This window comes from Salvelinus fontinalis, chromosome 7 (assembly GCF_029448725.1).
Source record: "Salvelinus fontinalis isolate EN_2023a chromosome 7, ASM2944872v1, whole genome shotgun sequence".
Classification (NCBI taxonomy): Eukaryota; Metazoa; Chordata; class Actinopteri; order Salmoniformes; family Salmonidae; genus Salvelinus; species Salvelinus fontinalis.
The window spans coordinates 51001753-51145931 of record NC_074671.1 but is presented as its reverse complement, the minus strand read 5'-3'; the positions used below and the strand labels follow the sequence as shown (position 1 = coordinate 51145931).

The 144179-nt window shown below is 42.7% G+C and overlaps 4 protein-coding genes across 7 annotated transcripts; 2 read left to right on the top strand and 2 right to left on the bottom strand.

Moving 5' to 3' along the window:
- Positions 1-7636: 7636 nt before the first annotated feature.
- LOC129859646 (NEDD4 family-interacting protein 2-like) lies at positions 7637-16687 on the bottom strand. 2 transcript variants are annotated; one of them, XM_055929688.1, is made up of 8 exons: positions 16409-16687; positions 12065-12245; positions 11577-11710; positions 11042-11129; positions 10468-10592; positions 9413-9479; positions 9078-9182; positions 7637-8831 (listed from the first exon to the last, which is right to left on the bottom strand). In XM_055929688.1, the coding sequence occupies exons 1-7, from the start codon at positions 16436-16438 to the stop codon at positions 9079-9081; spliced, it is 729 nt and encodes a 242-aa protein (XP_055785663.1). In that variant the 5' UTR covers positions 16439-16687; the 3' UTR covers positions 7637-8831; position 9078. The 2 variants fall into 2 exon arrangements, with proteins under 2 accessions (XP_055785663.1, XP_055785662.1); XM_055929687.1 differs by having other exon boundaries at positions 11577-11713; positions 16409-16686.
- A 22262-nt stretch (positions 16688-38949) lies between these two features.
- LOC129859644 (gamma-aminobutyric acid receptor subunit beta-3-like) lies at positions 38950-65908 on the bottom strand. Of its 2 annotated transcripts, XM_055929683.1 has the most exons (10): positions 65371-65908; positions 65195-65286; positions 64989-65056; positions 56650-56870; positions 54523-54605; positions 51683-51820; positions 47242-47394; positions 43668-43915; positions 43414-43497; positions 38950-42769 (listed from the first exon to the last, which is right to left on the bottom strand). In XM_055929683.1, the coding sequence occupies exons 1-10, from the start codon at positions 65448-65450 to the stop codon at positions 42413-42415; spliced, it is 1524 nt and encodes a 507-aa protein (XP_055785658.1). In that variant the 5' UTR covers positions 65451-65908; the 3' UTR covers positions 38950-42412. The 2 variants fall into 2 exon arrangements, with proteins under 2 accessions (XP_055785658.1, XP_055785659.1); XM_055929684.1 differs by lacking the exon at positions 43414-43497.
- A 743-nt stretch (positions 65909-66651) lies between these two features.
- Positions 66652-93815, top strand: LOC129859645 (gamma-aminobutyric acid receptor subunit alpha-5-like). Its single transcript, XM_055929686.1, has 10 exons — positions 66652-67646; positions 68271-68355; positions 68540-68664; positions 70115-70182; positions 72984-73204; positions 77645-77727; positions 85478-85621; positions 88321-88473; positions 90517-90728; positions 91010-93815. Exons 1-10 carry the CDS (start codon positions 67628-67630, stop codon positions 91313-91315), a joined length of 1416 nt encoding a protein of 471 aa, XP_055785661.1. The 5' UTR covers positions 66652-67627; the 3' UTR covers positions 91316-93815.
- Positions 93816-95220: 1405 nt separating this feature from the next.
- Positions 95221-138009, top strand: LOC129859643 (gamma-aminobutyric acid receptor subunit gamma-3-like). 2 transcript variants are annotated; one of them, XM_055929681.1, is made up of 9 exons: positions 95221-96051; positions 96639-96790; positions 107053-107120; positions 114507-114727; positions 116649-116731; positions 126360-126497; positions 128623-128775; positions 133647-133855; positions 136227-138009. In XM_055929681.1, exons 1-9 carry the CDS (start codon positions 95999-96001, stop codon positions 136536-136538), a joined length of 1389 nt encoding a protein of 462 aa, XP_055785656.1. In that variant the 5' UTR covers positions 95221-95998; the 3' UTR covers positions 136539-138009. The 2 variants fall into 2 exon arrangements, with proteins under 2 accessions (XP_055785656.1, XP_055785657.1); XM_055929682.1 differs by having other exon boundaries at positions 95222-96051; positions 136257-138009.
- Positions 138010-144179: the final 6170 nt, after the last annotated feature.

The following is a 144179-nucleotide window of genomic DNA, read 5'->3' as shown; positions in this document are numbered from 1 at the left end:
TGCATGATGTCTGTCTGCTATGAGGCTGGGGCCTCATAGCCAGGAGTTCAGGTCATCAATATATAGGGTTACTGCAACCATCCTGACTTTCCTGAATGGTTACATTACGATTTCAGATGACTGCCGTTCGGTTTATCTAAGGCTCAGTCCCAATACCCTCCCTTAGCCCTACCACTTAGGCCTACCCCTCCCCTCCACCAATTTGCCTTTACAGACCTCTAAGTTGGCCATTCAAATGAAGCTAATCGAAATGCAGACATCCCATCGAGTGGTTCCCAAAACTCCCATGAAGCTCTGTGACTCTAGGCTGGACCTTTGCTTCAGAACAGATGGCTGACAAAAATACTAGGATGGAAGCAAATCTAAGTAAATCTATCTTCATAATTAGTCATTTAAAAAAAATCAGTGAAGAAGAATACTTGTGTTTATGTAGAGATAAAAGATTATGCATATAAAATTGCTATTTAACAAGCTATCTGACTAGATAACATTAGCCAGCTAACTATATATTTTGCCTGCTATATGGGCGTTTGACATTTGTGTGAATTGTAATTTGTGCTGTTTAATATTTGAGGGATTCCTGAGCAAACCAGGCTGGCATCTTGTGAAACCCAGTGGATGTAAAGTATCTAGCTAAAGCATTTACTACAAATGTAATAAAAATGTATTAAGCTTGCCTTGCTGTTCATTAAAAAAAATCTAAGTCAATCACTTGCTATTATTCTTTTTTGTAGTAATGTTAATGTTAGAGATTGAAGATATTTGTCATGCAATGCAGCAGAAGCAACTTAGCTCTTTTCTTGCTTATCGTGCAGTGGAGGATAGAAAGAGCTTTATGTCTATACAGTGGCTTGCAAAAGTATTCACCTCCTTTGGCATTTTTCCTATTTTGTTGCCTTACAACCTGGAATTAAAATTGATTTTTGGGGGGTTTGTATCATTTGATTTACACAACATGCCTACCACTTTGAAGATGCAAAATATTTTTTCTTGTGAAACAAACAAGAAATAAGACAAAAACAGAAAACTTGAGTGTGCATAACTATTCATCCACCAAAGTCAATACTTTGTAGAGCCACCTTTTGCAGCAATTACAGCTGCAAGTATCTTGGGGTATGTCACTATAAGCTTGGCACATCTAGCCACTGGGATTTTTGCCCATTCTTCAAGGCAAATCTGCTCCAGCTCCTTCAAGTTGGATGGGTTCCGCTGCTGTACATCAATCTTTAAGTCATACCACAGATTCTCAATTGGATTGAGGTCTGGGCTTTGGCTAGGCCATTCCAAGACATTTAAATATTTCCCCTTAAACCACTTGAGTGTTGCATTAGGAGTATGCTTAGGGTCATTGTCCTGCTGGAAGGGGAACCTCAATCCCAGTCTCAAATCTCTGGAAGACTGAAAAAGGTTTCCCTCGAGAATTTCTCTGTATTTAGTGCCATCCATCATTCCTTCAATTCTGACCAGTTTCCCAGTCCCTGCCAATGAAAAACATCCCCACAGCATGATTCTGCCACCACCATGCTTCTCTGTGGGGACGATGTTCTTGGGGTGAACATACCTTTTTCCTTAATGGACAAAAAGCTCAATTTTAGTCTCATCTGACCAGAGTACCTTCTTCCATATGTTTGGGGAGTCTCCCACATGTTTGCTTATTTCTTTCTTTAAGCAATGTATTTTTTCAGGCCACTCTTCCGTAAAGCCCACCTCTGTGGAGTGTACAGCTTAAAGTGGTCCTATGGACAGATACTTCAATCTCCGCTGTGGAGCTTTGCAGCTCCTTCAGGGTTATCTTTGGTCTCTTTGTTTCCTCTCTGATTAATGCCCTCCTTGCCTGGTCCATGAATTTTGGTGGGCGGCCCTCTCTTGGCAGGTTTGTTGTGGTGCCATAGTCCCTCAATTATTTATTAATGGATTTAATGGTGCTCTGTGGGATGTTTAAAGTTTTGGATTTTTTTTTTTAACCAAACCCTGATCTGTAATTCTCCACAACTTTGTCCCTGACCTGTTTGGAGAGCTCCTTGGCCTTCATGGTGCTACTTGCTTCGTGATGTTGCAGACTCTGGGGCCTTTCAGAACAGGTGCGTTTAAACTGAGATCACATGGCAGATCATGTGACACTTAGATTGCACACAGGTGGACTTTATTTAACCAATTATGTGACTTCTGAAGGTAATTGGTCGCACCAGATCTTATTTAGGTTGGGTGAATACATATGCACGCACCACTTTTTCGTTTGTTATTTAAAAAAATGTTTTTTAAACAATTCATTTTTTAAATTTCACTTGACCAATTTGGACTATTTTGTGTATGTCCATTACATGTAATCCAAATAAAAATCCATTTAAATTACAGGTTGTAATGCAACAAAATGGGAAAAAACGAACAGAGGGATGAATACTTTTACAAGGCACTGTAGCTATGTAGCATATCTGTGTACGGGCCCTAAAATATTTAGTATAAATATTAGCTCAGCACAGTGCCTTTCATGGCTTCCACCGGTTAATCATTAATCCCTAGGAAATTGCAGAAAAACACAGTTACCTGTCAAACTGCTATTATGGAATGAAGGTCCTGCTTCAGGACTATCCCACATTGAACCACAGCCAGATGATGGGTGCATTACGGAACATTGTTGTCTTGCTGTCCTTTCATTTGTTGCATGAGAAATATAAGGAAAGCACCCAGCAGAATTGCGTGGTAAGCTATCCTTTCGTGGCTTCTACTGTGCGCGAGTTATGTAGTGATGTCCCATTCTCTAGGGTTATGCATCTCTCCCTACCACTAGTTGCTCCATTTGAGGGACACTCCCCCACCCAGGGACGCTGGAAAACAAGTGGGAGTGCTAAGGGGAGGTATTGGGATTTAGCTTAAAAACAGACGGCATCTTTACATCACAGTGACGTGCCATGCTTCCCTTCAACAGTTTGATAAGTGGAAAATGAAGGGTGGAAATGAACCTTAAGTTGGTTTATGGAGCTTTGGCAGCACATAATCGCTGGCCCCAATCATTACCGCAATTAATCTCGGAGAAAACTTGTCAAATTATTAATAGGGCCCTTAAGTGATGCAACTCAAAGCCTGCTGTTGTTCGGACACGGAGAGAACATGGGGGAGAATGTGTTTGCTGAGAAAACATGGAGGGGTTGCTCGCTAAACACGAAAGAGTTAAAGCAGGTTTCACTCTCACTCCCCTCTCCCGCTTTCTCTCTCTCTCTGCTTCTCTCCTTCCTCCCTCCGTCTCACTCTTCCCCACTCCCTTTCTCTGGCCCCAGGCTGTGGGTGAAAGGCGGTGATTGAGGCCTTTCATGCCAGGCTAACACTGCAGTCCACTGTGTGGCCCAGATGGAACATTGAGGCCAAAGTGGCCGCACCATGGTAGATGATTGGCCAGTGGCATTTAAAACAGGCAGCACACTCCAAACATCACCTGACACCAGCTGGACTTGTGTCTTTTTCACCTATATTGACCACTTTAGTTTCAGTACATTATATTTTGTTGAATTTGAGCATGGTACTGTTTAATCCCAATGAAGGATTACAATAGCAATGCCCTGGTGCAAGGCCAACTTTGTTCTCATTAAGAGTTGTTGGTTAAGATTAGGTTGCAGGAGTTAGGAAGAACTGATCCTCAGTTACAAAAACAACTGCAAAAATGTGTTCCGTTTCAACCTCAGTGAAAGGAACATTATATCCCTCAGCCTGTAACCCACCTATCATCAATTTATAGACTTTTTTTTTAACAAGATTCCTTTTAAAGGGCAGGTTTAGCACTCAGTCGTAAGTTGTGTTGAGGTGTGAGTCAACACAAGCAGTAGCATAAATGGCTTTCCTGTGTATTTGTGAAATATGGGAGCCCATAAAATAGCGGAAGTCCTCCACTGTATTAGCTAAGTGCAAAATAGCATTTATTATGCAGAGAACAAATTGTCTTGCATGGTGTGCTTCAAGAGAAATATGCCAAGATAGGCAGGCGAAGATGAAACATCACTATATGCCAAATAGGAAATATTATCAAATGCAGACAATGTGCCAGACCTCTAAAATGTGTAAAACTTGCATAGCTCTATAACTATGCAATGTGCTCTTTGAAAGGGTAGTCTATAGGACTTAGAGAAAACAAAGGGGAAGATGGTTCGGTAATCTAAAATAGAACAAGTTATATGGGCTTACTTATCCAATCAAGGCACTCTTTAACGAGATGTCGAATGCACGTTAGATCAACATCTGTTTGTATAAATGTGTTTGAAAGGAAGGATATTCTCTCTATGTGCCTACAATACATCAAACTCTACAGTAGGAAGCCTTGCCATTTGGGGTGTGGCTAAAAGGGTCTGGTCTATAAGTGGGGCAATACTACTCAACAGGTTGGCCAGGTGGCACCCTCCAAAGAATGTCAATATTTGCAGATGCTGAGCTGATATCTCGCTCTGCTGCTGGATGGATGACTCAACAGACAGGAGGTAAATGATGTGGAAGGCAAACAAGAGAAAAGCAACAGTTACATTGGGGTTCCGGAATTGGAAACATGTCTTTGGTTGTTTCGTGAACCCATCCTCAAGATGACTCAATGTGACTGACTGAAACAAGCTCGTCATCGAAAGCACAGACTACCGGCACTGCTTTTATTGTGCGTAACGCTGTGTACTCTAGGGCCGGCACGAGCATAACTGTCTGTATCGTATGTCTCTCGCACATCCTAATACAAATATTGTGTGGCAGTTGCCACGGCGACAGCTCAGCAACAGCTGGTTTGATTCACTTCATGTAGAACCTGTTTCTGATGGAGCTCTGCCAGAACAACTCTTCTATGTGGGGATAGAATTGACACATAATATCTGTGTATTTGTATCTGTTTGACATGTATTGTATGTTTTATTAGGCAAGAAACCTATTGTACTTCTTATTATTAGAGGTTTCAGTTCATAATACAGGAATAGGTGGATTTTTGCAGATTATACTGTAGATTATGTTCCTCTAAAAGTGATTGATTTGACTCCATTGACAAATCTTCAGAAAAAAAACATTTGATGCAAGTTAAAATGATTCCCATTTCAAGACAAATCTGTTGGGACTAAGTCTACGTCTGACCTCACATAGAATGTATTTATTTGTTCCATATTCCTTTCCCTTGATGAAAACCTACACACACCACCAAAACAGGATGCATCCCTTGATCACATCAAAAGGAAGTAACGTCAAACACTCACACTACTTTCTGCTCCAGGTTCCCTATCGCGCTGGAGGAGTTCATGTTACGGTTATGGGAAGGAATCTAGGAGGAGCAGAGCCAAGCACAACTGCTCATCGTCAGAGCAGATTAACCTTGTCAAAGTGGAGAGCGCTTGGGAAGTGAGCGCGAGCAACTCCCTGCCAGCTCCAACACCACACCACCACTTCCCACAACAGATCTGAGGCCTGGCTTCTCCGTGAGTCTTTATATTGGCTATGGTTATAATCTGCCATTAACGACTGGTCTAGGATCAGCCCTCCAATACCTCAGTGAAACCCGTAAACATCATGAGGTTAGCAAATAAAACAACCCTAGATTAGCTGTTATGGGCATAGCGTTTTGAATCAGCTCTATCTAACTCTTATCCGAACCTCAGCCATAATGTGCTTATCCTTTAATTCAGCATCCTACTTCTCCTCTCACCTGAAATTCTTCTCATCTAAATAGAAGTTGCTGAATGTTTAGTCCCGTCCTGTCTAACCCTGCCCCGAAAACTGTACCATGACACCTCAGGGCTATTGATAGTTTGCCATGCAGTGTCGGAAAGGCTAGCTTTGAACTGGTTTCTGCAGCCAGGTGTAGAATTCCTCTTTAGGTATAGAGATGCCCATATGGTCAGGCTGTGGTGGGTTTTTCCAAAGCCCACAGATGTGTGAAATGACCTCAAGAGTTCCTATGTAGGTTTAGACCTGGCTGGATTGCTATACACACACACACACACACGCACACGTACGGAAGCACACAGACATAAGTCCTTTGGATTTGATTGCAGTTGGAAATGTGCTTGATAATGGCCACAAAAAGTGCAATTCTTTATGAGCATCACTCGATGTCAGTTAATTCAGTGAGAAGGAATATTTCCTGATCTCGTGCTGATTAGCTAAATGTGTACACAGTGAAACGCAACAACCCAATTTTAAGTAATCAGTATGCATGAGAATTCTAGCATGCCTGTATGACAATAACTAAGAACTACAGCCCGCTTGACTGAAGACAGGCATGCATGCATTTAGGAAATCCTTCCAAACCCTCCACACAGAGCGAAAAGAGCCCAAGGCTCTTCTATTTGTGGTTACTTTAGTCTGATGTAGAGACAAGAGTGTACCTGCCAAACCAACAGGTGAGCCAAGCCACTCTTCCCTCCACACTGGCATGTTCCATGCCCACTTGAAAGCTGTAGCAGCCTTGTGCTGCTGAGATTACATATCCTGCCGTTTCTTGTTAACATGCTCGTTGTGTATGCTAATACGTGTACACTATCACAGAGACATACACACACACAAATCCTCATGTATGCAGGCACAACCATAGAAAATCAGCAACATCGCATACATTCCAACTCACTACATTATGCATCCACGCACACCGATAATTTACACCAAGACACACACCGACTTCCAAAGTCATCAGGAGGCACACACAGCAACCCTATTACCATCTACTATTTAGTTTCAACTCCGTCCGCTCTCGTTCTCTCCTGTGCCCTGGAGGGAGGTGTCATCTCTGAGTCAACTGATTCTAAGAGCTCAGCTTGATCACCCCTTCAAAGTGAGAAGAGTCTGTTGACTTAAAGCCCCGGTAACGTCCACAACGGGCCGAGAAGCGGGCAGCAGGGCAGGCACATGCTTAGGTTGGCCGTAAGTAGCTAGAGGCTAACGAGACCTCAGATATGCTGTCGACAGCAATTGTCAGCACTGTTCCCTCTGGGCCGGTGCGTGTGACTGAGTTTACTTTGTGCCCTGGCCTCTTTTCCAAATCGCTCTAGTTAAAGGGTGGATGGAGGTGGGCGAGTATTGAGGCTGTGAGAAGTAGGGCCTAAGCTATCCCGGCCTAATAAAAGAAAAAAAGTGCCCCATAAAAAAAAATTAACATTTGCCAACCGGAAGGGAGTTCTGTAAATGGGTCACTCATTAACAGTTTATAAAGAGGCTGGATTGGGGACAGCCAAAAGAACAAATAAAACCCACATGCATTCAGTAGAAGCAGGCCTCTGTACGGCAAACAATGAGCTTTTCAGGAAGAAGTTTATACTTTGTAATTTCGATAAAACATATTTGGTTGCACAAATGCCAAATAGTGAGGTAAATGTGCTAACATTTAACAAAACCAACAACCAAACTATAAACTCTGAGGGTTTAGAGAGAACCAGTGTCATGGGCTGTGTCTCAATTCCTCTCAAAGACCACTGGAGGAAGAGGTTGGAGGGAGGGACCTTGTATCCTGTCCTCCAATGCGTTTTGAGAGCAATTGAGGAAACAGGAACGGAGGAAGCAAGGATTTAACAGCTAGTAGCGTTTTCAGACACAGCCCTAAATAAGAGAGGCTATTCAACATCCTCCAGCGCTCACAATAGCACATGATAGAATTCATTTGATGTCGAATAGGCCTAACATGAGGCAGTCAAGGGGTGCATTTGGAATTTTATTGGCATTTTGCAAGACTTCAGGTTAAAGGGTTAACAAGCACGCATCATCATCTCAGAGTACCAGATATGCTCCAAGAATCATTTCTGACAAAACTAGTTTGGCTGTTTTACAAACATACAAATAGAATATTAATAACGTTGCTTGAGCCGAATACTATTATAACCAACTCGGCCAGACTAATCATGCATTTAAGTTACGTTTTTTGATATTGCTGATGAGGCTTCTGTGTAACAGAAACAAAATGAGAAAGGAATCATTCAAACATTAAAACTCGACAATAGTTTAAAATGTCACAGTCCAGGCTAATTGCAATAATCAACTCAATGAAAATGTAATTCTTTAAAATAAAAGTGCAAAAAGGCAGATATCCTTTTTTTGGGATAAATACAAATTCCAGTTCAAAACGGATTGACAGAGAGATCAGTCTACGCACTACGACAAGTAAGCAATTCACAACTGAAGAGGTTCTTGAAAAGTGCAAATATAATAAATTGGCATAAGCTGTGATACAGTTCAATCCTTTCACGATAAAAGTCATGAGTTTCATCAAATAACATGTTTATACCAAAGACAATTAAATATGGGGATTAATATGTGATAAAATACAAATTGATACTCCAATGGAGCTCTAAAAGTAAAAAAAAAAAAATAAGACTAACTGTTTCATCATCATCATCATCATCATCATCATCATCATGCTCATTAGGAGCAGACATCCAGTTCAGGAAAGGACACAATTGCATAAGACCTCTTTCATGTTCTTGTGTGTACTTTTCAATAAACATCCACAACACGTAGACCCAGCTACTACACTGCACTATTCTACCCCATGTTAAGGTGTATTCAATGTACAAGACTTGGGATATTAAGCAGGATGGGACTATAACAGGGGCTAGATCAGGAAGGCAATTGAAATCTAAAGAGCCAAACAAAGCCGGTGGAAATATCAAAAACACACAGGGTATATTTAGCTGGGTTAATCTGTACTGTACGGACTTTCTGAAAGAGATGAGTCAGCTGTTTTTGCTTTTAATGAAAGACGGTAATGACACACTGGTTCTTTTCTTCCTCACGTCTTTTCACGGTTGTTTTTTTTTGTCCTGGTCATTCGAGAAGAGGGTCGCAAATCCTCAGGGAATTTCACATTAAGGAAGAATGTTTGGTAAAACAACCTGGAGCAGAGGAAGTGTGAGAAAAAAAAATATGAAAAAGTGACTGTTGTAGAATTCGCAGACTACGGGTAGCGGATGTTACAACATCGCCATTTAGATACAAATTGGTAACAACAATATATAGTATTATTTCATAAACAATAACTTAATTTATATGCATGCCTTTAGATGAATGTCAAGGTCTCTAGGATACCATCTACTATACATGTTAGTATGCGGTGACTGTGTCCTATGGTCTTCATTTACCTCAGTACAGGAAGAAGAAGCGTGTTCTGTGTGAGGCAGCCATGCTTTCAGACATGTTGCGCACTTTCAGGTAGTTCACGAACCCTCTGAAGAAAAGCAGGAGACCTGAGGAAGGGATTCGAAATCATTAGTACAATTTTCTTTTAAACACTTCACCACTATTCATCCAAGGTCAAGGAATTCACTTTATTGTGGGCAGATTAGTAGTACATCATTTCAGCCACCAGATGGCATTGGTGTATAACGTTCTAAGTAGATACATTAGTACAGCTTAATTCCTCAGCAATTGGCTAGTTGAAGAATGCAGTATTTGCTATACAGATCTGTAAACTTACCAAGGACCAGGAAAATCCACCAGAGCCAGTACTGCCCATTGAAGTATCCAGTAAAGTAGTCTGAGAACTGTGGGAAAGTGGAAGTTACAGTGAACGGACATTCAACAACATTTCCTACCACAGGACAATACTTTTGAATGACAGTTACCGTAAACACATACAGATGGTCAGAATCACGATGGGAGAAATCTTCCTTGAGCTAGGATTAGACTTCCTCAAGCCTCCATTCCTCGAATGTTGGGTGTCCTAATTGAGACCAGGTTTCAAGGTCAATTTTTATTAACCCAATTCCCGGACACCAGGCCTTTGATTTGGCACTGCTCGGATAAAGGCCTAAACTACTGTATAGCCTAGTATTGCACAACATCCAGTGGGAGGAGCTGTGTGCACCAGATCAATGATAAAAGCCCGGGGTTAATAACTACATCCACCTTCTTCATGGTTGCTTCTTCATGTGGAAATTCTACAGGGCTTTGATTGATGCCCGGAGCACAGAGAGCACACTGGGCTCTTGCTCTTAAGGGTGTCCTCCACACATCTAGGGCTAACAAGCATCTGCTTCCTGCTAAACAAGCCATGCCTGGGATATGCAGTGATGTACTGGACATAATTGAAATTCATTTTGTAACATTCAATTCATTATAATATGCTAGTCAAGTGAAGCATTTCACATAAAAAATATTAAAATATATATATATATTTTGTAATTTAGCAGATGCTCTTATCCAGAGCGTCTTACAAGAGCAATTAGGGTTAAGTGCCTTGCTCAAGGGCATATTGGCAGATTTTTCTCCTAGTCGGCTCGGGGATTCAAACCAGCAACCTTTCGGTTACTGGCCCAATGCTTATAACTACTAGGCTACCTATTAAGCAGGATAATGCTAGCCAGTTAATTTACAGTAAACCATTTGTAACATTGATGTTTCAATTAGACACTCTTTGTATGGGCTGCTTTTAAAGTTACAGACTGTATGTCCTGGCCCTTATTGAAAATCAACTCTGTACGTTATTTTAGATGCATTGATTAGGCCCCTTCAAGCCAATACTGCACTTACCCTGACGATGAGAATCCACTTGATGAGAGAGAGGCCAAAGCCGCAGATGGCCCCGTATCGGCCAGCGATGGTGTTGGTCAGGCAGAATGACAGGCAGAACCCAATCCAATTGAACAGGAAGGCCACTGTTTGGAGACAGAAGAAAGCATGCAGTTACAAGCCCAGACCGACAGACACCACTCTCAAGGTTGACTGACATTTGTTGAGGGAGTCACTGTTCAGTATATTACAAATTGGATGTCCTTCTATACATACTTAAAAAATACATTCTGAGGCCATATGAATGTAGCCAGAGAATATCTAAGCTGACTTACTTCGACCTTCCCCACCTCCATTCCTATTGGAGGAAGAGATCATGTTGTCTTCAATGAGTCTGACTGTTGCCACCTTGTGGTGAATCCATAGAAAACACCTTCAACTGCTTACTGACATTTTCATCCAAGCAAACTTTTGTTATGTTCCCCTGCTCAGACTGAAATGGGCCAGTCCGCTCAGTGAAATAGGCTATTTGGCTTGTCAACTCACTGAAGAATGGGGGGGGGGGGGGGTTACGTGGACAAACAGATCCACTCACTGAAAAAGGCCAGCATGAAAATGCCGTCGTTCCCCACCCTCAGCTGGTCGACGTCGCTGAAGTCATCCCTTGGAGGGAAGTCATCCTCCTGTTTAAGCGAAAGAGGACAGGTAAACAACTCATCCATGTCTTCTGCAGAAACATCGCAATAGCTCGGTCATCCCAATGAATAAGGAGATGAGCAGTATAGTACTGTTGCGTGTCGACATTTCCTTCTCTTTTGGCGTTGTTGAGAAAGCAGACACACAGTTCAATGGGTATTTGTACTAAACCGACATAAAATAGAGCTACATACTGTAAATACTGTTGTAGCTATGTTTTGGTCCTGAAATATGTTAGACGCTGTGTAGTTAACAATAGCAGCATTGAAGTTCCTTACATCATTCCAGCAGAATAATCCTGTTTTCATGGGTAAACATCCCATACTTAAACACGTACGTGTGTGTGTGTGTGTGTGTGTGTGTGTGTGTGTGTGTGTGTGTGTGTGTGTGTGTGTGTGTGTGTGTGTGTGTGTGTGTGTGTGTGTGTGTCCTACCCCTGGTATCACCTCCACAGCAGAGAGTATCATGGCTGCAGCTTTGGCTTTCTCTGCCTCATCGTAGGTGGGAAGAGAGGTGGCCACGCTGTAGGGCGGCGGCACGGGGAAATCACTTGGGTAACAACTGCTCTCTACTGGGGGACCACAGGGAAGAGACATGGCCAATTAAAACTACAACAGGGCAAATTAACACAGCTCACAAGGTGAAGATGAAGTTCGGAAATCAATTCAATCAAATAAGGAAATCACATCGGCTTAATTACAGGAGGCGTGTGAACTATCGGCCTATACTTAGGGCAACTGGCTGGTTCCAGCATGTTTGAAAGAGCTACAGACGCTGCGAGAGAATGAGATGGATAAAGGGGCAGAAAGACAGAGAGTGAGACACAGAAAAAGGCAGAAGCAAAGACATAAGCTAAACTGAAGTGTAGAATGGGGATAAAGAAAATCTAAACAGACAGTATATGGAGTCTTTGGTTCTGTACCAGGCATGGCAGCGGTGTCTCCCAGGGCGATGCTGGCATACGGGGGAGGTGGGGCCTCTGCATCCCCCTCCAGGGCTACTGGGACTGGGCAGGCCTGGGAGGACGAGCTGGCCTGGGCCGAGGTGCACGGCTGCTGGGCGCTGGTGGAGGGCTCACAGGAGTCGTCTTCATCATTCTCAAACTGAGAAAGAAGGGGGGGGGTATAGAGAAGGAGTTTTAAGTGTCACTTCAATAAAACCCACGTCACAAGTTCACAACACAGACTGTCAAAGGTGAGGAAGGAGAGGGAAGCCCTGTAAACCGAGACGCTTGGAGAGATATGGTCATGGCCCAATACTGAAAGATCATCTGGTGTTTTGTAATAAACTAAGTAGGCACCATTTGATTCCAGTGCTAAGAGTGCTGAAGACATCCAAAACAACATGTGAACTAGGCTAATTTCCAGCATAGCATCCAGTTGGAAGAAGACAACATGGTCATGGGAAACAGAAGGGTGACAGTAAGATTCTAGAGAAGACAACACAGCCTTATATCTGGCCAATGACAAATGATGTAGCCTAAGCGGATGCATATCCTAGGCCTTGATCGGTGTGGCAGCAGTGCCAAATGTCGCTTTAGTCTTGCAGCTCACTTGAGGCTGTGGCTTTTGCGTAGGTCAACAGACCAGGGTTTAACTTGTGGCTTAGCTGTAGACGAAGTTTGGCATCATGTCCAGCAGCACTCTACGTACTGCGGGTCAATGTGCAAAGCCAGGAGAATGAGTGCGATGCTATCCGGTGTCAAGGACACCAGTTATGTAAGAGCTAAACAACTGCATAACTGGCCAGGGGTGATTTAGTTATTTCACCATCAGCACACCAAGGCCTAAACAAGAACTCCTGAGGTCATCTCAGTATAATACAAAAAAAAACAAGTCCAACTAGATAAGTTAGGCTTACATGTTTAATAAAGACCTGTTCAGAATGAGTGTACACAAATAACAAGGACGGTTGGGGAGATTACATTGTAAAAACAGCCTGTATGATGCATCTAAATACAGGTTGCCCTCAAAACTGAAAGCCTGACAGGAAGATGACACATTGAGGCAAAACCACAGTTGCCTAGCGACTGAGGAAAGTGCAGAGGCAGGATCAAAATAGCATGGCTGTGGCTGAAAAAGTTCCGCACATCAAGAAGCAAAAAAGGAACGGCATACCATGTGTGTATGTATGTATGTCTGATGTCAGCAAGCATTCCAGCATAGTGCAGCAGTGGGCATTTGGACTTTTAAGGCCAGTAGGCTACATTATTCAATGGCTTACAACTACCTAATTAACTTATACCATATCAAATCAGTCTATGGAGGTAATTATTGCTAACCTAAATACACATGTTATGATAACGACTATGAAAGTTAAAGTTTCCGGCTTTAGAGAGTGAGGGGCTGATACAGGACTAAACCAGAAGTGACCCTAGCCTTGGATACACAGCATTCACATTGACAACTAGACAGCCAAGCAATAGCCAACCTCCAGCAGCATAGCTAAAGCTGGTGCTAGAGGCCAAGTGTAGAACATGACAGCGCGTCACACAGCACAACCCAAACAAGTATTTACGCACATGTAAGAGTCATTTTTCACTGAGCACAAAAAGTGGATCTCTGAATATTTCCTTGTTACCGGAGTTCCATCTGAAACCAGAAAAAGGCGTTTATAAGACACCGGTGCCTACCAAATTGAGAATTAAGGAAGTATCGCCAAATAAAAGATAGGTTGAAGAATGTTCCCCTATCCATTACCCATCCAACGCTAGAACACCAGCGTTTCCTCTAAATGAATTTAGAAGCGGTGTGCCGCCACTTCTAAACGGCAACCTCCACTCCAATGTTTTTTTATTTATAATATACACACTGAACAAAAAGATAAAACGCAACAATTTCACTGATTTTACAGAGTTACAGTTCATATGAGGAAATGAGTCATTTGAAAGAAATACAATAGGCCCTAATCTATGGATTTCACATGACTGGGAATACAGATATGCTATCCTGTCACAGACAGATACCTTTAATAAAACTTGACCTCACAATGGGCCTCAGGATCCGGTCCCGGTATTTTTGTGCTTTTAAATTGCCACCAATAAAATAAAATTGTGTTTATTGTCTGTAGCTTCTGCCTGCCCATATCATGATCCCACCGCTACCATGGGGCTCTCTGTTCACAACGTTGACATTAGCAAACCGCTCACCCACACAACACCATACACGTGATCTGCGGTTGTGAGGCCGGTTGGACGCACTGCCAAATTCTCTAAAACTACATTGGGGGCGGCTTTTGGTAGAGAGATGAACATTAAATTATCTGGTGGACATTCCTAAAGTCAGCATGCCAATTGAAAAAAACTTCAGACATTGTGGCATTGTGTTGTGACACAAAACTGCATATTTTGGTGGCCTTTTATTGTCCCCAGCACAAGGTTGCACCTGTGCAATGTCCATGCTGTTTAATCGGCTTCTTGATATCCCACACCTGTCAGGTGGATGGATAATCTTGGCAAAGAAGAAATGCTCACTAACAGGGATGTAAACAAATTTGTGCATATGGAACATTTCTGGGATCTTTTATTTCAGCTCATGAAACATGGGACCAACACTTTACATGTTGTGATATATATAATATATATAAATAGATTTTTTTTGTAATTTCTATATCCTTTATATTAGCAATAAAAAAAAATAATGGGGGGAGGTGTTAATGTTTTCAGTGTGAACTTACTTAAATGTATAAGACCAGAAATAATGTATGTAGATAACATAATGGAGCTATTATTTTTTAATAAGATAATCTTTGAGAACTTACAATTACCTAAATAAAAACTAGACAGGGTAAATAAAAATAAAACAAATGTCATGGCATGTAATAATGTTTGAGTCACTCACAGCACATGAACACAGAATAAGCCATGGCAAAATGTATAGAATTGTAGAAAATTACCTTTTAAACTGCACATTTTCTATCAGCCACGTGGTAAAATGCATTGAAATGCAGGAAATATGCTTTAAAACGTTCTACCCACCCCATGGTAAATTGTGTAGAATTGCTAGAAATTATATTTAAAACAGAAACATTATGGCGCAAGAAGAGGGCCTCTAAAATGTTCGGCCCCAAACCCCACCATTGTGCCCCCCCCCCCCAACAACTTTGCCACTGCTGCTGAAATAAATCCTAACGGAAACGCTGAATCCTGTATGGAAGAGATATCATACAGGGATCTGTCTAGAGCTAATAACTACCTAGAAAATTGGATTGAACAATAACCTAACATTTGAGGATGGGATAGCTACCACCTTGTTTTTGTGACCATTATTGTATAACTAGGAATAGCATCTTCTTTGGGGGGGAGAGTATATTTTTCTAATGGAAAGCCAATTACTTGAGCACTACAGACGTTTGGTTTGTGGGCCCATGGGCTACATACTCTGTATGATGGGATAATGTATTAGGCACGTGTTACAGGCCTACGGTGTGGCTTTTGGGGGGTCTAAACATAGGGTGGGTATAATTTGTGGAACGTTCCAACAGGAATCTGTTCCAAAAACTTCGTAAATGACAAGGTTGTCAACAAACAACGCATACAAAGTTGTATAGCGGCAGAATGAGATACCAGGTAGGGAGTGGGCTATTTAATTCAAAATTTCACTCACCACGTTTATTCCGGAAAATGTCTGTCCTCACTCTGGTAGCCTATAGACAAATATCAAGAACAAGCTACGTGGTGAGTTGATGCCTATTCGTCAGCTAGTTGAATTGATCATGCTACTTTGTATGCGTTGTTTGTTGGCAACCTTGTCATTTACGAAGTTTTTGGAATAGATTCCTGTTGGAACGTTCCACAAATTATACCCACCCCTAAACATACTTGAGCAAGGTAGATTATTTGGTAGTTAACGTTACCACAAATGGCTGGATATAATTGAACTCTAGCCTGTGTTAGCTTACCTGGCTCTGGCTGACATACAGTTAAATAACGTTCGCTAGCTAGCCAAGTTAGTTATCCGTTCAGAAAACCAACACAAGCGGAGAGCTAAAGTGTTGTCATCTGGATGGCTAACACTGAACTCAAATTGAATTGGAACTTGCTAGCTTAGCTAACGTTTAAGTTAGCTAGGTTAGCTAGCTATTGTACTGTTGATCTGCTGCTGAATAATGCGGAAGTGACAGGCACGAGGAACATCAGTTTGATTACAAGCCGTCAACTTAAACATTTCTAGTCTAGTTTGACACCAAGTAATGTTGTAAATAGTTTGTATCGTTTATATTAGTTGGAGTTCCCAAACAGTTGAAAATGTCGATTGTTTTGGCTCACCATTTGGTATCGGCTCGCTGCCTGGTTCATCTTGACGTTAGACTCCGCTGGCGAAGCTGGCCAGCAAGCGAAAAGTCGACAATCTTGTATTTAGCTATTTCGTCACTTAATTTAACTTTTTAATGGACCGCATTCGGGTGAAGTATATTAAATATACACGTACAAAAAAAACGTAAATTTACGTTTCAACTGAAGCAAAACTCCTTTTCATATGAAACGTCGAAGTGAGTGGAAACACAGAGGACTCTTTGACTTGTGACGCAATGCCTCCGAATTCCAAATCTACTCCTATCCACTACACTTCCCTCATCCCTGAAGATCTGAAAGATATTGGATGAATGTAAACAATAAAGTGAAATATAAGATATCGTCTAATTCTTAATACCTATCAAATCTCATTAGATTTGACGTTAGATAAGACAGTGTATAGACTAGGGAATAGGTGCTAGTTGTCGAATTGGAATTGGGTTTTCTACTCTACCGGGGACTATAACATATTTGACCACTAGGTGGTGCAAACACTCAATAGTTATTCAGTGAGGCGGAGAAGGACGGTCAGAAGCCTACAGTACACACACTGTTCGCTATAATCTCACCGTAGATGTCGGAAAAATAGTTGATTCCCCATTTTGGGTTGTGGGACTCTGCATTTGGACAGGTAGGTCTACTTGGCAGTACTCTTGGTTTATAGTCTATCAGGACTCATTGGATGGGCTGCTGTAACTGGAAACCAGGGTTCCCCACATGGCGGCCCGCGGACCAAATTTGGACTGCGGCTGGTTTTATTTGGCACCCCAAGTTTTCTGAGCCACACTTTTAAAATGATTTTTATATTTACAATTTTCATTGCTAGACATAAAAGACTAAAAGCACCAGGAAATCATCTTCAATTGATTGTTCCAAGGTATTCCTACGTGGCCCCCTGACCATCCAGTTAAGAAAAAATTGACCTGAGAATGAATCTAGTTGATGATCCCTGCTGTAAGCACTGGTAAGGAGAGACCTTGTTATAAAACATTGGGAAGAACATTGGGGGAGATTAGGAATGTATGAGGCCCTGATTTCATAGAGAATACATTAGGCCACTTTGGCTCCTACCACCATGGAGTGAGAGTTCCAAAACAAACCCAGAGGACCCAATCAACTTCTAATTTCCTTCTATTTTCTTTCCCTGCAGGTGCTTGTTAGTGAAATATGTGTTTGGCCATTAAATGAGAAAGGGAGAGAGAGAGAAGGAGGTAGAGCTTCCAATTGCACAGCTGTTTCTGTCTTTAATTCAACTAAGACAGTTGTAAATTATATGCAGTGCAGGCTGTGCAAGACATGGTCTATCTAGGCTCATGGGTACTACAAACACAATGGGAGAAACTGAGCAGGAGATTATAGCTATTCAATCAGACCAAATAGAGAAGAGAGCATTTACAAACGACACAACAAATATAAGAGCAACATTTCCAGTTTCTGTTACATTTGGAACTGTTGGATAGTTGCCACATATCAAAAGTAAATCAAGAGCTTCATGACCGCAACAAGTGTGTGAGTTTGAGAGGAATTGATTCTTACTTTTACTTGCAGTTTTCATGCATGACCACAGGGAGTCACCATAGTCATACCAATTAGTAAAGGTGTCCTTGTATGTAAAACAAATGTATGTAAAACATTGACTACATGCAACAGGGGTGACCAACCCTGTCCCATACAACTATAGTGTGGGCAGGTTTTTATTCCAGGCCAGTTTATGTCTCACCTGATTATAAGAGAACTGTGTGCATATAAATCATCTGGGATTTGGGGTCAGAACCCATGGGATTTTATAGGCACCTGAGACTAACTCACTCCGCTGGGAGTTTGGGACCATCTGAGGAGGGCACTCACGCAAACATGATGAGGCACAGATGCAAACATGCAACAGCTGAATACCTTCACTGATGAACATCTCTAGAATGCATCCATAGCTGCCCTTTTATGTAAGAAGTACAATATGGATGAGATGAGTGCACAATTATCCAGATACATGAACATAGTGAGATGTATCATAACCCGTCATTAGAACAGAGTGCTCTGCCCAGAGGCCCTATGACCTGTGGGTCACAGGCAGGTTGTCAGCAGAGCTGGGTCTGCTTGTCTAGACGGCTCCAAGTTCCACCCACATGCGCTGCTTTCACAGTTTTATTGATATACCACTCTCACCCCTGAGGCTACTGAATGCTGACTGCCTTACAACTGAGACCAGTGATGTCTGACCAAGTTTAGTGCTCATGGCAGCCATTTAGCCTTGGCTAACAAGCTGACTCAGCTGCTTACATCATGCTGATCAGTACAAATGGTGTTGTTAAACCGCTTTCCCCACTTGAAACAATTCAGGCGAGTTCAAATACTATTTGAAATAATTTCAAATATTTTATCTGGGCTTGATTGAGTTTCCTCCGTGTAATGGAACCAATAGAATATAAGCAAAATAGCAAACCCCGCCCATCTGGCAATCCAGACAGACTAAACAAGGATTTGAAAGATTCAAAATAGTGTTTGAACCCATGTCTGCTTTGAACACTGCAAGGACGTCATACTACTGAGCAAAATCTTGATATGCTTCATGTATTTGGTGTACTGAAACCAAAAGTGGAGAGTGTCATGATGCTATGTGAAATGATGCATGCGACTTTCAAGAAGATTTGTTTCATTTATCCTTGTAGGCATAGACAAGACACACAGAATACCAGGTATTCTTCTTCATCTCAGTGGGAGTCCTACTTGAACGAAATTATTTCACAAATATACAAAACGCTATTGTACCTATGATGTGAACATTTTACTGGGTGTTCCATGACGTTCACATTTTTCACTTGTTTTAATGTGTTCAGCTGAGCCAGTGATCTGATTACTGTTTGTTTTCTCCAGGCTATTACTGTTTTCATGTGTATCCATTACAAACTGGGTTCTTCATTCAGGGTTCTTTTTTTAGCTGAGTAGGTGGGACAGTGAGTGATGCTACCCCCCAATGAATCATGATAACCCATGCAGATAGATACACTAAACTAGGCTGTATTGACTAATGCTTTACCTGCAGCTCTCTTCATAAAATGAACATTACACAGCCCATGGCAATAACTTCTTCAGATACACTTCACGTTGAGAGCCCGCATTCTACATTTGTCCTTCAAACGAGAGCCGCATCACACCCACAGAGCTAAACGCAGAGTCGGATCCAAACCGTCAGAGTGCTCCAGAGGCACCCAACGCTCTCAGGTACTTACAAAGCCTACCCCAAAATGGTTTTCCATCCGAGTTCGGTCGGTAATGCTTCAGGCAAAAGAGATGGCAAGCCCTCGCTAAGCAGCCCTCCTGTAAGGGCATGAAGAGGGAGGCTGTATATAAACAGAAAGCAGTGAAACGAAATGTGTCTGTATGGCATTTTACATGTTGCACTGAATACTAACAACTAGCTGTCTCTTTTTCAATTAGGTGGCTTATCAAAGCTAGAATCCTCGTGAGCTAAGTTCAACTGTCATACCCCATCAGAACACAAAATATAAGCTGGTTTTACTCCACTGTAAATGTAACCAAATACCTTATAGCTTCAAAACATGGTTGAAACTATCATTGTGATATCATGGATGGTCAGTCCTTGCATCCATAGCTCTCTCTTTGAATTTGAGACTGGTTCGATTTGTTGGGCTCCGTCCCTCAGCTTTCTACCAAAAAACGCAGGCGGGGTGGCCACTTGATAATTGTTTAAATTAGGGATTTCAGCTTTTACACTGTTGGAAATTTGAGTCAAGAGACCCCAATGGAATCCTGTGAAGGGTCAAGAAACATTGGCTTTTGGCAGGTGGGTGTCTGTGATAGGAATATCATCAACCGCAACAGGGAAAGGAGTGGACAGACTCAAGATAACTTAAATATGGAGATTTTAGGTTCTGGACTCTCCCAGGTAGCTGTCGGGGAGACTCATGCCCTGTTGAAGGTTCACAGAGTTGGGACGGATATCTACTCACAGCAGTTCAAAACTGGACCTACCTCTTCGTGAACCAAATGAAAGCCTGAATGTCCACCCAGGAAAATCTATCCTTTTCTGTAAAGTGTGTATAATCCAATGACTGTCAGATCGCATTAAAGCACATTCCTGGATTCCCTTAAAGACACAAAACATATTGATAGTGCAGTACAGAAGTGAGAATTCTGACAAAAGTTGATTTGGAGATTGAATGTTATTGGCATAAGCATGTTATAACTGTATCTGGTGTGCTGTTGCAGCGAGAATAAAGGGGATTAGCTTTGTTATTGACTTATGTCAAGTCTTCCTTTTACTCACAATTGATTTCTTTTTGTGGCGAACACATCAAATACAGTGAATCATGACTACATAGGGGATATTGAAATAAGCCTTACATTAATCCCATTGCTTTATAATAATGGATTACTTCCTGGAACTTGTATTAGCTAACTAGCTCAGACACCTTTGCTTAGAGCCTTCCTTCAGTTCCTATTATCCAACATCAGCAGGTTTAAAGAGAAGGGGATGAGCTTTGCCCTTTGAAGAGGAGAAGACATTAGGGGTATTGGGGATGAAGGTGTAGTGATATGTTTCTGGGTTTTGTAGGGCTCTAGTATTTTTTCTGTGTGTGTTTGTGTGCCAAGTGCATGCGTGCAGTCGCGTATGTGTGTGTGTATGGTGTGTGTGTGTGTATACGTGTGTGTGTTGCAACCTGTGCAGGTATCAAGAGAGGATGGCTTCAAGTCATTTCACAGGGCGTCTGTTAAGAACTCTGTTTCAGTGCCCAGTAATCCCATTAACCATGTATGTGACACAAACCCCTCACACATGGCTGCAGTTACCTGGCAACATGACAAGGTAACTGGACTTTAGAAAACCCAACAAAAGATGAGTTGATTTAATTTCTGTTTAGCGGCTTGTACCTTGAGTGCATCCCTATTGGCACCCTATTGCCCTACATAGCGCACCTATCGGCCCTGGTCAAAAGTAGTGCACTAGGCAGGGAATAAGGTGCCATTTGAGACGTACTCCATGACAAAGACACCCTCTCTTGATTCTTGCAAGGTTGAAAGCGTTTTACTCTGAATAATAGCAGCCTCCAAATAAATATAATTACCTTGAGAGGAGAAGAGAGGAGATTGCTTAGAAAATGAATGGTGGGAACTCTGGCTGCATTACCGTCCACACAAATATGTCAGCAGTTGTCTAGAGGCAGTGTACGAACCAATGAAACTCTTTTAAAAGCTTCCTAGGTCATCATGTCATGTATTTCAACTGCAGGTTTCATCCATCTGTTATTGCTATGAATTAAATATGTAATTATCACATAGCTGAATCTACCGAAATGTCCAAACATACACATCATGTCGCCTAATGAATTCAATGAGTTGGTATTCATTAGTAGATTATTTGTAATACTGTATTTAGCTAGATATAGTTAGAGAACATTTCATAATTACTGAGTATGGTTCTCTTTTAATTAAGGTCCTGATGGTATGAATATGGTGGACAGTTAGAAAGGAGGTAGGCAGGCAGGCACACACTACACATTTACCTTGAGTGTACAGCAGAGGGAGTGAGACTCCGGTTTGTTTACTGTTTCAGAGAATTGCATGAACAGTGGACAGGATGTACCAGCCTGGTCTCATAGACCATACGTAACATAGTAAAAGTAAATCCGGGACTCTCAAAATAGTATGACATGTTACATTTCGTATGGTTACATAAGACAGATGGTTACGTATGTCACGGCTGACTAGGTGTGTAGATAGGAATCAGGCGCAGAGAGCAGAGAGGTCCAGGGGAAAGATGCACTTTAATGCGGCACCAAAAGTAAATGCCAAACACGCAGGGCGCAAAACACTGACCAACCCAACACAACGGGTAACACGGTCCAGAGCACAAACAACACCAACGACACAAACTTGAATATGAAAATAATCCCGCACAAAGGGGCGGGTTCCACACGCTAAATAGGGAAGCAAATCAAGCACACACAAAATAGGAACAGGTGTAACTAATGAGACAAAACTAACCGAAAAGAAAAAGGGATCGGTGGCGGCTAGTAGGCCGATGACGACGACCGCCGAGCACCACCCGAACAGGCGGGGGAGCCAACTTTGGCAGGAGTCGTGACAGTAACCCCCCCCTGACGCGCGGCTCCTGCAGCGCGTCGCCACCGGCCTGTAGGGCGGCCCGGAGGGCGAGGCGCCGGGCGATCCGGGTGGAGGCAGTGGAAGTCTCTCAGGAGTGAAGGGTCCAAAATGTCCTCCACCGGTACCCAGCACCTCTCCTCTGGACCGTACCCCTCCCAGTCCACGAGGTACTGTAGGCCCCTCACCCGGCGTCTCGAGTCCAGAATGGTACGTACTGTGTACGCCAAGGACCCCCCGATGTCCAGAGGGGGCAGAGGGACCTCAGGCACCTCACCTTCTTGTAGGGGACCAGCCACCACCAGCCTGAGGAGAGACACATGAAACGAGAGGTTAATACGATAATAAGTAGGAAGTTGTAACCTATAACACACCTCGTTTATCCTCCTCAGGACTTTAAATGGCCCCACACACTGCGGCCCCAGCTTCTGGCAGGGCAGGCGGAGGGGCAGGTTTCGGGGCAGGTTTCCGAGGTCAAGCTGACCGAGACCCCCAGCCTCTCCATAAACGCCCTCCAAACTCTGGACGTGAACTGGGGACCCGATCAGAGACGATGTCCTCAGGCACCCCGTAGTGCCGGAAGACATGGGTAAACAGAGCCTCCGCAGTCTGCAGGGCCGTAGGGAGACCGGGCAACGGGATGAGATGGCAGGACTTAGAGAACTGATCCACAACAACCAGGATCGTGGTACTTCCCTGGGACGGGGGAAGATCGGTGAGGAAGTCCACCGACAAGTGTGACCACGGCCGTTGTGGAACGGGGAGGGGCTGTAACTTCCCTCTAGCAGGTGTCGAGGAGCCTTGCTCTGAGTGCACACCGAGCAGGAGGAGACATAAAACCTCACGTCCTTAGCCAACGTGGGCCACCAGTATCCACCCTAAGACTCCGCACTGTCCTCTCAATGCCAGGATGACCCGAGGAGGGTAGAGTATGAGCCCAACGAAGTAACCTGTCACGGACACCCCGCGGCACGTACTGAGCCCCTGCTGGACAATGAGGGGGGGCAGGCTCCAACCGCGAGGCCCTCTCTATCTCCGCGTCCACCTCCCATACCACCGGTGCCACGAGACACGAAGATGGAAGGATGGGGGTCGGCTCGATGGACCGCTCCTCGGTATCATATAGGCGGGACAGCGCGTCGGCCTTGGTGTTTTGGGAGCCTGGCCGGTACGAGATGGTGAAGCGGAACCAGTTAAAGAACATGGCTCATCTAGCCTGACGCGGATTCAGTCTCCTCGCTGCCAGGATATACTCGAGATTACGATGGTCAGTCCAGATGAGAAAAGGGTGTTTCGCCCCCTCAAGCCAATGTCTCCACACCTTCAGAGCCTTGACTACAGCTAACAACTCCCTGTCCCCCACGTCATAGTTTCGCTCCGCCGGACCAAGCTTCTTTGAAAAAAAGGCACAAGGGCGGAGCTTTGGTGGCGCACCCGAGCGCTGGGACAGCACGGCCCCTACCCCAGCCTCGGATGCGTCCACCTCCACTATGAACGCTAAAGAGGGGTCCGGATGCACCAACACTGGCGCATTTGTGAACAGCTCCTTCAGACGACTGAAAGCTCTGCCCGCCTCTGCTGACCATCGCAAGCACGCCAGTCCTCCCTTCAGCAGTGAGGTAATGGGAGCAGCCACCTGACCAAAACCCCAGATAAACCTCCGGTAGTAATTGGCAAACCCTAAAAACCGCTGCACCTCTTTTACCGTGGTCGGAGTCGGCCAATTACGCACTGTTGTAATGCGGTCACCCGCCATCACCACACCAGAGGTGGAAATGCGATAACCCAGGAAGGAAACAGCTTGTTTGGAGAACACACACTTCTCAGCCTTGACATACAGGTCATGCTCCAGCAGTCGCCCAAGTACCTTACGCACCAGAGACACGTGCGCGGCGCGTGTGGCAGAATAGATCAGGATGTCATCGATGTACACTACCACTCCCTGCCCGTGCAGGTCTCGGAGAATCTCGTCTACGAAAGATTGGAAGATGGCTGGAGCATTCTTCAACCCATATCGCATGACGAGGTACTCATAATGGCCAGATGTAGTACTAAATGCGATTTTCCACTCATCTCCTCCCCGGATACGCACCAGGTTATACGCACTCCTCAGGTCCAGTTTTGTGAAGAAACGCGCCCTGTGAAATGATTCCACCGCCGTAGCGATGAGAGGTAGTGGGTAACTAAACCCCACTGTGATTGAATTTAGACCTCTATAATCAATGCACGGACGCAGACCTCCCTCCTTCTTCTTCACAAAAAAGAAGCTCGAGGAGACGGGTGACGTGGAGGGCCGAATGTACCCCTGCCCCAGAGATTCAGTGACATATGAGGGGGTGGCAGGGTAGCCTAGTGGTTAGAGCGTTGGACTAGTAACTGAAAGGTTGCAAGTTCAAATCCCCGAGCTGACAAGGTACAAATCTGTCGTTCTGCCCCTGAACAGGCAGTTAACCCACTGTTCCTAGGCTGTCATTGAAAATAAGAATTTGTTCTTAACTGACCTGCCTAGTTAAATATAGGTAAAACAAAAATAAATATGTCTCCATAGCCACTGTCTCCTCCTGGGACAATAGGTACACGTGACTCCTAGGAAGTGCAGCGTTCTCCAGGAGGTTTATCGTGCAGTCCCCTCGACGATGGGGTGGTAATTGGGTCGCTTTCATCTTACAGAAGGCGATAGCCAAATCGGCATATTCAGAGGGAATGCGCACGGTGGAAACCTGGTCTGGACTCTCCACCGTAGTCGCACCTACGGAAACTCCTATACACCTGCCTGAACACTCCTCTGACCACCCCCTGAAGAGCCCCCTCTCTCCGAAATCACTGAGCTAGAGGTTAGCACAAACATATGGCCGACAGGAAGCTCTGGGTGAGTCTGGTGCGGACTCACCTGGGGTGAACGAGTAGTGCTCCGCCTGCCCTCCCGACTCCCAGTCAAGCTCCTCCAGCACCGTTCGTTGTCCAGACGAGTGGACATGTCTATCAGTTCATCCAATGAGATAGTAGTGTCCCGACAAGCTAGCTCCCTGCGGACGTCCTCCCTGAGGCTACAACGGAAGTGGTCCATCAAAGCCCTGTCGTTCCACCCCGCTCCTGCGGCCAAGGTCCGGAACTCCAGGGCAAAGTCCCGCACGCTCCTCGTCTCCTGTCGCAGGTGGAACAGCCGTTCTGCCGCTCGGCCCTCCGGTGGGTGATCGAACACAGCCCAGAATCGGCGGGTGAACTCGGGGTAGTGATCCCTCGCCGAGTCTGGGCCATTCCACACTGCATTGGCCCACTCCAGGGCTCGCCCTGCCAGACAGGAGATGAGGACGCTCATGCTCACGCTCTCCTCCCCTGAGGGAGTCGGACGAACGGTAGCTAGGTATAATTCCAGTTGGAGGAGAAACCCCTGACACCCAGCCGCCGTCCCATCATACTCCCTGGGGAGCGCCAGATGCAGGGCCCCGGAGCCGGATGCTGAAGCAGGGGTAGGTGATGCTGGTGGAGGGGGCGCTGGAGATGAGGTGGGAAGGCCACTCCTCTCCCATCGGTCCATCCTCTCCATCATCTGATCCATGGCGGACCCAATCCGGTGAAGAACGGTGGTGTGATGGAGGACCCTTTCCTCCATCGATGGGAGAGGAGGTGTGGCTGCTCCTGCTGATTCCATTGTAGCTGTGCGGAATTCTGTCACGGCTGACTAGGTGTGTAGATAGGAATCAGGCGCAGAGAGCAGAGAGGTCCAGGGGAAAGATGCACTTTAATGCGGCACCAAAAGTAAATGCCCAAACACGCAGGGTGCAAAACACTGACCAACCCAACACAACGGGTAACACGGTCCAGAGCACAAACAACACAAAACCTGAACATGAAAATAATCCCGCACAACAAAGGGGCGGGTTCCACACACTAAATAGGGAAGCAAATCAAGCACACACAAAATAGGAACAGGTGTAACTAATGAGACAAAACTAACCGAAAAGAAAAAGGGATCGTGGGAGCTAGTAGGCCGATGACGACAACCGCCAAGCACCACCCGAACAGGCGGGGGAGCCAACTTCGGTGGGAGTCGTGACAACGTAAGATAGAAACGAAATTAGGGTGGTTGGTCGTGGAGGATGGCTGGGCGTATAACTTGGACTTATAGCAAACCAAAGGTTGCGAGTTCGAATCTCATCACATACAACTTTAGCTAATTAGCAACTTTTCAGCTACTTAGTACTTTTTAGCTACTTTGCAACTATTTAGCATGTTAGCTAACCCTAACCCTTTAACCTAATTTCTAAACATAACCCTATCCCTAACCCCTAGCCTAGCTAATGTTAGCCAGCTAGCTAACATTAGCCACCTAGCTAGAATTCGTAATATGTCATACGCTTTGCAAATATGTAACACATTGTACATTTTGAAAATTCAAAACATATAATACAAATTGTAATACACAACATATCATACTAAACGGGTCATGGACATCCACAAATGAATACATACCATATGAAACGTAACATGTCATACTAAATGTAGCATCGCGGATTTACGTACAGAATAATATGAAATGCTCTGAGACCAGTTTGGATATACAGTATGTCTTGCAAGAGCATCAAAATAATTCCTCTTTATTTGTCCAGCCTTGGAATGCTAGAATACCTTTAAGCATGAATTGGTTGAGTTGACTGCCAGTACATTGTGTTCCAGCTTTGGCTGAGTGTCTTGGTTACCATTACATACATTTGGTAGTCAATACACGTGGTGTCCATATTAGGACAGTGTCAGAGTCTTATTGTGCCTATTCACTTCAGCTGAAACAAAGCTCTCTCCTGGTGGGTACAGAGATCAACTCAAAGACCCGGTGATACCAAGATAGAGCTATTCTCACTCCCCCACACTGTCTGTCACAGCGACTACAGCCTCAGAGACACCCATAAATAAACCCACAATGGCTGATAGATGAGGCCAAGGTGCTATCAGCAAAGGGCTAACATTAAATCATCTCAAGGCATGTGCTGCAAGAAATGTCTTCCCCCCCAATCCCTCTCCTCCACCCCTCTTCTCCCCTGAGCCCAGCTGCTACTCACTCTGTTCCCTGTCTTCTAATGAGTCTACAGGATAGATATTGCTTCTGTCACGGGGGAAACAAATGGAAGCCCGCTACAGTGTTCACTCTGAGTGCTGCTCGGTTCAAACATGCTGATCCAGGCGAAGTCACCAATCAATCTGCCGTAATGTTGTTTAAAGACTCACAGGAGAATGGAGAAACGGGATGAATGTACAGAATGAACGATTTTGGATGGAGCTGGTGGAGAAATATGTAAGCTTTCATTGAAGAAAGGCCTGGTGATTCAAGGTTAATGTTGAGCAGAATCTCTGAGAAATCTGTACTACAAACTGAAAATGCCTGTATCACTTGTCTAAGAAATGACAGGGTAAGCTAAGACTTATCAGTTTTCCATTGTGTCAAGCTCCTCCGTTCACTCTTGATTGGCAGCAACTAAATTACAAACCTCTCCTTTGAATTCTGTCCGTAAACAAGCCAGATGTCTCTTTTAGCATGTATCCATTAAAAAGCCACCAAAGACTTCAACAGAAATGTCCAAAGCTTAGATTATGATGTGATTTTTACAAGTATCATACAGTAGGCCCCATCCTAAAATTTCCTCTTGCAAGTAACGCCTTACACTGAGTGAAAAAGGATTTAAAGACATTTTTCCGGTACTTTAGATTACTTTTTAGCCAGTAGTTCTGTAAGTAGCACCCACAAGCCAAAAGTGGTCCCAGAAAATTGCGTACTACATCACATATTTGCAGACATGTGCACCACGTCATTGCTCTCTCTCTCTCTCTGCTGTGTGTCACTCAACAACCCTTGACATACAAAAACCCTAGACAATACAAAACTAACGTACCCACCCTAGTCACACCCTGACCTAACCAAAATATAAAGACAACAGAGATAACTCAGGTCAGGGCGTGACAGTACCCCCACCAAAGGTGCGGACTCCCGGCCACAAACTTGAACCTGTAGGGGAGGGTCCAGGTGGGCATCTACCCTCGGTGGCAGCTCTGGTTCTGGACGCAGGCCCCCCCCCTCTTTACGCTGATCCCTCCGCCTTTGTAGAACCGGACCGTGGATCATCGCCGGAGGCGAATGCCGTGCATTCTACGCCAAACCAACAACTCTCTCTTCACTCTCCTCCAATTTAATCAACAACTCCTCGAAGGTCTCATACGCTCCCCTCCGTTCACTCTCCTCCAATCTGTCAATAACTCCTCGACAGTCTCTGACTCACCCCTCAACTTCGCCGACTGCTCCATGTGCCCCCCCAAAAACATGTTCATGGGGTTTCTGTGGTCTACCTCCCTGACGTCGTTGCTGTCCTCTCTTGCTCCTAGGTGACTCCCCAGCCTGCGTCCAGGGTCCTGCTCCATCCAGGATCTCCTCCCAGGTCCATTCCTGCTGAACACGCTGCTTGGTCCTTTTGTGGTAGGTTCTTCTGTGACGGCCGTCAAAAGGAGGAGACCAAGGCGCAGCGTGGTATGCGTACATTCTACTTTATTATAAGAATGAACACAGAACAAAACTACAAAACGAACCGTGAAGTTATACAAATAAGTGCTGACAGGCAACTACACATAGACAAGAACCCACAAACACCAAAGGGAAAATGGCTACCTAAATATGATCCCCAATCAGAGACAACGATAAACAGCTGCCTCTGATTGGGAACCATATCAGGCCACCATAGACATATAAATCACCTAGACCTACAACAACCCTTGACATACAAAAACCCTAGACAATACAAAACTAACGTACCCACCTTAGTCACACCCTGACCTAACCAAAATGTAAAGATAACAGAGATAACTCAGGTCAGGGCGTGACAGTAGGGCAGCACAGCTTTCAGAAATACAGTGGCTTTCAAACTAGGGATTTGGTGGTAAAACAATAATTCTGCTCATAGATTATGCATGTATGAACTACACATTGACACATCCAGCCCAAAACGGGAGATTTAAAAAGTACTTAGTAGCCGCCAAAGTTCAGGAGCATGTCTTTAATCCTTACTGGACAGCACAATGGATTCATCATCTACATGAGTTGAGAGAAGGCAGTATATCAAGGATAGTGACGGTTATATGGCAACCTTGGTTGAGACAAATGCAGAAACAGGAGGTAAAGCAGAAACCACAGTAATTTAAAGTTGCAATATTTCACTTTTTGGGCGACCCGACCAAATTCACATAGAAATCTGTCATTCTCATTGAAAGAAAATCTAAGAAGCACTATATGTGCGCTATTTCTATGCTCCCTGTTCTTAAGTTTAGTTTTTGTGTCTTTTACTTTCCGTTTTGTACACCAGTTTCAAACAACTGAAAATACAATATTTTTGGTTATGGAAAATAAAAAAATTAAAACATATACTTACTTCTCGAACGGAAATTAGGGGAACTATTAGAATTTTTGCAACCAGGAAATGGTGGAGCCATTTTTTTGCATAGCGCAGCTTTAACTAATAAAACACTGAAGCATCCTCTTCCCATTGAAATTAAGACAGCCAAACCAGACTGTGTACTTCAGTAAAGGTCCACTCTGGTTGTTTTTTTTAGTGTGGAATGGATTCTTGAATAAGCCAGCATTCTATTGCTAAAGAGTAAGTCATTATTTTGATTATACAGTGCATTTAGACCCAGGGACATGATCCTCTACCTTTAATCAGTCAGGGGCAGTTGTTGCCAAGCCTCTCACGTCACCCAGTATCCAAACACACAACCTCCACAATCTTGTCTTCTTGTCTGCCACAAAAATCATTTATTGAGTGGGTATCACTTGAAAACATTGGGCAACACTCTCCTCTCCAAATCCACAGAGCCTCCCCCCTATGACAAAGACAAGCCTATAATGTTGGTATCAAACTTAAATAGTGTATCACTTCTACTAACAATGTTCACTGGTTTCCGTTGCTTTGGTATCACATGGGACTACCCTTTTAAGTTAGATCAGTAAGCTATACTCCATTGGGTAGCTTCAGGCTTCGTTACGGCCCCTCTTCAAGATGATCTTATATAAGAGGATGTTATTTTGCAACAGAAGGCGCACCGTTAAGGTAGCATCTTTTGAAGTTGAAAGGCGACCTTAAAAGTTGTTCCAGTTATATTCAAGTATACTGATACGATACATGAACTCGGACGTAACTTCTGACATACTAGATAATGTACATTATACAGTAAGAGGAAAAATCCAGAAACTTGTCTGTATGTCAAAGAGAACCAGTCCTGGGTTCAAATACCTTTGGAAATTATTGCTGATCTGGTCTTGATTGAGTTTAGCTGGTGAAATGGAACCAATAGAATAGTTGCAAAAGTGCTAACGTCGCCCATCTGGCACTCCAGGCAGACTGAAACGAGCACTACAAATATTTGATAAAAACTCAAATAGTATTTGAACCCACGTCTGAATAGAAGACAACACAGGAAAGATGAGTAAGTAGGCTAATACCCAGCTGAAGTGTGTCATTGAGTTCTTAAAACAGAAAGACATCATCAAACACACACTGAAGAGAGGGATGTATTCCCCCAGTCACCGAGACAGCCTTTTGATGCAGAACCATCCCTCCTCCCTCTCACTGACTACGCTGTTGATGAATGAGCAGAAAGTGTGTCAGGAGGCCTGGGAAAAAAAGAGAAAGAGAAAAACATCAGATAGAATTTATTCAGAGGGGTTCTCTATAGAACTAAATCTCAATTTCAGTGGCTGGAATTATACATTAGCATGAATGTTTTCCTGGGACTATGAGCAGGACTTGTGAGGTCAGTAATCTGGAACTGTGGGCCAAAGTTACCCTGACCATTTTAGATCGCATCCTTCTCCCAGTTGTGACAATGATTCCGTCATTACGTAACAATGGGGATTCAGTCAGTACCATAACACTGAAAGAGTGGCTTGGCCCATAATGGATTTAGTGCAGGGACCGACAAATTCAGAACTGCATGGTATAATATCTGCATTGGCATCCCACAAACAGAAACACCCCCAAATCAAATGAAATGGGAGAAACAGAGAAGACATACAAGAAGGATTATTTGACGAAAAGCCTATCACAATAAAGCCAATGAGATGTATTAGGCTCTTCGGGGGACTCAAACGCGTACCAAAACATACAACAGCAGTATGAATGCACTCTTACCAATTTGGTTTAATTGGTGCAGCATGTCCAATGCCATCTCTTTGAAGCGATGAAGTAGAAAAACACATGAGACGTGTCTCCGGTGTATTCGGTTTGTTTGACAATCAGGTGTTAGTGCAAGAGTCGTGCAGATGGCTTAAACGAACCTGTCTAGGATCAGCGTGGCGCTAGCGGCACACCCCCCCCCCCCACTGAAAAACCAGTGCCGCGAAATTCAAAAAAAATATTTTTTTAAAATATTTAACTTTCACACATTAAAGTCCAATACAGCTAATGAAAGACACAGATCTTGTGAATCCAGTCAACATTTCCGATTTTTAAAATGTTTTACAGGGAAGACACAATATGTAAAGATGTACATCTATTACCTAAAAACACATTAGCATAATCCACCATCTTTTATTTGTCCACCAACACCAGTAGCCATCACCAATTCGGCTAAACTAAGATATTTATAGCCCCTAACCAACAAAAAAACTCATTAGATGACAGTCTGATAACATATTTATGGTATGGGATAGGTTTTGTTAGAAAAAAGTGCATATTTCAGGTATATGGCATAGTTTACAATTGCACCCACCATCACAAATGGACTAGAATAATTACAATGAGCAACGTGTTTACCTAACTACTAATCATCAAACATTTCGTAAAAATACACAGCATACACGAATCGAAAGACACAGATCCTGTGAATACAGACAATATTTCAGATTTTCTAAGTGTCTTACAGCGAAAACACAATAAATCGTTATATTAGCTTAGCACATAGCAATTAGCAGCCCAGCATTGATTCTAGCCAAAGTGAGCGATAAAAGTCAACATCGCCAAAAGATATTAATTTTTTCACTAACCTTCTCAGAATTCTTCCGATGACACTTCTGTAACATCACATTACAACATGCATATACAGTTTGATCGAAAATGTTTATATTTAGCCACCAAAATCATGGTTAGACAATGTGAAATGTAGCTCAGCTGGTCAGAAAATGTCCTTGCGCCACTTAGACAGTGATCTACTCTTATACATAAATACTCATAAACGTGACTAAAAAATATAGGGTGGACAGGGATTGATAGACAATTTAATTCTTAATACAATTGCGTTATTACATTTTTTAATTTATCCTTACTTTTCAATACAGTTTGCGCCAAGCGAAGCTACGTCAAAAAACATGGCGTCCTAAGCCACTAAAATGTTTCGACAGAAACACGATTTATCATAATAAAAATGTCCTACCTTGAGCTGTTCTTCCATCAGTATCTTGGGCAAAGGATCCTTTCTTGGGAGAAATCGTCTTTTGGTGGAAAGCTGTCCTCTTGCCATGTGGAAATGTCAACTGCGTTCGGGATGAACAGAAAAGCGTGCCCAACTTTTCACATCGTTGCAAAAATAAATGTCCCAAAATCGCACTAAACGGATATAAATTGCTATAAAACGCTTTAAATTAACTACTTTATGATGTTTGTAACTCCTATAACGAGTGAAAAGATGACCGGAGAAATATAACAGGCTAAACTAACGCTTGGAACAGGAGAGGGTCGGTGTCTTCCACGCGCGTTACGCAGCAAGAAAAGACTTGCTAGCTTCAGGGTTTTTTCATTTGTAGGGCCTGTGAACGCGCAATCGACCCCGTTGGAATCGTCATCACGTAAAGGCATCCAGGGGAAGACGTAAGAAGTGTCCGTATAGTCATAGCAACGACAGTGCCCTTTTAACTGACTTCAGAAAAGTGGCCAACATTTCTCAAATCTGACTCCATGTCAGGGAAATTGCTGTAGAATGGGCTCTGTTCCACTTAGAGACAAAATTTCAACTCCTATAGAAACTATAGACTGTTTTCTATCCAATAATAATAATAATATGCATATTGTACGATCAAGGATTTTGTGGGAAGCCGTTTAAAAAATTAGCCAAATTAGCATAAATAGTCTAAACAGCGCCCCCATCCCCAACAGGTTTTAAATGCCCAACACAATTCATTTCTGATCCATGGGGTCTTGTCTACTAAAAACATATGGGTATAGGTAGGATTTGGAACGTGGTCTCTTTTTCAATGAGAATATGGTGAAGGGCAAACTTTGGGGTAGATCCCCCGTAGATACAGAAGTAGATATTTTTCTTCCACAACATGGGGTTTACTGACCTCTAGAGTGGTTTTGTGACTTTCCTCTGCCAAACATTTCAGCCATCTATCACAACATATCTGTCATCCCTCCAAAGACCCCCTTGTGCCTATAAGAATGTACAAACTGCAAGGTCCCTAGATTAAAGGAAGCTGTAATGTTGTTATTAGTTGTGACATGTCCTGACAAGAACTAGGACTGCTATTTCAGAAACCACAACAAATATTGCCCATACGGAAGTCGAAACCAGTGACATACACGAGCCATCACATACCACATCGAATATAGGAAACCCTAAACTGTAACACCTCACGATAGAACTATTCAGTTCAGAGGCAACCCTGCATGAAATAACTGCACAAATGCGTAGACGTTCTAATTTGTATTCTAATTCATGGCAAATGTATGGAATTTCAAGTTCAAAAGTGTTTTCGGACACCAGTGAATGGGTTTATGTGATAATGCAAGGACTGCGAACACAGCCTCCTCTCATACTCTCAACGTAAATATGTTCTTACTCCCTTGGTGACAAGCCATGTACTGTCTTGTCAGATGAGGACTTCTCTCAGGCCAACAACATGTTTTTAGCTTTTCAACCTTTATTGGATAGTGATCCCTGTGGTTCAAAACAGCTTTGCTGTTATCTGGTGCCCTGCGAGCTACTGGCTTTTTGCTTTCACAAAGATCTGTGTTTGATGCACTTGGATCTAGTCACATTGATTGATGCAGGGCCAGGTAAACGCTGGTGAGAGATTGTGAATTAGATGACAGAATGCAGCATAAAGCAGGTATTGTCAATCTAGCAGATCAATGGATTAGAACAGGGTGTTCTGGTCAAGAGGAAAGGCTGTGAATGGTCAGGAAAAGTACGCTGACTGTACACAAACAGAGGACCCTTCTAGGAGGCGTTTCAACGTCTTGCAAGGGATACTGTTACAGAGAACTGCACCATTTCCTCAAGCCCCAAAGACATGTTCGTAATTGAGTTCAGTTCATTTGGCAGGCTTTGGAAACAGCAACCCAGCTGGTAATGGAATTTGGGTTGGCTCTTGTCGTGTTGGCGGGGTTATTTGCAAGGTATTGAGGTGGTATCACAAGGTCAAAGAGAGGTGAAGTCCAAGAAAAATATCTGGAATTAATATGTTGAAGGCAACTCAGATTGGCAGAAATGATTAGTGTTCTCATGAGTGGGAACACCGTTTTATTTTAGCATGGAAGTTGGAGAGAAGAAAAGGGAGGAGAAGAGAGTGTACTGTATGAGGAGAAGAGAAGGGAGGAGAAGAGAGTGTACTGTATGAGGAGAAGAGAAGGGAGGAGAATAGAGTGTACTGTATGAGGAGAAGGGAAATGAGGAGAAGAGAGTGTACTGTATGGGGAGAAGAGAAGGGAGGAGAAGAGAGTGTACTGTATGGGGAGAAGGGAAGGGAGGAGAAGAGAGTGTACTGTATGGGGAGAAGAGAAGGGAGGAGAATAGAGTGTACTGTATGAGGAGAAGGGAAGGGAGGAGAAGAGAGTGTACTGTATGGGGAGAAGGGAAGGGAAGAGAAGAGAGTGTACTGTATGAGGAGAAGAGAAGGGAGGAGAATAGAGTGTACTGTATGAGGAGAAGGGAAGGGAGGAGAAGAGAGTGTACTGTATGAGGAGAAGAGAAGGGAGGAGAAGAGAGTGTACTGTATGAGGAGAAGGGAAGGGAGGAGAATAGAGTGTACTGTATGAGGAGAAGGGAAGGGAGGAGAAGAGAGTGTACTGTATGAGGAGAAGAGAAGGGAGGAGAATAGAGTGTACTGTATGAGGAGAAGGGAAGGGAGGAGAAGAGAGTGTACTGTATGAGGAGAAGGGAAGGGAGGAGAAGAGAGTGTACTGTATGAGGAGAAGGGAAGGGAGGAGAAGAGAGTGTACTGTATGGGGAGAAGGGAAGGGAGGAGAAGAGAGTGTACTGTATGGGGAGAAGAGAAGGGAGGAGAAGAGAGTGTACTGTATGAGGAGAAGGGAAGGGAGGAGAAGAGAGTGTACTGTATGAGGAGAAGGGAAGGGAGGAGAAGAGAGTGTACTGTATGAGGAGAAGGGAAGGGAGGAGAAGAGAGTGTACTGTATGAGGAGAAGGGAAGGGAGGAGAAGAGAGTGTACTGTATGAGGAGAAGGGAAGGGAGGAGAAGAGAGTGTACTGTATGAGGAGAAGGGAAGGGAGGAGAAGAGAGTGTACTGTATGGGGAGAAGAGAAGGGAGGAGAAGAGAGTGTACTGTATGAGGAGAAGGGAAGGGAGGAGAAGAGAGTGTACTGTATGGGGAGAAGGGAAGGGAGGAGAAGAGAGTGTACTGTATGGGGAGAAGAGAAGGGAGGAGAAGAGAGTGTACTGTATGAGGAGAAGGGAAGGGAGGAGAAGAGAGTGTACTGTATGAGGAGAAGGGAAGGGAGGAGAAGAGAGTGTACTGTATGAGGAGAAGGGAAGGGAGGAGAAGAGAGTGTACTGTATGGGGAGAAGAGAAGGGAGGAGAAGAGAGTGTACTGTATGAGGAGAAGGGAAGGGAGGAGAAGAGAGTGTACTGTATGGGGAGAAGAGAAGGGAGGAGAAGAGAGTGTACTGTATGAGGAGAAGGGAAGGGAGGAGAAGAGAGTGTACTGTATGAGGAGAAGGGAAGGGAGGAGAATAGAGTGTACTGTATGAGGAGAAGGGAAGGGAGGAGAAGAGAGTGTACTGTATGAGGAGAAGGGAAGGGAGGAGAATAGAGTGTACTGTATGAGGAGAAGGGAAGGGAGGAGAAGAGAGTGTACTGTATGAGGAGAAGGGAAGGGAGGAGAAGAGAGTGTACTGTATGAGGAGAAGGGAAGGGAGGAGAAGAGAGTGTACTGTATGAGGAGAAGGGAAGGGAGGAGAAGAGAGTGTACTGTATGGGGAGAAGGGAAGGGAGGAGAAGAGAGTGTACTGTATGAGGAGAAGGGAAGGGAGGAGAAGAGAGTGTACTGTATGAGGAGAAGAGAAGGGAGGAGAAGAGAGTGTACTGTATGAGGAGAAGGGAAGGGAGGAGAAGAGAGTGTACTGTCTGGGGAGAATGTGGAAATTAAACAGAGTAGCCGTATCCTAAACTAAATGTGGGTGACTCAAAGAAAGTGTGCCTTATTTAAAAAAATACAGGAATATCATCCAGGGTTGGATGTGTTGATAATTATTTCATGAAACAAGCTGGGTGGGCAAATTACCATACCTCTGCCTGCTCAAAGTGCTGAGTTCTGTTATTCTTAGATGATACTAATAATGGTATGTTACGCAATGCAACTTTGGGATTGAGATCCATGGATCCCATTATGAAGATTTAAGTAAGAAAGTATACAAATCTATCATGAGCAACCTTATTGAAGATGGGGGTGCCTGGGGATTGAACTGTCTACCGCAGCAGTTTCCCATGTAATTAATCATATACACTATTGTTTTTTTTACCTGAGAGAACTGATAGGCTGTGAAGAAATTCATTTCCACAGTCTATATGTAGTCCGCAGATCCTCACGGTACCTTAGGTTGGATAAATATTGTATACTGTATATGATTAACTCTTGAAACCACTGCATATGAGGTATTATATACCGATACTATGTCAAGTTTAATCACAAGGTAGAGTGCTTGTGATTGGCTGTATTTCGTCATGGGATTAGTGCATTCAAGAATCATAATAGTAATGGATCAACTGAGATTGATCATTGGTGTAATAAAAGTGTGAAAAGTGGGAATTAGTTCCCAATGGTGCCTATTGGTTAGTGAATACCTGCGTATCACCTTTATTCCACAGCTGCCTCTGTCACCTTTCTGACAGCTGTACACTCTAATGCTGGGTTGAGATCCCCTCCAGGAAATACAGAATCATTTTCCCTCAGCACGTTACCACAACCAATTGATCAACCACACCTCCTACACAACATAGTCCTACTCTATGGCAACCCACACAATCACACCACTTGCCCCATAAGGGTACTGGTAATAATCAGAGTCATAACAGTTATGACTCCATCGTGTTATATTGCCTATATTGTATGAGTGATTTTTATTGGTTACATCTCAATGTCTCCTTAGATGTGCTGTTTTGTTGGCGGCAACCACGATGAGTAGGCTGCACTTTGGCATACAAAACCCTGTTGGCCGTACTAGTAACAGTATGGTATGATAAATTCAGGAGGTGGGGTCAAATACTCAATGATTCATTGATGCCGTACGTACTATAACTTTCAAGGGAAAGGGTTGTTTTTTGCAATGGGTTGTTGATTTTGGGGCACTTTCTGACTAGTCTAATCCCTCGGGTCCATGCGGGTTAAGTGTGTTGTTGGTTCTGTGCCGCTGCATAAGGCTTCCCCCCAGGCAGGCTGACCTATAGTGTGGATGGTTCCTTACTCGGACAATTTTACAGTATGTCTGGCGGGTCCAACTTCAGAGTAATGGACGACTTATACTGTAGGTCACGGCCCAGGGTCCTTGCTTTAATCAAGCTAGATGGCCGGATGGTGGAGAGGCAGAGTGTGAAGCATTGTTTGGACATGAATACCCAATTTGTAGGAGGCACAGAGCAACAGTCCATGATTACAGTCGAAGATCATAATGGTAGATAGCAAATTAAACTGGGACAGTGCTCAATGTAACACTTTCAGTGTACACATGAATCCCACTAATCCAGTGCTCAATGTAACACTTTCAGTGTACACATGAATCCCACTAATCCAGTGCTAAATGTAACACTTTCAGTGTACACAGGAATCCCACTAATCCAGTGTTAAATGAACCCTTTTGAGTATTGAAAAAACAACACTGCCGTGTGTGTGTGTACATGTGTGTGTGTGTACATGTGTGTGTGTGTGTACATGTGTGTGTGTGTGTGTACATGTGTGTGTGTGTGTACATGTGTGTGTGTGTACATGTGTGTGTGTGTGTACATGTGTGTGTGTGTGTACATGTGTGTGTGTACATGTGTGTGTGTACATGTGTGTGTGTGTACATGTGTGTGTGTGTACATGTGTAGACTGCAATTCTATTCAGTGTACACGGCTATGAACACCTATTTTGTGCATTTAAAGTCGCCGAAGGCATATCAGAACATCCAACATCCAACACACACAAATTCATTGATGAATACAGTTTTAATCACAATCCAGGAATACTGGTAATCATTTGTTTATCTTCACCTGACATATAAATCATAAACTATTGGGTTTTGTCTAGATTCAATCATTCAACAGAAATGCATCAGGAACAAGAAATGTCGCCTCTGAAGTCTGTCCATTGTTCATCCTGTTGCTATAGCGTATAACAGATGTGTTACAGAAAGCATTGATTTGAATGGATGCAAAACCCGATATTGCTGTCATACAATTAATATTATTTCATTAATAGAGCAACATTATAACCTAAAGAAGTAAGGGAGAAAAACAAACACAGATATCTATACCTAAATACATTTATGGCAGAACAGAACATGTTGACATTCCATAATGGGCCAGACAACATCAGAAGCCAGCAACGATGAGTGCACATAATGCATGAAACAGTGTCAGATTGAATGTGCCAATGTGACTGACCGGGATTCAAACCCAGGTCTCTTGAATGCCACAAGACTGTGTTAGTCCTCTGAGCTAAAGACTAGGCATTAGCTCTGAAGGGCTAACTCAAGTCTTTGCATCTCGGGAAAGATTACTCATCTTACACCAAGACCAAGATATTTTATTCATCTTGCACCAAGACCAAGATATTTTATTCATCTTGCACCAAGACCAAGAGAAATGACTCATCTTACACCAAGACCAAGAGAAATGACTCATCTTACACCAAGACCAAGATATTTTATTCATCTTGCACCAAGACCAAGAGAAATGACTCATCTTACACCAAGACCAAGATATTTTATTAATCTTGCACCAAGACCAAGATATTTTATTCATCTTGCACCAAGACCAAGATATTTTATTCATCTTACACCAAGATCAAGATATTTTATTCATCTTGCACCAAGACCAAGATATTTTATTCATCTTACACCAAGACCAAGATATTTTATTCATCTTGCACCAAGACCAAGATATTTTATTCATCTTGCACCAAGACCAAGATATTTTATTCATCTTGCACCAAGACCAAGATATTTTATTCATCTTACACCAAGACCAAGATATTTTATTAATCTTGCACCAAGACCAAGATATTTTATTCATCTTGCACCAAGACCAAGAGAAATGACTCATCTTACACCAAGACCAAGAGATATTACCTATCTCAAGAACAAGGGATATTAGTCATCTTACACCAAGACCCAGCCAACACTGCCTCATCTACACAGTAGAGAAGAGAAACCCCAGGGTCTGTAACTGTTTAAAGGCCAGCGTGTGTAACCACACACACTCTACCATTATATCACTCAAACCCAAAACACACAACAAGCTTAATGATCAAGTAGCAAAGTATATTTACATACCAGAGATACATGTCACTACTATAAGCAATTGGCTGCAAGTTGGTAATGGTAAAATACATGGGCGCGCACAATTTATTCTTTATGCGTATATAAATGTGTTATATATTTGAAGACTGTCGTTGTGAATCCCAGCCATTGACCCCAGGATATGATTGGTTGCTCTGTAACCAACCAGAGAATGGCAGTTTATCACAATCTCTTGAACTGCACTTGTAACCTGAGATACAGGTCTAAGATGATAGGGGTTAAGGTTCTTTTTTTAATCGCCACTACTCATGCGATATAACATGCATAGAGAAACAAGAGACAGTGCCATCTTGGCATGTTCTCTCGCCCAGAGCAGCACGATATGAACAATGGCAATGTTTCACCAAATGTTAGTTACTTCCATGCTGTTGATTACATACTCTAATGGGATGTGTTCGATGTTTTGTTACAATCTAATGATTATGGCTCGTTGTCCTTGCCCTGTAGAACAGAATTCATGCATCAGTTGTATACTGAGAGACTAATACAACGTGTGTGCTTCTTTGATAGCTGTGCAGAATAGATTATAGAAATATAGAAATGGATGATGACGATATGCCGTTATCAGCGGTCGCGATGCCCTTGATTTACAATGCGTTTTGTTGTATTATTTATATTGGCTGTGCATTTGATAGATAGTCTCTCATGGCATTCATTGCTTATAAATCTGAAGAAAGGAATAAAAAAAAAGATATATATATGTTAATTCAATAGATTTTCAAGCATTTAAAGAGGACAGAAATGTCATCGGTATTTCACATTGTCTTTTAAAACAGACAACTAATTAGACAACTCCAAATAAAAATGTGCACACTTACATCAAATCTGTTATATACATTATATTTACAGTTGGAGGTCATTTCAGCAGTACAGATCAGCCAAATGCTCCAAACCAAACAAACCCTCAACCCTGCCACTTCCATGGAATGTTGTGAACAGAGGGAATCTATTTTCTACAATGCTAGTGTGCAACAGAGGGAGTTAACATACTGTAGTTATAGTCAACGTTACACCTTACAAAAATATCCGAATATTTCACAAAGACATGTTATACAGTATATAGCACAAGGCCGTTGGCAGGAGAGGTCGACAGCTATCAAAGATGGAGCTGATTTATAGGAACGCCGTCAATTTACTGAGTGAAATGCTGTCAAGCATTCGCAATATCAAATAGAAAAGATGTGAACCGTGGCAGATTCATTGAGTGCAGTGGTGGGTATGGTTCGATTACCAATCAATATTCCAATTCCAAGACTGTTTGACAGGATTTTGAAAACGTAATGGATGCCAATTTGCAAAATCCAGAACCTGAGATATTATAACCCTCAACAGTAGACATTAATTTTCACCTGTGTTAAAATGTTATAGTTGAGTATGTAATAATAATGATAATAGTATTAATAATAATAGCAATACTACTACTACTATTACTACTAATAATAATAATACACTGTATAGACATACATAAACAGGACCACTTCACTGTAAAATATGCAAATACTGTATGTGCACTTGAAAATGATATTATCTGACCAAGACAAAAAATATATACGTGATAAAGATGGCAAGCATCACAAAACATGAGTATATATTTTTGCATTGATCCGCATTCATAACAAATAATATGTAAATGATGATAAAGTATACATTGCAATTAATTGTGTATATGCATAATACATTACATAACATTTGTATTTTATTTGGGTTTGTTAAAAAAAAAAAAATGTTATGGTTACCTTTTCTTTCTTGCAAATTGCACATATTGAATTGGGTATAAAGATCTCCATTATCAAACTGCAGAGAGGGCAAAAAGACTGGGAAGTATGCAGTCCCAGTCCTACAGTATGGGTATTTATCTACATAGTTCTGTACAAAGTTTTAAGAATTAGCAATCCACCGCAATCCACAATTTGAGTACGACTGCAAATATAAAAACTTTAACAAAGGGGTCAAAGCAGTTTGTCCGTGTTACATAGAGGCAGTCCTTTGTTTTTCGATAGCAAAACATTTCCTATCACGTAAAAAAGACAAAATGATGACAAAGGAGGGAAAAAATATGACAACACCACCTAACCCTAAAATCAGTCAATCAGTTGACATAATACATCCAGTAGATTAAATTAAAGAGGGAGAAGACGGAGGGGAAGATGATCCGCGACCACCTGTCGATGGCGTTTACGTCCGTCAGGTCAGGGATTTTGATTTTGAGCTGCGACGAGCGCCGCCGCAGTTTGTGCCTTTTGAGCTGGGCGTTCCTGTCGAGGCTGTGGCGAGGACCCGAGGCCCGGCTCGCCTTCCTGCACTGGACGCCGGTACCTGTGCTGGTGTTGTCAAATCCCATGACGGAGGAGTTCCTGCTGTCCGCCAGGCTGGTGGTGACCTCATTTCCTGCCACCTCGTTGTGGATCTCCAGGGTGGTCAGCAGGATATTACCGTGGGACTCCGCCTGGAGATAGAAGTAGAGGATTGATGTATGATCTGGAGCTACAACAACATGATGGTCCTGCTCTGGACAGGTTGTGATGAGAACCGGAACTATGTTCATTATAGACCCATTTAGACCTGTGGTTCTCAACCTGGTCCTGGGGACCCAAAGGGGTGCACATTTTTGTTTTTGCCCTAGCACTACACACCTGATTCAAATCATCAAAGCCTTTTGATGAGTTGATCATTTGAATCAGCTGTGTAGTGCTAGGGCAAAAACAAAAACGTGCACCCCTTTGGGTCCCCAGGACCAGGATTGAGAACCACTGATTTAGACCAATGACATACATTGGAGAATCAAGATATGAGACTATGTAGGAATGAGAACAAGTCACTTTGAATGAACGTTTGAATGGATAACACAGCACAATATCTGTTTTGTAGCAACACTACAGAACATAGGGCTTGCAGACTTGCATTGGACGTGCAAATGTCAAACCAGAAGTTGAAAAAAGGACAATGACAACTTGGGTAACAAGCGACACGTACAGACTCATTAAATTCTCATGCGGACATGAAAAAAATAAATAAATGTAATGTCAGTCAATTGTGACAAACAAGTCAGACAGATAGTGAAAAAATAGGTGTCCGTTGGTCAAGACTCACCGACTGTGAGACACGGAGCGTTTTTGCTCTATTAGGCTGCTTAGTCAGCTTAAGAGATGACGTTTTACCTCCTTCCTGAGGAGACTAACCACAAGAAACACAACACCATATTTATAGAATTTCTGATCTGCCGTCGTAAGAGTGTGCGGACCGCAAAGATAACGCCCGACAACTTCTTAACCTGAAACCCAAGAAACTTGGAAGAAATTTGAAGAAGTTAGAGCGTCTCGACAGAGATCTTCATGAAGACTTACCCGATTGGTGTCATATTTGGCCGCCCTCTCGTTGTTGGCCCTCTCGGCTTTCTCTGCCAGCTTCTTCTGCATCTGTGGTCCACGGCCGAAGAAGATGTAGTTGACGAAGGCGTACTCCAGCAGGGCCAGGAAGACCATGACGAAGCAGCCCATCAGGTACATGTCGATGGCCTTGACGTAGGGGATCTTGGGGAGCGTCTCTCTCAGATGGGTGTTGATGGTGGTCATGGTGAGCACAGTGGTGATCCCTGGATTACAACTGACAGTTTAATTAAGGCAGGGTTCCCCAATTGGCCCCCCAAGTTTTCTGAGAAATGTTCATTGTTGGACATAAAGACTGTAAAAAAAGCCAGGAAATCAGCTCCAAGTGATTTTAATTAAATCAATCTGTTCCCAAGTATCCCTATGCTTAATGGAGAGACACGTGATCATATACAAATGTAAGCAAGTTTTTAAAAAATTATGTTTTAGTCAAACATTATGTCTGTTTGAGATTCTTGTGGTCAATTTGCAGTCTACTAATTATTTGTACTTATGTTCCAACCAAACCACTTCCCAGAACAGATGGGAATATTATTTGACAGAATTTTAGCCTCGGATTGCCTCGTTGTAGCCTGGTGCTCCAGTCTGTTTGTGCTTTGGCCAATTAACTCCTCCTCCAAAACATGCATGGCGTGACAATGGTAGAAGAGTTGGCTACAGTATATAACGAATGGGACTTGGTAGTCTTGTTGTGCTCTGAGCCAAAATCGGAGATAATCTCCCCGAATAGAAATTCAAAAGTTAGTCCTCTACTTGCCCCTCGGACACCACCAACCTCAAATAACTCGTTGAATAATTGTGTACATTCAGCCTCCAGCTGTGAGTGACATTTTAACCATGGAAGGAGTTGAATTGAATGTCTCATGTTAAATATACTACACATTCTGTCCTAAAGAAAGGCCCCTAAATGGAAACAATGCATTCTTTGCACATGCTTTATCTGTTGTCCATGCAGAAACAGGAAAACTGACATCCAGCAAAATAGTAACATGTATTTTCTTTTACAAGAAATATTAACCATGTGTATCAGTAGCTAGTACTGTCATAAAGCAACATTGGAGGTAGTTAGAGTGTAGGATCAATCTGGCCCCTTCCTTGATTTATTGGAACATTAAAGGAGACAGTTTTAAGTATTATGGGTTGTGTGTGTGTGTGTGTGTGTGTGTGTGTGTGTGTGTGTGTGTGTGTGTGTGTGTGTGTGTGTGTGTGTGTGTGTGTGTGTGTGTGTGTGTGTGTGTGTGTGTGTGTGTGTGTGTGTGTGTGTGTGTGTGTGTGCGCGTGTGCGCGTGTGTGTTTTTCTCTCTCTGAGGAACAGCAGCATTCTCCCCTTTTGCTTTTATTCATTGCAGCGATCTCTGGGGTTTTGCTGAACGGCAGCCATGTTCTTTATCGGTGTTCCCTCTGTGGTTCTATTACTCTCTGTCCTTCACTGCACCCGCCGACCTGACAATTTAATCACAGGGCCATGTGCCCGTGGGCCTCCCTTCTTTTTCATCAGGAGACCGGACTCTCTGGGGATAAATATATTTTTATGGACTCTCTGTATGGCTCAGTTGGTAGAGCATAGTGCTTGCACCGCCAGGGTTGTGGGTTAAATTCCCTGGGCCACCCATATGTCAAATGTATGCACGCATGACTGTAAGTCACTTTAGTGCTAAGGACTGACCATACATGATACCAAAATGATAGTTGCAGCCATGTTTTTAGGCTATACAGTGTATGTTTACCATTACATTGTTTACAAACTATGGCATAAAACAAGCCAATACATTGGTTTCTGATGGGGTACGACAGTAAGCTCATGAGGCATTTATAAGAATCAATGGGTATATATATATCACTCATTTAAAAGTTCAAAAATGGATCCACCAATCCCAGACTGCTCCTTTAATGTCTATCTCATTTTATGTTTCCGACAGCCTCCCTACTCTATTTCTGCTGCATAATCATCGCGAAGGAGCCACTAAAGCATCGCGCAAATGACTTCAGATCCTGTAGCACTCTGCTTGCTAATGGCATTATCGATACATTATTCCTATCGTCTGTTCTCTGAAATTGGGGGTTACGAGGTTATCAAGAAATGAGATTTGGTGCACACATAAGTGTCTCTAAGTGTCAGAAGATACTCTAGTCTAAAAGTAAGGAAGTACGATCACAGAGCCTTAGCAACTCTAGAGGACATTAACCAAAGGAATACAGTACTTTAAACAGCACCAGTACACGGAACAGCTCTGGTACTTTGAACAAACTTCCGGAGTGTTACATCGCTGAACACTGCATGTACAGGTCCAGGTTACAGGTTACCCTGTAACCTGGTTAGCCAGGTTACCCTGCTTTACCTGCACCTTGCATCCTGTACACCACTGAACGCATGCAAGAAGGTGAGCTACACTGAACACACTGTAGGGCCTGTGTGGCTCAGCTGGTAGAGCATGATGCTTGCAACACTCAGGTTTGTGGGTTCAATTCCCATGGGAGACCAGTATGAAAATGTATGCACTCACTACCTTAAAATGTATGCACTCACTACTTTAAAATGTATGCACTCACTACTTTAAAATGAATGCACTCACTACTTTAAAATGTATGCACTCACTACTTTAAAATGTATGCACTCACTACTTTAAAATGTATGCACTCACTACTTTAAAATGAATGCACTCACTACTTTAAAATGTATGCACTCACTACTTTAAAATCGCTCAGGATAAGAGAGTCTGCTAAAATGTACATACTGAAACTGAATGGGGAGTTTAATTTCTTTTGCTCAGAGTTATTGAGTGAAGGTACACCACGAGAGAGTGAAGAAAATGTGCTGGAACAAGATTAGGGCCAAGTGGGTCGTCTGGATTTGGAATTCACTGTAACACTGCTCCCTAATCAATTTTACCTTCAAACAATTCAATTGTTTTCCAACTGCATTGATATCTTGATTGCTGCTCTTACCGGCATGCAGCCTCCACAAAGCACCCTTCTGGGTGGCAACGGAAATCCCATAACGATCCATCACTGAGGGAGTTAATGTTTTTCTCTGGTGGACTCCTTATTAGCAAGCCACCGGATATTGCATGCCTTTGCAAAGACCTCCCATTTCTCTGCTTTATGTTCATGAGAGAGTGCAGGGGAATCTGTCCATTCAGTAATACAGAGTAGACCATCAAAATAGAATTAGAATATAATTATCTCATGGACTAGACTGTTTTTGTGACCCTACAAAAGGGTTCCAAAAGCTTTCTTCGGTTGTCCCCTTTTTGGTTCCAGGTAGAAGAACTCTTTTTGGTTCCATGTAGAACCATCTGTGGAAAGGGTTCTACATGGAATGCAAAAGGGTTCTACCTGGAACCAAAAAAGGTTATTCAAAGGGTTCTCCTATGGGGACAGCCGAAAACCCCTTTTTAGTTCAAGATAGCACCTTTTTTTCTAAGACTGTATAACTAGTGGGATGTTGGGATCAGTCACAATGATAGGGAAACGGGATTCAGAGGCTTGTTAATATTATACAATGTGTAACATATGGTGCTTGTACACCTACCTAATGCCACTCTTGCAGCCGAGGCATCGTAATTGATCCAGAAGGAGACCCAGGACAAGATGGTGATCAGGATGGAGGGCATGTAGGTCTGCAGGATAAAGTAGCCAATGTTCCTCTTTAGCTTGAAGCTCAAAGACAGTCGTGGGTAGGCACCTATGAAAACAGGATGTTGAGAGGTTGAATAGAATGAACGACTTCTTGGTTCGAGGAGCATACTGGAACACCTCGTGTTTTTGTTTTTGTTTCTATGGCAATGGCAGCATGGGTTGGATTTATCACCATGGAAACAAGCATCCTTGAACCATACTTCACAACAATTTGACACACGTTGGCTATGAATGCGAGGCAAATAATAAAATATTTCAATACTAACTGTGATGATAGAAAATGTTGCACTTTCAATTGACATATATTATTTTATAATTTATGCATGTATAAAAGTCTTGGCGCTTGATATGTTAGGCATTTGGTAATGTATGTATTTCTTCTCTGACCTGGCTTATGAAAAACACACTTTATGATACATCACATATCTGTCGTCATAAATGACCATTTGAGTTGAATGTATATTGCACATTCCTTCCTCTCTGTATAGCATTAAACCAGTGATGCATGACTCTGGTCCTCAAGGGTCGTAGCGTCTGCTGGTTTTCGTCCATGTCTTGCCTTGTTAATCAGAGACGATTTAACATCTGGGTATCCAAGTGTGTGGACTCCTCAGCCAATCAATGACACTTATTGATCCATTAACCTGTTGAGGATGGGGGCGCTGTTGAGACTATTTATGCTAATCGTGTAATTTTTGAAACGGCTTCCCACAAAATCCTTGATCGTACAATATGCATATTATTATTATTATTGGATAGAAAACAGTCTATAGTTTCTATAGGAGTTGAAATTTTGTCTCTAAGTGGAACAGAGCCCATTCTACAGCAATTTCCCTGACATGGAGTCAGATTTCAGAAATTTTGGCCACTGTTCTGGAGTCAGTTAAAAGGGCACTGTTATTGCTATGACTATACGGACACTGCTTACGTCTTCCCCTGGATGCCTTTACGTGATGACGATTTGAATGGGGTCGATTGCGCGTTCACAGGCCCTATAAATAAAAAAACCCTGTAGGTAGGAGCTCCTTTGCAGCTGCGTAATGCGCGTGGAGGACATCGACCTGCTATTTTTCCAAGCGTTAGTTTAGCCTGTTATATTTTTCCGGTCATGTTTTTACTCGTTATAGGAGTTAAAAACATCATAAGGTAGTTAATTTAAAGCGTTTTATAGCAATTTATATCCGTTTAGTGCGATTTTGGGAAATTTATTTCTTTAACGCTGTGAATAGCTGGGCACGCTTTCAGTTCATCCCGAACGCAGTTGGCATTTCCACATGGCAAGAGGACAGCTTTCCACCAAAAGACGATTACTCCCAAGAAAGGATCCTTTGCCCAAGATACTGATGGAAGAACAGCTCAAAGTAGGACATTTTTATTATGATAAATCGTGTTTCTGTCGAAAAATTTTAGTGGCTTAGGACGCCATGTTTTTTGACGTAGCTTCGCTTGGCGCAAACTGTATTGAAAAGTAAGGATAAATTAAAAAATGTAATTCCGCAATTGTATTAAGAATTAAATTGTCTATCAATCCCTGTCCACCCTATATTTTTTAGTCACGTTTATGAGTATTTATGTATAAGAGTAGATCACTGTCTAAGTGGCGCAAGGACATTTTCTGACCAGCTGAGCTACATTTCACATTGTCTAACCATGATTTTGGTGGCTAAATATAAACATTTTCGATCAAACTCTATATGGATTGTGTAATATGATGTTACAGGAGTGTCATCTGAAGAATTCTGAGAAGGTTAGTGAAAAAATTAATATATTTTGGCGATGTTGACTTTTATCGCTCACTTTGGCTAGAATCAATGCTGGGCTGCTATGTGCTATGTGCTATGCTAATATAACGATTTATTGTGTTTTCGCTGTAAGACACTTAGAAAATCTGAAATATTGTCTGTATTCACAGGATCTGTGTCTTTCGATTCGTGTATGCTGTGTATTTTTACGAAATGTTTGATGATTAGTAAGTAGGTAAACACGTTGCTCTAAGTAGTTTTTCTATTCCATTTGTGACGGTGGGTGCAATTGTAACCTATGCCATCTACCTGAAATATGCACTTTTTTCTAACAAAACCTATCCCATACCATAAATATGTTATCAGACTGTCATCTAATGAGTTTTTTTCTTGGTTAGGGGCTATAAATATCTTAGTTTAGCCGAATTGGTGATAGCTACTGGTGTTGGTGGACAAATAAAAGATGGTGGATTATGCTAATGTGTTTTTAGGTAATAGATGTACATCTTTACATATTGTGTCTTCCCTGTAAAACATTTTAAAAATCGGACATGTTGACTGGATTCACAAGATCTGTGTCTTTCATTAGCTGTATTGGACTTTAATGTGTGATAGTTAAATATTAAAAAAAAAAAAAATTTTTGAATTTCGCGGCACTGGTTTTTCAGTGGGGGTGGAGGGGAGTGCCGCTAGCGGCACACTCATCCTAGACAGGTTAAGAGCCAAGGACAAATGAGTACCAGAAAGAATGCGGAACTCAAAGGGTGTCAAGTTGTACACCTCTAAGCGATAGGAGGAAGTCATTCCATTCTATGACAAGTTGACGTAAAAAAAATATCCTCCAGACCACACATTATGTTTCTTAAATGGAATGAAACGGGGATTAACATACCTGAATTTGTCCAATAGAAACTCTTGTTTGCAACTGTTGGACTGATGACGTTACTTTATGACGTTACTTTAGCTAATATGGTGACAACGATCTAGGCTGTGTGTAGAGGTTATGATTTGGTTTGGCTTGTAAAGGTTTTTTCGAAAGGTCTCATACAGCTGATGTGTTGTGCATTGAAGTCCACAAGCGAAGGGAAAAGGTGAGAGCAGGAGAGCACATAGATGCGAGAAGGAACACAACGTGGCTGCCATGAAAGTGAACTGTGTTTGTGTGATCAGGGGTGTATTCATTCTGGCTATTTATTTAAGCATGGGATTTGAATCACGCTAACATGGATCATACCACTCCCATTGATTTGCACACGACAATTCCTAAACAAACCAATCAAAACTCTCGGATCACAAACTATCTGGATCCATGGATTGCTGTCCATGTACTGTATACGTGAGATGAGGCACATTCGTCATGGAAGGGAACTGTCCCTTTAAGAATGGTAACATTATGAGAGAAATAGTGGGAGGCGAAAGTAGGTGTTGAAAGAAGATTGGTGATACAGAGGATGTAGGTGTGCAACTAAGCGTTCACACTAGCTGTGTCTCTGGACGTTTGTCAGCAAGTGGGAGAGTACCCCGTATGTTATGAGGAGGAGGAAGAGGGGGATGAGGAGGAGGAGAGGAGAGGACGGAATAGGAGGATGGTGTTGATGATGGTGATATGGTAACCATGACAACATCCATGATGACCACGACGTGAAAACTCTCATAATGTCTACCTCTACCTCTACCCCTCCAGTATCACTGCACATTGTAAATATGGTACTGGAACTGACTGACCCTGTATAAAGTATGCTTACTTACTTTCTTGTGTTTTTCTTATTTCTATTTCCTGTGTGTTTTTTTGTCATTTGTAGCACTACATTGTTATTGATGACTGCATTGTTGGGTTCAAGAAAGGCATTTCACTGTACTCGTGCACATGACATTAAAACTTGAAACTTGAAATCATTATGGCAATGTTTCCTTGTGAAATTGGAGGGGAAAAATTGATGCTCTGGGCCTGATTTTCCACGTACATTTCTGCCCTGTTTCCCAGGCTGCTCCTCCATGGCGTCTCTCTTTTAAAGAGCTGAAGAAAACAGCTGGGTAATTGCCATCCTACCATCATTCACTGCTCCTGTGTGGGTCTGTGTGAGTGAAGCAAGCAACAGCAGCACATGGAGGAAAGTTGGTCTTTAGCCAGGCTCGGGGAGGGAGACAGGCCTTTGAAGTATGATGCAGGGGTCCTCAGAGGAGCCAGGGAGAGGGGAGACTGGGGGCCACACTGAGGAGCCAGGGAGAGGGGAAAGAGTATAGAGGGGGCCAGACTGGACAGTAAACTTTAATGGCTGCCATCAGGGACTCAAATAAAAGGTTGGGATGGTGAGGGGTTCTCACATACAAGCAAGTGCATATACATACAAACTCTCACAACCTGACATGCATGTGCCCGCATACATGAACATGCACGCACCCACGCACCAAAGGATGTCAAGGATACCGATAACATTTAATCCGAACTGAAAGATACAGCCACTAGAAAACTGAAGTAGCAGTGAGGAGTTTCATAGTGGAACACTGGTTGGGTAAAAAGCGAAATGGAAAATAACATGGTAAGGAAGTGTATTTTCTGAGAATGCAATTTTTTTTTTTAAAGGGCTTTACCTGTGGAAAATACAACGTTTCTGGACACCAGCTTGTAGTCCACTATGGAGAACTGTGGCAGCTCAATGCGTGTCACCCCCGTCACCGCATTGTCTCCTCCCTTCCAGTAGAACTCAATGTCATCTGTTGTGTATCCATCTGAACCACAGAAAGAAAGACTGGGTTAGAATGAACCTACTGGAGTTGGATACCATGTGACGAAACTAAGTCACATATCATTAAATCTCCACTCACTCAATTGAACTGCTAAAAAAAGGCCCAGTGCCATCAAAAACATGATTTTCCTGTGTTTTATATACACTGAGTATACAAAACAATAAGAACACCTGCTCTTTCCATGACATAGCTCTTTCCATGACCTGGCGAATCCAGGTGAAAGCTATGCTCCATTGTTGAAGTTACTTGTTAAATCCACTTCAATCAGTGTAGACGAAGGGGAGGAGACAGGTTAAAGAAGGATTTTTAAGCATTGAGATAAATGAGACATGGCAATGTGTATATGTGCCATTCAGATGGTGAATGGGCAAGACAAAAAATGTAAGTGCCTTTGAACGGGGTATGCAAGTAGGTGCCAGGCACACCTGTTTGTGTCAGGAACTGCAAAGCTGCTGGGTTTTTCATGCTCGACAGTTTCCAATGTGTATCAAGAATGGTCCACCACCCAAAGGACATCCAGCCAACTTGACACAACTGTAAATATGGGCCAGCATGGATGCTGGATGCTTTCAACACCTTGTAGAGTCCTTGCCCCGATGAATTGAGTCCTTGCCCCGACAAATTGAGGCTGTTATGATGGGGGGGTGCAACTCAATATTGGGAAGGTGTTCCTAATGCTTGTATAGTCAGTGTTTATTTCCACACTCAAAGGTTGCAATAATACTGTGAAATTGTGAAAATTATGATAATAGCTTTTTAGCGTAGGAGTTATTTGAAAAGATCGCCTGAAATTTCAGCCTGTTTTGGTGGGATGGAGTTTTGGCCTGCCTGGTGACATCACCATGTGGTAAAATAGTATCATAGACGAATAAGAAAGAGAGTTCCAAACATCTCTGCCAATAACAGTTTTCCGTTTTCCCCTCCCCACTCCGACCACACCCAGGGAGTCAATTTTTGTTTCTTGTTTCAAATTTGAATTGAAAATAATCACAGTAAGGTGATTGTTACCCAGAAATGATTTGATATTGAGATAAAAACGGCTGCATTGGACCTTTAACACATCACAGTAATCTCCATTGTGATTTGATATCTTATACTAAAATAAAAAAAAGAAACGTCCTCTCACTCTCAACTGCGTTTATTGTCAGCAAACTTAACATGTGTAAATATTTGTATGAACATAAGATTCAGCAACTGAGACATAAACTGAACAAGTTCCACAGACATGTGACTAACAGAAATGGAATATTAAGTCTCTGAACAAAGGGGGGGTCAAAATCTAAAGTAACAGTCAGTATCTGGTGTGGCCACCAGCTGCATTAAGTACTGCAGTGCATCTCCTCCTCATGCACTGCACCAGATTTGCCAGTTCTTGCTGTGAGATGTTACCTCACTCTTCCACCAAGGCACCTGAAAGTTCTGGCCCTAGCCCTCACCCTCCAATCCAACATGTCCCAGACATGCTCAATGGGATTGAGATCCGGGCTCTTCACTGGCCATGGCAGAACACTGACACTCCTGTCTTGCAGGAAATCACCCACAGAATGAGCAGTATGGCTGGTGGCATTGTCATGCTGGAGGGTTATGTCAGGATGAGCCTGCAAGAAGGGTACCACACGAGGGAGGAGGATGTCTTCCCTGTAACGCACAACGTTGAGATTGCCTGCAATGACAACAAGCTCAGTCCGATGATGCTGTGACACACCGCCCCAGACCATGACGGACCCTCCACCTCCAAATTGATCCCGCTCCAAAGTACAGGCCTCGGTGTAACGCTCATTCCTTCGACGATAAACGCGAATCCAACCATCGCCCCTAGTGAGACAAAACCGCGACTCGTCAGTGAAGAGCACTTTTTGCTAGTTCTGTCTGGTCCAGCGATGGTGGGTTTGTGCCCATAAGCGACGTTGTCGCCGGTGATGTCTGGTGAGGACCTGCCTTACAACAGGACTACAAGCCCTCAGTCCAGCCTCTCTCAGCCTATTGCGGACAGTCTGAGCCCTGATGGAGGGATTGTGCGTTCCTGGTGTAACTCAGGCAGTTGTTGTTGCCATCCTGTACCTGTCCTGCAGGTGTGATGTTCGGATGTACCGATTTTGTGCAGGTGTTGTTACACGTGGTTTACCACTGTGAGGACGATCAGCTGTCCATCCTGTCTCCCTGTAGCGCTGTCTTAGACGTCTCACAGTACGGACATTGCAATTTATTGCCCTGGCCACATCTGCAGTCCTCATGCCTCCTTGCAGCATGCCTAAGTCACGTTCACGCAGATGAGCAGGGACCCTGGGCATTTTTCTTTTGGTGTTTTTCAGAGTCAGTAGAAAGGCCTCTTCAGTGTCCTAAGTTTTCATAACTGTGACCTTAATTTCCTATCGTCTGTAATTAGTGTCTTAACGACCGTTCCACAGGTGCATGTTCATTAACTGTTAATGATTAATTAAACAAGCATGGGAAACAGTGTTAAACCCTTCACAATGAAGATCTGTGAAGTTATTTGAATTTTTACTAATTATCTTTGAAAGACAGGGTCCTGAAAAAGGGACGTTTCTTTTTTTGCTGAGTTTATAAATAGTACTTATACTGAAATCTTACACTTGATTTCTTTTTTATACTGAAATATTGAAATACTGAAATGTAATACTGAAATCGTCATTTCAGAGATTGATGGTATTGAGGTCACTCACAGCTCTCGATCTCCAGAGTGCAGTTCTGCTCGTCCAGAGGGTACCTCCTCAGGTCCATCATACAGGCTGCCGTCGTTGTGATCCTGAGGTCAACACACACAGACACACACAAGGGGGAAGAGGATCACATTAACTTAAGCTTTACCGGAGCCCACACACACATTCTCCATCCAGAGTGTCTGCTGTGGATCCACCTTAACTTCTCATCTGTGCATGGAACCATATAATGTTATTCACTGTGACGTTATGATCTCCTGAATAACCACAGTCAACTCCACAGAGAGAAAGGACAGCTCTCTGCTCCCACTTGTAAGCAAGAAGATCTGAAACTGAATACATTCCAGTATAGACTATAATTGTTGAAGAGAAACTATATATGTGCATTGATCTTTTACTCATAGTGTTTCAGTTGGTATTAGGTTCAGCCAGGTAGACCAGATTACCTTAAGATACGCCAAAATTCAGAACCAGAACTCCTCATCACTGTACACTCACGTCTCGGTTACTTTACTGGACAGGTAATGTAAGATCTGAACATTCCACATAGTAATGTCTGGAGATCCTTCTCTGGCATTCCATTCCATACATTATCACTCACAGTTGGACCGTATGTTTCAGGGTGAGTGATTGATTGAGTTGGGATAATAACAAGTGGACTGTGGTCCCGTATGGCTCAGTTGGTGGCGCAGGGTGTTGCAGCGCCAAGATAATAGGTTCGTTCCCCGGGCCACCCATACGGAAAATGTACGCACGCATGACTGTAAGTCGCTTTGGATAAAAGCGTCTGTTAAATGGTATAAATATGAACACTAGGGGCTTTGTCCTTTTGATCAGATCATGCGGTTGAATATTTCCGGTACAACAGCGATTGATCTTCCTCACGTGCCCTCAGCTTGAAGAAGTCAGAAATTCCTGGACTCCGTTAGTGAGGCTGTGACCATTAAGACAGTTCAAGCTCCACAATCTAAAACAATACGTCATATATGTCTTTATGGATAAGAATGCTCGATCAAATAGCTATACTGTCATCTCAGAATTGCATTAAATCCAGACGAGTGTGTTTGTCAGAAGCTAGTAGCTAATAGACAAGATGGATGATTCCACCTGCGCACGTGCAACCGTGCGCACACACACACACACACACACACACACACACACACACACACACACACAGGAAGTGCATGCACGCGCGCACACACACACACAACCACACACACTTATCCACATAAGCACACGCACACACACCCACCCACACACAGCTAATAACACAACTCTACATGAGCTGTACACAGGGTCAAGCTCATGCACCCACATACACACACGTGTTCTTTAGAAGGGGTACATGAAACAGATTTACAGTATGTTAAAAGAACAGAATCAATGGATTGTATTAAATCCAATTGATATAAACAACTACGTATAATTCAAAACTAGCCCACTGCGAGTGATTAAAATGCAAAAATCATTGAATTTCCATGCTGGATGGCTCAATTTGGAAGAAAACCATGCATTATACATATTCATTATCCTGATGAACAAGTCAGGACTTGTCAAACAACAAAGACCAATGGTTATGGATATTGAAACAGGGAATCATAACAAAGCAACAGCTGAGCTTGCGTCATCATCTATACATTTTCTCGTTTTTCCCATGTTTTCTTCTCACCATATATTTGTAAAATACATATTTCAACAAAGCATGACAATGTACACGCTACTGCACCAATATGTCGAGGGAAAAGCTAAACTGAGCCTATAGGAAGGGATTATATTTACTAGCCAAAAACATAGCAGCTGGTGGCCTAGAGGTGGTCCAGTGGTCTAAGCCACTGCCTCCGGAACACAAAGATCACTGCAGCATGGTTAAAAATCTGGTCCACTGCTATTTCTGGGCTCTCTCCCCTAGTATTCCTCCCTGTCTATGCTATCCAATAAACAGACAAAAAAGAGAGAGAGAGTGGAAATGCCCCACTTCTTTAAAAACACATAAAAAACCTAGCAGCTCATACACCACACAGCATTTATTACTATAAAATAATCAAATGAAAGATTGTGATATCCCTTCAAATGAATCAATCTTGGATGCATTCATCTAGAACCCATTGATTCCACTGCTTTGGAACCCACCTCAGGCCGTAGAGCACTGTTCCATCCGGGTGGAGGCGGATCATGCGGTTCTTGACCGTCACACCGTGGACGAAGGACTTCTTGTCATTCAGGAAGTAGGTGTCAGGGACCCAGAGTGAATCTGCTACCCGGTTATCCAGGGTGAGGTTCAGCGGGATCCCTAAGTACGCCAGCCTCTTGTCCCTCCAGTACTGCTGGAAGTACATGGTTAAAGTGTAGTCCTGGAAGGAGATTAACATAATGTGATGTTAGTAAACTGTAGTATATTCACTTCCTTATTTTTGATTGACATACATTGTGTGTGTGTGTGTGTGTGTGTGTGTGTGTGTGTGTGTGTGTGTGTGTGTGTGTGTGTGTGTGTGTGTGTGTGTGTGTGTGTGTGTGTGTGTGTGTGTGTGTGTGTTTCTTGAGGCTGCACCCCATAGTTCTGAGAATGATTGTGGATAGGCCTATTTTGGGAGGAGAGATGAGGAGTTTACAGTCACAAGCTGTCAGAATGGTGAGGGGTAAGGTTGCAACGTGGTGGCACGCAGTACTCTACTCTGACCCATCCCCATGCCTACCAAACTGGTTTTCCAAATTTTCTCTCAGACCCACTCAACCCACTCCACTACTCCTCAATACCGACTCTCTGTGTCAAAATGGCCGACGCAGTAGAAGGCTTCCCACCAGGCAGCAGGAGATGTGGCATGGCTGTGTGTGGCATGGCCGTGTGATTCAGCCACAGTCCTAATGGTGATTACACAACAGCCATACTGTAGGCAGGGCCAGGCTGTACCAGGAGTCTGTCCAAGTGGCTCCGCCACACACTCCAAAATACCCGACAGCAATGTGTTTCTCTCTCTACGCCAGCAGCACTGTTATGAGTGGAGCCAACCACATGGTCTCTGACTAAAGCCAATTACATTGTGTGGTATTGGGTCCAATATTTCAGTGCACAGCCTACTCAGTCCTTGCAGCTCGCTATGGAAGGGAGCCAGAGGCAGGACGTCATGCCAATTGAAACCGAGGGGGCACGTACTCCCTCCATTTGATCAGTTTTTAGGATAAAGAGATACAAAATGTACACTAAATGATGTCCCTGGAGAATATTTCAGGTATTTCAAGATGGGAGTGTTCCAGGGGTGAGAAGTGTGAACCAGTCAGGGATGTAGTTTTAGATAAGTCTTTACATGAAAGAGCATGAATGATTTAAATAACCACTGTAGCCGGGTCCTGCATTCAAAGCAGCAGCTGCCTTGGAATTCTTATCAATCTTGCACAGGGACAATCAAAGAGCATTTCAAATAAAGGAGTAGTTGCTCACCTTGTGAAGTCTGACTCTGAATCAGACAGTTTATCACACTGATGCTGTCATGCTACAGTGGCCATTGTGGTAATCTCCTTAAAGGAGGAATCTGCAGTTTCAATTTCGTTCAAAGTATCAACCTGGAAGGACTGAGGGGAAGGCTCTTTACATGTTTACTGCGCACTGTTTAGCTGTGTGTGTGTGTGTGTGTGTGTGTGTGTGTGTGTGTGTGTGTGTGTGTGTGTGTGTGTGTGTGTGTGTGTGTGTGTGTGTGTGTGTGTGTGTGTGTGTGTGTGTGTGTGTGTGTGTGTGTGTGCGTGTTTGTGTGTAGGCTTTAATTTATTTTCATTCAATAACGCAACCATGACTTATCAGTCATGGTTGTCCATATTACTGCGATTTTACTGCTACTACATTCACCCAGAAAGCTTTTTTTTTGTCATTCTGTAATTCATTTAGTGACCTAATGTTCCTGATGACACTGGGTGCGTCCCAAATGGCACCCTATTCCTCACATAGTGGGCCCTGGTCAAAAGTAGTGCGCACTGTATAGGGAATAGCGTGCCATTTGGGACAAAGGCCCTGGTGGGAGTTAAACCTGCTCTTGTTTGGTGGCGTCGTTTTTTCAGCCTACAGTGTGTGATGATCCCTGCATACTGACCGACGCAGTGGCCTACTGGTCTCATTTGTCGTTGCATCTGCTCCCTGTCTCCAACAGACACTCCTCGTTATCAAACTAGCTTATCACGATCATGCTTTCACACCAAACCACTCTTTATGGAACCGGCCCCATCCCACCAACAACGTCCGTAATTCTATGGTCACACCCCTTGACGTGTACTTTTAGTGCATTTACAAACGGGCTCCTTATGACATCACGCATTCGTAGAAAGTTGAATTTATGCGTAGACCCCAAGGTCATTAGCCAATACAATACCAACTGATATTGTGAGTAGCTAGGTCAGGCTTATTTTCATGCGGTCCCCACATGCCATCATGTACTGTTTGCACAAACACAACCTCTGTACGGTCCTTAGCTATATATTATCATACAGATTGACGTAAATCAAAGGAGATATTCATAGTGCAGTGGCAATAGTCAGCTAACGGTTTGTGACGGACTGATCGCAAACATTCTCTATGTCGACTACAGTATGTCGCTCATAGCTCAACTGAAGTCTCTAGGCTAAAACCCCTTTGGATAGTGTGAGAAATAATAGCCACCTTAATAACCATAGTAACCATCAATAACAGCATACTAAGGCCAACAGCGATAATCTACACGAACAGTGATCCTCAAAATTGCAAATGCAGTTATAAAAACAAATCAATGCAGCCAATTCGGGTTACACGTGATCATCATTTATCAATCAAAACTCAGTCAAGAATCATTTGACGCAGTCGGTCATTTTCAAAGCAATTCCACAGGCTTCCCCAAGAGATTTCTTCTTGGAAGCCCATTTTTCACTGCGGGAAATCACCCTCTCTCCCCACTTCTGTGGTGAACCTCAGCCGCATATGAAAAATAGCATGCATGGTCTCTGTTCTACTCTAAGGGCCTTTAGTAGGAGGAGCTGATTACCCCCAGAAATGATCTTACATACACTATGAGAGGGGAGACCCAGAGCCATATATGGAGATGTAATAGATACTAATGGCTTCTAAACACACAGAGCTTTGGCTGCGATAACAATGGATCTCTCTGTATGTGCATTAGTGGGGTTTGATAGATAAATCAGGATTAAAATGGTGATAAAAGGCTTGATACAGGATTTACAAGTGATTGACAAGGGGCAGGAAGTGACCAAGAATTACACAGAAGACTGAAGGGATAAATAACTGCCTGTGTACACCGACACAAGCAACATGATATGATGCTGGGCCAAAGCATTGCACCGGAAATGTGGGCACTTATCGTCAGCTTTTGCCATGCCCAAAAGGAAGCACTCGCACACACTCACACACACGCGCACGCACGCACACATATACACACACACACACACACCCACACGCTCTATAGACGTTGTAGAGGGATCATGCTACTGCAGAGAGCTGGCTTCATGGATCGATAGAATCATGTCCGATAGCAATCATAAATGATAAAGTGGGGGTCAGCGTTGAAGCATAACCCCATTACTCCTCTTTTAACTCTCCAACAGCACTCTGGGAAATACGGCCTTAACTTCAGGAGACCAGTTGCCTCACAACCCCTAGCAGACCTGTCAATATTCATAAGGGTTATAATGGTGCACTTTGACATCTGGTTACACATAGTCCCTGATGGAACGTTAAAATGAACTTATATGTAAATTACAGGGTCAGTGTGGTCTATGGGCAGGATTTCTTCAGATAGACACAGAGAAAAGCAAACAGTAATGACAGGAACAGTTGGAGAGAGGAAAAATCTCCACTTCATATGACAGATTTTCTGCACCCACACACCCACACACACTCTGCAGAGGGACTTGTACTGACGGCTGGTTACTCGGGCTATCTCAGAGTGAATTCAAAGCGTTATCTATTTCTGCAGCCCCTTACGGGTTCGTATCTCCTCCATACGACACACAATAAGCGTGTCATACAACAACAACTTGACTGAAGCTACCCTACAACATTTCTTCTCTTTCTTCTCCAGTTGCCTGAGATTCAACTAACCTTAAATGGACAGTAATTTAAGTAAAAATCTATTGTTCAATAAACTGCGGAAATATAACAAAGGAAGTGCACAGTGGCCATCCAGATTGTTCATCAATTTTCTTTGGTCAATACTGTTTTTCAAGTTATAACATCACCTGGGTGCAGTCAACACACAGTCATACAGTTAGTGCTCGTAATTACCCTAGTTCCCATGGTAACTGATGGCTACGGCTATGACAGTCACTCCCCTGCCTCCTCCATGCAGTGTTAAGAGTAGAGAGAAAACATCCCTTTGGAAGACAAACTGCAAATGTAGCCATCACTGAGGTTCTCACAGAGAGAGAGAGAACAGCTTATTAACCAAAGATCACTGACTATACACAAAAGCAGAATTTACCTACACATGTAGGCCCAGCCAGTGTTTTAGAGCTAATTCTGCCATTTCAAAGATACAGAGTCCCCACGGGACTACATATTATCTTCAAAGAGATTCTTCTATCAAAGTGAAAGAGGAGCATCTCATTTGCACATTTCCTACAGGCTACTTCCATTGTCGCGGCGCAAAAGTGCCTCCTGCTCCAAGGTAGACAACTGTCCCTGGTTTCAGGAAGATCAAAGCACATGAATGGTTTACTTGGTCGGGTTACAGTGCTTACTAGAAGGATCGCAATCACTACAGGACCAGGGTCCGTATGTGTCAAGTGTCACAAAAGGAGGAGTGCTGATCCAGGTTTGGGTCCTCCGTGTCAACGTCACCTCCTTTATTATGATCTAAAGGGCAAAACAGATCCTCGATCAGCGTCCTGAGACACTTGAACATCCTCCAGGATGAATATTACATCATCCAAAACTTGTTGTCTTAATTGAACAACATCCAGAACATCCATTATGTAATCAGTGAATTAATTAGTTCATATTTTTCTTCTATTTGTCTCTCTGTATTTTCCTTTTTGTGTCTTGTTCTTGAGAATATCACGTGTATGATAAACCTGAGACATGGACTGTTCTCCGTGCTCCTGTGCTAAATTTAAATTGATTAGAGGTATTACTCCATTACACTGCAGTCCATTGATTATTTATTGCCATTACCATGTGTATGCATCTATTTATCCTGCTACTGGTCACAATTACACTATTACATTGTCAGAGCAAAAACCAAGCCATGAGGTCGAAGGAATTGTCCTTAAAGCTCAGAGACAGGATTGTGTTAAGGCACAGATCTGGGGAAGGGTACACCAAACTTTCTGCAGCATTGAAGGTCCCCAAGAACACAGTGGCCTCAATCATTCTTAAATGGAAGAAGTTTGGAAACTCCAAGACTCTTCCTAGAGATGGCCGCCCGGCCAAACTGAGCAATCGCGGGAGAAGGGCCTTTGTCAGGGAGATGACCAAGAACACGATGGTCACTTTGACAGAGCTCTAGAGTTCCTCTGTGGAGATGCGAGAACCTTCCAGAAGGACAACTATCTCTGCAGCACTCCACCAATCAGGCCTTTATGGTAGAGTGGCCAGACTGAAGCCACTCCTCAGTAAAAAGGACATGACAGCAAGCGTGGAGTTTTCCAAAAGGCAAGAGAAACACAATTATCTGGTCTGATGAAACCAAGATTGAACTCTTTGGCCTGAATGCCAAGCGTCACGTCTGGAGGAAACCTGGAACCATCCCTACAGTGAAGCATGGTGGTGGTTGCTGTCACGTTCTGACCTTAGTTCCTTTTTTATGTCTCTATTTTGGTTTGGTCAGGGCGTGAGTTGGGGTGGGCATTCTATGTTTTGTTTCTATGTTTTGTATTTCTGTGTTTGGCCTGGTATGGTTCCCGATCAGAGGCAGCTGTCAATCGTTGTCTCTGATTGAGAACCATACTAAGGTAGCGTGTTCCCACCTGTGTTTGTGGGTAGTTGTTTCCTGTTTTTGTGTTGGTTCACCTGATAGGACTGATTCGTTTTTTTCGTTGTTTCACCTTTGTTGTTTTGTGTTTTCAGTGTTCAGTTTAATAAATTTAACATGGACACGCACCACGCTGCATTTTGGTCCGATCCTTCATATTCCTCGTCAGAAGAAGAAGAAAAGCGTTACAGTTGCATTATGCTGTGGCGATGTTTTTCAGCGGCAGGTAGTGGGAGACTAGTCAGGATCGAGGCAAAGATGAACGGAGCAAAGTACAGAGAGATCCTTGATGAAAACCTGCTCCAGAGCGCTCAAGACCTCAGACTGGGTTGAAGGCTCAACTTCCAACAGGACAATCCTAAGCACACAACCAAGACAATGAGGAGTGACATTGGGACAAGTCTCTGAATGTCCTTGAGTGGCCCAGCCAGCCTGGACTTGAACACGATCGAACACGTCTGGAGAGACCTGAAAATAGCTGTGCAGCAACGCTCCCCATCGAACCTTACAGAGTTTGAGAGGATCTGCAGAGAAGAATGTCAGAAATTCGCCATCTTTCCCAAATACAGGTGTGCCAAGCTTGTAGCGTCATACCCAAAAAGACTTGATGCTGTAATCGCTGCCAAAGGTGCTTCAACAAAGTACTGAGTAAAGGGTCTGAATATTTATGTAAATGTCTTTTTTACATTTTTTATACATACTGTATATATAAATGAGCCAAAAAATCTAAAAACCTGTTTTTGCTTTGTCCTTCTGGGGTATTGTGTCTAGATTGATGAGGGGGTGAAACAATTTAATGAATTGTAGAATAAAACATAGCAAAATTTGGAAAAAGTCAGGGGCTCTGAATACTTACATGTATATTCTAACACCAGTCACGTTTTATGTATAAACCCACCTCAACCACTCCAGTACCTCTGCACATTGAATAAAGTACTGGAACTGACCTGTATATACTTGCATTCTCTTATTTATTTAACTCACATCTTAGTTATTTTTTCAATATTTTTTTGTTATCTATATTATTGTTATTATTAACACTGCATTCTCAAGGTAAGAATTTCACTGTACTGTTTCACACCTGTTGTATCCTGCGCACATGGTGAATAAACGTTGAAACTTGAAATGTGTTGGCGCTGTCCTAAAGTGGCTTCTCACCTGAAGTCCCCCCTCCCCAGATAGGGGAGCAGCCCAGAGATCATTATTTCTGATAGAGACGCGAACAGCTGCTGTGCACATGCTGCTCCACTTTCCAGTATACACACTGCACAGGCACAGTTGTAAGATGTTGAGCCCAGGCATGTGTATTCACAGACAAGCCACAGATACATGGGGTGGTAAAGGTGTGTGCGGGGTGGGGGGTGTAGAGGTACGTGCGCGCGCGCACGCGCGCGCGCACGTGTGTGTGTGTGTGTGTGTGTGTGTGTGTGTGTGTGCGCACTTGCGCAGAGAGTTTGAGAAAGAGAGCTTGAGAGAGAGAGAGAGAGAGAGAGAGAGAGAGAGAGAGAGAGAGAGAGAGAGAGAGAGAGAGAGAGAGAGAGAGAGAGAGAGAGAGAGAGAGAGAGAGAGAGAGAGAGAGAGAGAGAGCTTGAGAGAGAACTTGAGAGACAAAGAGAGAGAGAGTGTGAGGGAGAGCTGGGGAGAGAGAAAAAAAATACCTTATTCAAGGTTTCAAAGACCTCTCTGATGAGAACAAACTACCCGTCCTATAGGGGGAGGACACAGAGAGCTGTGTGTCGGCAGCTCACTACATTGCTGCATCTCATAAGATGAGGTACATTGTCTGTCAGATCTCCATCCTTGCTCATGTCCTCTATGCCATTGTTATTGTTATTGGTTATTTTGACCCTTGATTATTATTGTTACTGTTGTCCCATTGACAATAGAGTATTATTATTTTAATTATGTTCATCTTGTAAATCTCCAAAGTAAGCTTTGGAAATATGTACATTGTTACGTCAGGTCAATAAAGCAAATTGAATTGAATTGAGAGAGAGCGAGATAGAGAGGGAGAGAGAGGGAGAGAGGGAGGGAGAGAATGCCCATGTCTAAGCTTCTAATACTCCTCTTTGAAGTGCTGGAGTTGCTGAACATACTGTACTTTTCAATTTCCAATGCCACATACCAACAGAGTTAGCACAACTGACGCACAAGATCAAGGGGAGAATGACTCAGTAATGTTAATTGAGTTAGAGTAAAAACACACATACAAACACAAGACAACTGACAAAAGAGAGCAGAGTACCTCTCCGGCATCCTAAATGTAGACCTATGTTTTCAGTGCTAGTCTGATGAACAGCGGCCGGTATCTGACGTGATATTGGCCGAATACAAACATTGTGAAACATAGTTAGGCACACAATAACTCTAATTGTAGGACATTATTGCATGATTTTGAATGAAAGTTTACGCATTACGTGAATCCCAGGAGAAACATATTCAAGTACTATATGAAAGTGAGCAAAGCAAAAAGCACAATTGTGTGAGTCCCAATGTTTACAGTAATCGGGGGGCGAGTTCACTCACCATGTTGACTTCCGATACCATGTCTATGCTCGCCACATCTATACTCATGCCAACTGCAACAGGGGCCCCTGTAATGCAAATGCAATGGTATCATTTACAATGACAGTGAATTCGAAAAATGGCTGCAATATGAGCCCAAGATGAGTGAATCTGCATAGTAAACATGGACACGCTGCAACATGGTTGCCCCACTTTTGAAAACGTACCTCCAAAGTCTGGTCGAAGACGAATATCATATCCCTTTAGTAGTTTGTCCACCGTCTCTTTCACAAACGACATGTTCCCTGGTTCATTCACGCTGAAACAACAACAAAAAGATAGCGTTTACTACAAAATTACACGTTCGTTTTTCCGTCACACTTTTAATAGAGAAATCACTCACCTTTGTGCGCAGCACACGACAGCTACAATCACTGGTGCTGAAAGAACACTAAATAATTTTCCACTCAGAAAAGCCCACATTCCTTACTGTTTTGGTGAAAAACGTGCAACGCAAAAACGGTACAATGTGTTTACAAATCAGATTATTCCATTGGCAAGTTCTCGTGGAGGAAGTCGTTGGCTTTTCAGACCGTTCAGATCTGTTCGGTTTGACATCACTCGTATTTTGGATTTCTCTCCTCTCTCTCTATGCAACCGGGAGACATGAAGGAACTATACTCCTAACTGAAATGTATATAGGCTACTGGCAAAGACGCCACCGGTGGAGGCGGCAAAGGTACTTGCTTGGATTGGAGCCAACCCCTCTCACTCCAGATATTCATCTAATTGACTATAAACCTGAATATGTTCTAATCCCAATAAGATTTTACATAATGGGCCAAATAGATGTAGGTCTAGACTGAATTTCTATACATGATGCAACGTGTCATAAGGGGTCTATCTCCCTTCCTCCAAGTCCTATTCGATAATCAAATCGACCACTCGAGCCCGTGGGGGCTGTCAGTCTGACTGACTGACGTACTTACCTGGTATCATAGATTGCAAACAACTTCTTGTTTCCATCGACTGCGTTCCTGGAGGGAAAAAAACAAGAATTTAAACCCTTTAATTTTCACCTGCACAGTAACACATGGTGACTTTGATTTACATATACGGTGATAACTCACACCTGGCAACATACAACGCAGTGTAAAGTCTGTAATTGAGTCAATTGGACCATGTGATATTCTTATAATAGTGCTTTATATGATAAGCATTGTACTTTAGGAATAAGTATTTTAACAGGCTCAAATTTGTTTCAGCACCGTGGACAGCACCACCCGATGGAATTACGGTAGGGTCAGAACGCGCTATGGGGACGGAGCTGTACAGTTCAAACATTTGGCTGAAACACCTTAGCACCACTTAAATAACTCACATAATACCTGGCAATTTACAAGACAGTGCAACATGTGTCTACTTGGTGCAAATAATTCACGTTTTATAGATCTGTCAAACTGAACTGTCAACTATTGATTGTAATGTAAAAAGGTATAGAAATTGAATACCGTGCTACAGGGGAGTGCAATATGATTAGTCAGCATACTGTTGTGTCAAAAAATATGGAGTTAGAGTACCCTCTTATGGCAATTGGTATAATGACTTTGTTTGATGCAGGCTAACTGTAAAAATAAAAATAAAATTAAAAAAACGTGTTTTTTTTCAGTAAGATTGTGTAATCACACCTTTTGATAGACATTGCTTTATTGCGATCTTTCTTTTCATATTTGAGTGCGTTCATTCTCGATTTCCTCTGATCATTACCGTAATAATTCTCATTGATGGACCTTAGGCTGGTGAGTCATCGTGGCATAATAGGTCGGGATCGAAATCAAAAGGCAGTACTCTGGAGGCAGCGGTACCATGTGCATTAGAACTATAATAAGCGGTACTTCTCTTTTCAACAAAGCTGACGCATTTCCCACTGAATGAGAGAAAAGGCTAGGTAAACAGAGGGGACAAAAATTGGACATGTAGGTGAATAGGTATACTGTTTTATTGGGTCCTTGGGATATAGCCTTATTTTTTTTTCTGGATGGATCAACCCACTGCCCCTCAGTCATTAAATTGATTTCGACTAGACAGCTAATTAGCTTGCGGGAGAGGATGGCGTTTTAACTAACCACAGCAATAGGCATAGGCTAGAGTAGCCTACAGTGGCAAGTAAGAGAACAGGGGAAAGTTACGGGACGCTTGGAGTTCCTGGAGGATCGTTTTCACTGTCGCACTTATGATAACGCACCGGTTAGCAAACCGTTGCAGTGTGTGCACGTGAGCGGCAACTGGAGGTGAATGTGTTTTCTGACTAAGATGGGGCACCGGGCCGCTACTCCGCTCTGAGTGGACAAATAACTTGAGACCAAGGGTATGTAACACGAAAAACGCTGTTGTCACAACCGAAGATGAGGGCTCGGCATTAAAACCTCTCATCTCCAAAAGGCGCGAAGGAGGTGGCGGCACAAGACGCAAACATCCGCTTGACATGAGTAGGAAGTCAGTCAAGCAAATCAGGAGAGAACAAAACACGATCGAGACTGGCTGCGGTGGCAACTATAAGCGGAGTATATCTATATCCCTCTGAAGGAGCAGCAGCATACCCTCTTGCCTTTCATTGCTGCGGTTTTTGTATCGCTTTTCTAACCTGGATTTAAATCAAGATGATGGCTCTCTCTACAGGTAATTGATTTTCAACCCTATTTTATGCACGAGGATGGCATCAGAAGCACCCCCCACCCTCCTTCCCTCTATTGTTAGGGTGGTATGAGTGGGGGGGTCTGGGGAAAGGGAACAGCGAGGGTACATCATTAGCCTACATTGAAAACCTATTGCACTGCCTGCGAATTCATACGCAGTGAGGATCACCAATACAACGCGAACACGAACAGTTGCAGCAAAATGGGGAGATGTTATAATACTGCTGCAACAAGGTGTTTATCATTGGGCAAAATGAATGCACACAAGGACGTGGGCCAGGAATGTAGAAAGACATGATTGGTATATTCACAGTTTCAAACAGTTATTGTATCAAGGTTAGCCTACTGATTACTCTTGTAGGTCCATTATAGGGCTGCTAGTTGAAAGTGTGTGTGGTCAGGTATGCGTATTGGGGGAGGGTGGGGTACAGTACAACACCAAAGTACTTATCATTATGATACTATAGTATTAGTAGTACCGTAGTAATACTACTCTGGTAGGAGTATAGTGTAGGAGTATAATGTAGAAGGAGAAGTAGGAGTGGAAGTATGATGACAATACATACTACTGAAAGTACTGATCGTGGATTATATGTTGTTATTCCAGACATAGAGGACAAAATGCCCAGCTTTTCTACAATGAAACACGTGTGGATCTCTGTCTTGCTGCTTTGTATGACATGTCAAGTGGGGTAAGTGAAACGTGTACCATCCCATCTGACTATACACTGCATTACATCCTCATTTGAACAGTAGATATACTGTGCATATCCAACTATGATGTGGTTTATTTACATCGACACTAGCCTTGTCAAGCAGTCTCCATGTTACAGTATGTGGAACTAACCAGCCTGATTGATGTTCTGTCTTTCCCAGTCGTGGCCAGACCACAGCAGAGGCATTGAAAGAGGCGGAGGCTAATGACAACATCACCATCTTCACGCGGATACTGGACGGACTGCTGGACGGCTACGACAACAGACTCAGACCAGGACTTGGAGGTAACGTATACCGACTTACAGACCACTCTGATCCAAACTCATATCACTAGAGGTTACAGTACAAAGCAGTACAACACAATACAGTATTATATCAGTATTCATTTTCTTGGGGCAAATGTCATTCACTAATACTCTTATTTGACGTTATATTATATCCTCAGAGTACACTCAAGCCAGGTGCAGCAGGACCAGTGTAGCATGCTGATGCAGGAGATTTATAGAACCAAAATACAGTGTGAAATGTGGATATTTCTGTTTCAATGTACAGTTTGTCTTTGTTTGAATTTATACTGAATGTATTTTGGTTCTTTTGCAACTTGAAGGGATTTGATGGGAAATATAAATACTAAGAGAGTGTGCCTGGGTGTGCACTGATTTAATGCAATTATATTACTGTAGCCTAAAGGCTATGCAGGTTATGCTGCAGCAAATTGACCTGTCACAAGACAAAAAGTTACCAGCTGATGAGACGATAAATGAGTGTGCTCCATACCGAGATGCGCTGTGTGACCCCACGTGGGACCAACTGTATGTTTTGGAAACACCCCCCCACTTGCAGGGAGACGGCTCTGGGGCGTTTTCTTTTTGGTTGGGGGCACCCTGGTGGCCCCCCCCCCCCCCCCTCTTCCCCAGATAGCATACGAACACATCATAAGCCATGGCAAAATGATTAGCAAATTAGCTTCAAAACTGCAACATTTTCTCTCAGTCTGATGGCAAAATGTTTAGAATAACACGAGATAAGCTATTAAACTTGATCGGACCTTGCAGTGGGGGGGGGCTCGCAAAACTGCAGTATGCCAATGCTTAGCCTCATACATAATTTGTGTTCCAGCATAGCATTTTCCCTCTCTGTAAAATAACACTCGATAGACTTCTTGGATTCAGTGAGAAAAATAAAGAGACTGTTCTAATATACAGATTTGCATTGACTGGAATATATTCCAAGAGCAAAGCAATCACAGTAATAGATCAATCCTAAGTGAGAAGGAACTGCACTGCCAACACGCCATATATCACACAGCCCCCCTCATGACCACCACCTCCATCTGCAAAAAGTAACCTTGAGATCCAGACCTCTATTCAGACGAGAGAGAGAGGGAGTCAAAGAGTGTTCACTGGAAGATAGATAGAAATATCCTGCATCTCTTAGAGAAAAGAAAATGCTCTACCTCCGATTTGGTCTTACAGTGATTTTTTATCCTTTTTCCCCCTTCTAAATCTTGTTTTTTAATGTCGCTAATCTAACACATGGATACATCCAACATGGATTTGCCAAATGGGGTTGGAGAACAGAGCTGCACTCACTTCCTTAGAATGGCTTCTGTCATTGAAGGGTGTAAAGATTTCAAATGGAAATCTCTATGACGATTACTCCTAAATTGAATTTGCCCCTGTCCCTTGTCTCTTCATGTTCACGGTCATATTCCAAATTCTATTCTATCCACAGAAAAGGTCACGGAGATCAAAACCAATATATTTGTCACAAGCTTTGGCCCAGTTTCAGATACTGAAATGGTGAGTCAATTTACAGCCCATTTCATTATGCACCATTTCAATGACGTCCATTAACGTAATTCTTTGCGATAGGAGCAACACCACACCCTCCTGTAAATGTTACAACACACAGCAATTATCCTAGGTGCATATAATGACATGTATTCATATTTTTTTGTTAAGTAATAAATCAATATATTATAAAGAAATACATCATGGGCCAGATTCTAGGATGCAGATTAAACCCAGTCCTGGACTGAAACGTTATTTCAATGGAGAATCTTCTTTTAGTATTTATTTTTGTTGTCCAGGACTAGTTTTACAGTTGAATATTTTAAATTGACCAGTTTCTCACAGCAGGAAAAGAATCCTGCAGCAACAGGAAATGTGAATTATTACACGGATTATAATTAATGGACATTTTTGTGAGCGTTGATACACTTTTCGTTAGGGAAAATCAAGTCTGACATTTTAAGGTGGAAATTGCTAACTTTAAACCTTTTTATTCTCATAGTTCATACAGATTGTCAATTAAAGATTTTTTTTGCAAAAAGTATTATTATATTATTGATCAATTGATTATGACTTTGCAAATCACCCATTCTGTAGAAACTATGAGAATAGAAAGGTTCAGAACTTTTGAGAAACATCACAGCACAGTTGAAATGTATATGGCATAAAGAAATCCAACATGGATGGTGTTAAGAGATAGATGGGAAGGGTTGACTGGAGCTGAAGGCTGGGACTAAAACAACAAGATAACTCATGTAAATATATAACTGTTTCCATAAAATGTACATAGGTTCAAAACTTTTGTGAAAAAGCACAGTTAAAAAATATATGACAAATAGAAATCAAACTGGATGGTCTTCAGAAATAGACGGGAGGGGTTGAGGGTAGTGGAAGGATAGGAGTAAAAACAAAAAAAAGATTGTAAAATATATGGTGTCTGTAAAATGTACAATGCCCTCGGAAACTATTCAGACCTCTTGACTATTTCTACATTTTGTTACGTTATAGCCTTATTCTAAAATGTATTAAATTGTTTTTCATCAATCTACAATACAATACAACGACAAAGAAAAAACAGGTTTTCCGAATTTGTGAGTAATTTATCTTTTTTTTTTTTTACTACTGAAATGTCACTTTTACATAAGTATTCAGATCCTTTACTCAATACTTATTTGAAGCACCTTTGGCAGCGATTACAGTCTTGAGTTTTCTTGGGTATGACGCTTCAAGCTTGGCACACCTGTATTTGGGGAGTTTCTCCCATTCTTCTGGCAAGAGGTTCTCAAGCTCTGTCAGGTTGGATGGGGAGCGTTGCTGCACAGCTATTTTCAGGTCTCTCCAGAGATCTTAGATCGGGTTCAAGTCCGGACTCTGGCTGGGCCACTCAAGGACATTCCAGAGACTTGTCCCGAAGCTATTCCTGCATTGTTTTGGCTGTGTGCTTAGGGTCGTTGTCCTGTTGAAAGGTGAACCTTCAACCCAGTTTGAGGTCCTAAGCACTCTGGAGCAGTTTTTCATCAAGGATCTCTCTGTACTTTGCTCTGTTCATCTTTGCCTCGATCCTGACTAATCTCCCAGTCCCTGCCGCTGAAAAACATCCCCACAGCATGATGCTTCCACCACCATGCTTCACTGTAGGGATGGTTCCAGGTTTCCTCCAGACGTGACGCTTGGCATTCAGGCCAAAGAGTTCAATCTTGGTTTCATCAGACCAGAGAATCTCGTTTCTCATGGTCTGAGAGTCTTTAGGTGCCTTTTGGCAAACTCCAAGTGGGCTGTCATGTGTCTTTTACTGATGAGTGGCTTCCGTCAGGTCACTCTTCCACAAAGGCCTGACTGGTGGAGTGCTGCAGAGATGGTTGTCCTTCTGGAAGGTTCTTCTTTCTCCACAGAAGAACTCTAGACCTTTGGCAGAGTGACCATCGTGTTCTTGGTCACCTCCCTCGACCTATTGCTCAGTTTGGCTGGGCGGCCAGCTCTAGAAAGAGTCTTGGTGGTTCCAAACTTCTTCCATTTAAGAATGATGGAGACCACTGTGTTCTTGGGGACCTTCCATGCTGCAGAAATTTTTTGGAACCCTTCCCCAGATCTGTGCCTCGACACAATCCTGTCTCGGATCTCTACGGACAATTCTTTCAACCTCATGGCTTGGTTTTTGCTCTGACATGCACTGTCAACTGTGGGACATTATATAGACAGTTGTGCGCCTTTCCAAATCATGTCCAATCAATTGAATTTACCACAGGTGGACTCCAATCAAGTTGTAGAAACATCTCAAGGGTGATCAATGGAAACAGGATGCACCTGAGCTCAATTTTGAGTCTCATAGCAAAGTGTCTGAATACTTATGTAAATACGTTTTTTTACATTTATATTTGTTTTTGCAAAATTTCAAGAAAACTATTTTTGCTTTGTCATTATGGGGTATTGTGTGTAGATTGGGAAGGATAATTGAAAAAAATATCAATTTTAGAAAAAGTCTGTAATGTAACAAAATGTGGAAAAAGTCAAAACTTTCCAAAGGCAGCATGTATAAGCTGGAAGTAGAAGCTTAACTGTTGTTGTTCGTTAGTTTACTCCAATTAGGGGAGGGGTGGTAGGGTTAGTCAAAAATACTAAATCTAATAAAATAAAATGATACAAAATTAAATACTTTAAAACCTTTTTAAAACCTCAGGTACACTACACATTGCACCTCCTCCTGCACAGGAACATTCTCTGAGTCAGCGGGATCAAATTAAAATAGCAGATCTGTATGTGTCCACGGGCTTTGACTCGGAGTGTTATCACCATGCTTCTCTCCACCTTAGGAATACACCATTGATGTGTTTTTCCGACAAAGCTGGAAAGACGAACGCCTGTGTTTCAAAGGACCCATGGAGATGCTGCCTCTGAACAACCTCCTGGCCAGTAACATCTGGACCCCAGACACATTCTTCCTCAACGGGAAAAAGTCTATCGCCCACAACATGACCACGCCCAACAAGCTACTGAGACTGAAGGATGACGGAACGCTGCTCTACACTATGAGGTACCAACCACGGGCCTGTTCAGTACTATTTCAGATAGAAATGTATCACATAGAACAGATAGGAAGTACCTGTAATGTAGGGTGGGGAATTGTGTCAGGTCTATTCAAATCAAGTCACATTTTATTGGTCACATACACATGGTTAGCAGATGTTGATGCGAGTATAACGAAATGCTTGTGCTTCTAGTTCCCAGTAATATCAAACAAGTAATCGAATAAATTCACAACGACTACCTTATACACACAAATGTAAAGGGATGAATAAGAATATGTACATATAAATATATGGATGAGCGATGGCCGTGCGGCATAGGCAAGATGCTGTAGATGGTTTAGAATGCAGTATATACATATGAGATGAGTGATGTAGGATATGTAGGCATTATTAAAGTGGCGTTATTTAAAGTGACTAGTGATACCTTTATTAAATCCATTTATTAACTTTATTAAAGTGGACAGAGATTTGAGTCTGTATGTTAGCAGCAGCCACTCTATGTTAGTGATGGCTGTTTAACAGTCTGATGGCCTTGAGATAGAAGCTGTTTTTCAGTCTCTCGGTCCCAGCTTTGATGCACTTGTACTGACCTCGCCTTCTGAATGATAGCAGGGTGAACAGGCTGTCCCGTCAAAGCGGAGATGCTGTTTCCTGAAGTCCACGATCATCTCCTTTGTTTTGTTGACGTTGAGTGAAAAGTTATTTTCCTGACACCACAATCCGTGGGCCCTCACCTCCTCCCTGTAGGCCGTCTCGTCGTTGTTGGTAATCAAGCTTACCACTGTAGTGACGTCTGCAAACTTGACGATTGAGTTGGAGGCGTGCATGGCCACGCAGTCATGGGTGAACAGGGAGTACAGGAGTGTGCTGAGCACGCATCCTTGTGGGGCCCCAGTGTTGAGGATCAGCCCTCACCACCTGGGGGCGGCCCGTCAGAAAGTCCAAAAACCAGTTGTACAGGGCGGGGTCGAGACCCAGGGTCTCAAGCTTAATGATAAGTTTGGAGGGTACTGTGGTGTTAAATGCTGAGCTGTAGTCAATGAACAGCATTCTTACATAGGTATTTCTCTTGTCCAGATGGGATAGGGCAGTGTGCAGTGTGATGGCGATTGCGTCGTCTGTGGACATATTGTGGCGGTAAGCAAATTGGAGTGGGTGTAGGGTATCAGGTAGGGTGGAGGTGATATGATCTTTGAGTAGTCTCTAAAATCACTTCATGATGACAGAAGTGAGTGCTACGGGACTATAGTCATTTAGTTCAGTTACCTTGGCTTTCTTGGGAACAGGAACAATGGTGGCCATCTTGAAGCATGTGGGCACATTAGACTGGGATAGGGATTGATTGAATATGTCCGTAAGCACATGCTCTGAGGACGCGGCTAGGGATGCCGTCTGGGCCGGCAGCCTTGCGAAGGTTAACACATTTAAATGTTTTACTCACATTGGCCACGGTGAAGGAGAGCCCACAGGCTTTGGTAGCGGGCCGTGTCAGTGGCACTGTATTGTCCTCAAAGCGAGCAAAGTAGTTGTTTAGTTTGTCTGGGAGCAAGACGTCAATGTCCGCGACGGGTCCGGTTTTCTTTTTGTAATCCGTGATTGACTGTAGACCCTGCCACATAAGTCTCGTGTTTGAGCCGTTGAACCCTACTCGTGTTTGAGCCGGAGACTCTACTTTGTCTCTATACTGACGCTTTGCTTGTTTGATTGCCTTGCGGAGGGAATAGCTACACTCTTTGTATTCGGTTATGTTTCTAGTCGCCTTGCCATGATTAAAAGCGGTGGTTCGCGCTTTCAGTATTGCACGAATGCTGCCATCAATCCACGGTTTCTGGTTAGGGAGGTTTTAATAGTCACAGTGGGTACAACATCACCGATGCACTTGCTAATAAACTTGCTGACCGAGTCAGCGTATAGGTCAATGCTGTTGTCTGAGGCTACCCAGAACATATCCCAGTCCACGTGATCGAAGCAGTCTTGAAGCACTCATGCGTCAAATTAAGTAACATAATAATACAAATATCCCCTTTAAGCTAGGTATATGTTTCTTTGAATGGGCTGCGTTTTTTAGACCATGTGACATCCCGAACAATTGGTCTTCTCACGAAAACCTCTGTAGCGTCTGAACGATTTGGGCTACAAACGAATATGACCCCGTTATGGAAAGGAGATATTCTCACAAATATGATGGTGTTCTCCATTTTGGATTTACGATCTCCGCAAGTGTCACTCGTCTGAAGGTAACTGGTAAAAAAAATAAAAATGAATGGAAGTATGGAGTTAGTTTTGTGCCAACAGATAAAGGGGGTTAAATATGTGTCCAAAAAAACAAAAGTATTTCCTTACTGTAGCTTTCTTATATCTCTTAGATAAAGGAAAGACGCTTAAAAATCTTATTCCCCCTTTTATTTTTGGACTGTCTGTTTGGCCATTTACGATTGTGGTATTCAATGTGTTTCTATAGGTTATAGTAGTAAAGACCAATTTTGGTGAATACCTACAGGGGTCCTAAAATTCCAAATCAAATAGCTAAATGATCCATGATATGACCATCTTAAAACAATTCCACATGTTAGCTGAACCTCCCCCACCCCACCCAAAGGCTTAGACTTATAGAGGATAATATCTGAGCTTTGTGTCTGAAAAACTAACGTTACGCTCACTGAAATACAGCCAGCCACGATTCACAAATGGCCCTGAACTGGTTTGGTTATTGTTGTTGTCTGTGTGTAGGAGGTAACAAAAGCCTCTGCACAGCTATTCGACTCAGTCCAGCTCTTGGTAACATAGGCTCAGACAATTTTCTTTTCTTTTGGTCTTTGTGAGGCTGTATTTTGTATGTTATGGGACACGGACCAATATGTGGCAGGTTAGATTAAATATTCACCCTTGAATTCATAATAGACAGGAACAGAAAGTGATGACAACCAATAGCAATCATACGAAGAGATCAGGACTTCCTGGTATCATTTTAGGAGGTATAATTTATTCCAGATCAATACCACCTGCTAAAAATCATCTTAATGCCAGATAAATAGATGCAAGAGAAATAGATGACTTTGATTCCGTCACTGGAATCAAAGTCTGATGAGTGAAAGAAGAAGCAGATATCAGGCCCATAATTTTAAAAAAGGTAATAGATTTCCCAATGACTCAGGAAATGAAACATCAGGACGTTTCTGCTTTTAATCGCTCTGGTTTTACTACTGTCTCCTAATGTATTTCCATTACCAGGAAAGAGATTAGCGCTCTACCTAGATTTATTGCATGGCCCAGCCTTTCAGAATCCACCGACATCAGGGGAAAGCTCCTTCTCTCCAGTGGAGATAATGACTAAATGTGATTGCATTCTCACCCCCCCGATTCCCGAAACATTAGCCCGAGAGCAACAGAGTTTTCAGAAACCTTCAGAAAAGGTTGAAGCAAGTGAACCTCATGTAGTATTCGTATTTCCAGAGCAAACTGTACCTCTGATGCAGGAAATATGCATATTAAGAAACTAGTGCAGTCTTTTTGCCATGTTCATTACTTTGAGGTGCACTGGTGACGTCAACACGTAACAAGTACATGTTATCATGTTAATCACACAAGAAATGCAGGTGCATAATTGTGAATGCAAAAAATTGAGTAATGGGGATGATTTAGAATCGATGACACCTGTTACATGTAATTTGAGGGGGAATTTGTAGCCCTAATTTTGTAAGGGAAAAAGGCAGCTCTCTACGCGTGGACCTACATTAGGATATAGCTAATCAAACCTGTATACCAATATACTTTCCTTGTGAGACAGAAAATCAGGTTCTTCAATGACCAGTCCTGCAGTTTCTCTTGTAACCACATGATGGCAGCCTTCCCTGTTCACAGTACAGACCAATGAGAATTAGAGTTGGTCTTCGTATGATCCAATAAGATCTTAAAACATGTCAGCTGTCCTTGACACAACATAAGCAAAGTAATACCATTGAATAAGGATGCAGTGAAGTGAACACAACCGGAGTCCATATGGTCCTCAAGGACTAGAGGTGGCATCATTTCATTGTTATATCAATGTGTTTACATGTGTCACATTATGTGGTTACTTTGTGGACATGTTCTCTGTGAATACACTCTTGGCGTACAGTACATGGGGGGATTTGAAGTGAATGACAGCTGGGAATTCACAAATAATACAACCACCACAAGATGGCAGTATAATCAAATGTAATGCCATGTGCTTGGATCAGGGTGAATTCTTGGTGATTCTGTCTAGAAATACTACAAGGGGGAAAAAAACGGCCTGTGATGTAATCGTACAGGCATTGTGCTATCTATGCAACTAACATTAGCACTGGAGATGAAGATGTTGATGACGACGGCGGCACTGGATTTGAAATTAACAGGATTATTATATGTAGTAAATCTGTAGGGGATTTGGGTTTATTGTCTTGATCTTTTGTGTCTTTCTCTAGGTTAACCATATCGGCGGAGTGTCCCATGCAGTTGGAGGACTTCCCAATGGATGCTCATGCTTGCCCTTTGAAGTTTGGAAGCTGTGAGTAAAATTCCATGTGTTGTTATTTTGTGTATTACTCTTTGCCACACTAATAATACAACGGCACAGATCCCATCCGTATAAACATTACTAGGCCCAGACTTCCTATGATCTGAGTATGAGTCAATGACAGCACTATTTATCAAACCTCCAACTCAGTAAACTACCAAATCAATTCCTCTAAAGAGACAATTGAGCTTGCACAGTATTCTGTAGGACGGTACATATGGAACAAGGAAAGAACACAGAATCCAGCCACAACGACGGCGCCGCAATAAGGAATGACCTGAATCCTGAAACCGGAGGAGCTAAACCTGGTTCAGTTAAACTAGGTGGAGGGCCAAAAGGTCTATCTATCCTTTAATCAAATTGCTTGTCCTTAATTACCTTTGGTAAACTGGCTCTTAATTACCTCTGGTAACCAGGCCCTTAATTACCTTTGCTAACTTGGCACGTGGCCTGTGGCCTCAGCAGTTGGGCTATCCTACTGTACCACCTCGCCAGGGCTCCCAGGGTTGTATTACCATTTACCAAACTGAACTAAAAGCAGACTATGGTCAGGCAGGGCCATCCCCTAGACTTTTTGGGGGCCCTCTGCGAGATTTGGTTGGGGGGCCCCCACGCCTCGCTGGCAAAACATTTTGGTGGCCCCCCTCTTGACGGCGGAGAGAAAAAGTTAGAGTTAAAGTACATTTCCTGCAATTCCACACATTTTGCCATGGGGCATAGAATTTATTTTGCAATTTTAAAGCACATTTTCTGCAATTGTACACATTTTGCTATGGGGCGGAGAGAACATTTAGCAATTGTATAACTAATTATATGCAATTCTACTCATTTTGCCATGGAGCGGAGAAAAAGAAGTTGCAGTTTTACAGAGAATTTCCTGTAATTCTACACGTTTTGCCGTGCAGTGGAGCAAATTCTTTGCCGTTTTAAAGATAATTTCCAGAAATTTGACACATTTTGCAATGACTTATGCCATGTTAATCTAATATTTGGTTGAGAGTGACTAACAAAATCAATGGCCCTTCGTGCCTGGTCGGTAATTCAGCCATGATTACTACATTTACATTTTAGTCATTTAGCAGACACTCTTATCCAGAGTGACTTTTAGCCGCAATTATGGATAAGTGCCTTGCTCAAGGGCACATCGACAGATTTTCCTCCGAGTCGGCTCAGGGATTCAAACCACAACTGTCCGGTTACTGGCCCAACACTCTTAACCTCCAGGCTACCTGCTGCCACTACTACAAGTTTAAATCGCTGGCTAGACCTATTTACCTTTTTTAAATTACTGCTGACGTAGCCTGATTGAGAGACTGACGGTGACTGGCATAACAATAAAAAAACTGCTTATGCACAACCAAATTTCGAAATTGCACCCCGTGTATTCTGCTATTCTAATTCTCAACAGTTAGTTGAAACCCCTCAACCCCCTCTCAAATTGAGAACCCTAAGTTCCTGAACCCAGGGGACTTCCAGAACTGGAAACCGCTTTGTACTGTGATATCCAGCAGTCACACCAGCATCTGCGGCTAAGCATCTTATCCTGTTATGTTAACATTCTCCTGAAGTGTTGTGGGTTGGGGCAGGGGGGGGTGGTGTGGGTGTTGCCTGCCTGCCTGGTTTAAGTGCTGGCCTGAAATAGCTCAGCTGTACTTTGACCTTTTAGACGTGGACACCACAGATGGATAGTCCCAGGGAAGCTAATAGGAATGCCCTGAACAGGGTCACGCCATGTCACAATATAGTAAACCCTGGGCTTTATCACACCATAGGACGTATATAGCCAGATTACCTAGCTGATTGAACTGCCCCTACAGATGTAGGATCTTAAGTTGATCACTCTTTTGTTGCTGAGAATTTTTCTGCTAAGCACGAAATGGAAACTTGTTGTGTATTTGAGTTTTAAAAAGTCTTCTAAAAGTTTAGAATTTCACTTTGACATTTCAGACTAGGTTTGTCCTAACAAAAAAGGCCAGACACTCAGAAAAGATTTGCATTTGAGTAATTTACGTACAGAGCATACAGATACAGTTACTACGGTTTAGCCAGTTGTCTGAGCACTGTGACCACAGGCTCTATATCTCATTCCATCAACCACACATCCCACTTCACCACCAGATACAACTGCTTTCCTGTGCAGCCCAGCTCACAGGGGATATGAAGGATGATGGAAAGTGTATCTTGCCTTTACTCTCTTGGCCCACAGTTGACCTTTTTTCAAGCAGCACAGAAAAACTAAGTCTTATCAAATAATGTTCATGATAAGTAGGATGGATGTGGTAGTGTGTGGAGAGGAGGGAGTGTGTGTATGTTTGTACAGATGTGGGATTGTAATTTGATCACCCTGTTGCAGGAGAACTGTTGCAGGACATTTAAAATTGTAGTCTATTTGAGAGTTAAAAATGCTTATGAAGTTTGTCAATTCCAATTTGAAATGTTTGACTTGATTGCCATAATGAAAAATATATCAACCTCCACAAAAATGTCCATGAATTATAATCCATTTAATAATTTATATTTCCTGTTGCTGCAGGATTATTTTCCTGCGATAGCAAACTGGAACAAATTAAGATCCTACATTTGTATAGGTCTGTGGAGAAGCATGGAAAATGTCTGACCTGACCATGCTACTGCTGCTAAGGCGAAATTCCGGGGTCAATGCAACGTCATAATTGAGACGTGGTTTCTCCTTCTTATGCTTTTTTTGTTGTATTGATAGCAGACACTCTTTTTAAGATGAACTCATAACTAGTGTAGTGTACTACAAATAAAATATTGAAATCACCAGCAAATAAACATCACAGGTCACAAATGTGCCCTTTTGACACTATTCCACATCTAAATTCATAAAATGGTTAAATTGATGTAAAAACTATATCGTGATGCAGAAATAATCTACAAGAGTGCTGTAATAAACAGTCATTGAAGTCTGTGGAATGATGACACTCAAGTCTCTCTCAGTCTTCAACCGATTAGAGCTGTGGTGAACTGAAGTGCTTTTAGGAGCTGGGTTCTCTATTGTCATCCATGCATTACTAACCCAAGGCTATCTGTATGGAGTGGAGAGATGGAGAGTACAGAGGGCTGTGTGCATCCCAAATAGCACCCTATTCCCTATTTTGTGCACTATATAGGGAATAGGGTGCCATTTGGGACCAGGGCACAGCCTCTTTTGATAAACGAAGCTGATTTAAAATGGGTTGTATACTACAGGCAAGGCTCAATCAGTGCATTTCTGTATACCCGGTGTAGCTCTTTTCTATTCCCATGGTCAAGTAAAATCACAGGAGGGTTTTAGATGCTGTAAAACCATCCTATTACTATTATGTACTAGCACACTCTCCTCACAGGTACAGTAGATGGCTCAAGTTTTCAGATTAAGATGTATGGGTGCGTGGACAGTATGTAAACAAAGATTATATCAAACCTGTTCATCATTTCATTTGTTCATTTGTTTGTTCATTCTTTTATTCATTTGTTCACTCATTCATTTATCCATTCATTCATTCATTCATTTACTCATTCATCTATCGCAGCTCCTAATGTTCATGTTATGTAATAGGTGGGTGTGTACCGTGCAATCTCAAAGTCAGGAAGAGGTTGCCGTAAAGTTGGCATACGTGACAGGCCCCGTCTGCCAAATCCTCTAGCTCTACTACTAAATCATGGTATTCCCTGCATCATTATCCTTAAGGATTCTAAACCCACCCAACTTTACATTTTGGCCGTGGCTTTCGGCTAAAGCCATCCAAGAAGTCTGACTGTAAATAGCAACCCACAGAGCATGGCCAGTAGTACCAGTACTACAACAAAGTGCTATGACATGCTATTGAGCTTGGTTGCTTAGTTACTGCACTTTACATTGATCCATCACTTTCTTTTTCTTTGTTCTTCCCACCCAACGCACACGCACGCACACGCACGCACGCACGCACGCGCACGCACGCGCACGCACGCACGCACACACACACACACACACACACACACACACACACACACACACACACACACACACACACACACACACACACACACACAGTCCTTACATGACAAATGCCTTTAATTTTCCTCCTACAGCCAGGGAGAAACGCTCGTTTAGTCCCAAGAAACATTCACAGTGGACCTCATTTTGATTCTTTTCTTTAATCCAGAAAGACACTTTGTCATCCGGGGGATTAAACGACAGTTATTCTTTTCATCCATAATTAGAAAAAAAATAAAAGATTTAAAAAAAAAAATGTACATGGAACATGGAAATGAAGTAGAAATGAAGTAGACTGGTACAGTGTATAGCCTTGAAGAACATGACTCACCCTCACATTTTCTTTCTCTCTCTCAATGTTCTCTCTCTCTCTCTCTGTTTCCTTTTCTTTCTTCCAGGCTCCTGTGGCTCATCCCTTTCTTAACCTGGTTCTCTAGGCCTTTGTGTTTTTCTATTTTATAGACGGACCATCTACAAAAGCTGAGGAATCTATAGAGATGTAGGATATTCATTCGATCAACCTTGAGGTTGTAAACGGAGTGTATTTGAGGATTTAAAAGGCTTCTGACGTTTGTAATTTCCACGTTGAAATTCATTTTAGACTGGATTTTAACCTACGAAAAATGTCAGTCAATTACAATCCAATTAACAATTCAAATGTCCTGTTGCTGTAGGATTATGTTCCTGCTATAGTAAACGAAGATCCTATATCTGAACCTCCACTCATTCCCCATGGTTCTGACTGGCCCATTATTCCTCACTATCCACCTTCCTCTGCATATCCCTGCATGCTTAAAGAGACCTAGGCCTCAAATTGATTGCAGACAGGAAAGGTGCTGTTTCTGAGGTTTCTCTCAGAATGTTGGCTCTCTATTTTTAGGACAGGTGTGGTTTCACGTCAATATCCCGACAGTGTTTCAACGGTGACAGTGTTCAGGAGAGGAACCAGCTTGCTAGTTGTTTCAGTTGAAATGAGGTTAACACTTCTGATAAAGTGTAAATCCTTCATCTGCACTTGATTGAATTATTTTGTTGGACTGCAGGTACTGTCCTAGCCAGTGCTTTCCTGAATCCCGACAGTAGGTTACTGACTACCCTAAAGGTTGCAATTATACTTTACATACAATAGAAACGCAACATGCAACAATTTCAAAGATTTTACTGAGTTACAGTTCATATCATGAAATCAGTCAATTGCAATGAATTCATTAGGCCCTAATCTGTGCATTACCATGCTGAAACATGAGCTGATGGCAGCGGATGAATAGCATAACAATTGGCATCAGGATCTCTTCACTGGATCTCTGTGCATTCAAATTGCCATCAATATAATGCAATTGTGTTCATTGTCCTTAGCTTATGCCTGCCCATACCATAACCCCATCTCCACCATGGGGCACTCTGTTCCCAACATTGACATCAGCAAATTGCTCGCTCACATGACGCCATACACAGGGTCTGCGTTTGTGAGGCCAATTGAACGTACTGCCAAATTCCCCAAAATGACGTTGGAGGCGGCTTATGGTAGAGAAATTAACATGAAATTATATGGCAACAGCTCTGGTGGACATTCCTGCAGTCAGCATGCCAATTGCACACTCCCTCAAAACATGAGACATATGTGGCTGTCACACTGATCTGTTTCACCTGTCTTGTGCTTGTCTCCACCCCTCACCAGGTATCTCCCATTTCTTCCCATCATCCCCTGTGTATTTATATCGGTGGTTCTGTTTGTCTGTTGCCAGTTCGTCTTGTCTCGTCAAGCCTACCAGCGGGTTTTTATAGTCCCTGTTTTCTAGTCCTCCCGGTACCAACCTTTTCTGCCTGCCCTGCCCTGACCCTGAGCCCGCCTGCCATACCATTCTGCCTGCCCTGACCTCAAGCCTGACTGCCATCCTGCCGTCCTGTACCCATCTGACTCTGACCTAGTTTACGAACTTCTGCCTGTCCCCGACCTGCCTCTTGCCTGCCCCTTGTCTATTAATAAATATCAGCAACTCGAACCAACTTCCTCCTTTGTCTGCATTTGGGTCTTGTCCTGTGTCGTTATAGTGGTATTGTGTTGTGCGACAAAACGGCTAATTTTACAGTGGCCATTTATTTTCCCCAGCACAAAGTTCACTTGTGTAATGATCATGCTGTTTAATCAGCTTCTTGAAATGCCACACCTGTCAGGTGGATGAATTATCTTGGTAAAGGAGAAATGCTCACTAACAGCGATGTAAACAAATTTGTGAGAAAAAAAATGAGAGAAATAAGCTTTTTGTGTGTTTGGAAAATTTCTGGGATTTTTCATTTCAGCACATGAAACATGGGACCAACATTTTACACGTTGCATTTATATTTTTGTTCAGTGTAGAATGTACATAGTAAATGTCTGATGATTGGAAATTTGATAGTAACAATGCTTTTGTTAGTTCATTTAAAAAGAAAATTAGATACGTTTGTACTTCAAATGATAACTCTCTGTCAGAGTAGTGTAAAAAGTGGGTTTCTGGCTGTAACAGATCGCCAAAATATTAATCTTCATATTTTGATTTATAGTTCATATTTGACATGCCCTACCTGGTTACAATAAACTATAGCTGACCTGACCTGAACTTTGTATCACTGATCGATCCAGACTGTTCTATTGATACAGCCTATTAAGAGATCCTAAATGTTGGCAGGCCTTTGTGTTCTATCTTGAGTCAGTGTTTCAGGAGAGGAGCCAATGCAACTCCTTGTGGATGTCATGAGTCTTTAGGGCTTAGCCCCAGCTTTAGAGTGAGCTCCACACTGGACCCTCCTGTAATCCTCTAGGTAAGAGGGATGATGTCCTAAGGGTGGAAAATCGACACAGAGAGCTGACAAGAGAAATCATTCGCTTTTAGATGAATTGGGAAATGATTTGATTACAGATCACCAATTTGAGCAAAAAAACTAGTCGGCTGCAATCTGAACCTGGTGTTGGTGTGTTTGTGTGTGTCTGCCTGCCTGTCTGTCTGCCTATCCGTCTGTCTGTCTGCGTATGCATCCTTGTCTTTCTGTAGGTCACGATGCCTGATGACCCTCTCTGCTGTGGCAGCGGCGTAATTTGGACCAGACCCTGGGGGTCAGCGTTAGCCGACACTCTCAGCTCCAATCAGCCACTGTGGCTATGTGATTAACAAGCTGTGTTGCTTTGCAAACATGTGCTCAACCAAAGCTCAATCTAAGCCTGAAGCCCCCAGAGGGGCAAAGCTGGCTGGGTCCCTTACTCTGGTCTGTACTGTACAGCTTCCGGGGGATTGTCCTACTATGTTAAAGGAAAAGAGATTGGGTATAGCCATGTTGTCTCTTAAGCTCTGTTCTTAGAGAGAAAACCATTCACCACATAATCCACAAATGCAATGGGTGCCTAGCTGTACTTAACACAGCAGGATCAGAAGCGACTTTTTGGCACTGAGACTTTGCATTTGCTAAATAAATCAACTAGGACACCAAACCACGATGTAGTTTCACTTAGAGTAGGATATGAGGAACCTTGTGTCCTGGACATAAGTAACAAACTGTTCTGTTCCTTTCCCAGCATGCATTTCATGCGTACACGACATAGGCCTCCGATTGTGTTGCCAGAAGAACGTGTAGTCCTAGTAATAGCTTCATCCTAGTTTCGCTTGACTCAACATCTGAGCTTCAACTATGACTTTGGTCTGAGACTTGCTAGTTCCTGATATGTGCACTGGCCTGTATAATATCTCATTAGCGTCCTCACAGTGTCCTGTTTCTTTCTTTCAGATGCCTATCCAGTCTCTGAGGTGGTGTACCTCTGGCAAACCGGTGCTGCCAAGTCTGTAGTGGTGGCAGAAGACGGATCCCGTCTCAACCAGTACCACCTGATCGGCCAGACTGCAGGCTCTGAGGACATCTACACCAGTCGAGGTGAGGTATATACTCAAAAACCTTTCCCAGCTCTCTTCCAATGTCCACACTAGCATACCTTAGAATTAAGCAATGTATTACGGCATGCATTCTAATTGGTATGCACATATGGATGTTGGAATGGAATGTAGCCTGAGACACTTTGATTTAGAATTGTAGGACCCCTTTAGGTATCAAATAATATATATATATATATATGTAACACCCATGTAGCTCAGCCACCTTCCACCGCATGTGCGGAAGGCTATCATAAGCGGACGCTATGGATTAAGACACAGCCCATGCAAATATCTCTATCTTAAACTGACCGATTTTCATGGGGATTTTGTTATTATGCTACTTAGATTGACGCACGGGTGGGTCAGTAGACTCTTAACGATTACGTTGGGGAAATTCATATTTTGGGGAAAGTATCCTATTCCTTTCAAATGTCATTTTTAGTCTGACTTCTCCAAACTCCACTGTACTTCACTGTAGGCTAGAGGGGGGAAAGGAAATATTTTGGAGGAGGAGCAAGAGCAGAAAGGGAAGTAGCCAGCTGTCACTTAGGCTACACATGGACTCACTTATTCCTGTCGTGAGCTCCCTGGGAGTCAAGGGTTAATCCCGTGTTGACTGTCCCATCAGGCTTTTGCATAAGAGGACGACATCACAGCGGCCGCAGGGATTGGACATCCCAGGCTCCCGGGCAAAGACACGTGGGACTGAAAGGCTTAATACCCTTATGTAAAGCGGAACTGTAATGCACTTCGGCTGCTGTCTGCAGAATGGCTATTAAAAGTGTGGATTTCCCTGGTATTGTGCGTAGAATGGCAGAAACCATCCAGCGCCGTGAAAGTCATCATCACAGCCGTTTAACTCCTTGGCCATGAAAGGAAAGGAGAGGCAGGACAGTCCCTCCATGGCAATCTCCCTTGATCATGGATAAGAACTAAAACCCTCCCTGCCTGTTAAGTAGGCAGCGGGATCCTATAAGCTTCCCTGCAGGGCCACTGATAAGTGTAAACTATAGTCCATTTGTGGACTGACCCCGAACTTCAGTAGGCCCGCGAGCTAAAAGTGTGTTTCTGTGGATCTCCTTTCCTCCACCGGCTCCTCTTTGCTTGCCAGCAGTGACAAATGGGAGCTGCGGAGGTCAGGCGGTGGCTGTAGGCCGTCTGTCTGGCCCAGGGCCAAGTCTGTAGAGTTCATTGTCCCCGATGGGAATCCGGTGGGTCAGTTCTGTTGCGGTTCTTGAATTAGCATGTGCCTAATCTTAGCTACAATCCCTCTATGGCTAAATCAAGACAAGATTAGCAACAGCTCGGTTTAGGGACATGACATCCTATACCCCCTCACAGTACATTTACAGCAAACCACACTGAAAATAAATACCGTACACCCCTAAAATGATATAGTATACTGTTTGGTAAAAGAGGGAAATATAGTTTATCCTGCAAAATGGAGTTCCTTAGTTGGGTTTAGAACAGTGTGCCTTTATGCAATGTCTCCTTTGGACATATCCCAAAACCCAGCCCATTCCACTTTTCTTTCTTTATATTTGCATATTTACATGTAAATTACATTTTCTTAAGTTTTTCACAAACTTTCTGGGACCACCGTTGCGTTAGTACTCACCAGTTGACCAACATGGCTGCGTTATTGTCTGCAATGAATGGAAGTTCCCCATAAACGCTCCAAAATCCTTGCAGTAAAATCCACCAAAGGTACATGTTCATTCCTCTATGAGTCTCATCGGGCTCCATGCATCAACAGCAAACAGTCCGGGTGGTCGGTTGGTCAGTCGGTCGCTCGGGGCGGAGAGAGGCTGGGAGTCATGGGTGTCTCCCCGGTGGGCCGAGAAGACGCCGGCTAGCTGGGGCTTCTGGGGCTGGAGACATGATGGTCCCTGCGTTGGCCCTACGTCCGTTTGGCTCACAGAATCACAAACTTCCCATGGGGCACCAGGTCAGCCCCCCTCCATCACACCCCTGGGAGAATTGTTATTAACTAGGAGCTAAGGTCTGTAGATATCTGTCCGTCAGTCGCTGGAGATCTGGTAGCGTCGCGTCCTTGTCGAGTGCGCGAGGCCAGAGCACAGCAGAGCCGAGCCGAGCTGAGTGAGTGGGCAGGACTGAGCTAGCGTTTTTCCCTGATGACAGGATGCAGATTGTGACAGGGGATTAGTGAGATACAAAAATCGGATTTTGCCTGGAGACCGCAGCAGTCATCAGTGGATTTTCTATAGTTTATCAGGCGCCGGCTGTGGGAAGCTAGAAAGGATTTTTTTTAAAGCTTCAAACGCAATCTTCAGTTGGTTAACAAGATATCATGGGTTTTTTTTCTCGCCGCTTTTTTCCCACAACACATTTACCTCACACAGCAACTGTCACATTATTGAGTGTAACATACATATTTTAGCGAAGCCATTTTACATCATATTTTATTCATCTGCATAATTGTTTTCTTAGATAATTATATTTGTTGGCAATTGTTGCATCCTTGTCGTGTTTTTTTATATATATATATATCATTTATAAAAAAAAATACAAAAATGCATATTATTATAAAGTTCGATATAATTATCAAATATATAACACAATTAGATAAAAATGCAGGATGACTTTGCGATTCACTCTCTCTTTCTACTGTATATCTCTATCATTGTTACCACTGCAATTATTAATTTATCTTTGTCCCACTGTCCTCTAAACCAACAGGACAGTACACCGTCATGATGTGTCACTTCTACCTGAAGAGGAAGATTGGTTACTTTGTCATTCAGACCTACATGCCCTGCTTCATGACCGTGATCCTGTCCCAGGTGTCCTTCTGGCTCAACCGTGAATCTGTACCAGCCAGGACCGTCTTTGGTTAGTATGACCGCACCTCGACCACTTGAATCAACTCGAACTAAAAGTGTACTTTCAACTCAAAATGGACACTATGTGTTGCCCCGTCACCCAACACATACACTCATCACAATTTTCATGAATGAATGTTAGATTTTTTTATTTATACCTTTAGTTAGCCAGATAAGTCATCGAGAACACATTATCTTTCACAATAACGACCTGGTTAAACTACAATTATCTATATCATCCATGATGGTGCCAATTTGAAATAGATTTTCAGGCAATTATAGACATCACAGGTGATGACCACCTTTCTCTTGTCCCTAGAAAACCCCTGAATGTCTACAGTAGGGTTCCCCAACTGACAGGGGGATTTTATTTGGCCTCCCAAGTTCTGAGCAAAAATAAATAAATCGTTTTTTTAAGACTTATTTTATTTATTATTGGACATAAAAGACTGTAAAAACACCAGCAAATCAGCTCTAAGTGAATTTAATTTTGAAAATCTATTCCAAAAATATTCCCACCCATAATAGAGAGATACACTACATGACCAAAAAAAGTATGTGGACACCTGCTCATTGAACATCTCATTCCAAAATCATGGGCATTAATATGGAGTTGGTCCCTCCCTTGCTGCTATAACAGCCTCCACTTTTCTGGGAACATTGCTATAGGGACTTGATTCCATTCAGCCACCTGAGCATTATTGAGGCCGGGCACTGATGTTGGACGATTAGGCCTGGCTCATAGTCGGCGTTCCAATTCATCCCAAAGGTGTTCGATGGGGATGAGGTCAGGGCACTGTGTAGGCCACTCAATTTCTTCCACTCCAATCTCGACAAACCATTTCTGTATGGACCTCGCTTTATGCACGGGGGGCATTGAAACAGGACTGTTGCCACAAAGTTGGAAGCACAGAAACGTCTAGAATGTCATTGTATGCTGTAGAGTTAAGATTTCCCTTCACTGTAACTAAGGTGCCTAGCCCGAACCATGGAAAACAGCCCTAGACCATTATTCTTCCTCCACCAAACTTTACAGTTGACACTATGCATTCAGGCAGGTAGCGTTCTCCTGGCCTCCACCAAACCCAGATTCGTCCGTCGGACTGCCAGATGTTGAAGCATGATTCAACACTACAGAGAACGTGTTTCCACTGCTCCGGAGTTGGCGTGAAGCTTTACACCAGTCCAGCTGACGCTTGGCATTGCGCATGGTGATCTGAGGCTTGTGTGCGGCTGCTCGGCCATGGAAACCCATTTCATGAAGCTCCCGATGAACAGTTCTTGTGCTGACGTTGTTTCCAGAAGCAGTTTGGAACTCTGTAGTGAGTGTTGCAACCTAGGACGTGCTACGTTCTTCGGTGGTCCCGTTCTGTGAGCTTGTGCGGCCTACTGTACCACTTCGCGGCTGAGCTGTTGTATGACGGTGCCACATTGAAAGTCACTGAGCTCTTCAGTAAGGCCAATCTATTGCCAATGTTTGTCTATGGAGATTGCATGGCTATGTGCTCGATTTTATACTCCTTTCAGCAATGGGTGTGGCTGAAATAGCCGAATCCACTCATTTGAAGGGGTGTCCACATACTGTTGTATATAGTGTATACTGTATGTTATCGAAAACAAATGTAAGCAAGGTTTGAAATTATTATGTTTTAAATAAGTATTATACTTGTTTGGTCTTCTTGCGATCAATTTGCGGTCTACAAATTATTTGTAATTATGTTCCGGCCCCCTGACCATCCGCTCAATAACAAATCGGCCCGTGGCTGAATCTAGTTGATGATCCCAAAATGTCTACAGCTTCCACACGTCACTACAGATGATGTTAACCACTTTATTCCCATATACTAAAGAATATATTACAACCTGTTGCTCACTCATCATACAGGGGTAGTGTTAATTAGGCAGAGAATGGAAGAAAATGGACTGAAACAGGGAGGGAATACCTGGCCTTGTCTAATTAGAAACTCTTATTTTATTTTTTCTGTTGCAAAACGTTTGAAACCCTTTTCCACTGTGTGCCCTAATGAACATGACGTCTCTGTTTTTCTACCAGGTGTCACTACAGTGCTGACTATGACTACTCTCAGTATCAGCGCTCGCAACTCGCTGCCTAAGGTGGCCTACGCCACAGCCATGGATTGGTTCATCGCTGTGTGCTATGCGTTCGTCTTCTCCGCACTTATCGAGTTTGCCACCGTCAACTATTTCACCAAGAGGAGCTGGGCGTGGGATGGCAAGAAGGCCATGGAGGCTCAGCACCCAAAGGTGAGTCCAGGTATCCCACTCTCCATTTAGAAAACTGTCTATAAAACACTATTGAAAAGCGAGAGCTATGGTCGTGTTTTTGGGACGACGTCATGGAAACGTTGATGCTCTACATGCATAATAATTACTGACAGAAATCGTAAAGTTAAAATAAAAAAACGTTTTATGTAGCCCCGGGTTTGTGAGGGTCTACGTGTAACACGGACTATTTGTATCCACCCAACACAAATAGTACCGTATTAAATATTAAATGATACATTTTAAATGTTTCATCTCAACAGAAAAGGGACCCTATGGTGCTTTCTAAGAAGCCCAACAACGTCTGTACAGCAGGAGTGAACTACACCCCCAACATCACTAAGGATATCTCTATCTCCACCATCTCCAACAGCACCTCCATACAACTAAGATCGTCTGAAACAGAAGTTCTGGACCCCAAGAAAACCTACAACAGCGTGAGCAAAATCGACAAAATGTCCCGGATAGTTTTCCCTGTCCTATTTGGAACCTTTAACCTCGTGTACTGGGCTACTTACCTCAACAGAGAACAGGTCATCAAAGGAGTCAACATATTGGCTCCAACATAGTGTCTTTGTCAAACACACGACCCTACCTTCAACCATATTGGCCTACAAGCTGCTGAAGAAAATTATACTGTGTCACAAAGGATGGGAGATTTTCATGGGTTCTGTCTTTCTCATACTGTCATTTGCATGAAGCTTTTAGAGAGATACTCTAACCATGTTTGCCTTAATATTCCCTCTTTATACCTACTGTACATTGCTTTAATTCAACAATGACATTTTGAAAGTGAAAATCAATGACATTTTGAAAGTGAAACTCGACAAGGACATTTTGAAATGCTGCAGTGTGGACATTTGTCCTGGCCTCAAATGAATTGAAAACGGTCAATGGCATTTATGTGTTGTTTATAACCCTGTCATCTTGAAGAATAAGAGACTGAGAAACACATGCTGTGTTAGTAATATGAAGTAAGATAGCGGAAGCTAGGATGGTAAGGAAAGTGGCGAATAATGATTTTCAGTGTCATTTCCAGTCAATTTGTAAAGTTTGTATAATACTGCAGACAAATCTCTCTTATCTCTATTGGATACATATGTTGTTATACTTTTGTCATTTTTGCCCATCTCACATGTACTGTTTGTACAATTTAAAATGTTACTATTTCTTACCTCTATCTATATAATGTACAGATTAATAATTTTTGGACAAACTTGGCTCTAACTGTGGAGACAGAGGCCAAATAAGCTGGCAAGATACAACGCTGTGATGTAATTGAGGATACAGTCTAATCAACCTAGGTGAAAGTGCACAGTGGGAAAATTCTAATCATTACCAAGTTATAAAATGGTTGGTTGATAAGGTCTGACTTTTTCAATTGCAATGAAAGCGTTTTCCCTCAGCTAGAGGGAGTGGATGCCGACTTAGAAGTGTTGAGCTGCCCTTTGTTGTGAAAGGTTGAACTCATATACTGTAACAGGATCCGTTTTCAGGGTCGTGTTCCTTGGGCATCAAATGGGGAAAAGCGGACTGAAACAGGGATGGACTTCCTGCATTTGTTCAATAAGAAACACTTATTTCATTTACCGTTTCAAAACATTTTGCCATAGTTTGCCCTACAGAACACAGCCCTTCTACACTGCTGTCCTATCCTCATTGTGTCATGACCAGATTGGCCCCAGTCCCTGAAGTCCGCTAGGATTTAATTAGCCTGGGATAATGAGCTTGAACCTGTTAAACACTCTATCTGATATGGCCCCTGGAGAGAGAACCAACCACATGGGACTGACCACCCACCCTCACCCCAGGCCCAGAGCGCTTTGTTCAGGGTACGGAAAGGAGAGGATGTGGGTAGGGCTCTGGGGCATGGTGCCTCTGTGGTAACACCTACTTTCTTGTTACAGACTCAAGAGATCGAGATACGGTATCTTTTTTTTTAAAGAGAGAAAGAAGAATAATGGATGAAACATGAAATAATAAGTTTGTGCTTCAAGGCCACCGTACTGGAGAAACAAGCTGTTCCTGAGAATCATATAAACTCGTTGACACAGCATGTACAGAGAGAAAATAATGGATAATTATGGATAATGTGATGGATAATATTAGTGACTGATGGATACTTTAAATGTCACTGACTTTACAGTTCTCATTAAAGTATCATGTTGTAGATAACACAATAACTGTACATGCATTATTATTAATTATTTTATATTCAAATCTCCTAGGCAACAAAGACATTCTTCATGTATATAGAGACAGTGACTAAAATACCTCTTTATTTGTATGTCTCTATGTGACATCTTGTGTTAAAGGAATAATCCACAAAAAAAACTTGTATGTCATTATTTCATTAGTCCACATTTGATACAGTCCCAAAATTGTTTTGCATGTCAGCAATCATGTTTTCAAGATAAAGGACTTTCACAAAGTAAATTGCCACATCATTAAATGCTGTCATTCCATTGCAAATCAAACCTATTTAATTTAATGTCAGATACAGTATATGAATTAGTTATGTGTACTATTCTCCTTGTACTGGTGTCAATATGTACATACTTTGAGGTTGCAGCAAAAAAAAAATTAAGCACTTGACAATGAAGCATCTCTCTGAAAAGAAATCCACCAATCAGACGTAAAGTACATCTTAAAGGGGACAAATGGAACATGACCCCATGGAGGTGTCATGTATGAGCTATCCCGTGTCACTAATAGCAACTAGCAAAGGATAGGAGAGGAGGGGACTGCGCTGATGACTCGATGGATTACAGAAATACTGGCCCATGAGGTCCTGTTGTGTAGGGAGAGAGAGGACTGATTCCATCCCATCAGTCACTGTGGCAGCCACATCTGCCATACATCTGTTTGTCAAGGATTTAGTTCCGCTTAAGTTGCTTTTCCATTCAGGAGCCCTGTGTGTTTCCCTCCAATTTAAGCCCTAACTGATGACAAATGGTGGTGCTCCTATGCAGTGGACAGCTGGGGTGCGTGTCAGCAGGCAGGGAGAAATGTAAAATTGCAATGCTACACTGAGACAAAGACACATGATAGCTCATCGCTATGAGGTTGTAGCTTAGCATAGTGCATACACTACCACCCAAAAGTGTCAATAAATGTATGTACATTATTTGATTAAATTAGTACACTGAAATCACTTTTTACCCTATTATTAGATTCTGTTTTCAGGGGGGAGAAATGATCAAGTAGAATGGATGGTTTTCAGTCACAGTAGCCTATATCCTCTGTGTATGCAGGTTGCATGTAGATATGCTATACAGCCACATAATCCATCTATTTGAATCAAACCTGTGAGAAAGCAGGGGTACTGGTCTACTGGTTGGAGGATTTGGATGAATACATCCTGATTACATCTGATTCAGATGTATTTATATGTCATGAACATCTTTCAAAATGCATTAGCTGGACATAACGGTAGAGATGGGTGCATGTTTTTTTTAACCTTTATTTAACTAGGCTAGTCAGTTACGAATCAATTCTTATTTTCAATGACGGCCTAGGAACAGTGAGTTAACTGCCTTGTTCAGGGGCAGAACAGACAGATTTGTGTCTTGTCAGCTCGGGGATTGGATCTTGCAACCTTTCGGTTACTAGTCCAACGCTCTAACCACTAGGCTACCTGCTGCTCCGTTTCTAATTGGTGTGGGATTATAATATGTGTAACCGATGTGAAATGGCTAGCTAGTTAGCTGTGGTGCGCGCTAATAGCGTTTCAATCGGTGACGTCACTCGCTTTGAGACCTTGAAGTAGTGGTTCCCCTTGCTCTGCAAGGGACGCGGCCTTTGTGGAGCGATGGGTAACAATGCTTCGTGGGTGTCAGTTGTTGATGTGTGCAGAGGGTCCCCGGGTCGGGGCGAGGGGACGGACGTAAAGGTATACTGTTACATTGATGCTGTTGACCCGGATAACTGGTTGCTGCGGAAAAGGAGGAGGTCGAAAGGGGGGAGAATGTAACCGATGTGAAATGGCTAGCTAGTTAGCGGTGGTGCGCGCTAATAGCGTTTCAATCGGTGACGTCACTCGCTTTGAGACCTTGAAGTAGTGGTTCCCCTTGCTCTGCCCTAACCCTAATCTTAACCCTTTAACCTAACCCCTAAGCTTAACCCTAACTAACGTTTGCCAACTTGCCACCTAGCAAGAATTCGTAACATATCGTACGTTTTACAAATCCATAAATATTGTACATTTGTAAATTCGTAACATAAAATAAGAATTGTAATTTGTAACATGAACATTCACAAATGTGGACATTCACAAATTAATACATACCATACAAAACGTAAAATATCGTACAAAAAATAGTCAATGAGATTTACGTACAGAATAATGCGAAATGCTCTGAGACCAGGTTGGAAAGACACATATAGTAGCCCTAAATTGCAGTACCGCCGCCAGCCGCAGGGAGGTGGTCTGGCTTCTCAGTGCAAACTTCCTCACGTTTTGTTGATTATTTTTACAGGTTTAATCGAAAGTAGGCTACTAAAACGAACACTACCAACACAAATGTGACCAATAGCATTATGTGTCAGGGTTTAGCCTGCGATAGTTAACTGTAAATTGTTCGTGTATCCTATAAACAGGGAGAACACGACTTTGGTTGGGAAAGCATTGTAGGGAACCAGCCTTTTCTCAGAAAGGGAGCAACTTTGAGAGGATATGGTGCCATTTTCCATGGCTTTCTGCTTGAAATGTATCAAGTGATTATTTATCTTAAAGTTAAAGCGTGTTATAGCAATATTGATAATGATATGTGATCTAAGGAGCTACAATTTGTAATGAAAAACACTTGAAAGTGAATAGGCTAGTCAAAGTTAAAATGTTGCTTGCATACTTTAATGTTTTTTTAAGGCTTTTTACGAGTCTCGTTCTGTAGGTAGACGCCCTACTGTACCGTGTGAACGATAACGTCATCATGTCGGTGCATAAACTGGTTACTGTAATTGAATGGAACGGAAGGGGGTGGGGTGCTGCTGTTTAAGACATTGATCATTGACGTTGCAAAGAAGGACCGGAGCGGCGCAAACAATCTCGGCGACCTCCGAACGCGGATGAATTCAACCTAATCCATGGTCGATCATCAGGAGATTTGATGGATTTCCTATAGGAAACTATACACTGGGTGAATAGTTCCAGTTTATATATACCGCTCCTTCTCCTCCCTGGCTCCCTCTACTCACCGCTCTAACAACGCAGAAGTCTCCACAGTCTTCATCATAAGTCATTTTCATGAACAATGACAACCAAGTTGCTGGTGTCTTTCTTACTTCTGTCAGTCCAACGGGTGCGGTAAGTCTCGTGACTGTTATGATAATAGGTGTCGTTTTTACATAGTCGAAATGTGAATTGTGGTAAAATGAATTAATTCAATTAGAGCCTATTATGTGTTGTGTATGTCGCGCGCGTCGTTGATTGGCAACAACACCGACGCGCTTGCAGAGAATTAATTGAACTTCAGAATCATTGTTTGGCCAAATAGCTATTTATACTTACCATTTGCATTATTAATTGTCGAACGTGTTTGCATATTAATAGGCTATTCTATCACAAAATAAATAGGTAGCCTAAGTAGTTAAATTCTGTAGGTAGCCTAGTTTAAATACTATATGTAAAACCGGGAACGTCCGTAATAATTGGTTTGTGTTGAGATGTGTTTGATTTTGGATTATCATTTTTCCTGTTCAATAAATTACTTCTCGTACGATTTCAGTTTAAAGTTTGGTTTCATCTGCACTTGTTATGCACTGAATTTAAAAACCTAGGCCTGTAAGACTAAGACTGATCGACTATTAATGCATTAATTATAATCTAATGTCTGTGATATTGAGATTATTTTGTAATTAATTAAACGAACTTCTTTTTTATATGATATTTAGTTCCGACCCAGACCCAAGGGACTACGATGGGGACTATGAGGACACTACTGTCAGTCAGATGCTGGCTCCCAAAAACCACCAGGCAGAGGCCACGCTCATATTAAATAACTTACTTAAGGACTACGACAAGACACTACGCCCTGATATTGGAGGTGAGTTACATTTCTGTATTTTTTACTGCGGCTATTACAAAAACTTTCAATGGAGTGTCTAAATTGCTTTGGTGATACGCGCACCTTCAATGGGCTATGTCGGAAGCGCGCTGTCCATGGTGTTGAAAGGGCCTCCTCGGGCGCGGTGCTAGCTCACTGGTGGTTTTGTGCGTGTTTTTTCCACCAACGCGCTCCGAGTTTCACCTGACAACGCAATCAACCAAGCAGGAGGAGGAAATCATTCCAGATAAACAGATACACATTTGGGCAGCATTTTTGTTGACCGGTCCATGGCCAACCCAGATTACAGGAATAATAGTAGCGCATTAACGATCAGTGGTAACGATGAGTGGGACACTGTATTGTATAGTAGGCTTAGGTTAGTTTCAGTGACACAACCATCTCCCCATCTGTCCCTTGTTGATTACAAATGGAATCTAGATGAAAGGCAGTTGTCAGAAACTCAATGCTGGTCATAAAATATTAACATTTGCACTTGACACAACCATCTCGTGCAGCCAAAGACAGATTCAGGATATGTATGTTAATTAGCTCGGTAGTGAAATTCTTCCCACAAGGCTCTCTTCATACAGTAGACACATACTGTTTATCTTAGCTCTCTGAGTCTGACAACTAAATGATAGAACTATACTGAACAAAAATATAAACGCAAGAATTTAATTGATTTCACTGAGTTACAGTTCATATGAGGAAATCAGTCAATTTAATGAAATTAATTAGGCCCTATTCTATGGATTTCACATGACTGGGAAGACAGATATGCATCTGTTGGTCAGAAAAAAATGGGCCTCACAATGGGCCTCAGGATCTCATCACGGTATTTTTGTGCATTCAAATTGCCATCGATAAAATGCAATTATGGTCCCTTATTCCTGCCCATACCATAACCCCACCGCCACCATGAAGCCCTCTGTTCACAACGTTGACATCAGCAAACTGCTCGCCCACACGCCATACACATGGTCTGCGGTTGTGAGCCTGGTTGGACTTACTGTCAAATTCTCTAAAATGACATAGGAGACAGTTTATGGTAGAGTTTATGGTAAAGAAATGAACAGTCAATTCTCTGGCAACAGCTCTGGTGGACATTCCTGCAGTAACATGCCAATTGCATGCTACCTCAACTGCACATTTTAGAGTGGCCTTTTAACATCCCCCAGCACAAGGTGCACCTGTGTAGTGATCATGCTGTTTAATCAGCTTCTTGATATGCCACACCTGTCAGGTGGATGGATTAACTTGGCAAATGAGAAATGCTCACTAACAGGGATGTAAACAAATTTGTATACAACATTTTTGAGAAATAAGCTTTTTGTGCATATGGTCAAAAAATGCATGATAATCACTGTATTAGGTTGCACATCAAAATGTATTGAATCATCCCTGATTGGATGTATTAGATGATGTGTTGGATGAAACAACATATTACTTGATTACCTCAGTAGTCTATTTATAACACTTCTTAATAAATCACTATGAATGACTTCATTAGATGATTGCTCATGATTTGGGTCCAACCAAATCATGGGCTGGTGCCACCCACTGTAAAAGGTAGTGGCACCAGTTACACCATGGTATAATGCTAGTAATTAGTAATTGATACTTAGTGTATGTGTTGATACAGGGGAACACACATGACAGGCTGTAATTTGCAATATATCCTAAGTCATTAGCTTGGCTTTTATAACGTATAAAGCTTAAAGGAATAAACCGCTTTAAAATGATATATATATATTTTTTTTTATTAGTCCACTGTTGATACAGTCCCATAATGTTTTGCATGTCAGCAATCACGTTTTCAAGATATAGAACTTTCAAAAAGCAAATTGTAATTTTCCACCATCACCATCATGATGATGTGGCAAGTGGCAATTTGCTTTGAGTTGGTAGTGCACTCAGTGATGTGGCTGGTGTGGATAAAATACCAGGACCAAATTTTTGTCCCATCCCGCCCCTTTTGCATGTAGGGGTTTTACAGTAATGTCTGAAGGTCAGATGTAATGTATTACAAATAGGGCCAAGTGTACTCTTTATTCTAGTTTTATTATGTATTATTGTCTCTTATTCATGTGGCTATGTAAACCACATATTTACTGTAGATATATGCTCCTTTTGAATGCTGTACAATGCCATAATATGCATTGTATATTCATAAACATGTATGAATATATTACATGCCTGTTATACAAGCCGTATACTACAATGCTTTGCGCCTTTGGACATTGTATTCCCTGAGTTCAGAGCTCCAACATCACCTTACAGATTATTGATATTGATGCATCTCTCGGTTCATCTCACATGAGGGAAGTGGCTGCTTTTGTGTCCTTATTATGTCAGCTTCTTTTTGGGTTGTCAGGGGATCCTAGACAAAGTGGGTCAGAATATTATTCCTCAGCATGCCGAGATGATGCGCCACCCAGTTTGGGAATCACACCACGGTACATCAGCATCAAACTCAGGAAGTAGCATTCCTCACGTGGCACTCCTCCAGTGCAGGCACGGGCACAGTGGAGGATTCAGAGGGATTCATTCACAGAGAACAGAGTTGAACCTCGGCTGCTTCTCTAGAGCTCTATGGGGCTAGGCTGGATGTGTTGGGCTATGTTTGATGACTGTCAGGGCATGTCCACTGGAAAGATGTAAGTCACGGGTTTATTTCAAGGTTGAAGGGTGTGAGAGTGTGAGTAACACTTGATGCTGCTAATTTTCTGAGTGGCATGGCCACCCACTGCCAGCTGTTGTAGCACATTGGAAAGTGTCACATTCGTCAGACACGTACCTACACCAGTCTGTGTTTGTGTGTGTGTGTGAACTTGTTTTCCTATTTGTCCAGACCAGCATGTCCTGAAAAGTTATAATGCTATTTTAGGTTCAAGGGTTAGGTTTAGGGTTTGGGGTTACGGTTAGGGTTAGGGTTTGGGGTTAAGGTTAGTGTTAGGTTTAGGGTTTGGGGTTAAGGTTAGAGTTATGTTTAGGGTTTGGGGTTAAGGTTAGGTTTGGGGTTAAGGTTAGGGTTAGGGTTAGAGTTAGGGTAAGAGTTAGGATTATGATTTTTAATGGGAATACATATTTACTTCCCAAAAAGTTCTGACAAGTAACTAAAACATGGCTCTTTATATGTGTGTGTGTGTGTGTGTTAGTGTGAGAGAGAGAGAGAGAGAGAGAGAGAGAGAGAGAGAGAGAGAGAGAGAGAGAGAGAGAGAGAGAGAGAGAGAGAGAGAGAGAGAGAGAGAGAGAGAGAGAGAGAGAGAGAGAGAGAGAGAGAGAGAGAGAGAGAGAGAGAGAGAGAGAGAGAGAGAGAGAGAGAGAAAGTGTATGTGTGTTTGAGCGTGGCATGTGAAGGTGTGTGTGAGTGTGTTTGAGCGTGGCATGTGAAGGTGTGTGTGTGTGTGAGTGTGTTTGAGCGTGGCATGTGAAGGTGTGTGTGAGTGTGTTTGAGCGTGGCATGTGAAGGTGTGTGTGAGTGTGTTTGAGCGTGGCATGTGAAGGTGTGTGTGAGTGTGTTTGAGCGTGGCATGTGAAGGTGTGTGTGAGTGTGTTTGAGCGTGGCATGTGAAGGTGTGTGTGAGTGTGTTTGAGCATGGCATGTGAAGGTGTGTGTGAGTGTGTTTGAGCGTGGCATGTGAAGGAGTGTGTGAGTGTGTTTGAGCGTGGCATGTGAAGGTGTGTGTGAGTGTGTTTGAGCGTGGCATGTGAAGGAGTGTGTGAGTGTGTTTGAGCATGGCATGTGAAGGTGTGTGTTTGCATAGAGTGGGTGGGTGGGTAAGAGGAGATCCTCACTCCAGTCTATCTTTTTGAAGTGTGAATTAACAACCCCGGCATTAGTCAGGCTGCTGTTGGAAATGATTGAAGAGGGACTTTGATTTCTGACAAAAACGCAGGTGCATCACTGTTAAATATAAATTGCCCTCAGACACGAATGGATTTAGAATGAATGCAGCTGCTCTTCTCTGAACATCCCTGTTCCTGGCGGCCAATTTGTTCAACGGAAATGCTTATCCCCTCCCAAAAGATGCATTTTAAACAATAGTTATACATTTTCATCCATAACAATAACTCTGGAGGGGGTAGCATTGCTGTAGTTCGGCACAATGCAAAGTTTGACCCCACGTTGTGTTTGAACCATTTTCAAAATCACACCGTCCAGATTCACAATGAAGGCAATCCAAGGTCGACACTCATTTTTCTTACTGAACTTTGGATGGCACTTATTCAGGGAGATGAACCTTGCTCACCCAGACACAATGCAAGACTGGCAGTACAGCACACCTACTACCCATTTACACTGGGTCAGATGTGACTGCACATCCTCCACATTTGCCCTCAGCAAATGTCTTTAGACAATCTCTTCAGAATGGAGATTCCAGTGCTAAAGCTACATTGGCTGGATCACAATCAGATGGAATCGGTTTTAGATATTTCGGCAAGGTTGGCCGCAGAAGTGGTACAGCTTTACCTGGATTGTATAGACTGTTAGCTATTGGACGCTATTGCCATTGATTTTCTTGTGCTGTTTGCAGGGCTATCAGGCGTTAATATCCTTGACGATAGCTATGTATTCTTCCAGAGTCGTTATCTCCTGTTTTAATTGACATCATCAGAGACACAGAACCCAGTCTTCTATCGGAATGATTTTTGAACGGAGGGTCACAAAATTGGTCTGGATATTTCATCCACTCGGGTTTTAGTAGATGGACAACGGTCAGAGAGTGGTAAACTTGTAGAATCGTATAGGCTTCGCTTGGCTGCACTGGATAGTCTCAGTCCTCTTGCAAAATCCAGTTTTCTATTGAATTGATTTCAGAACAAGGGGCCCACAAAATTGGTCTAGTCGTTGTAGCTCATTCAGGTGTATTATATGGATAATGGTCGTAGATTAGTAGACTTTTAGAATACTATAGGCTTAGCTACACTAGGAAAACTCAGCCCTCTCAAGCGTCTCCATAATGACACATTGACGCAACCTTTCAGAAGACAGGGAATGCCTGATACCCCTTTCTCTATTTTAAGCCCCCCAAAATTTAATTAGATTAGATCACCCACCAGAGAGGAGAGCCGAGATTCCCAGACAGGCAGACTCAATTAAATGGAGCCCACATCTGATCAAGGGAGCACTCATCTCTGACTCCTCATTTAGTTCCACCATGGCCATCCCCACTTTCTGAATCAAGCAGGTGCCCAGAGAATCATGCAAGACTTTGATTGGTTTGATACGGGCACTGCTGAGGTGCAAGGGTGTGAATGGAAGTTATCCTTATGGATGTTCAACTTCTTAAGTGTGTCTTCCACCTTCCCATTGTTAGGGATTACTAGGGTGTTTAAGGGGGGAATACGAATGATTATTTCCACAGTTGAAATGCAAAGGGCTTTGGAACCAGCTCAGTGTAATCCCCAGACTTTCTGTCAGAATCGACTGTGAAATATACAGTATAATACAAATGGAAGCCATCTGACGATTTTAATACACAACTAATCTTTATTCAGATTTTTTTTTATGAAAGAGGGGATGTAATATGGAACTGAATATGCTTCAGGGTGGGTGGTGTGTGTGTGTGTGTGTGTGTGTGTGTGTGTGTGTGTGTGTGTGTGTGTGTGTGTGTGTGTGTGTGTGTGTGTGTGTGTGTGTGTGTGTGTGTGTGTGTGTGTGTGTGTGTGTGTGTGTGTGTGTGTGTGTGTGTATAGGCTTTAATTTATTTTCATTCAATAACGCACCCTGTAAGGACTTATCAGTCATGGTTGTCCATATTACTGCGATTTTACTGCTACTACATTCACCAAGAAAGCATTTTTTTGTCATTCTGTAATTCATTTAGTGACCTAATGTTCCTGATGACACTGGGTGCGTCAAAAATGGCACCCTATTCCTCACATAGTGGGCCCTGGTCAAAAGTAGTGCGCACTGTATAGGGAATAGGGTGCCATTTGGGACACAGACCCTGGTGGGAGTTGAACTTCCCACTTTCAAAGAACTTTTGACTTTCAAAGTGCTTGACATTTTCCGGATTGACCTGCCTTCATGTCTTAAAGTAATGATGGACTGTCGTTTCTCTTTGCTTATTTGAGCTGTTCTTGGACTTGGTCTTTTACCAAATAGGGCCATCTTCTGTATACCTCCCTAACTTGTCACAACACAACTGATTGGCTCAAATGCATTTAGAAGGAAATAAATTCCACAAATTAACTTTTAACAAGGCACACCTGTTAATTGAAATGCATTCCAGGTGACTACCTCATGAAGCTGGTTGAGAGAATGCCAAGCGTGTGCAAAGCTGTCATCAAGGCAAAGGGTGGCTACTTTGAAGAATATAACATCTATTTCGATTTTTGGTTACTACATGATTCCATATGTGTTATTTCATAGTTTTGATGTTCTCACTATTATTCTACAATGTAGAAAATAGTAAAAAAAATTAGTAGCTGTATCCAAACTTTTGACTGGTACTGTATATCAACCAACTTGTCCCACTTCTGGACCATACAAGATTGATGCTCTAAATTACCCACAGACACATCGAGGAAACTCCTCACTGGTCATATCAAGCAACGGAGCATCCATCTTGGATTCCCCTCCATCAGAAATGAACAGAGATCCCTTGACCTAATGTCACCTGTTTCCCATCAGATAAAGTTCAGCCAACTCCTCCGGCTCTACAGTGATCAGGTTAGCAGGAGCCACAATGTTTCAGGCAGGACCTGAAACAGAACCAGACATCCTAATGAAGATTAGGATCGCCAGAGGTGCACAAAAAAAGTTCCAAGTCTCTCTCATATAATGAGCTCTAGCCGTATGCCCCCTCCTATTCTGCTGCACTTAATACGGTTAGTGTGGGCCTCACAGGTCTCAACTCCAGTAAAGCAGGGCCTGGTGGATTGATAGGCTATTAACCCATTCCCTGTGCTGTCGTTAAAGGGACGCTCAACAATTTAGCCGGGGCATTCACAAACATTGGAACCCAGCAACAGATTAATTTGCTGTTGTTTTGTTCCGAAGCAGCCCCATATCCTCATGCCATTTGGTGAGTAATTGGTGAGATTAGATCACGGTGTCCCCAGTCTATCTATGTCTACTTTTCAAGAAAATGGCCTAATAAGTCTTGTTAGGGACCCTAACAAGACATGGGGGAGCAGATGAAAATCAATTCAATGGTTAGAGGCAACAGGAAATGATGTGGACTTGGGTCCCTAATTCAATCAATTGCAGATAAAGGAGAAAACACATTGCAGGTTCACTCAAAATGTTAGTCAGAGGCTGCGGTTTGACAGGCAGCCAAAACCGACCAATCAGATCAGCTCTGAACAAGATCTGATATGATTAGCCAAATGACCAATTAGTGGAAAAACAATGAGAATTGGCCTGCCTGGGTAAATGCAGCCAGAGTGTTAATTGTGACAAAACCAACACACCACATATCAGGTCTTAGAGAGCCTATATGGATTCTATATGTATTTTTCTGCAAATTAACTACAAAAACTACACCTGTCCTTACTGTGTTTACATTATGTATATACACATATCATTTATTTTCCACTATGTATGATTGATTGGGTCTCATTCAAATTTTCAAATGTACTTTTTAAAATTGTACGGCAATACTGTCACCAATACATACTTTGTGGTTATCAACTACATCTCTCTCTGGCTAGTCTCTCTTTTGATAAGGACAAGTAGAGGATATTAGTTTCAGGTTGCAGCGGAGGCCAGGGACACAGCCACCTGAGATGTCTCACTTCCTGTTTTAATACAGTCTGTCCCCAAACTCCCAGAACACACTAGGTCATGTCTGTCTACCACCTCGCTTTTAATGACCTCTGTCTGTCTGGCAGAGTGAAGAAGAAGACAGTTAGACAGAGTGCAGTAAGGCTTGATCTAACCCCGACTGCATCCCATGTGGCACCCTGTTCCCTTTGTAGTGCACTACTTTTAACCAGAACCCTATTTAAGGAATAGGGTGCCATTTGGGATGCAGACACTGTTAACACGACTCCTAAGACGGATGACAGATATCACCCGGCGCCCATTGAACTCGTCTGAAGATGTTTGTGTTTGGATTGTTGTTGTGAAAGATGAAATTAGCTTGTCACGATTCCCGGCTGACAAGAGATAGAGGGGAAGAGAGCGACTGGGGGCTGACGAGAGTGGCTTTACTGAGGGTATTGTGCTCATTTACCGGGCTAGAAATGCAGACGTTGGACAAGGTATGACGTCCGTCACGCTGCGCACCGAGGCTCGAACCCAGGACATCTGCTTTGCTTGCACACGTGACCACCCCCCCAAATCATCTTACCAGTCGGCACCACCGAACAGTTAATGATTCAGCAGCGCAAGTGGCGACACTTCAGGCTGAGGAGTACGTTTCACACATCCCCATGTGCTACAGAGACACTGGAGAGCCTGTCACATAGCTTCTTACCATCTCAAAATAGCAGTGCTGACCTAGGATCAGGATCCCACTGTCCATGTAATCATATTCAATGTAATCTAACAGTCAAAACTGATCCTAAATCAGCACTCCTACCCTGAAACACGCCAGCTCAGAAAAGATCAGACTAGACAACAGCAATGCAAAGGCAATAGAAAACATTTTAATACAATGTATAGGGAATTAAACTAGGAGAATTGAGCGGTCATGGTGAATGAGACCGGCGGGGCTGACGAGGGCAAATGTATTTCTCATCACGTTGACAGGTTAACTGTGTGTAAAAGATGCTCCTCCATTAAAACCCTCATGGGGGCATTTTACTCTGCAGATGGTTGTAATCATGCTTGCTTGATAAGGAAGGGGAGGCAGGGAGGGCAAAGTGTGTGTGTGTGTGTGTGTGTGTGTGTGTGTGTGTGTGTGTGTGTGTGTGTGTGTGTGTGTGTGTGTGTGTGTGTGTGTGTGTGTGTGTGTGTGTGTGCGTACTCATGTGCTTGCGTGTGTGTGGTGGGGTGTGGGCCGGCCTTGGTGCAAATAAATCTCTGATAACAGTAACAGTAAGTGGACAAACTCAAGTCAAAGCAGCGTAGAATAAACATATGTGGAAACTCTACAGAGGATTCGTGTGGGCAGTGCATTTCCCCTTCCCATATGTCATGATTATATTGAATTTGACAGTAAAACTACTGTACTACTACTTTGAATAATATTCCAATAGCGCCATTTTACTCCAATTAAAGCAGGGTTTCCCAAACTCGGTCCCGGGGCCCCTCCTGGGGACACGTTTTTTCCCCTAGCACTACACAATTGATTCAAAGCTTGATGATGAATTGGTATTTGTGTAGTGCTAAGGCAAAAAACTAAACGTGCACCCAGGGGTGCCCAGGCCTGAATATGGGAAACCCTGAATTAAAGTACTTTACCAATGACTTCAAAAAGGTTGCTGCCATAAATGTACATTGTGTTATTTGATGATAGTGGCTAAAGTGGAACTTAATAATGTCCTATCAAATCAAATCGTATTTGTCACATGCGCTGAACACAACAGGTATAGATAGACCTTACAGTGAAATGTTTACATACAAGCCCTTAACCAACAATGCAGTTAAGAAGAAAGTGTTAAAAAAATATTTACTAAATAAACTGAACTAAACAATAATTAAATAACAATACACATTTTTAAAAAGACAAGATGTACTCTGCTATTTTCTTGCGTCTGAATTCTACAAAACTGTCAAATATCTATTCGTCCATTACACCCTGTTGCAATTAAATACGTCTTTGTGCGGATCTTTCTGTCATAGTCTGATGTGAGTGTACTGCACCACCTCAACAGTTAATTGCCGAAGTTGCCAAACGCCTATGAAAGAGGCTAATGTGCAATGACAGAGGTGCACTTAGCCACACAAGCGTGAACTGCTAATTACAGCAACGCCTTGTAAGATTAGTTATAGAGAACAGGCTTTAAATTGTGAAATGTAGGGTTGGAATCGTGTATGGCATGTTATTCAATAGATTTGAGCCGTGTGGAAAACAGTTTCCTACATCTCCAGTGAAAGGTGACTGCCTGGAATGAAACTGGTGAACCAGTGAACCACTTCATGTATAGGCATCACTTAAAGTGATAGTTCACTCCCAAAATCAATATGTGTCAGGTGCATTCCTCCCTCAGACATGGTTGAAAGTCGACCAGAGTGAACAACAGATATGTAGGCATGTCCTTTTAAACACTTTTGACATGGCACCCTCGGCTTAGCAGTGTTGCTACACTTGGTTCTGGTTAAAATGTGCTTTTACAGTGATTTCTCTTTCTGTCTTTTACAGTTAAACCAACGCTTATCGACGTTGACATATACGTCAATAGCATCGGACCTGTATCATCAATAGACATGGTAAGTGAATATTTCTCTCTCTCTCTCTCTCTCTCTCTCTCTCTCTCTCTCTCTCGCTCTCTCTCTCTCTCTCGCTCTCTCTCTCTGTCTCCTGCTTATCATGAACATAATTTGATTACTTTGTTTTTCTGTGCTGCTTGAATAAAGGTCAACTGTGGGCCAAGAGAGTTAAGGCAAGATACGGTCCATCATCCTTCATATCCCCAGTGAGCTGGGCTGCACAGACAGGAAAGCAGTTGTATCTGGTGGTGAAGTGGGATGTGTGGGTGTTGAAATGAGAAATAGAGCCTGTGGTCACAGTGCTCAGACAACTTGTTATACCGTAGTAACTGTATCGGTATGTAAATGCTCTGTATGTAAATGACTCAAATGGAAATGGCTCAAATGTACATGACTAAACTTTAAATGTTTTCTCAGTGTCGGGCCTTGCATTGTAATACTTAGTAGTGAGATCATAATGAATATTGAATACATATGATGGTGTAATAGAACTCTGGCTTCCACTGTAGTAAGAACAACCCTTAGTGTGTTGTTCATGATATACATTGGGGTTCTTAACCCTTGTTGCTTATATACTTAATCAATCGTATATGTAATATCCCTATGTTTTGTAATCAACTTCATGCTGGTCTTGGGTTGTATAGTGTGCTGTTATTTTTCATTGTTGTGCAGTTCATTCAGAGCATACAGCCATTTTTTGTTTAGAATCATCGGCTACGTCTACTAGTGAGTCACCAGACCATCACATAACCGAATGATGTTCACCCCACCTTGGATTTTTACCTGATTATTTCAGGTACACCGTGATTGGTGAGTCACACAGATCTCCACCGCGATGTAAACTTTGGCTAGACTACTATAGCCTATAGGAGCATCCAACACCCTCTCTTAGCCCCGCCCCTGTAACTGTTTGTCCTGGCAACATTACAAAAGCCAGGAAGAAAAGAAAAACAACAGATTTCTTCAGCTCGGCTTGGCTGCAAACCCCCGTCACACTTCAGTGCACCCCGAGCGTCACCCTGTGAACTGTGGAGTGATCTCCCATGCCTTGAATGTCCATTTAACGCATTTAGATCATCAGAACCCTGTTTCTGGAAGACAAAGCAGCAGGTCAAGTTGATGGGTTGTATGGAACAGGGCATCCATATTGATCATCTACTATAAGTGTTACTTGTTCATAAACAGTAGGGTTAGTAGTCAATGGACTCACCCAGGAATGATGTTCTATGGACATAGTTAGGGATCTAAGAGAATGCTAATATACTTGTTATAATTTGGAACTTTGTGTGATACCCATCCGCACAATAATACAGTTGAAGTCGGAAGTTTACATACACTTAGGTTGGAGTCATTAAAACTCATTTTTCAACCACTCCACAAATTTCTTGCTAACAAACTATAGTTTTGGCAAGTCGGTTAGGACATCTACTTTGTGCATGACACAAGTCATTTTTCCAACAATTGTTTACAGACAGATTATTTCACTGTATCAAAATTCCAGTGCGTCAGAAGTTTACATACACTAAGTTGACTGTGCCTTTAAACACCTTGGAAAATTACAGAAATTATGTCATGGCTTTAGAAGCTTCTGATAGGCTAATTGACATAATTTGAGTCAATTGGAGATCCACCTGTGGATGTATTTCAAGGCCTCCCTTCAAACTCAGTGCCTCTTTGCTTGACATCATGGGAAAATCAAAAGAAATCAGCCAAGACCTCAGAAAAAAAATTGTAGACCTCCACAAGTCTGGCTCATCCTTGGGGGCAATTTCCAAGCGCCTGAAGGTATCACGTTCATCTACATTTACATTTAAGTCATTTAGCAGACGCTCTTATCCAGAGCGACTTACAAATTGGAAAGTTCATACATATTCATCCTGGTCCCCCCATGGGAATTGAACCCTGGTCCCCCCGTGGGAATTGAACCCACAACCCTGGCGTTGCAAGCGCCATGCTCTACCAACTGAGCCACACGGGACCATCTGTGCAAACAATAGTACGGAAGTATGAACACCATGGGACCACGTAGCCGTCCTACCGCTCAGGAAGGAGACGCGTTCTGTCTCCTAGAGATGAACATACTTTTGTGCGAAATGTGCAAATCAATCCCAGAACAACAGCAAAGGACCTTGTGAAGATGCTGGAGGAAACAGTTACAAAAGTATCTATATCCACAGTAAAACGAGTCCTATATCGACATAACCTGAAAGGCCGCTCAGCAAGGAAGAAGCCACTGCTCCAAAACCGGCATAAAAAAAGCCAGACTACGGTTTACAACTGCACATGGGGATAAAGATTGTACTTTTGGAGAAATGTTCTCTGGTCTGATGAAACAAAAATACAACTGTTTGGCCATAATGACCATCGTTATGTTTGGAGGAAAAAGGGGGAGGCTTGTAAGCCGAAGAACAGCATCCCAACCGTGAAGCACGGAGGTGGCAGCATCATGTTGTGGGGGTGCTTTGCTGCAGGAGGGACTCGTGCATTTCACAAAATAGATGGCATCACGAGGTAAGAAAATTATGAGGATATATTGAAGCAACATCTCAAGACATCAGTCAGGAAGTTAAAGCTTGGTTGCAAATGGGTCTTCCAAATGGACAATGACCCCAAGCATACTTCCAAAGTTGTGGCAAAATGGCTTAAGGACAACAAAGTCAAGATATTGGAGTGGCCATCACAAATTCCTGACCTCAATCCTATAGAAAATGTTTGGGCAGAACTGAAAAAGCGTGTTCGAGCAAGGAGGCCTACAAACCTGACTCAGTTACACCAGCTACCCGAAACGTTTGACCCAAGTTAAACAATTTAAAGACAATGCTACCAAATACTAATTGAGTGCATGTAAACTTCTGACCCTCTGGGAATGAGATGAAAGAAATAAAAGCTGAAATAAATCATTCTCTCTACTATTATTCTGACATTTCCCATTCTTAAAATAAAGTGTTGATCCTAACTGACCTAAAACAGTGCATTTTTCCTGGGATTAAATGTCAGGAATTGTGAAAAACTGAGTTTAAATGTATTTGGCTAAGGTGTATATAAACTTCCGACTTCAACTGTATGTATTGGGTTTATATAGTCAATGAAGGCCTCTCACTCAGACATGATAATCTATGTTCCTGGCATATATGTTCCTAATCTATGTTCCTGGCTATTGTAATTGCTTCTGTTTAAACCATATATACAGTATAAGCCTAGTATGTAGTCACCCAGACCTGATGTTATATCGGCATTGTTAGCGATCTAAAGAGAAGGAGAGTCTTTTTTGCCATAGGGGAATGGTTAGGGTTTATTTACACCGACGGGAGCGAGTCCTCGGATGAGTCAACGTCACTGAAGCAGATATTAATCTAGGACAGAGTGTGATGGGAGCATGTCCGATTAAGTACCATTAACTCAGAGCGCAGTGGTCATAGTTGCTGGTGCTATGCAGAAAAGATAGCACGTCGAATTAGTTGACCAAAAGAGGACACTATGCCAGAGTAATCTCGGCCTACAGTCCATCAGTTAAAGATAATGACTCTCTCTACATGAGATCTCGCAACGCTACAGTGCTTCCTGTGGTGCCATTGAAAAATGATGGATATATGATGTTATTTGGTGCATTTTTCGCTGAGTGAAAACAGATTGTGTTAATATGAGGAATCAATATTCTTCCACAGGGCATGGTTATTTTTATGTTCCACAGGATTAGTGCCAATAAAGACAGAAATAAGATCTTCAGAACCTGTCTGCTTGTTTTCTCTCCTCAGAATGAAAATAGATTGATTGAGTCTGCCTAAATGTCTAGCCCAGATAACAACGGGTTACATCATGTTAACCAGTGAGGAGCCACCCCACAGAGAGGAAGAGAGATGTTTGACGACGCCATGTTTAAAATGGAGTACATCTAAGATGTGACACCAGGTCTCAGGGGAACAACAGTGGATCAGTGGGTAGTGTTTACTCGACCAACAGAGAACCCATTCTATTAAGCAGTCTGTCTAAACTTCAGTGTCTGATAGATCTCTAAAGGATTGCACCGTGACATCTGACATCTGTCTCAGTATCCATGTGATACCACTTATATTGACATTTTAGTAATTTAGCAGACGCTCTTATCCAGAGTGATTTACAGTATCATAAGGGTTAAGTGCCTTGCTCAAGGGCATAGACAGAGTTTTCACCTAATCGGCTTTGAGATTCAAACCAGCGACATTTCAATTACTGGCCCAATGGTTTTAACAACTAATATTCATAATTTGGTGTGTATTCTATGTGGTGTGCTAGTAGGAACATTAGACTTTGTCTACCCTCCTCCAGATTCCAATAGATCGTTAATGGATTATATGGGACTATAGGATTATATGAAGGCTACAGGCCCAGATCGTATCTCTCCTTTCTAATAATTGGTGTCATCATACCTCCGTCATCATAGAGCAATGAGCATAGGACATATTTTGTGTGTTGGATTCCATTAGCTTTGGTATCCAATATCCATACACATACAGTTTGACAGATGTCAACTAGGATTTACAGTTACAATTAGTGTAAAAAAATATATACATATTATTTTTATCGTTAGCCAACGCAGGAACTCAATGGCTCCCTTGGACTAATCCAATACCATCCCTATAGTACATATCAGAAAAGAAGAATTTGAGACATTTCAACATTTTCTCTTTGTCTTGGTTTCAACAATTGTTTTCACAGATTCTCCAAGTATCCACACATTCTGAGTTTCTGGATTGTAGATTTCAGCCACAATGACACCTGTTTAATGACACTGGTTTCTTGGTGTACTCGTTGAATTATTGACACATTTTGTTTGAAGGGACATCTTCACAATTCTCTGCGAAAGGAATTGCTATTTTTAGGCTATATCTGGGAGGCTCACTCTGTGTCCAAGGCAACGGGGCTACCCGTAGCAGAAGCCACAGCCAGCCATACACAACATGCAAAAGTTCAAAGCTCTCTACAAGCAAGCTGCCCATTGTTGGCCAACCTTTTACACTGACCTTTTGGTCCCTCTCTCACTGTAAGCCTTTCTATAAAAATAAAAAATAAAATTATAAAAAAAAGTTTGGCTTGACAATGACAGCAATGGAGTTGGCAAGGTCAAACAGATCTGGGACCAGGCTAAATAAACAATGCAGAATATAAATATGTGTGGAAGCAAGTGTAATGAATCATACACACGGCTGTGAGTACTTCTAATGGGTTGATATTGTGGATTTACAGATCGTGGCATTGTACTGTAATGCTGTAAGTCCTCGGAGCATCTTTTTTTCCTCACTTGACCTTTCATAATGTGGCATTTGATATGCTCATTTTGGTGCCTGCTGTTGGACTCTAAATTCATGAGGGGCGCTTAGTGTTTGCCTGGAAGTTGCGCTGTGGGAGTAATTCTTAGCCTTGTAACGACGGACGGAGAGGCCAAGACACGTTCACAAGTTACCTCTTTTTTTGACATGTTTAATTTGAACTCACGTTCATCGTGGTAAGACTGTTGCTTTGCCTTTTTCTCGTCTTGTAGCATCAGTCATTAAAAGCGTGGGTGTGAGCTTTCGTAACGATTTCCATAATCGCTAATGACACAGAACGAGGAAAGAGGATGTGGTTTTTTCCATCCCTACATTGATAAGCTGTATGAGCACAGCGTGTATTTTATAACCAAATATTAATCGCCAGAGTGATGATTTGAACAGTAGTAATCATATCCCATTCATATCCCGCTGCTTATGGCCCTCATCTGAGGTAGATAGTAAGGCTTTTACAAAATTCTTTACATTTAGTGTAGAGATGGAATAGACTCCAGGGTAGACTTAATTTGGAAAACGTAGTCCCCTACAGGCGTGTTAAGACCTTAATTAGAGACCTAGGCTACTCGTGATGAGTGAATAGTGCACATGCCTGGATTGATTAGCTCGTCCCTAAAGTGTGCATTTTGTACTGGGATCCTAGGGACTTCCAACTCTGACATCACCACTTTGATGTTGAAATTTAAAATGGTTAAGGTTAGGGTTAGGGTAATGCTAGGGGTTAAGGTTAGGGTAGGGACGTCCCAAGGATTCCGGATAGCACTAACCCTTGCAAAAGAGACTTAGATCTCAGTGCGACTTCGCTGTGTACATAAAGGTTAAAGAAATAAAACATATAAAAGACACCCTGAATTCCTGTCTGATGACATCGTAGCCAACTGTACACACCCTCGTGATGTAAGGAAGCCAGGTCTAACAATGGTTTAGGAATCAAGTCATTTTTGTGACTATGAAAATGTCATTGCAGTCTTAGGGTTGTAATGAATTTACTGCAGTGAAACTAATTGTGATGCTTCTGAGGGAAATATCTATTCATATTTATACAGTTTATTGACCTCCATCTTACATTTAAAGGGTATTACAGGACTACACAGAGGCTGTTAGAGGGGGAGAGAGCAGAATGAATGCATACTTGGTGTTTGGGGGTTTTAGATTTCCTTAGAGATGAATCACTGATTTCATATCACATTCATCTTCATAACGTAGCTAGTGAGAAACTCATGGGTGAAATAACATAGTTAAAATGTTATATCAGCATTATTAATTCAAATGTAGTCATCAGTAGGTAAATGATCTCCCTTATCTGTGATACTAGTTTGTCTGATCGAGCCGTTTCACTATATTTCTCATACATTAATGTATGCCTTTTAACAGATGCTGCTATCCAAAGCAACTTGCAGTCATGCATGCATACATTTTTCTTAGGGTTGCCCCAGCGGGAATCAAACCCATAAACCTGTGCAATGCTCTACCAACTGAGCCAAACAGGACCTTATATATTACAGTGGCTATTGCCTGGGAGGCTTGAGGAATAGACTCTTTAGACTGACGTGTTGTGTGATTGACTGTTCTTTTACTCCTTAAGGTCATGGTAACAGCTACAGTCGTGCTGCTCCCATCACACTCTAATTAGGGCTGTATTAAAGTCAGGTCCCATGTGCCTGTAAAAGTTTCCAAAAAGGTCACCCGTCAGAATCAAGATGCGGTTTCTGGGGGACGTCAACATAAGGGATTAGGAAAAGAGAAATGCTTCTATTTTTCAGCACTTTTAAATGTTAAGGCAATTTATAATTTGTGCTTGTCTTATCATATAATCATTTATGGTATGTTTTGTCTAAGAGAATAAAGGTCTTGTCTCGTGCTGTCTCTATGTTCGGGTAGACCATCAACACAGCCGATCTGCAGCTTCTCTCAATTTAAAAAAAATGAACATCTTAAAGTTAAATATACAGCATGACTGTGGATTTTAGATAATTTTTTCCCCCCAGAGTTGGGACCAAAATGTATCATAAAAGATGTAATAATATATGAAATATGTATAATATATGTAGGTTAAAGGTCAGTTTCTTCTGTTTTGTTACAGGAATACGAAATTGACATCATTTTTGCACAGACGTGGATCGACAGCCGTCTGCAATACAACAGCACTATGAAGATCCTGACTCTCAACAGCAACATGGTGGGAATGATCTGGGTCCCTGACACCATCTTCAGAAACTCCAAGAACGCAGACTCTCATTGGATTACGATGCCCAATCAGCTTCTGCGTATTTGGAACGATGGGAAGATATTATACACGCTGAGGTAAAATAAATGGCTTTTCTTTATCAGATATCACAGACATTGTTGTTTTGAGCAGCCACCTATCGTTCCATCTTTGTTCAGAATTTACATCTTAGCAAACATTGGGTTTTCCCTGTCAAGGAAAGACAAATAGACAATATAAATGAAAATAGTGTCATTACTACCCATCTTTGTACTGAAGATCACATCTAGAATATTCTAACTTCCTCAGAACTCAGGTAGAGTTCAACACAGTGTAAGAAGGTGGCACAAACACATTGACATCTGTGCCACATACTGATGCTACACCAATAACCAGCAATAAAAATGAGTCTACGCTACGATAAGACTAACATTGTTTTGAATCTTTCATCACTGCTCTGCTAAGTGGTTTAGCACACTTGGTACATTCGCTTTGCACACTGTAGTACACTGTCTTCGGGAGATAATGCTTTTCAGGGCGTAAATGTCATCCTTTCAGTCCTTTTTTTGCTAAGTTTTCAACCGTGGATTCACCTCCGCTGAGAAAAAGAGAGACATCACCCTGCTGTTTGCATAACTGACGGAGGTATTCCCTTGGCAACAGGCAAAGCACAGGACAAAGGAAAAGAATGTGTGGGCAGGTTAATTATTGTCAGGACTGACCTGGCTTGCTCCACAAGGCGGAATCATACAAGATCCGACATTATCAGCCATTCTCAGTGAGCTTTATCGGTTAGTGTATTATCTTTGAGCATTATTGTTTAGCATTATACGGTATATGGGCATTATCACTGAAATTATTGTTGAGCATTATCACTGAGCATTGTTAGTTAGCATCATAAAATGCCCATAATGTCTATACACACACCATCATATACATATATATTTATATTCCGGACTCTGACATTGCTCATTCTAATATTTCTATATTTCTTGATTCCTTTCTTTCGATTTTTTTTTAGACGTGTGTATTGTTTTGTATTGTTAGGTATTACTGCACTGTTTGAGTTAGGAACGTAAGCATTTTGCTACACCCACAACATCTGCCAAATATGTGTACGTGACCAATAAAATGTGATTTGATTTATCGGTGATGCCTATTGTTGCGCATTATAATTGAGCATTGTCAGTGAGCGATATCAGTTTGCATTATCAATGAGCATTTTCAGTAAGCATTCAGTTAGCGTTATTCATCAGCGTTATCATTGAGCAGATCTATAAATCCTCTTGAGTGGCATCCTGGTCTGATTAAAACAATGGAGTGAATCTAAGCTCCTATTTAATTCCTCTTCACTGTGAACTTCAGTCAAGCCAACGTAAACAAGAGTGACATTTTATCAGGGAGACAGAGGAAGAGGAGGAGGAGAAGAAGAAGAGAAAGAAAAGAGGAGACGAATAGGGTGAAATTCGGTCCGATGACCTACATAACTCCGGGACGAGAGCATTTCTAAATCCGCTCATTTTTCTTAACTAGTCTGTCGGAGTTTGTTACTCAAGGAAAATACCAATTTGCAGGGCTCACCAGACTCGGAGGCGACCAGCCGGCCGGCCGACCCGCAATCTCCAGCCCCCTGGCACTGGCAGTCATGTCAGGATAATAGGTGGCCCATTAGGTCTCTCACAGGCATGCAACAAGGTGCCAGTTTGTTAACCCCGCAATCGCTCATTCTTTTCACACCAACAGAAAAATGGAAACAGCATAGCAGCGAAATTCAGCATTATGGCTATCTGTCGCTTTCTCAGCATGTGCAGAATGTGAGAACAACATCAAGAGCCAGCCTTCCCTTATTTCACACCCTATGCTGTCTTCATCAATAAATGACACGTTCACATCACCAGTGGTGTATGTGTTTAGCGCAGTGGTGGTTGTTGTAGCACTGGCCTCTCGGAGCAGAGGTGAACTATATGTGAGAAACGATGGCAATGCTCACTCACGGCCTCTCTCTGACTCGTGCTGTAGGTTGACCATCAATGCAGAGTGCCAGCTGCAGCTTCACAACTTCCCTATGGATGAGCACTCCTGTCCCCTGGTCTTCTCTAGCTGTGAGTATTGTACGGCCAGGCAATAATGTCACCCATTCATATGTCATATATTTTGTATAAACAGATAATAAAATAAATGGGGAAATCATATTTCTTAATGTATGAACAGTACATCAGGAAACATCATGTTTCGTGTAGATGTATGAAAAATACATGAGAAGAAGTCATATATTTCATATGGATTGAATAATTGACGCCGCCACATACAATTTAAGAAAGTAATCTAGGGTAACAGAATAAAGCTTGAAAGATTATTTCTGTTGCGATCCTTTTGAAGAGGGAACGGGGGTGTGGGGGTGCAGCAAGGTTAGGCAGCAATGGTCGCGGCAACAAACAATGACAGACAAAATTGTTGTTTCATAAATGGAGCAAATTAGTACAGTTCCATTTCCTACTAAGCATCTCTGGACAGGTATATCTCCCTTGTCTCACATACTCCTAATATATACACAACAATCAACGTCTTATATATGCACAAGACAATCACAGTATGATGCACAATAGACACCAAAAGCCAGACCATAATATCACAGGCCTTTCCTTCTCCCCCACGTACTGTAGTCTTACAACTCCCTTTTATATAAACGGTGGAGGTACCTGCAATGAACGCCGTTGGTCACTACAGGTCCATTGCACTAGATCCAAACGATACCGTGTGTATTCTGTCACAGTATGAGGTCGATGCACATAAAACTGTTTTGAGTAGGAGGCTTGTTGGGCAGATTCTCTGAAAGGTATATAGGTGTGTAGCCTGAAAGAGAAGGATTGTCTGCAGCTTTTCATGAGAATGCGTGAGTCACCAATGTGAAAGCTTGGTGCAGAGCTACTCTGTACCTCTATACCGTTCGTTAAAGCCACACTGAAAACCAGGCTTTCTGGGCAGTCCATTAACAACACAACAACAGCACGTCACCTGCAATAAAATGGGACAAAATTCAGTTCAGGCAGAATGGCAAGTGAACATAGAGCATGATTGTTAAGTGAAATAGAACACTGAATTTCTACCCTTATTAAGGATTGGTGGGAACAGGATGTGAAAGCCATGCACGCTGGAGCTAATGGATTTCCAGCTGTTTCCCAGATAAAGACCTTGATCTTACTTCTATTCAGTCTACAATAAATCACCCGCCCCCCCCCCGTGTACGTATGCCCCCTCCATTTCCCCACCCTTCCAATGCAACACCATTGCTTCTCCATCCACAGCCTATGTGCTCTATGTACATCCATACAGTAAGTCATCCTCAAATGTCACCTTCAGAAAATAGTCCTATCATATTATTATGGTTTGAATGTTTTTTTGTTGTTGTTGGAAGTAAACATCTTGGTCTGATTGCCCAGACACAGATTGAGCGTAGTCCTGGTTTAAAAAGCATGCTCAATAGAGAATAGGCTTAATCTCTGTCCTGGAAACAGGGGGTCTGAAGAGTTAACTTAAGGAAAACGGGAAAACTCAATCCAGTCCTCCACACCACCCACCCACTGGCTTGACAGAGCTGACAGACACATCCTCGCTGTTTGATATTTTTACTTACCCCAGGGAAAAGAACATTGGACATGTGGCGTGCTGTGTTCCCATGGCGATAATGGCTGCAGGTAGCCTAGCGGTTAGAGCGTTGGGCCAGCAATCGAAAGTTGCTGGTTTGAATACCGGAGCCGACAAAGTGAACGATCTGCCGATGCGTCCTTGAGCAAAGCACATCATTTGTTCTAAGGGCACTATACTGCTATGGCTGACCCTGTAAAACAACACATTTCACTCACAGGAGTGTGGTGGCATCTTAATTGGGGAGGACAGGACAGGCTCGTGGTAATGGCTGGAGCAGAATGAGTGGAATGGTATCAAAACACATGGTTTCTCTGTATTTGATGCCATTCCATTCATGCTGTTCCAGCCATTATTATGAGCAGTCCTCCCCTCAGTAGCCTCCACTGATTTCACTGCACCTTTTATTAGTTAATCGATGTGGACTTTCTCACCTTTCAGATCTTTAAACGGATAGTTATGAAATTAGATATTTGCTTCCTTACCCTGTAAGCAGCCTAGACATGACAGTAATCCATGCTTTGGTTTACCTTTCCTGGCACTGTTTCGTAATGTTCATGTTTTAGCATTTGTGACACAAATCCCATTCAAGTCACGGGACCGATTTTACACATCGTCCAAATCATCCCAAAGTATCTTAAATGTATTGTGAAGCTCAACAAAGTCCCTTATAGATGATTTGAACACGAGTCGCGAAAAATGCTAATATCGGTCCCATGACTTGAAAGGGATTTGTGCCACAAATGCTAAAACGTTAGCATTTGGAAACAGTGCCAGGGAAACTAAACCAAAGCATGGATTGATATCATACCTCGTCCATATACTGCTTACAGGGTAAGGAAACCAATGTCATTTTGTAATTTGGGAGGAAGCGCATCATGCCTCAATCTAACGAGAAAAAGAGAATTACAGATAAGAGATCAGTCCTTTCTGTCCATTGAAGTGTTTCTATATGACCAAACCTAGAGCACAGTGGATATAGGCTGCTATACAAGGATTCATAGACATCTGGCCCTTTTACATTCTCTTTGCTTTGACCCAAGCTATTATCTGTGCAGAGGAGGAGAGAGGAGTTTGGCTGGGCTGTCTACCATGGTGCGTTTCTATGTAACCTCCAGTACAGAGTAGGATATATCAATAACTGACATTTACCAGTGAAGAGTCAATCCTACAGTGCACTGACTGTACTCCTATCATCGTAATGGAGATGGGAGAGTATGTGGTTTCAGTTGTGTATTGGGTATAGTTGTTGTGGGCACGTTAAGGAGTGCGCCTAGACACTCCCATATATAGCGTGCCCGCCCCAGAGGTGTAAAAGTTCAGTCACCTGCCAACATGGCGCTCAAGTTTATTGCCTGCACCATGGAATAAATAGCCTAAACTTGCCTTTCCGCCTCCTCGTTATTGGATTGTACTTTCACTATGTCACGGACATAGTACTGAACACGAGGCGGATCCGAACTAGAATGTTTGAAGAGGATTTGTGAGTAAACATAAAATGGGCTCCCGAGTGGCGCAGCGGTCTAAGGCACTGCATGTCAGTGCTAGAGGCGTCACTACAGACTCTGGTTTGATTCCAGGCTGTATCACAACCGGCCGTGATTGGTAGTCTCATAGGGGGGTGCACAATTGGCCCAGCGTCGTCCGGGTTAGAGTTTGGCCGGGGTAGGCCGTCATTGTAAATAAGATTTTTTTTAAACTGACTTGCCTAGCTGAATTAAGGATAAATAAAAGTGGATTTTCCTTTTCTGATGTGATCATGGCTTTTTATGGGAAGATTAAGGAGTTTGCTGATGAAAAGCCTAGCTCTTGGGAGGAGTATGTTGAAAGGCTGGAATGTTTTTGTTGTTGCTAATGACATTGAAAATGACTAAAATAATTGCACTGTGCTGCTCTGTGTGTGCGGAGCGGTGACGTATTCTACACTGAACAAAAATGCATCATATATACAAAAGTATATGTTTGAGCCACACCCATTGCTGACAGGTGTATAAAATCGAGCACACAGCCATGCAATCTCCATAGACAAGCATTGGCAGTAGAATGGCCCGTACTGAACAGCTCAATGACTTTCAACATGGCAATGTCATAGGATGCCACCTTTCCAACAAGTCAGTTCGTCAAATTTCTGCCCTACTAGAGCTGCCCCGGTCAACTGTAAGAGCTGTTATTGTGAAGTGGAATAGTCTAGGATCAACAATGGCTCAGTCGCAAAAGAGTAGGCCACACAAGCTCACAGAACGGGACTGGCGAGTGCTGAAGGGCGTAGTGCATAAAAATCTTTGGTTGCAACACTCACTACTGAGTTCCAAACTGCCTCTGGAAGCAACCTCAGCACCAGAACTGTTTGTCAGGGGCTTCATGAAATGGGTTTCCATGTCCGAGCAGCTGCACACAAGCCCAAGATCAACATGCACAATGCCAAGTGTTGGCTGGAGTGGTGTAAAGCTCGCCGCCATTGGACTCTGGAGTGATTAATCATGCTTCACCATCTGGCATTCCGAAAGATGAATCTGGGTTTGGTAGTTGCCAAGAGAACAGTTTGGGGAAGGCCCTTTCCTGTTTCAGCATGACAATGCCCCGTGCACAAAGTGAGGTCCATACAGAGAGGGTTTGTCGAAATCGTTGTGGAAGAACTTGACTGGCCTGCACAGAGCCCTGACCTCAACCCCATCAAACACCTTTGGGACGAATTCGAACGCCGACTGCGATCCAGGCCTAATCGCCCAACATCAGTGTTTGAGCTCACTAATGCTCTTGCGACTGAATTGAAGCAATTCCCCACAGCAATGTTCCAACATCTAGTGGAAATCCTTTCTAGAAGAGTGGAGGCTGTTATAGCAGCAAAGGGGGAACCAACTCCATATTAATGCCCATGATCTTGGAATGAGAGGTTTGACGAGCAGGTGTCCACATACTTTTGGTAATGTACTGCATAAACTCAGCATTGGTTTCATGTTTCATGAGCTGAAATAAAAGATCTCAGAAATGTTCCATATGCACAAACAGCTCATTTCTCCCAAACAAATGTTCACACATTTCGTTATATCCCTGTTAGTAAGCATTTCCCCTTTGCCAAGCTAATCCATCCACCTGACAGGTATGGCATATCAAGAATCTGATTAAACATCATTATTACAAAGGTGCACCTTGTACTGGAGACAATAAAAGGTGTCACGACTTCTACCGAGGGTAACTCCTCTCCCTGTTCGGGCGGCGCTCGGCGTCGCCGGTTTACTAGTCGCCACCGATCCCTTTTTCCTTTTCTGGTTGTTTTGTCTGTGATTCTTTTCACACCTGGTTTCAATTGCGTTTTATTTCTGTGTGTATATAGGGCACCTGTTACCTGCCTTATTTCGTGCGGGATTAAGCTTGTGTGTATTTTGCGCTCGATTATCTTTGATGTTTCTTGTTTTCGTTATTACGCACGTGTAGTATAAAAAACAAACTTGACGGGAGAATGTGCGGTCCTCCAGACACTTTGACCCATACGTACGCACATAACCTGGAGAAATGACAAACTGCGACTCCGATGGCAGAAGGATGAAACTCGAGAAACGCTTTGAAATTGATGCCAGTGGGTAAAATAAATCGAAATATTACATCTCACGTATTATATATGAAGAGTTCCCTGGAGTGCACACAAAAAAAACACACAAAAAACATGATTTAGGATAATAAATACAAACGAAGATATCTGTTTTTGCAAAAGAACCCCTTAAATATGTTGTACAGTTTAATCGGGAATCGTATTTAATTGGATCTGTAATTATTAAACAATATTTGCATGTTGTGAAATTTATTTTCATAAATAATAAGGTGAACAGTTTAAACTGATGCCGTTTCAGATGCCTTTGTCGGGCAGATACGAGTGCACCGTTTCATATATTGTTATCACATGTTCGTTGCGCAGAACTGTCAATGTGATTTTGGCCCAGTCATTGTCAGGGTAATTACCACACCTGAAGGTTTTATGCAATTGGGTATCTTTGACAATCAAATGGGTGGGTATAAAAAGGCATGCAATTACAATGCGTAGTGACGCACAATGGCTGCTTTGGCACTGTTGGAAGATTTGGCGAATGGAAGAATTCGGAGAGAGCAAATTTTCAGAGAACAGCAAGATTTACTGGCCAATGATGATGAGTGGCTTATGAGCCGGTTCCGATTGCCAAGAGCTGTTCTCTTGGATCTCTGTGCTGTAGTGGGCCCAGCATTACAGAGAAGCACCCGCAGAAACCAAGCCGTGCCTGTCCCACTTCAACTCGTTGGCAACCTCGTTAATAGCGCCGATGGTGTCTCTTTGCGTTTGTAGACTGCATCTGTGAGGACACGGCCGCTGGAGGGTTGTGACGCACGAGGTGCAGTGGAGACGCCGGGGGTGGGCGCACTCAGCTCCTGCTCAGCTGCAGCACCACCGACCCCGCTGGAACACGCAGCGACTGAAAATAGATGTCCATTGTTTGTAAATAAATGTTTAAACACAACTTGAATCTGTTTGGTTTACACTTTTCAAACGAGGTAATACTAATTACATACCTGGAACATCCGGTGCGTCTTGCATGTCCGTGTCCACCTCCGTCACTACTCCACTCAGGAGGGATTCCCCTATAATACTGGCAATCGCTCGTCAAGGGGCTTGAGCTCCGGTGGCACAAACACTTTGTCTGTGTAAGGCTATGCGCCTTTTGGCCTCCACTGTAATGTTGGATAGCGTCTTATTTCTGAGAGAGTCTGAACTTCTGAGCCAGCGGCATTCACAGCGTCCGCCACATGCTGACACTCTGACGCCTGTTTGGGATTTGTAATGCTCACACTGTGTCCACCAAACAATATATTCTTTCTTGCTTCAACCTCCCCTACAAGAACTTCCGTTGAATATTAATTAGGGGCGTTTCACTGACTATCTATAGGCAACTATGAACGGTAAAAGGGTAGGACAAGACCACATTTTGAGTTGATTGTGATTTATAAAGGGAAACTGGCGTGGGAAGTGCGTGCACACTGTGTTATAAATCAGAATATTTTTGTGCGTAAGCACTTTCTGTGTTTTGTCCGTAGGCCACCTTTTGACGTGAATCCTCCTCACAGTTTTATAAATGAGGCCCCTGGTCCTCCAACTGTGCCTGACATTCGTCTCGCTGAACGTAGTAGGCCGGTGCTCACGGGGGGGGGGGGGCAGTCAGAGTCTAGAGTCCAGAGAGGACTTCAGAGCCTGTTTCAGATGTGGAGGTGCCCATCATTCCAACAGCTGTAGGTTTAGTGCTGCAACCCGTCACTACTGTAAACGGAGAGGACATATAGCTCGACTTTGTTTGACAAAAGTCCCAGTCCCAGGCCTCAGGCAGCTCAGTCATGCCCACTAGGACCACACAACAGACACACTTGGTAAACTGTCACCCAGACCCTGAGAAGTATGTTGTCTATAGTATCCATGGGAGGCCACAGCCTGAGAGGGAGAAGTCAATTTTTGCTGCACCCAGTGTTGAGTTCCAGAGGTTCCACATTGACAAGGATGGCGTGCGACCAACCCAGGATATGGTAAAGGCCATAAAGGCCTTCTTCCCAGAACAAGTCTGAGCTCCAGTCGTTTCTGAGGCTTCTCAACATTTTTCCCCCTGCTTGATAAAGCTACAGCCCTGGCATCGCCTACTGGACCCGGCCTTTCCCTGGAGTGGGAACGACACTCATGAAGAAGTCTATAAAGAGGCTAAGCAGCTGCTGCAAGCAGATGGGCTGCTAGCCCACTATAATGATAGAAAACCCCTGTTACTGGTCTGTGATGTGTCTCCATATGGGCTCGGTGCCTTGTTTAGTCATGTGGAATCTGATGGTCGGGAGGCACCTGTGTGCTACGCATCTAGGACCCTAACTGTCACTGAACAGTACTCTGCACAGCCGGATAAATAGGCCCTGTCGAACATTTTTGCTGTCAAGAAGTTCCAAGTTCCATTTGTGAGGTCGCCATTTTGTGGTGTACACCAACCACAAGCCCTTGCTGGGCGTGCTTCATCATATGAAGCCCATGCCCCAAAAATATTTTCACTTGCATGGTCAGATGGAGCCTGATACTGGGACCCCATAGTTATGAGCTCAGCTATCATCCAGGGAAGCAGTTGGCTAATGCAGATTCCCTGAGTTGCCTGCCACTCACTACCTCTTTGTCGAGGCACCACCTCACTGGGAAGTGATGCTGTTGGAGAGGGTGCCTGATGCCCTTCTCTATGCTTCTAGGATAGCCGCACTGACCTTCAAGGATCCTGTCCTGTCCCGAGTGCTTCGCTGGGTGCTGCATGGATGGGCCTCTGAAGTTCCTGGCAGAGAGTTTGGGCTTTAATGGTATCGTCGGAACGAGCTGTCGGCTGTTGTGGGGCAGTCGGGTTGTGGTACCTGGCCTGGCGAGGGAGGGGGTCCTTTCCATGCTGCATGATATGCATCCTGGAATAGTGAGGATGAAGGCACTGGCACAGAGCTATGTGTGGTGGCCTGGGATGGACATGGAAATTTAGGCTGTGGTGCGCAGCTGTGTCACCTGTCAGGTGTCACACCATGCTCACCCAAGGCTGCCTTGCACCCATGGGAGTGGACAACAAAGAAATTGTTGTCTTCATATAGACTTTTCTGGGCTATTCAAAGGAAATACTTTTCTCATTATGGTAGATTCCCATTCAAAGTGCATGGAAGTAGCCATGGTCATCTTGATGCCCTCTGGTGCTGTAATAGGCACCCTCCATTTGCTGTTTGCCATTCATGGGTTGTGTGACGTCCTGGTTCAGATAATGGAGCTGCCTTCACTTCTGCGGAGTTTAAGGAGTTCGCTGGGCGGAACTGAATCAGACATGTCACCACAGCCCCATAACATCCGTTCTCCAATGGTCAAGCTAAACACATGGATCAGACAACCAGGGAGGCTCTGTCTATGATCTCGGTGGGTGACTGGCAGACCTGACTGTCAAGGTTCCTGCTGTCTCAACATGTTATGACGGCCTCTACTGGGAAGAGTCCAGCCAAGCTGTTAATGAACAAGCGATTGACAACTGCTTTAGATCGGCTGCACCCGGACATGGCAAGTGACATGTGTCTAAGGCAGGAGGGTGATGCAGACAGGGGACGTGATCATTTAAGGCATTTTCTACCTGACGAGTCTGTGTACATGAGAAACTACTCTGGAGGCCCTATGTTGTGGAAGAAGCCACTGGACCTGTCTCTTACAGGACTCGGACGCCTGATGGTTAAGTGTACCACCGCCATGTGGATCAACTGCCGGGCCACTAAGCTGCAGCCCCCTTTGCTGCACCCTCTCTCATTGGCCTGGATGCCCTGGACACCACACCTTTAGGAGGAAGTGCCAACTCCAGAGCCAAACCCCGATACCCAACTTGCAGCTGAGCCCTAGCCTAAACGTACCTTTCTGCCTCCTCGTTATTGTATTGTACTTTCACGGTATAATAGTTTCTAAGATATTGACATGCACTCAGCACACTCCACATCATCTCACCAGCTTTCCTTTGTTGTAGCTTTTGCTAGTGTGAATAACATTGTCGCTTTGTGTGTGTGTGTGTGTGTGTGTGTGTGTGTGTGTGTGTGTGTGTGTGTGTGTGTGTGTGTGTGTGAGAGACACACCTCATAATAACATGTTAATGGGATACAGTTCACCTGCTTGAAATCATCAGAGCACAATGAAGTGATTCATTTCCATTGCATGGCTTTCAAATGAGATTTCACAGGCACACACGCACGTCTGTGAAAAGCGAAGGTCAACTCTGGCATCCACACAATGTTCTCTCACAGTAACTCAAAGTATCCTATTACACTCTGTTGTGGCCCTTTTCATCTGCTCTTACAGCACTTTACTATGGCCATGTTTTACTGGTGATCTACTCTATGCTGTGTGTACGTGTGCTGTTCCCGTATTTAGGTATATTTAACAGGATGCAATTAGTTGGTTTTATAATACATACATAGGAATAAGACCCATCAAACAATAACACATGTATTGGTCAGATTGAAGCATAAATCTTGTTTTATTAGAATGAAATGCTACCATAGGGTCACGGGGTCACTGTGTATTTACTTGACCTACAGATGGTTACCCCAAGGATGAAATGATTTACAGATGGAAAAGGAACTCCATCGAAACCTCCGACCAGAAGTACTGGCGCCTCTACCAGTTTGACTTCATGGGCCTGCGGAATACCACTGACGTCCTAAAAACGACAGCAGGTACAGTAAATGAGTAATCGTACATTTAATACCCAAACAGCTGACCTTCTGTTTTTCACAATCAGTCAACTCAATCCTCATCACAGCCCTTCGTTGGCTCCTGTGTTCTCCATCCAATTTCTCTCCGAATTATTAGATACTGACTCGTAAAAATTCCAAGGAAAAAGGAGAAAGTGTTATTTTTAGCTGTTTCTTATTCAAATGGTCTGCATTTACTGTAAATTATCTGTCATATTCTCCTGTCTATTAGCAGGGGGAGACAGCAGGCATTACCAGCTGGTGTCTTGAGGTCTGGTGCCACCACTCTGGCTTAAGTCAATTGATTTTCCAGTCTTTGTAAGCTATTGCATTGCAAAGACAATTGCTTTGCCAGTTTTGCAAGATATTGCCAGAGAGCAGAGACAATGCCTTCTCTTGGAAGATAGTCAAGATGTGTAGTATTATTGTACCTTGGAAATGACAAAGACAGCATTTGGCAGGGCAGAAAACAGGTTGAAATTGCACTTAGGAGTAGTACTCTGGTAGTAGACTTAGAAGTAGTAATTTGGTAGTGGATAGAGGAGTAGTACTTTGGTAGTAGACGTAAGAGTAGTACTGTGGTAGTAGACTTAGGAGTAGTACTGGGGTAGTAGACTTGGGAGTAGTACTGTGGTAGTAGACTTAGGAGCAGTACTTTGGTAGTAGACTTAAGAGTAGTGCTCAGGGAGTAGACGTTGTCTTTATCATTCACTGTGTAATAAAAAAGGGCACAATGAAAGTGCATTTACCTGTCTTCATAATTCATTGTGACATTTAACATATTGTTTCCCTGTAGATTGCTTGAAGCTCATCAGAAGGTCCCCTCCGGTATAAAGGCAAACATATTTTTACACAAACCATCTGGATTAAAGATTCAAAATATTTAATTATTCACTTAAATTATTTTCAAAGGCCTATGATGTGGTTAGGTTTTAATACTGAATTCTACATCTATTTATTTACAACAATCATTCCTTGCAACTAAGGTTGTGTTTTACAAACAGGTATCTAATTATACTCATGAGTGGTGCTTGCTGGAATTACTTTGTAATTCATTTGTAATGCATTCATGACATCATTGACGATTAATGTAGCAGGGTTTCAAGAGGCTGATAAATTGATCTCATGTATGAATCCTCAAGCTGTAATTAACCCATATTGACCCTATTCTCAAATTTCATAGGTGACATTGTTCATGCTGTACTTTATTCGTTTTGGAGAATGATGTTTTCATCTCCATATTGAAAATAAAGTCTTGAAAACTCAGGTGATCCAATAAATGATGTGTTCTACGTATGGTGCACTGTGATACAAGACCAAGTTCTGAGTGGAGAACTCATGAAAGCTAGAGTTCTTCCACAGATCTTCTTTCAGTTCTGTTCAAGGAAATTAGACGTTTCTCATCTTGTTTTCACTTTTTCTTGACTCCCAGCTTGCATCATGCTGCATGATGATTAGCTAGCTTGCTCCTGCAGCTAAAAATAGCATGTCATTAATTTACATCTCAACAAACTCTGAAAACAAAGCGTTAAATTTCTTCTTCTTGTTTTTCATCCAGCATGAAATGAATAGGTATTGTGCTGTAGCGTGGTAATGAGGACAGTGGCGAGTGGACAGTTCCCATGCCACCGTGCCATCGGGGACTTCTGGTTCTACCGCTGTTATATCTGCCTCCTTTTTTTCTATTGTTACAGCATCCCTCTTCAAAACCCACCAAAGTAGACTCCCTGAAGCATTGTGTATGGTGCCTTGTTCTGTGGTTCCCCCTGATGCTAGCTCTCATGATTATCTCTCTCTCTCTTACTTTCCCTCCACCCCTCTTTCCCCATGCTGGCTTGTTCTTGTTCCACCTGACGCTCTGGTTGTCCCTCAATCTCTTCTCTTTCTCCCTCTCCCCCCTTTACTCTCCCCCTCCCTCCCTCTCTTCCTCCTTCCCCCTCCTCGCCCCTCACTCCATATACATCCCCCCTCTTTCTCCCTCTCCCCCCTTTACTCTCCCCCTCCCTCCCTCTCTTCCTCCTTACCTCGCTCCCTCCCCCTCCTCGCCCCTCACTCCATATACATCCCCCCTCTTTATCCCTCTCCCTCTCGCCCCCCCCTCTCCCAGGTGATTATGTGGTCATGACAGTGTACTTTGACCTGAGCAGGAGAATGGGTTATTTCACCATCCAGACCTACATCCCCTGTATCCTCACCGTGGTGCTCTCCTGGGTCTCCTTCTGGATCAATAGCGATGCCGCCCCTGCCAGAACAGCGCTAGGTACCTGATCTGAAGAATACCATTTGGCAGGATACACACTGATATTATAAATCAGTAGATGATGAAAACCCAAGGGTTCAATCAAACCTGTTCCACCAGTGTTCATGTAGTGTACTGTATGTGTTCAGCAAATGACTACCACTGCATGTGTTATTCTGAAAGGAAAAAAAAATACATCTGAGTCAAGCTGGTTTGTTGAAAAGGTGGTTACCAACTCTTGGTACCACAATGGAAGATTGCATGAAAAATCTTTATTTCATTGTTTAGACTAGAGAACAATCTGCATGTGTTTATGCACTGTTATGTTCTGCTTTCAAGATTCTTGAACCGTCTTATTTTGTTTATGCGATGTGCTTGTAATTTATCAAGGCTTAACAATGACCTTTTTGTTTACGTTTGTAATTCATTCATGATTTTTCCCCGATGCATGCTTTCCATTAGTGCATGCACATTCGTCTGGATTATGTTGTTGAAGGTGATTGGGAGTTTGAGTTGAACTTTGCGGTAAGTACGATTCAATTTCTCCAGGCAGCTCTTGTAGCGGACATTGATCAGGTCATTTTTTTGTCTTCAAGATCAAATATATCACATTTAGTCCAAATAACAATATTAGCATTATACCTGGCCTTTAACTAAGTGACAACACAAGCACATTTGCAATGGTGGTTAAACAAGTCAAAGCTGAACGTGTATTAACGAGTCCATTTCATCACCAAACCATCCTTGAACCACCACAATCACATCGAATAGTCTCGCTCGACTGTCTTGACACCTGTTACGGCACGGTACAAAGATAAGCGCGGAAACATGTTTGTCTTTCCCCTAGCTAACAGGCAAGGATGCTGACTGTAGGAGTAAAGAGAAATATCCCATTCTCGTTGATAAAATCAATTATTTAGTATCTATTCTGGGGCATGAAAGCGCAGCGTTGATTTTTCCGGGCCTTCCCGCTGATCGATAGCGGGTTGAAAAGAAAGAGGAGTGATAAGGAATATGGGCTTTGACTGCAAAGAGCAGGAGATATGTCAGAGTGGCTGGTGGTGGTGGTAGGGGGCTAAGGAGGAGGCAGGTGCTGACATGCAGGTGCCCCCTGAGAGTGTAGTGTGTTTGGCAGTGACAGGGTGTAGTGGGTGACATTCCCAAAGAGTCAGGTTCACAAGGGCCACCACAAATGGTAATGACTATCAGGCTATACCTGACAGGGATGCTCAGTTCAGTGACTCATATAGTGTGACCCCTCCCACTTTTTTTGTCACTTTCTTTTCTCTCTCTCTTTCTTTCTTTCTCTTTCTCTCTCTTTCTCTCTCTCTGAGTCACGGCAGCACTGTAGACTGATATCTTTGTACAATGTTCTTTGTATCTGTATTATTTTCTATGTGTTGTATCTGTTCATATGACATCTATGGGTCTTTGTGTCCCTAATGTAGTGCAGGGGTACTGACATCTTTCTACATGCATTATTTGTATCTATTTAATATCTTTTTCTCATTCATTACATTTTTTGCCATTTTATTTGGAGGAACCAGTTAAAGGTGCTCTTACACCTTGCCTGTTTGAAAGTTATGAAGGACCTCTGCTGACTAAGTGCCAAAGTATGTATAGAAGGTAAGGGAAATAGGTGAAGGTAATCACCGTGGCCAGTAGAGTCTGAAGGAAGGAATGAAGGAAGGGGGGGATTGAGTATGAAATATCAGCTCAAAATAGATGGGCCTTCTTGTCTCCATGGTAACTGCTTGAAAACAGCACAACATTCAGTCATCAAATGAGAGGTTCCTGGTGATGTGCATAAAAGAGCAAGAGAGAGAATGTGTGTGTGTGTGTGTGCGTGCGTGCGTGCGTGCGTGTGTGTGTGTGTGTGCGGGTCACACCCAGCATTTTATATCAAAGGCTCTATACATGCTAAATCTCAGCTGGTACATTCAGCTCACTTTTCAATATCCACACTGAGAAAAAATGCAAAATGTAAAGTGTTGGTCCCATGTTTCATGTGCTGAAATAAAAGATCCCAGAAATGTTCCATAGGCACAAAAAGCTGATTTTTCTCAAATTTGATGCACAAATGGGTTTACATCCCTGTTAGTGAGCATTTCTCCTTTGCCTAGATAATCCATCCACCTGACAGGTGTGGCATATCAAGAAGCTGATTAAACAGCATTATCATTACACAGGTGCACCTTGTGCTGGGGAGAACAAAAGGCCACTTTTAAATGTGTACTTATGTCTCAAGTTTTGAGGGAGAGTGCAATTAGCATGCTGACTGCAGGCATGTCCACCAGAGCTGTTGCCAGATAATTTAATGTTAATTTCTCTACCATAATCTGCCTCAAACGTTGTTTTAGAGAATTTGTCAGTACATCAGCCAAGTCAACAAACAGATTACCGACCATTTCGAATCACACCACACCTTCTCCGCTATGCAATCTGGTTTCAGAGCTGGTCATGGGTGCACCTCAGCCACGCTCAAGGTCATAAACGATATCGTAACCGCCATCGATAGGAAACAATACTGTGCAGCCGTATTCATTGACCTGGCCAAGGCTTTTGACTCTGTCAATCACCACATCCTCATTGGCAGACTCGACAGCCTTGGTTTCTCTAATGATTGCCTCGCCTGGTTCACCAACTACTTCTCTGATAGAGTTCAGTGTGTCAAATCGGAGGGTCTGTTGTCCGGGCCTCTGGCAGTCTCTATGGGGGTGCCACAGGGTTCAATTCTTGGACCGACTCTCTTCTCTGTTTACATCAATGATGTCGCTCTTGCTGCTGGTGATTCTCTGATCCACCTCTACGCAGACGACACTATTCTGTATACTTCTGGCCCTTCTTTTGACACTGTGTTAACAACCCTCCAGGCGAGTTTCAATGCCATACAACTCTCCTTCCGTGGCCTCCAACTGCTCTTAAATACAAGTAAAACCAAATGCATGCTCTTCAACCGATCGCTGCCTGCTCCTGCCCGCCTGTCCAACATCACTACTTTGGACGGCTCTGACTTAGAATATGTGGACAACTACAAATACCTAGGTGTCTGGTTAGACTGTAAACTCTCCTTCCAGACCCACATCAAACATCTCCAATCCAAAGTCAAATCTAGAATTGGCTTCCTATTCCGCAACAAAGCATCCTTTACTCATGCTGCCAAACATACCCTTGTAAAACTGACCATCCTACCAATCCTCGACTTCGGTGATGTCATTTACAAAATAGCCTCCAAAACCCTACTCAATAAATTGGATGCAGTCTATCACAGTGCCATCCGTTTTGTCACCAAAGCCCCATATACTACCCACCACTGCGACCTGTACACTCTCGTTGGCTGGCCCTCGCTTCATACTCGTCGCCAAACCCACTGGTTCCAGGTCATCTACAAGACCCTGCTAGGTAAAGTCCCCCCTTATCTCAGCTCGCTGGTCACCATAGCAGCACCTACCTGTAGCACGCGCTCCAGCAGGTATATCTCTCTAGTCACCCCCAAAACCAATTCTTCCTTTGGACGCCTCTCCTTCCAGTTCTCTGCTGCCAATGACTGGAACGAACTACAAAAATCTCTGAAACTGGAAACACCTATCTCCCTCACTAGCTTTAAGCACCAGCTGTCAGAGCAGCTCATAGATTACTGCACCTGTACATAGCCCATCTACAATTTAGCCCAAACAACTACCTCTTTACCTACTGTATTTATTTATTAATTTATTTTGCTCCTTTGCACCCCATTATTTCTGTCTCTACTTTGCACTTTCTTCCACTGCAAACCAACCATTCCAGTGTTTTTTTTAGTTTTTATTTTACTTGCTGTGTTGTACTCACTTCGCCTCCATGGCCTTTTTATATTTTTATTTATTTATACATATATCTGTTTGCCTTCACCTCCCTTATCTCACCTCACTTGCTCACATTGTATATAGACTTATTTTTTTTCACTGTATTATTGACTATATGTTTGTTTTACTCCATGTGTAACTATGTGTTGTTGTATGTGTCGAACTGCTTTGCTTTATCTTGGCCAGGTCGCAATTGTAAATGAGAACGTGTTCTCAATTTGCCTACCTGGTTAAATAAAGGTTAAATAAAATAAATACAAATAAAAAAATCCAACCGGCCTCACAACCGCAGACCATGTGTAACCACGCCAGTCTAGAACCTCCACATCCGACTTCTTCACCTACGGGATCCTCTGAGGGGTGGTGCTGAGGAGTATTTCTACATTTACATTTACATTTAAGTCATTTACCAGACGCTCTTATCCAGAGCGACTTACAAGTACATACATTCATACTTTTTTTTCTTTTTTCTGTCTGTCTGTATTTCTGTCTGTAATAAAACCCTTCTGTGGGGAAAAACTCATTCTGATTGGCTGTGCCTGGCTCCCCAGTGGGTGGGCCTGGCTGCCAAGTGTGTGGGCCTATGCTCTCCCACCTATGGTTGCACCCCTGCCGAGTCATGTGAAATCCATAGATTAGGGCCTAATGAGTTTATTTAAATTGACTGATTTCCTTATATGAACTGTAACTCAGTAAAATCTTTGAAATTGTTGCATGTTGCGTTCATATGTTTGTTCAGTATATTTAAGCGCTGACAATGTATTCATGTAAACGTCCATTTATTTCTAAAGTTAAAACTACTTAGAGACACAAACTACCCTCGTTAATTGATAAAATATCTTAAAAACATATTTGCAAAATATATTCAGACTATTGCCAGAGAAAACTATTGCCGTCGTTTTGCCAAGACAGATATCAAACAGTTAGTACCGGGTGGCAGGTAGCCTGGAGGTTAAGAGTGTTGGGCCAGTAACCGAAAGGTTGCTGGTTCGATTCCCTGAGCTGACTAGGTGAAATATCTGTGTAATGATGCTGACTTTGTCCTTTCAGGTATCACCACTGTGTTGACAATGACCACCCTTAGTACAGTGGCCAGGACGTCCCTACCCAGAGTCTCCTATGTGACGGCCATGGATCTCTTTGTCACTGTGTGCTTCTTGTTCGTCTTTGCGGCCATGATGGAGTACGCCATCCAAAACTACTACGCCTACAGGGCACAGAAGCCCCGCTACAAAAAGACAAACAAGACGCAGAGACTGGTGAGCTTACCTCCATACAATGTAATGGTGTACCTTTCTACCATACGATGTAATGGTGTACCTTTCCACCATACAATGTAATGGTGTACCTTTCCTCTGTACGATGTAATGGTGTACCTTTCCACCATACAATGTAATGGTGTACCTTTCCTCCGTACGATGTAATGGTGTACCTTTCCTCCGTACGATGTAATGGTGTACCTTTCCTCCGTACGATGTAATGGTGTACCTTTGCTCCGTACGATGTAATGGTGTACCTTTCCTCCGTACGATGTAGTGGTGTACCTTTCCACCATACAATGTAATGGTGTACCTTTCCACCATACAATGTAATGGTGTACCTTTCCTCTGTACGATGTAATGGTGTACCTTTCCTCCGTACGATGTAATGGTGTACCTTTCCTCCGTACGATGTAATGATGTACCTTTCCACCATACGATGTAATGGTGTACCTTTCCTCTGTACGATGTAATGGTGTACCTTTCCTCCGTACGATGTAATGGTGTACCTTTCCACCGTACGATGTAATGGTGTACCTTTCCACCATACAATGTAATGGTGTACCTTTCCTCCGTACGATGTAATGGTGTACCTTTCCACCATACGATGTAATGGTGTACCTTTCCTCTGTACGATGTAATGGTGTACCTTTCCACCATACAATGTAATGGTGTACCTTTCCTCCGTACGATGTAATGGTGTACCTTTCCTCCGTACGATGTAATGGTGTACCTTTCCTCTGTACGATGTAATGGTGTACCTTTACTCCGTACGATGTAATGGTGTACCTTTCCTCTGTACGATGTAATGGTGTACCTTTACTCCGTACGATGTAATGGTGTACCTTTCCTCCGTACGATGTAATGGTGTACCTTTCCTCCGTACGATGTAATGGTGTACCTTTCCTCCGTACGATGTAATGGTGTACCTTTCCTCCGTACGATGTAATGGTGTACCTTTCCTCCGTACGATGTAATGGTGTACCTCTCCTCCGTACGATGTAATGGTGTACCTTTCCTCCGTACGATGTAATGGTGTACCTTTCCTCCGTACGATGTAATGGTGTACCTTTCCTCCGTACGATGTAATGGTGTACCTTTCCTCTGTACGATGTAATGGTGTACCTTTACTCCGTACGATGTAATGGTGTACCTTTCCTCTGTACGATGTAATGGTGTACCTTTACTCCGTACGATGTAATGGTGTACCTTTCCTCCGTACGATGTAATGGTGTACCTTTCCTCCGTACGATGTAATGGTGTACCTTTCCTCCGTACGATGTAATGGTGTACCTTTCCTCCGTACGATGTAATGGTGTACCTTTCCTCCGTACGATGTAATGGTGTACCTCTCCTCCGTACGATGTAATGGTGTACCTTTCCTCCGTACGATGTAATGGTGTACCTTTCCTCCGTACGATGTAATGGTGTACCTTTCCTCCGTACGATGTAATGGTGTACCTTTCCTCCGTACGATGTAATGGTGTACCTTTCCTCCGTACGATGTAATGGTGTACCTTTCCTCCGTACAATGTAATGGTGTACCTTTCCTCCGTATGACGAAATGGTGTAACTTTTCTCAATGCAGTGTAATGCTGTTATAGACATGGATCGAGGTTGTTTGTGTTGTCACAGTCAATAGTTCTAGCCACGGTAGCGATTATGGTCTCAGTGGGTGGAGGTCTAGTCCATCCTTCATATCTCCATCCTCTTGCATCAGTCACACTGTGCATGGGCTGTGATAGTATTACAGTCAGTGACTCTGACCTGCATGGTAGCAAATTGGGAGGTTGCCACCCGGTGAGGGTTGAGGTCTGGTCCATCCACCATCCTTCATATACCCATTCACTTGCACTGCCGACCGGTCACACAGTGTACTTGGTAAATGCCGTGTCATAGCGTGTCATGTCATCATGTCATGTCGTGTAATGCTGTCGAGCCAGTGAGTGAGTCCCAGCTTCGGTAGAGCACTAAGCCGAGGGGTTCTACCTCTTTGCCTGCCTGGGCTATGACAGTGTCCTGCTGGGTGTGGGAGGACACGGCCCGCTGCGGAGCTTTAATGCATGACAGCACAGCTCCACTCACAACGTATCAGATCTCTTTCTCTCTTCATCTCTTTCTCTCTGTCTCTTTTCATCTTTCCATCTGTCTTTCTCCCTTGTTTGCCCACATGTATTTCTTGTCTTCTGTCTGGCTTTTGTTGTCCCCCCGCCCGTCCCCTGTTGCCTCACTCTCTCCCTCTCAGTATCTAATTATGAGGCCTTCCTTCCTCTGTCCCCTCATCACATTTCTTGCCCCCCCCCCACCCTCACTCTCTCACCCTCTCTCACACTCCCTCTCTTTCTCTCCCTTTATCGCTTACGCATCTAAGGAGATGGCCTTCCTCTGTCCCCTCCCACAGACCTACTCGATGCTGGACATGGGGCCCAGGTCCCCCACGACTGTGGTTCCATTGAACAACAACTACTCATACTGGCAGGACTATGAGGACGTGTACGAGTGTCTGGACGGGAAGGACTGCCAGAGCTTCTTCTGCTGTTACGAGGAGTGCAAGGGGGGAGGGTGGAGGAAAGGACGCATCCATGTCGACATTAAGGAGCTGGACGCTTACTCGAGAGTCTTCTTCCCTACGTCGTTCCTCCTGTTCAACATCGTCTACTGGGTCTCTTATCTCTACCTTTAGCAGTTTCAGTTGGATTTGATAGAATTCGTTTGGACAAATATGGAAAGACTCAAATGGGGAGAGGAGATGTCACAAGACATAAGATGTCACTCAGTGGCAGCTTTGTGCACGTTGACACTTGATTGGTTGGTGGGTTAGTGTAGCCAGCCAATAGACAGCTGTGAGACACTAACACCAGGATGCTAGCCAGATAAGAGATAATGAAGCATCCACAGTGCCTTCTTCAGGAAGGGGCCATCACCTATACAGAGGTGCAATAAGGGGACTAGAAGCTTTGAAGTTTTTTCTACATAGGTTATCCCACATACGTCATTTCAACCTATGCTATACTGTTCATTAAAAACAATGAAAAGCTAGGGTGGACTGCACTATGAAATGATTCTATTGTTGCTTTCTATTAGTTAGTCAGTTGCATAGTCATTGCAAGCCATTTGACATATATAGAACCTCAATATGGTTTAGTTTAGGCATCAACAGGGTCTTAAATATTAGGTCATTGATCACATTGATTTGGTTTAGATTAATAGACATTTAAATCATAAACATTTGAATGATGTTTTCTACCAAGGGTGATATACAACAAGAACATGCATAGTATACCTTACAACACACCATAACATAATAATTTAAAGATGAAAATACTACTTTTGTAAAATAATGTATCTAATAACGGTTTCTTTTGTAACATATAGAGTTTTCCAGAGAGTATTAATAGACTATTTGATAATTAAATCAATTGTCTGAGGACAAGGTATGGTAAGGTTTCAAACTAAACTGGTACGGAGATAGATGATGTTGTTTAATTAATTTACAGAATCTGGACATACATTTATCTCCATACAGCAGGCCGACAATACATCATCGGCTGAGGGCCAGGGTAGCATTTGGGTCAGTACAGTACTGTATATATTGTGCTAGTATTCAGTACAGTACTAATAAAAAATGTATGGTTTCTCTCCAGCAACACTGTTTCTATTATCTTGAGCAAGAACATGTATAATTCATGTTATATCATACAGTAGCGGTTGCACCAAAACAGACATCACAAATCATTGTAGAAGGTGTGTTTATGGAGTTAAAAATAGTTTGATTTACTGTACTGTAAGTGACACTGTTGTTTCTGCGGTGGTTTGCCTTAGAAGTATGGTAGTACCCTGTATTCTATGTTTTAAGAGAACGTTTATGTGAGAGATGTTTTAATGCTATTTTCATAGTTGAATGTAGATCATACTTTAGACCGACAACAAATAGTGGTTTTCAACTCTGTATAACAATACAAAATATTGCACTTCATAAGTGTCTTAGTTTGATATAATGTATTTACAATAAATCAAACACTATTTTCTATGTCTGGTGGAACGCACCCTTTTGTTACAGCAGATCTGAGAGAACCACTGTCTAGGTACAGCTATGCTTTTTAGAGAATTCAGTCTGTGGTATTGCTTAAATTAATAAAACAATCTTTGCTTAAGGTTTGGAGTGTGTGTGTGTGCATGTGTGCATGTGTGTAGGTGCGTGTGTGTAGGTCATTTGAATCATTAGCAAACTGGGATCTTTCTTACACACTTTAGAGATATTTAGATGGAAATATATTACAACATGTAGGAATGGTTTTGTCTCTGACGTGGTTTTGATAGCCCACTTCAAACCACACACTGCATCCTGTTGTTTCGTAGTAAGGAGGCAAAATGATGCACAATAATCACACTTATTACAAAGTAGGCTAAGGAAATCCAAAAGAGACCCTTTTATTCCCACAGAAGGAAATGAACTCTACACACAATTCATGTCTATTGCAGAGTAGATCATTATACAATTAGCATCCCTATATAGAAATAACCAAATGTTATTGTTCAGGGCCTGCATTCACAACATTTCAGAGTAGCAGTGTAGATCACATTGAGATCATATAAAACAAGGGACACCTGATCCTAGATCAGCACCTACTCTGAGATACGTTTTGAATGCGGTACTGGAGCTCATCACAGAATATTGATATGTTGGTATGTTGATACCCCTGGTATGTTGATACCCCTGGTATATTGATACCCCTGGTATGTTGATATCCCTGGTATGTTGATACCCCTGGTATGTTGATACCCCTGGTATATTGATACCCCTGGTATATTGATACCCCTGGTATGTTGATATCCCTGGTATGTTGATACCCCTGGTATATTGATACCCCTGGTATATTGATACCCCTGGTATGTTGATACCCCTGGTATATTGATACCCCTGGTATATTGATACCCCTGGTATGTTGATATCCCTGGTATGTTGATACCCCTGGTATGTTGATACCCCTGGTATATTGATACCTCTGGTATGTTGATACCCCTGGTATGTTGATACCCCTGGTATATTGATACCCCTGGTATGTTGATACCCCTGGTATATTGATACCCCTGGTATGTTGATATCCCTGGTATGTTGATATCCCTGGTATATTGATACCCCTGGTATGTTGATACCCCTGGTATGTTGATATCCCTGGTATATTGATACCCCTGGTATGTTAATATCCCTGGTATGTTGATACCCCTGGTATATTGATACCCCTGGTATGTTGATACCCCTGGTATGTTGATACCCCTGGTATATTGATACCCCTGGTATGTTGATACCCCTGGTATGTTGATACCCCTGGTATATTGATACCCCTGGTATGTTGATACCCCTGGTATGTTGATACCCCTGGTATATTGATACCCCTGGTATGTTGATATCCCTGGTATATTGATACCCCTGGTATGTTGATACCCCTGGTATATTGATACCCCTGGTATGTTGATACCCCTGGTATATTGATACCCCTGGGTGAGATCTGCAAAAGTGCGTCACTGATAGACTGACTGTATATTTGCTGACCTAGATGGAGACAACACTGAGTATGATACAAAGAGAAGGAAATCAGTGGAACGCTATCAAAAAGTGGATGCAGAGCTGAGCGAGAACTCAATCAAAGAGCTGGAGTAAAACCTTGCCAAAATAGTAGCCTACAATAGAGAGGTCCCATTCAACTGAAGGGGGGGGGGGGGGGGGGGGGGGGGGGGGGGGGGGGGAGGGTGTAAATATGCTCACATACAGTACTTAACAAATTAACTTAGTCATGCATACAATTTTCTGAGGGATAGGACACCTGGACAGGAAATCCCAGGGGTGTTTGTGTGAGTAGGGATATGAGATGATGGGGGTTGTGTGGGTGTTAAAGGTCCAGTGCAGTCAAAAATGTGATTTTCTAATGTTTTATATATATTTCCACGCTATGAGATTGGAATAATACTGGGAAATTGTGAAAAGTACGAGAATTCCCTTTTAGTGTTAAAGCTGTTTGAAAAGACGACCTGAAATCTCAGCCTGTTTTAGTGGGATGGAGTTTTAGCCTTCAATGGTGACATCAATATGCGGTAAATTAGACCAATAAGAAAGAGAGTTTGAAGCCTCTCTGCCAATAACAGCTAATTTCAGTTTCCCCTCCACACTCAGACAGTCTTAGCAAAATTTCCCTTTGATAAGCTATTTTTCTTTCTTTTTGACCATTTTAATTGAAAGAATCACAGTAAGGTATTTAATTGTCACCCAGAAACGATTTGATATTAAGATAAAAATGGCTGCGTTGGACATTTAAAGCTGGATCTGGAGACTAACTGGGGACGTCCTCCTCCACTTAGGGAGATTCTCCTGGAACAGCAGGCTCTCACAGATGCTACTGCTGACCTACTTTATGACATACAGCTGTATACACTACCATTCAAAAGTTTGGGGTCACTTAGAAATGTCCTTGTTTTTGAAAGAAAAGTAAAAAAATTAAATAAAAAAAAGTCCATTAAAATAACATCAAATTAATCAGAAATACAGTGTAGACATTGTAATGTTGTAAATGACTAATAGCTGATTTTTAATGGAATATCTACATAGGCATACAGAGGCCCATTATCAGCAACCATCCCTCCTGTGTTCCAATGGCACGTTGTGTTAGAGTTCCTCTGTCCAGTGTCTGTGTTCTTTTGCCCTTCTTAATTTTTTCCAGTCTGAGATATGGCTTTTTCTTTGCAACTCTGCTTAGAAGGCCAGCATCCCAGAGTCGTCTCTTCACTGTTGACATTGAGACTGGTGTTTGTGGGTACTATTTAATGAAGCTGCCAGTTGAGGACTTGTGAGGCATCTCTTTCTCAAACGAGACACTTTGATGTACTTGTCCTCTTGCTCAGTTGTGCACCGGGGCCTCCCATTCTTCTTTCTATTCTGGTTAGAACCAGTTTGCGCTGTTCTGTGAAGCGAGTAGTAAACAGCATTGTACGAGATCTTCAGTTTCTTGGCAATTTCTCGCATGGAATAGCCTTCATTTCTCAGAACAAGAATAGACTGACGAGTTTCAGAAGAAATTACTTTGTTTCTGGCCATTTTGAGCCTGTAATCGAACCTACAAATGCTGATGCTCCAGAAACTCAACTAGTCTAAAGAAGGCCAGTTTTATTGCTTCTTTAATTAGAACAACAGTTTTCAGCTGTGCAAGCATAATTGCAAAAGGGTTTTCTAATGATCAATTAGCCTTTTAAAATGATCAACTTGGATTAGCTAACACAAGAAACAGAAATACGTCATTTTCAGACACTTTGCTATATATACTCGAAATTGAGCTCAGATGCATCTTGTTTCCATTGATGATCCTTGAGATGTTTCTACAACTGAATGGAGTCCACCTGTGGTAATTTCGATTGGACATGATTTGAAAAAACACACACCTATAAGGTCCCAAAATTGACAGTGCATGTCAGAGCAAAAACAAAGCCATGAGGTCGAAGGAATTGTCCGTAGAGCGCCGAGACAGGATTGTGTTGAAGCACAGATCTGGGGAAGGGTACCAAAAAATGTCTGCAGCATTGAAGGTCACCAAGAACACAGTGGCCTCCATCATTCTTAAATGAAAGAAATTTGGAACCTCCAAGACTCTTCCTAGAGCTGGCCGTCCGCCCAAACTGAGCAATCGGGGGAGAAGGGCCTTGGTTAGGGAGGTGAACAAGAACCCAATTGTCATTCTGACAGAGCTCTAGAGTTCCTCTGTGGAGATGGGAGAACCTTCCAGAAGGACAACCATCTCTGCAGCACTCCACCAATCAGGTAATTATGGTAGAGTGGCCAGACGGAAGCCACTGCTCAGTAAAAAGCATATGACAGCCCGCTTGGAGTTTGGCACCTAAAGACTCTCAGACCATGAGAAACAAGATTCTCTGGTCTGTTGAAACTAAGATTGAACTCTTTGGACTGAATGTCAAGCGTTACGTCTGGAGGAAACCTGGCACCATCCCTACGGTGATCATGCTGTGGAGATGTTTTTCAGTGGCAAGGACTGGGACACTAGTCAGGATCGAGGGAAAGATGAACAGAGCAAAGTACAGACAGATCCTTGAGGAAAACCTGCTCCAGAGCGCTCAGGACCTCAGACTGGGGCAAAGGTCCACCTTCCAACAGGACAACGACCCTAAACACACAGCCAAGACAACGCAGGAGTGGCTTCGGGACAAGTCTCTGAATTTCCTTGAGTGGCCCAGCCAGAGCCCAGATTGGACCCGATTGAACATCTCTGGAGAGACCTGAAAATAGCTGTGCAGCAACGTTCCCTATCCAACCTGACAGAGCTTGAAAGGATCTGCAGAGAAGAATGCGTGAAACTCCCCAAATACAGGTGTGCCAAGCTTGTAGCGTCATAACCAAGTGGACTTGAGGCCGTAATCGCTGCCAAATGAGCTTCAACAAAGTACTGAGTAAAGGGTCTGAATACTTATGTAAATGTGATATTTCAGTTGTTTATTTTCTATAAATATTCAAACATTTCTAAAAACCGGTTTTTGCTTTGTCATCATGGGGTATTGTGAGTAGATTGATGAGGAACAAAACGATTTTATCAATTTCAGAATAAGGCTGTAATGTAACAAAATGTTGAAAGGGCTCTGAATACTTTCCGAATGCACTGTACATATGAATTATTGTTTATACATGATTGCATACAGATTTTGTTCCAGTCCATTGTGACTTTAATAAATTCAGTAGAAACTACCCGTATGGATCACAAACATGTATTGTTCCCAAACACTGAATCATAACCCATGGAAAGCAAGAAAAACACGAATAATTGACATCCTGGAAAACCAGAAACAGGGCTGAGGGCAAACTCACTAAAAAAAGAATACATTGGTCTATCGTGTTTTGCTCATATAACTGATTTGTAATTACAATTAGCAGTAAATTAAGGGCACACAAAAGACTGTGCATATGCCTGGCTGCTCTCCCAAAAGGATTACGAGAATCCATGACCATGTTAGATGGGAAAAAGTGGCCCTGAGTCATATTTAATTACACCGTAAGTGAATTTGTCCAAATACCTATGGCTTCTTCACATGGGGGCGACTAGATACATTAAGTCAGGGGTAGCCAACCCTGTTCCTGGAGTACTGCAGGTACTGCAGGATTTTGTTCCAACTAGGCACCACGCCTGACCAACTGAGCTAATTGATCAGTTCAATGACTGACTAAATTCAACACACCTGGTATTCCAGGTCAGTTAAGTCAAAAACATGAAGTGCCTGCGACACTCCAGTATCCAGGAATGCCTACCCCTGCATGAAGTGCTTTTCATTAAACAGATATGTATGAAAATAAAAGGTGACATTCTGTACTGTTGCCTCATATGAAACATTTGAGCTCAAATCCAAAATGCTGGAGTATAGAGCCAATCCCAACTTTTACTGTGTCGCCTACAGCAGGGGATCCCAAACTTTTTCACTTGGGGGCCCCCCTTCCAGCATTGGGGAACATCCCGAGCCGCCCCTTGCACTGTTCATGATACAAACTGTTCACATCCCTCTTGTTGGTGGGGAGAATTTTGCAGGTTTAATGCTTATTTCCTGCAATACTACACATTTTGTCACGGGGTGCAAAGAACATTTTGCCCTTTTCTTGCAATTCTATACATTTTGCCATGTCTAATGTGTATTCATGTGATATTTGAGTGACAAAAAAATTACAACAATATCTAAGGGCAAAAAAAAACTAAATACAAAATGTCAGCTGACATGGGCTAGTTGATCTGGACAATTCTGACAAGTTATAACTCTCTAAGGTCTGCAATGACTAACATGACAAGAGGAACTGATGATGCCCTACCCAACTTCGAAATTGCACCTTGTGCATTATACTTTGACAACTTTCAAGAGTAAGTTTAAAGCCGGACTGAGTTCTGCACCCACCCCCCTGCCGACCCCTCACGCCACCCCCATTCAGAAGCAGTCGTGTAGCAAGGTTTTCTAGATACGTTCCTCTTCATAACCTTCTGTTTCCTGAGGACACCTGGATACCCAAATGGCCACTGTGAGTGTGTTATTGAGTGGCCCTTTGCCTGTTGGAAAAAAAAAGGCTGGGTATAACCCAACTTTGACATGGCATAATGAAAACATAAAGGTTTAATACATAACTGCCCCAAAAAAAGAAATAAACTGAGAGAATGGCTGTACTTCACAATGTTACACACTGTACCAATTCCACACTTAAGTTAGATATCTTGCAGCTCCAAAAAACGGGAATTCAACCAACAAGTGTAACTCCAAGGCTGTCTACAACATAACATTAAGCTGCAGAAAT

Coding starts and splice junctions, on each gene's coding strand:
- LOC129859645 (XM_055929686.1), top strand. Junction 73,205..77,644: donor ACGCTGCTCTACACTATGAG/GTACCAACCACG, acceptor GTCTTTCTCTAG/GTTAACCATATCGGCGGAGT. Junction 90,729..91,009: donor TGGAGGCTCAGCACCCAAAG/GTGAGTCCAGGT, acceptor TCATCTCAACAG/AAAAGGGACCCTATGGTGCT.
- LOC129859643 (XM_055929681.1), top strand. CDS start 95,999: ATGACAACCAAGTTGCTGGTGTCTTTCTTACTTCTGTCAGTCCAACGG. Junction 96,052..96,638: donor CTGTCAGTCCAACGGGTGCG/GTAAGTCTCGTG, acceptor TATGATATTTAG/TTCCGACCCAGACCCAAGGG. Junction 107,121..114,506: donor CTGTATCATCAATAGACATG/GTAAGTGAATAT, acceptor GTTTTGTTACAG/GAATACGAAATTGACATCAT.
- LOC129859646 (XM_055929687.1), bottom strand. CDS start 16,438: ATGAACCAGGCAGCGAGCCGATACCAAATG. Junction 9,480..10,467: donor AGTGGATTCTCATCGTCAGG/GTAAGTGCAGTA, acceptor ACTTTCCCACAG/TTCTCAGACTACTTTACTGG. Junction 9,183..9,412: donor GTGGATTTTCCTGGTCCTTG/GTAAGTTTACAG, acceptor TCCCTTCCTCAG/GTCTCCTGCTTTTCTTCAGA.
- LOC129859644 (XM_055929683.1), bottom strand. CDS start 65,450: ATGTGGGCTTTTCTGAGTGGAAAATTATTTAGTGTTCTTTCAGCACCA. Junction 51,821..54,522: donor CACTCTGGAGATCGAGAGCT/GTGAGTGACCTC, acceptor TCTGTGGTTCAG/ATGGATACACAACAGATGAC. Junction 43,498..43,667: donor CCAAATATGACACCAATCGG/GTAAGTCTTCAT, acceptor TCTTGTGGTTAG/TCTCCTCAGGAAGGAGGTAA.